This window comes from Perognathus longimembris, chromosome 10, assembly GCF_023159225.1.
Source record: "Perognathus longimembris pacificus isolate PPM17 chromosome 10, ASM2315922v1, whole genome shotgun sequence".
In the NCBI taxonomy this organism is placed as follows: domain Eukaryota; kingdom Metazoa; phylum Chordata; class Mammalia; order Rodentia; family Heteromyidae; genus Perognathus; species Perognathus longimembris.
The window spans coordinates 6,596,736-6,718,144 of NC_063170.1; the positions used below are offsets into that span (position 1 = coordinate 6,596,736).

At 45.6% G+C, this 121,409-nt stretch overlaps 1 protein-coding gene across 1 annotated transcript; it reads left to right on the forward strand.

Moving 5' to 3' along the window:
• Positions 1-2,102: 2,102 nt before the first annotated feature.
• Adamts18 (ADAM metallopeptidase with thrombospondin type 1 motif 18) lies at positions 2,103-106,351 on the forward strand. Its single transcript, XM_048354728.1, has 24 exons — positions 2,103-2,194; positions 8,279-8,579; positions 8,682-8,772; positions 11,592-11,908; positions 46,080-46,350; positions 49,587-49,780; positions 50,007-50,090; positions 51,481-51,640; positions 53,835-53,940; positions 54,873-55,010; positions 57,449-57,602; positions 67,431-67,526; positions 71,321-71,469; positions 74,768-74,940; positions 77,099-77,229; positions 78,188-78,311; positions 79,467-79,711; positions 94,833-94,974; positions 95,865-95,991; positions 98,537-98,744; positions 99,907-100,089; positions 102,276-102,479; positions 104,122-104,269; positions 105,575-106,351. Exons 1-24 carry the CDS (start codon positions 2,103-2,105, stop codon positions 105,688-105,690), a joined length of 3,954 nt encoding a protein of 1,317 aa, XP_048210685.1. The 3' UTR covers positions 105,691-106,351.
• Positions 106,352-121,409: the final 15,058 nt, after the last annotated feature.

The window sequence follows — 121,409 nt, forward strand, 5'->3', positions numbered from 1 at the left end:
CCTTTCTCCCTCCCTCTCTCTCACCAGCAGGTCTTCAGGAAAGCTTTTCAAGCCTAAGGCATAACCTGGCATCCTAGATTTCTACAATCATGGTCCCTTTCAGACTTCCAGTCTTCCTTTTCATTTGAAATGATGCTCTAGCATCTCTCTCAAGCCATCAACTACAGCAAAGCTCATTCTCAGAATGCTAAACTGGTGGAGTCATGAAATACACAAAATAAGGCCATCTCTACAATAGCCTTCTGACAGAAAGACTATGATTCCCCTTTGATTTTTTTTTTTAAAGCTTGTAGGAGAGGAGAAGGGAAAGGAGGAGAGCGGAGGGGAGGGGAGAGGAGGAAAGGAGAAGAGAGGGGAGGAGGGGAGAGGGGAGGAGGGAGCTGGGGAGAGAAGAGGGGAGGCCACCCTTAGAAACAGACTAAACACAAATGGATTTTAGGATCGCAAAGTCCAGCAGGGTAGTCTTGTTGTTTTGTTTAATTTACTGTGTCCTATGACAGATGTTGGACGAGGCAGGGGAGGGATGCTACCCGTGGTGGTGGTTTGAAAGGTTCCCATGCAGCAATCTCAGCTCAGCTGATACCCAATGATGCGTTCCTCTAGTTGTGGCCGACTGGACTGACCTCCCATTTATTATATTTATAAATAGACCCCTTCTGTCAGTCCAAACCCGTGATGAGAAGCCCAGGCTTGGCTTCCCTCCCAGCTCCATGGCTGAGAGAAGGCTTGGTAGCATTTATAGTTTAGAAATTGACAACATCTTGTGGTACTTGTTTGGAGCCTCAACCAGTGGCTCATGGTGTGCCTTCAGATAAAACTGGGCATTCTGTATGGCTCTGAGGAAGCTTGCCTCTCCCTCCCTCCTCCTCTTCCTCTGCCTTTCACCAGTGGGCAGTGATGAGCAGACACAGGGGTCTGCTACACTGAAGAGTGAGAGAAGGAAAAGAACCACCTTTCATTTCCTCCGAGCACATTAACAAGTTACTTGATATGCTCAGATGGGCCTGGATTGAGTGGGGGGGGGGTGGGGAGGGAGAGGGAGGGAGCTAAATGTTCTGTACAAAATGCAGGAGAAAGGAGAAGGGCTTTAGGGGACATGGGGACCTTGCGCTGCCTGGTGGGTGGCCGAATGGCTTGTGGGGAAGGGATATCTGATACTCACTGTAAATCCAGTTCCACCGGTGTGATATAAAATTTCTTTGGTGGTGATGGTTGCACGCTGTTGTGTGTACACTGTGTGGCACTCAATGGCACATTTGCATGTGGCTAAATATGCAAATTTTAGGTGATGGGCATTAACACAAAGGCCCGTCTGGGTCTCTGCATTTTGTTCGTAACTGGGAAGCCTGCGTGTATGCCTTCCTGGCGTGGTTCGGAGCAGCAAGCTGCTGGCTCTGGTCTACACCTCCCAGGCGGAGTTCCAGGGATGTATGACAAAACGGGAGGGAGCAGGGCCCTGTGAAGCCACTCCAGTCCCCGCCAGGTCAGCATCTCAGGCTCACTTTCCATGGGAGGCAGGACTCTGGAATCATGTCAGTTGTGGTTGCATTTAAAAGGGACAATTCCAAGTGCCATCTGGAGGATACAGAAAGGAGCAGAAACAGACCGAAAAGGACTGGGTTGGGTTTTCAATGGCTACGAATGTGACTTTTCTCTGAGAGCTGTGACAAGACTCAGATGTCTGAGTTGGACACCAGCACAGATCAGACCACACCCACCGGTGCTCTCTGACTTGCCTTTCCATACCCTTTCCTCTTTCGTGTGGGTTCAGTGGTTTATTTTCCATCCTGTCACATGCCTTCCATAGGTATCGCCTTTTGGTTTTTGTCATCTAATCTTCTCCCTCCTGAGTTTCATCCTCTCTCCAGCATCACCTGATTGTTGCTCCTGTCTACACCCTTTCTCTCTGATGTGAGCATCTAACTGCCGGCTGGGATCCGGCTTGGCTGGGTGGGTCTTCTGCACATGCAGGGGCAGCAGGTCTCTCTCAGTGGGCCGCTGGAAGTCAGGGGTGAACGAGGAGCACTGGCCGTTCATTACCGCATCAAGTCTCCTGGGGCGCAGCACTCTGGGCCCCTGAAACCCAGGCTGGCATCACGGACATGGGCCACACCCACAGACCCACAGGTCCACAGGTGGACCCGGAAGGAGACTGTGGGGCCTGTCCTCGTCCTCTGCTGCTCCCTGGCTGGAGGTAAGTCGTTTCACTTCACCTTGCCTTCCCACCTCACCATAAGCCCCAAGCAACCAAGTCAAGTGAAGCACGAGCTGGCATTTCCAAAACGGTGAGCTAGGATAGCCTTTTCTCTTGGCGAGTTAGCGCAGGCATTTTGTTGAAGGGCCGGGGAGTTGCTGGGCACGGGTGGCTCACGCCTGTCATCCTAGCAACTCAGGAGGCCATTTCAGGATTGCAGTTGGAAGCCAGCACAGGTAGGAAAGTCAGTGAGACTCTTCGCTCTAGTTAATCACCAAGCAAGCCAGCCGTGGAGGTGCGGCTCAAGTGGTGGAACAGTGACGATTGAACATAAGGCCTTGTGTTTGTGAGGCAAGTGCTCTACCCCTTGAGCCATGCCCACAGCATTTTTTTTGCATTGGTAATTTTCAAAACAACTCACTTTATGCTCAGGCTGGCCTGGATTATGAGCCTCCCATTTGTGCTTCCCTGGGTGACTGGAGATGGCAGGCGTACACCACTGTGCCCAGCCATGGGTTGAACAAGATGACGTCTCAGGAACATTTTTTTCAACCCAGGTTGGCCTTGAGTAGATCTATTCTTTGCCTCCCAAGTAGCAAGGATTACAGGCTTCAATTATAGGACTGGCTGAATTATTCCTGTTCTCTCCACATTTCTATTGTCTTATTTTTTGTCATCATAAAAAGTAAATATTTTAAAATTCAGTAATACCTCTAAGTTCTCTATATTAGGTCTTTCTGTTGGTTCTAAATGCATCTGTGGTAATTCATGTGCTTTTACAGGGGGATGGACGAGCTGATTTGTTTTTGTTGTCTTTGTGTGCTTTTTAAACCCAAAATAAACGTTTCTTAATTAAAGCAATGTGCTGAAGACTGTGTGTTTGTAAGAGCTCTTTCATTTACTATATGGTAAATACACCAAACAAAGCAATATTTAGGTAATTCTGAAGAAGTTGTGTGTGTGTGTGTGTGTGTGTGTGTGTGTGTGGTGTATTAAGGGGAGGTGGGCATTTCAATTGTAATGATTTTTCTCTCTGTCATTTAGCAGTTTTTTTTCCAGGGCTTTTTCATTACGGCAGCACTCGGCCATTTGAGGTACCTGCTCTCTAATCAGCCCTGGCTAACGTCCAGTCAGCCTCGGCGGAAACTCACTAGGCACAGGGTTTAATTGGGGCCACCCACCATGGAAGCGCTTCCTCGCTTTGTCCAGGGAGATGGAAGCTTCTACTGCAGTGCACATAAAAGCATCCAACCCTGCTGGGCAGGCACAAGTAGGCTCCGATGGCCTCAGGCCATTTATTATGAGCATTTCACACGTTTCCAAAGGGCTCCTCCCCCCCCCCCACACACCATCTAAAATGCAAGACATCCCATCCACTGGCAGAGGAAGATAGAACTTCTCAGAAAGAACAATAGCAAGTGTTTGCTGTCTTGACAACTAGATGAGAACTGCAATAAATAGATCCCATGCTTTAAAGGTAAGAAATGTACTTCCCCATACCTTCTGCGATTATTGCTCAGACACCTCAGACACTATAATTCTTTGTACCCCCCTCCCCCCCCCGCAAATGGATTGAGATTCAATCATTGGTTTTTAAATGATCCTCCTCTTGAAATCAGGGGCCTGCTGCTTTGAGGAAACACCAGGATGTGTGGTAGCAGGGCCCAGTCTCTCCCCAGCTTCTGGAAACTAATGGCCTGTGTGACAGGTCAGTCACAGCCCCCATACAACAATCTTAGCAGGACATGGACTGTGTGGCTGAGAAGGCAGGGTGTCAGGGAGGGGCAGGTCTTAGTGGGTATTTGGGCTCTACCCATAAGTCAAGGGTGCTGTGGCCTTGGAGCATGCTTAAAATTGGAACTATCTAATTCAGATGGGAATGTGACATCTGGGCAAAGCTCTCATGAACTGTGGTTTCTCCAGATCACATAGCCAGCACCCTGGGAACAGAGACTCAACCTTCCCACACCCACCACTATACACAGAAGGTGGATGGAAGAGAAAGAACGGGGAGAGAAGGTTCGCAAAACTGCCACTTAGCGGTGTCTACACCGACACTGACCTTGATGTTCATGGTCTGTGAGGGTTCAAATTACAGTGGAGATTGACCTGTCACGCAGAGTGATCACCTCCATCTAGGTAAGACAAACCACTGTGTACCCGTGTAAGGCGATCTTAGCATTTTTACCATCTTGTCAGTGAGGAAATGCAGGCTTATTGAGGGCAGGCTCACATTTGTGATTCTAGCCACTCAGGAAGTTCAGATCTGAGGATCACGGTTCAAAGCCGGCCAGAGCAGGAAAGTCCCTGAGACTCTTAATCTCCAATTAACCAGCAAAAAGCCAGAAGTAGAGGTGTGGCTCAAGTGATAGAGTGCTAGCCTTGAGGGAAACAGTTAAAGGATGGAGTCTCTATGTGTTTATAGTTATCATTTCAAATGTTGCAACTCTTTAAAGAAGGTTACTCTGCGAGGGTTGGCTTATTCTCTCTGACTTTCTCTCTGGCATTTTGAATGGTTCTGTTTCTGTGAATGGAGCAGAGTCTATGCCTTTCTGTTTCTACCTATTCCTTCATTTATTTACAGCATTTATTGTACTCACTTCTAGTTTAAGGTCCCTGTGCCTGGCTGGGGTTAGGCGCCAGGCAGCAGATTGGTGAGAAGGGAACAGGAAGTGGCTATGGATATAATGTGTTCCCCTCGGCACACCACTGTCCAGGTAAGGGGGCTCGTGAGACAGCACCAGTGCGTGGAGAGATACGGAGCAAATGGAGGGACTCAGCAAAATCAGAAACTTAGAAATGGTCATGCGATTCGTGGCTGTCGGTGGAATAAAATTTTGCTCTCACTCAGTTCTTCAATCCAAAATAAGATTGCGTCTAAGGGAAGAGAAGATGGCAAACCAGCTGGGCACTGGGAATGGCTCTGGCCTGCTTGGGGTGGGACTGGAACTGAAATCTAGCACATCCAGGGTTCTAACAGTGACATTGGAATCCAGGTCCTACCTCTCGGGACAATCATTTCTGTCGGCACAAAATAATTATGTATTTGTTCATGCCTAAACCATGGGTTGAGTCAGAAGAAGGAAAACGGGAAAGATGAGAAAATAGACTACCCTCTCCCACCCTTGACTCAAGTCAAACACACAACGAATATATGTAACAAAAAAGCAACGTAAGATACAACAAATAAACGCCAAAGTCTTTATCACTCAGCACCGGTACCATAGCAAGGATTCGGTGCCAGGTCTGTCCTGTATCCTTTGTGCTTCTACTTGGCTTCCTCCATGAAAAAGGAAGGAGAGAGAAACACCCCAGGAGCTTTCAGTCCTACTGGCTAGAAGAAGGCAGTGTTGGCACCCAAGTGGAAATAGAAGGAGAGTGGGTCACAATGATTGTTTGATAATATATTTAGTTACACCAGAATCCAGACTGACTTAATTGAAATATTCCTGGGGATGCCAAGAGTCAGGCCTGCTAACAGCCAGGTGCTTCTGATTAACGGGGTTCCCAGTCTCCACTGCTCCCCCCAGCCTGACTCACTGAGCACCGATGTCCAATCCTGTGCCCCATAGGGTCATAACGGGGGGAGCAGGAGAGAATAATCCCTGAAATCAGAAGTCATTGACCCTTCTTGGCGTTTTCCAGACCTTCGGCATAGTAGAGGTCCCGCTCTTCCCTGATGCAGAGTGCTTAGAACTTGGGTCTTCAGCTTGTGTGTGTGGAAATCAGTAGTCTAGTTTTCACAGTCTGGCAAACATGCCTTTAAGAGTTGGGATAGGGGACAGGAATAGGGACTGGAGGTGGAGTGGGGGGGGGGCGGGGAGCGTGATCTCCAGAGGAACAAGGTGGGGTAAGGTTACTCTCATGAGTTTGGACGCCTCTCTGGTTTCCCTTCACATTTCTTGAGGGCATGATTTACAGGGCTGTTGTCTCCAGTCCTCCTTTATAATTTTAAAATTTTCAGTCTGCCGCTTGGTGACAGAATTCCAGGCAGAGTGATGGCCCCATGCTTTTGTTGTTAATTTCCTTTTGTGTCCAGCTCTTCCCTGATGTCACATTAAGCACTCACCCGGGTCAGGATGGCCTGCTACAAATGCTACCAAAGCTACACGGATGTGGCCCGGGATCTGCACCTCAAATTAGCATTGTGGATGATTTCAGAGCATCTGAAAGTTTGCTTTAAGATCTATAAAGTAAATTTCTTTAAAAAAAATGCAGTCCCCTCTGCTCTTACTCTGAAACACTCCTTGGGCTATATCCTTTGATATTAAATTGATCTTTGGAGATTATAATCCAAGTGACTTGTTCCAACACGGATTTTTCTCACCAGGAGGCCATTTCGTCACCACAACTAGATATGGTGTCACCTTCTGTCTCTACAGCCCTAGCTTTCTTTACCTGTTCCCGGCTGCACTCAGTCACACAGACTACTTAGGTTGCTCCACAGGCCAGCCTATCTCACTCTAGGCTTGGCCGGGACCTCCTAGAACTGAGCAGGGCAGTATGTCTATCTTCACTGGCATCACACAGTCCAAGGTGTTAGTCAGCATTCTCCCCCATGCTAGCTGGGGACAGTGGCTGAATGTGTTCCAGCCTGGCCCAAGGTGGGCTCAGGACCTGCAATTCTGATGAACACCAAGACCCACAGTGGGTCATCTGCAACATGATGCTGTATTGTGCACACACACACACACACACACACACACACACAAGGGAGTGTACATTTGCTGGAATCTGAGTTCCTCAGCACTTACAAATCCTTCCATCCAATCCCCTGCATTTCCTTCATGAAGCTCTTCGCTTCTGCTGAGTCCTCTTCCTTCACAAAGCTGACCTAGTCTCTTGGGCTTCCTTTTCAATGTCAGCTCCTAAGAGAGGCTTTGCTCGCCTATTGATTGTCTTCTCTCTCCCTCCACCCCCACCTTCTCTCATCTGCCTGCGCGTGTAGATTTAAATCCAGTGATTACCTTGGGAACGCGGGAGCCTCCTTCTCTCCCTTGATAGGGTTTGGGATCATTTTCCTTGGATCCATTACTGTTTCTGAGTTATCTAGTGAAGTTACCCCCTCTTCCCTCCCCCTAGGGTTTGGGATCATTTTCCTTGGATCCATTACTGTTTCTGAGTTATCTAGTGAAGTTATCTCCCGCTCTCCTTCCCCGCGTCCCCGCCTTGGGAGAATAGATTCTGATTCTCTAGAAGTATGGACAAAAGATTCCGACCCACGTATTGGAATAGATGAGCCGGCACAGCGCAAGGGGCAGGCGCAGCCCGGGACCGGGACCCCAGGCTCCGCTCCCTGTGCGTGACGGCGGACTTGGGATTTGGGTGGACCTGGGTGCCTAGGGCTTGAGATTGGATCTCGACCTTCAAGAGTTGGCAGCCCGAGCCCCGGGAGAAGGCAGAGGTCGGGGCGTTGGCTCCCCGTGCCAACTCCGTAGCCTTCCAGCTGCCCTAGATGTGGGGGCTTCCAGCAGGATCCCGGGTGGGGGTGGGGGGTAGGCGTCCTCGAATGCACCCGAGCTTTCTTTCCTTTGTCCCCCAGGGGTTAAAGCCCAGGCTCGCACCTGGTCCGGGATGGAGCCCTGGGGGTGAACTTCAGATGGCTTCACTCACCGGCAGTCTGCGCAGGCGGCGGGCTACCTGAGCCCACCCGGTCCCGCCGCCCTCACCCCCGCCCCCGGGGGGTCCTCCCAAGCCCCCCCCCCTCTCCTCTCTCGGCGGTCGGTTCCTCCTCCCCACCCCGGCCCCCAGCCTCCCGCCCCCTTCGCCCCCTCCCTCGGAGCCCCAGATCGGAATCCCACGCCCTCGCGGCAGCACGGGAGCTCCGACGAGCCCGGTCGCCAATCAGGGCGCGGTGGAGAGGCGGGCGCTGCGGCCCCGGCGCGCTGGGGGCGGGCTGGGGTGTGGGGGGGGACACCCCCCCACCACCCACCCCCAGCCTCAGACTCCGACCCGGGCGGACGCGCAGACGGGGCCGGCTGGCGGGCCTGGGGAGCGTGTCCCAGCCGCTCGCTGACGAGCCGGTCCCCGCGCGGGGCGGGGCGGGGAGCTCTGCCCTGCGCCCCCCTCGGGGCGCCGCCGCAGCTCCACGCTGGGCGAAGCGGGGCGCCGAGGCGGCCGGAGGAAGCCGGGTGCCCGGCGCGGGCGCCATGTGAGCGGCGGCGGCTCCCACCTGGCGCCGCACCTGGGGGGGCGCCGCGCGCCCGGGGCCCGCGGGGAGAATGCGCGCCGCCCGCGCCGCCCGCACCTGACCATGGCGTGCGCCCTCCTGCTCGCCGCCGGCGCCCTCGCCGCCCTGGGCTGCGGCCCGCGCGGAGGCTCCGCGGGACTGGGGCGCCTGGCCCAGGCAGGTGCCCCCCTCCCACCCCCGGGGGCGGTGGGGACGGTGGGGACGGCGCGCCCCTGCGGGGCCCCCGCCCGCTGCGGTGCGGTGCCCGGGCCGCGGCGCCCCTGACGCGCCCGCCGTGTCCCCTTCTCCCCCTCGCAGGCGCTGCAGCGGGGCTGCCTGGGCTGTGCCTGGGTCGCCGCGGCCCGAGCCGGTGACAGCGGCGGCGGCGGCCACGGCGGCTTCGAGGATGGTTCGTACCCCCACCCCCACCCCTCCAGGACCCCTTTGTCTGTCCCTCCCTCCCGCTGCGCGCCGCCACCCCCCACCCCCACCCCACCCCCACGGCGGGCAGGTGTGAGCGGCCCCCGTGGGTTCCTGTTGGGCGACGGGGAGGATGTGGCCAAGACTGAATTTATCACCAGAATCAGTGCCTCAAGCTACAAGTGCCAGGAAGGACGGGGTCGGGGGTGGGGTGGAGGTGGGGGGGAGGAAAGGAAAGAAGCCCTTGCCCTCTTCTCCCCGACGGCTGGTTCGCAGCAGCTGCGAGCCTCAGTGCGGTGGGAAATTAGGAAGTGGACCTGGATGGAGGGAATGACGCCCCGCATTTCCTCCCTCTTCCTCGAAAGCCCGCCAGTGCGCACCCTTGGTGAGGTTACCACCGAGAAACTCCCCTTCCCCCCCCCCCCCCCCCGTCCACTCCACTCCCGCCTCCTCCTCGCTCTCCTCTGACAACCCCATGCCACCGATGCGCACAGATTGGCTTCCAGAGGGCAACCTGAGGGGTCTGGGCATGCTCCGTATTTATCAGCTTCCCAGCTGCGCCCCAGGGAGAAAGGGGATCCCGCAACATTTTACTTATTTATTTATCTCTCCTCCATCCCATGCCTAACTCACTCACCCTGCCTAGCACAAACCTTACTGTTGAGCCTGGATTCTTTGGTTCTACCCTTCTGGCCTTTGAGAGATTAGTTCCTCTCGCTGGGGGCAGAAGTCAAGGTGTCACGTTCCCCAAGGTGGGATTGCTCGCCCCACTCTGGGTGACGGAGAGGACCAGAGAAGCCCCCGGATATCATCTGCTGGTCCAAACTGACATCTTGTCCAATCAGAGGCTGAAGTTCTCAAATCACCTTTCCCCAGCCCTCATTCCACCTAAAGATTAAGCCCAAAGAAGGCTTCCATCCCAACCTCCATCTCTGAGCTCCTCCTCTTTGGGCGGCTCTTGGAGTGGTGGATGGGATAACTTTTGACAGAGTTTGCTTGCTTATGCTCCCCTTGGAAGCAAACTAGTAGCAGGTGTGTGTGTAGGGGGGGTGGGGGAGGGGGCTGGCTGGCTGAGGCTTCTACAAGGGGTCCCAACTGTGAGCAGGCAGAATTTCAGAGCATTTGGGACAAGGCAGTAAGAACCAGCTTACTGTGGAAACTGTCTGGACCATCTGTCAGAAGTGGCTTGTGTAGTAGTTGGTTAGGTTTTACTTTGGTAGAGAGAAGACGTGGGGTTTCTATTAAGAAAAACCTGCATTTAATCCAAAGCTACATATCCGCAAAGCAATATATTGGAGATTATTTTTTTAAGAGATGTGAAATACATCGCACTGAAGTTTTTTTTTAAGGTTGAAAGAAGGGAAAAGACTTTTTTTTCTTTCTGAATTTCTGAAAAGAAAGTAATAGATGCCAATTATACAACATAACTACCTGAAGGAGGGAAGCAGGAGACTAATAACACTTGGATGGGAATGAAGGACACAAAGATGAGCATTGTCCCACCAAGGGAAGTCACCCATGGGGCAGACAGAAGAAAACCAGGGGCTGTTCTTGTCCTCTTAGGTGTTTTTCTCCCCTTCCCACTCCCTGAGTCTGATTAGAATATCACACATTGATCTCTGCGAGCTGCAGAGTTTCTGTACCCTTTAGCTTTTTAAGATTTTTATTTTGTTTTTGATTGTTGTTGACTGTTTTGGAAAACATGGAAATTCCTTCGGCTTTTTTTTTTCCCCTCTCTCCCTCCCTCCTCACAGTAACCAAGAACTGAAGTGACTCAAAGATGCCTCTTCGCTGTTCGGAATCTTTATAAACACTTTCCAAATAACTTTCCAATTCTGTGCCTGGAGAGGCAAAAGGCAGAGGGTTTGTTACGTGTGTCTTGGACATATTCTAAATCATCCCGGGTGGGACGGGGGGGGGGGGGTGCTTTCCAAATTCAATGCTTTGAAAGAGAAAACAGTGTGTGAGTATGGTTCTTCCAAACTTATTGTTCAGCTCCCCTCCCCCCCCCCCACATTCCCTCTAGAACATGCAGCAATTAGGAGTGCTCTAGGGAGCCACGGGAGAAGGCAGCTTTCGACATGCCTTTCCAGGTGTCCCCAGCTCAGCCACGACCGCTCCGACATGTCTGAGCAATGTGCAACATTCGATTCTCCAGCCTGGTTCTGAAAATTCTGGGGCATTTTTTTTTTCTATTCACAAGGCTATTTTTATTTAGGCTGGTGATGAAACCAGATTGTCCCTGGAAGTAACAGGCAAGGAGTGAGATGCACCCGAGTTTTCTCCTGCTGTGTAAATAGTGCTGGCCATCTTGAAACGGCAGTTGCTTGTGGATGAGCTACTCTTGGCAAATTAAACTCTGCCCAAATAATCGACGTTGTCTCCAAGTTCAGTTTAAACACAAAGCTGTTAATCCCCTTGAAGGAAAACAAATTTGATTTACCATTGTGGTTTTATATTAAATTTATCTCCCCCAAATGAGAATGCTATTGTACATACAGAGAGCCTAATGGAGATACATAGAAAGAGTCCATCTATCATCCTCTAGACGGTGTTGTGCTATTTTCTACAATTGTTCTAGGAACGTATCGCAATTGGCCTTGGACTTCAGTGTTCCTAGAGCTAATCGCAGGTTAGCTGCCAGGTTCTCTTCTGCCTGGGCTATTTGGAAGTCTTGCTGTCTCTAGGTACATGACAATTGGATCAAAGATCTCTGGGCTGTCCCTTTCTCTTCGCCCAGCCCGACGCGCAGTGACCATTGGGCATGGTGGGTTCTGGGTGCTGACAGCTCAACTTTTCCCATTGCAGATTACGTCTTTGTCACGCCCGTGGAAGTGGACTCGGGCGGGTCTTACATTTCGCATGACATTTTGCACAGCGGCAGGAAAAAGCGATGGGCGCAGAATGCCAGGAGCGCCCTGCACTACCGATTTTCAGCATTTGGACAGGAACTGCACTTAGAGCTGAAGCCCTCGGCAATTTTGAGCAGTCACTTTATTGTTCAGGTACTTGGAAAAGACAGTGCTTCAGAGACTTGGGAACCTACGGGGCAGCAATGTTTCTATCAGGGATTTATCAGAAATGACAGCTTCTCCTCTGTTGCTGTGTCTACCTGCGCTGGCTTGGTAAGTCTGCCCTCCTTCTGTCCTCCCTTCCCCCCCCTCCAGTGGAGTTTACTTTTGGTGGTTTGCATAGCTTCCATAAACAGATGTCTGTAACTATTAAGAGCTAACTCCTCCCCCATACACAGCTTTGGATACTTACACTATTCTCAATTGAATTAATGTAATCTTCTCTCTGAAGAAAAAGAAAGAACATGTAATAGAATTTTAATTACCATTTAGGACATTCTTTTGATGTTTAATGGTCTGGGCCTTCACATGCTCCATGTTTGAGAGGATTCCCCAAGGAAATTAATTTGACAGATGCCATTCGCTTTGTGAAGTGTTGGGAGCCCAAGCCGTCTATGAATCTAACCAGCTGCTTGTAGCTACGTGGCTTTGAAATGGGAAAACTGTCTTTCAGTGCAAAATTGTATTCCGCAATCTTGGTCAGTCCACCTTCACCTCTGTAGAAGGAAGGCCCTGAGGGTTCTTTTAAGTAATCTGATGATGTTGTCTTGCTCATGTAAAGATTCCTTCTCAACTGAGTGTCGGTGGCTCACACCTGTAATCCTAGCTACTCTGGAGACTGAGATCTAAGGATCACAGTTCGAAGCCAGCCCGGGCAGGAAAATCTGTCAGACTTTTATCTCCAATTAACCTGCAAAAAAGCTGGATGGGGAACTGTGGCTCAAGTGTCTTGAGAAAAAAAACAACACAAAGAGACAGCGTCCAGATCCTGGGTTCAAACCACAGGGTAGAAAAACACACACGCAAACATCCTTTTAGAACATGACTTGGTGGTATTCCTGGCTTGGCAAGATGAAGTTTGGTATCCAAGAAGGCAGAACATTTGAAAGCATTTGGGACAACTGTTATTTCCTCTCTTGCAATGCTCATCTGTTGAACAGCCAGCCAAGAATTGTGTTGTGAATGATAGGGCACTCAGGGTCGAATTGACTAGACAAGGCAGTCTAGGTTGTGTTGTGTTGCAATGAGAAATGTCTTGGATTGACAGAAGAGTGTGCTTGAGAGGCATAGAATAACCATGCTGTAGTGTGGTCAGAAGAAGGACCATGAGCCCTTTGAGGGGGTCATTGGTAATGCACAGGGCGCACTGCGCCATGCACAAGAGGAAAGACACATATTGAGTCGGGGAGGGGGACAAAGGAGGGCTTCCAGTGCTCCCATGTTCTTTTCTAGTTGACATTTTCAGTGTGATGTGACTTTTTAAAAAAATGTCATAGTGTGGCCTGAATTGTGGCTAAGATCTTTCATCATCACCACAGTCACAATATTCTTTGGTCTATTTAAATTATAAAGGAAAGCAAAGAGCAATTCCCAAAGAAGCTGGATCCGTTTAAATGATGACTATGGCTCACGAATGACCTGTCTATTATAACATGGTTGCAGCCATGTGTTGCTCGCACACAATGCCCGAATAGATCTTTGCTCTCTGTTTGTTTTGCTGTGGTGAGTCTCTTGCTGTGTCTCAGCATTCCGCCATTCTGCTGAAGGTCCCGGTGCTTACTCAGTATCCAGCGCCTTTAGGAATCTCCCTGCAGTGCCTCGTTTCATAACACTGGTGGTTAGGAGCATTCTGCTTTCATTCTGAGAATCACACCAACAGCCACCAGGAGGGCCCAAAGCATGCTACTTACGCTCTACTCTATGCACCTTCATTGCTTCATCTCTGAAATGGGAATCATGGGACAGGTTGCGTCACTCCTGGGGCTCTGGGGAGTGAGTTACGTGGATGGTAGGCCGGCAGCCCCTGGCTCTCCAGAGGTTCTCTTTCTACAAAACGTAGCTTCTCTTGGGATCCCATTGTCCGTGAGGGACAGGAAATCTGATCAACTGTCTGATTCATAGATGCTGGCCAAGAGATTTTTGTTGTTGTTGTTGTTGTTGTGGCAGTCCTGGGGCTTGAACTCAGGGCCTGGGCACTGTCCCTTAGCTTTTTTGCCTGAACTCCACTTTTAGCTTTTTGGCAGTTAATTGAAGATTAATTGAAGACAGTCTCAGGGACTGTCCTGTCCTAGCTGCCTCTGAACTGTGATCCTCAGATCGCAGCCTCCCGAGTAGCTATGATTTGTAGGTGTGAGCCACGGGCGTCCCCTACGATTCTCTTTAGGAGAGGTAACAAATCACCAGTTAGCCCAGGAGAATGAGGTCATTGAAACTTCTTTATGTTTCACACATGCAGAAGAAGTAACCGACAAGCAGATCTGCCTACATTAAGGGCGGATATAAATTAGATTCGGGTGACCTCTGTCCTGCAACAAGTCAGGTACACAGAGACTTGTCTAACTTGGTCTGCCTGTCAGTTTTCTCTTGTGAAGCACTTGAGAGGCCAGGTAAGGTCATTACCATTTCTAGATGGCTCACTCCAATCACCCAATTAGCTGACCAGACGGCTTATTTGGAAGGGGGGGGGGTGAGGAGAGGACCAAGCTTCTCTTTATTACTCCCTCACACTGCCACCAAATAACATTATTAGTTCCCCTAGAACACACCCCACCGCCTGCCCTTGGCCTCTTTCCCTTCATTACCCACCGGAGGTTAACTACTATCCTAATGCGGAATGTGGTTTCTCGGTGCCTATTTCAACATTGTACATAAGCGAAACCACAAGGTATTTCTCTAAAGCATGATTCAACAAGGTTTCTATCTAATTATTGACTGGCTCTCATTGCTTCCAGTTTGGGGCTGTCTGGAAGAATATTGGCAACATTCTTACTTTTGTCTTTTTGGCGAAGGTATGGGTGCATTCTGTGGGGGTCTATACCTAAGAATGAGGCTGTTGGGTAGTGTGGTATGCGTGGGTTTATTAGCGGTTTATTAGTAGTTTATTAGCTTTATTAGCTGTTGCCCATCAGCCTCTCAAAGTGGTAGAACTCATGGACACTTCCATTATCCTACTGGAAAGTTCCAGTTGCTCCTCATTTCCACCAGCACTTGATGTTGTCTATCTTTTTCATTTTAGCCATTCTCTGGCTGGGAAGTGGTACCATATCACGGATGTAGTTTGCCTTGTCCTGATGGCTAATGAAGTTGAGAATCCTCTCCTAAACCTTGTTGGTCATGGACATGCTTTCTTTCATAGTCTATGACATGGATGACATATGGAAAAAACATACATACATGTTTTAGACCTATTTTTGTGATGTTTCTTCCTTTTCCTGTCCATAGGAACAGGAATTCTGAGCAAAACCCCTTTGCCAACTTAATATCTTTCTTATTATGGTTGTGAGTTTAGCTTGTCTTTGAGGAACCACATGGAGGAGAGATTTCATCCGGGACTTGAGGAAGAGAAGTAGGCAAGCCAGAGGGAAGATTTTCTTCCTTCTTGTAGGTACCTTCTAGAGATTGCCCCACTTCTTTAGCTCAGCAGGGTGTTTATAACTCCAGTAGAGTTAATTAGCAACTACAGCATTAGACTTAGAAGTGTGGATAACTGAAAAAGATTGGGCATGTCTGTCATAGGCTCCTTTGCAACAAAGTTTACACACCATAAAAGACAGGCCACTCTTTTAAGGAGACTGTGAGATGAAACTTCTTCATGTGAAATTTCTGACATTCATGCCATTTGTTTAACTCTATTTCATTGTAGACTTTCAGCTGGGTACGGGTGCCTCTTGCCTGTAACTCTAACTACTCAGGAGACTGAGATCTGAGGATCATGGTTTGAAGCCTGCTTGATTGGGCAGAAAAGTCTGTGAAACTATTTACCTCCAGTTAACCAGCAAAAATCCAGAAGTGGAGGCGTGGCTCAAGTGGTAGAGTAACAGTTTTGAGTAAAAATAAATAAATAAATAAATGAGTAGCCAAGTGAGAATGTGAGCCCCAGAGTTCAAGTCCCAGTCCTAGCCCCAAATAATCAACTTTAAACATGGTAGACGTGGGCTGGGGATATGGCCTAGTGGCAAGAGTGCTCGCCTTGTATACATGAGGTCCTGGGTTCAATTCCCCAGCACCACATATACAGAAAATGGCCAGAAGTGGCGCTGTGGCTCAAGTGGCAGAGTGCTAGCCTTGAGCAAAAAAAGAAGCCAGGGACAGTGCTCAGGCCCTGAGTCCAAAGCCCAGGACTGGCCAAAAAACAAAACAAACCAAACAACAAAAAAAACATGGTAGACTTTCCTCAGCTTTTCTGGTCATAGAAGTTTCTGAAGGTTTTGTTTGTTTGCTTATTGCTTTTTACTTCTTTCTTTTATTTATTTATTTCTTGTCAATTGTGTGGCTTAAACTCAGGGCCTAGGATGCTGTCCTTGAGCCTCATTGTGCTCAAGGCTAATGCTCTACCACTTGAGTCACAGCTCCACTTAGGGTTTTTGAGTGGTTAATTGGAGATAAGAGTCTCAGGGAGGCATTTCTGCCTGGTCCAGCTTCAAACTGCAATCTTCAGACCTCAGTCTTCTGGGTAGCTAGGATTATAGGCATGAGCCACCGGGCCTGGCTAGTTCTTTCTTTTTAAGAGCATCTCCTCAGTTTGGGGGGGTGACAGAAAAATACCAGGACAATGATTTCCCTCTCAAGAGGTACAATAATAATATGTATTGCTTTCTAACTCTGGAGTGATACTCTACAAATAAAGAGTTTCGCATTCATGTAAGTTAAGGAAACTAGGTTTACAGGAAGTTAAATACTTTCACACCTTTCAGACTTTTTGATATTGTACAGTATGGATCTCCAAGAGATGGCACCCATACCAATTCGAACATTTCCCTTCTTCTTAAGCTGTAGATCGATCAGCCTCCTCTACCAGCATTCCGTGTTTCCTTACAAAATGGGCATTTTCAAGGCCTCAGATTACTTATTCGTCATTGGTACCTGACATGGCCGATGGTCAGAGTTTCTAGTTGAGGAAAATACACATGGCTACGGAAACTCTAAACCAAGCTCCAGTCTTTCCATGAAGATCACAGGAGAAGACTGGCATGAAACAGTCCATCCTTTGCCTTAAGTTTCTGCCCAGGTCTGGAGTACATGGGCTTGTGTACCTCTGAGAACCTCAGCAAAGACCAAGCTGGCCAGAATGGTTAGGCTGCTTTGCAGTTTCTGTCAGACCCTGTGTTCCATGTTTGATGACTACCCAGCCTCAGTACTCCACCAGAGATTCCCAGTGGAACACGTCACCTAGGAAGACTTTCCCAAGCAGCCCTTCCAGCCTGGGCTCCTAAAAGCCCTACTCATTTTTGTCACTTCATTTCCCTTCCTTTCTCTTTTCTTTGCCCCCAACAATCATGTGGCATTTTTTTTTTCTCCTCCATGGCTGGCTACTCTAATGTCCCCATTGTGTCTTTCTTTAGTGATGGCCTTTTCAAACTAGGACTGCAGTGCCCCATTCTCAAGAGAGCCTGGGTCCTTGTAAGAAACTTGGGAAGCAATTGGCTTTCAATAGGCACAGGCGGAGGGGATGCCTTGATCTCTCCTTTTCAAGCACTCATTTTTAACACTCAGAGAGCTCAGTCATTGACTTGCCTCTTGCTGGTCACTGCCTGCCAAGCAGTCTTTAGAAAGCTCATTTCCATTTCACAAAGGGCTGAAGTTGAATGACTTTTATCCTTGGCTCTGTGGACTGGAGGCCTTCTTGGCTCTAGGGATTGTTGAATTACATATACCCCATTGCAACTTTGTAGTCTCTCTTGAGAGGATCATGTGAAATTAAGGATTAGGCTGGATCGTATTAACAAATTTTCTAATACAGGCTGACCCCCAAATCAAACGCATTTTTCTAAGGCCATTACTCAATTTGTCAAGGGTGAAAAAAAAGAAAAGACTTTTAAAGTTTTTTTGGCTTCTCTCCTCTCTACCCTCTTCACACACGATTTGTGAAAACACTTAATTATTTGCTTATAACAACACTTTTAGCAACAGGCCAGACCCCAAACTCTTAAAAAACCAAGTTTCGTGCCAGAAAGTTGCACTTCAGAGTAGCCAAGCTCAGCCTGAGGGTCTCGTTTGAGAGCGTGTGGGGCCGGTCTCTCTACTAGAGATGGCCACTGAAGTATCCATTCCCTAGCTCTCCAACCTCCTGAGACCCCCTCTGCGTCTCCATCCTTCTCGTCTGTACGATGGGAATGGTGTTTCTCTCACACAGGGTTGGGAGGCTTTGTGATGAATGCTCAGCTTAGCGTATGCTTGATTGTTCTTGACTTTGAGCTAGGAGCTAGTCTTAGGCAGAAAATGGCCACTCACCTCTCTTCTCCCCATTCCCTGTCCTGAAGGGTTTTAAAGCCAGTCAGGCAAGAAAAGAATACTTTGGGGTTTGGCCACCATGTTGGTAGAGGCGCTGGAGTTTAGAGGGGAAAAAAAACCAACCACTACTTTATCAACTAAGAAGAAATAAGATAGGGGGAAAAGACATTTCAAGGAGGAGAATGAGCACATAGATCATCATTCATATCCATCGCATACGAGAGAACATCACCTGTCCTGGCTTTGGTTCTGTCAGCTCCAAGCCCTCCCAGGTTACATGCGCCAGACATGTTGTTCATCCTTTTTGTACTTAGTTTCTTGGTTGGTATGGTGAGGGTCATGATAGTATACCTTCTCCATGGAATCTATTCATGCTTGATTGAAATACGATACTGGCGAGTGTTTAAGCCAATATCTGGCATGTAGAATATTGGTGCAGTAGGAACTAATCTAATCTGAAAATCTGGAATGTTCCCAAATCTGAAAGTTTTGAAGGGTCAACAAGCAGAAAATTCCACTGACCCCAGGGAAGGGGTGCAAAATAAAGACACGCTAAAAGTAATATATGAATGACTTCATGATTGTGTGTGTGTGTGTGTGTGTGTGTGTGTGCGACATAAATAAATTTCACGTTTAAACTTGGGTCCCATCAACAAGATATATCATTATATATGAGAGAAATATTCCCAAATTCTCCCCTACCCTAAATCCATCAGGCTCCATCCTAAACATTTTTGATGAGAAGCACTTAACTTGTTGTAGTAATGATTTAGTGATAATTACAACTGTTATAGACCTTCTTCCCTAGAGAAGTTTTCCAAAGTCAATTTGTACCAATCCTTATCACCCACAGGAAGGAGAGCAGTTTAGCCTAGATAAAAGTAAGCACTTAGGGAGATTGAAACTGGAGCTCTTAGATGCTGGTGGCTTAGGCCTATAATCCTAGCTACTCAGATCTGGCCTATCACCCTTTGAGGCCAGCCTGGGCAAGAAAGTTCACTATATTCCCTCTCAAAAAGTGACCAGCAAAAATCAGGACTGGAGTTCTGGCTTCCGTGGCAGGGTCTTAGTTGCATGAAGTTCTGTACTTTCTCAGAGAGACAGTCATTCCTTCTTTGTAAAGAGCTGAGATGTCAAATGAATTGAAGATGCTAATTGTGGCCGGAGATAGATTTGCTTCTATTAACATGAGCATTCAGAGTGCACGCCATACAAAGCCCCTGAGCACTCCTTCCCTCCTGGCTTTCCATGAGCTCAGCGGTGCCTTTGAGTAGCCCCCTGCAGCATACCATATGTGTCAGTGAAATCGCAGGGTTTCCCACCATTAGCAATAAACAATTTGGGGAGAAAATGGTACTGATTAATTCCTGAAGTCCGAATCTAAACAGGCTTAATGATAGCACTGTGCAGGAAGGCTTTCGTGACCAAAACTATTCGCTTGGACTCCATACACATCTCTGTCCACAAGCCTAAGAGTTCCTCTTTAGTTACACCACGTTATTCTCATGAAAGCTTGTTCCCACGGGTTGTTTTTTTATATCCAATTACAGGACAGAATATATTCAAAAAGCAAAGTGCAAGTCTGCTGAGGTCTCTGTCTAGACAGCAAGCTCACCTCTCCTGAAGGGATGGCTGCCTTTGATGAAGCTAAAGCTTTCATTTTCAGTAGAATTCTTTTGATTGCTTATTCATGCCATGGAGCTTTGGAATAATTTATCTGCCCTTTATTATTACCACAAGTCAAAGGGGGGAGGCGTGCTTTCTAATATAAATGATATAGTGCCCATCATTAATTTGAGAGAAGTCAGCTATGTGCACACCCCTATTTGAGAGAAGGCACTTGAAAGAGATTGAGATAAGCTTATAAAGAAGATTATATCAGCTGATTTACCAAGTTCAGCAATAGGGTGTGTTTCAGCCTCTATGTATTCTCCCTGTGATTTTGTCATTTCTCATTCCCCTTTTTGTTTTAACTTACCACTTCCAGGAGGCAGATGAAGATTTATCCCAAATCAATTTCTCTGGGGCTAATGAATGTGTGTGTGTGTGTGTGTGTGTGTGTGTGTGTGTGTGTGTCTGTGGTCTGTAGTGTGTGGTGTGTGTATATGGTGTATGTGTGTGGTGTGTGATGTGGTGTGTGTGGTGTGTGTGTGTGTGTGTGTAGTGTGTGTATGTGGTGTGTGTGGTGTGTTATGTGTGTGTGAGTGTGTGGTTTGTTATGTGTGTGTGTGGGGGGGGGGGGATTGGCTGTGGCTTGAACTCCAGGCCTGAATGCTATACCTTAGAGTTTTACCTCAAGTCTAGCGCTCTACTACTTGAGCCACAGCGCCACTTCCAGCTTTTGGTGGTTCATTGGAGGTAAGTGTCTCACAGACTCTCCTGCTCAAGCTGGCTTCAAACCATAATCCTCAGATTTCAGCCTCACGAGTAGCTAGTGTTATAGGCATGATTGGTGCCTGGCCATGAACACATTTAAAACAAATGGATAGGCCAGTCTGAGTGCGTTTAATGCGTATTATTAGAGAGGAGTAAAATAAAATATGACTTAAATGCTCTGGTACTTTCCATATATGTACTCCTATTTTAGTATCGTAGGATATTTTAGTAAAGTGCATGAAAGTAGGACGCATTCCATTCTTGGCAAAGGTATAAAAGAAATACTAATTGCTGTTAAATTATTATGTGTTAAACACTGTCCTGGGCTGGGGATATGGCCTAGTGGCAAGAGTGCTTGCTTTGTATACATGAGGCCCTGGGTTCGATTCCCCAGCACCACATATACAAAAAATAGCCAGAGGTGGCGCTGTGACTCAAGTGGCAGAGTGCTAGCCTTGAGCAGAAAGAAGCCAGGGACAGTGCTCAGGCCCTGAGTCCAAGGCCCAGGACTGGCAAAAACAAAACAAAACCAAAAACAAAAAAACAACAACACTATCCTTTATAAGTAAAATGGCTCTTGGTTCAAGGAGATATTTTAATTAAAAAAAAAAAGAATCCATACTTACCCAGAGCCAAGTGTCTCCTGGCTGGCAGGGATGGTGGGCACGCTTGTCCTCAGCTGAGAGTTGTGCTGAGCGCTACATCACAAACAGGCTTCACTTATAAGATGCATTTCTGCAAGTTTATTCTTTATTTTCGGAGTACACCTGGTATTGATTGCAGTGACATTAAGCATGATGACTTCAGGTAGAGCTTGAAAATCCTTGATCCAAAATGCTTGACACCCCCAGTGTTTCAGCATTTGGAGTTTTGTGTTGTTTTTACACTTTACCCACAAATCCCAAATCCAGAAAGGCTCCGAGATCTGACACTTGGTGTCAGGTTGATGCTCCAAAGGTTTCAGGTCCCAGAGCGCTTCTGACTCTTGGGTTTAGATGCACAATCTGTAGCGCACCTGCCTGTGGGGGCCTGGGCCGCGGGGGCGTCTTTGAGCGGGGCAGGAGGCTCAGGGAGGTTGGGTTGCAGCCGTCAAACCATCTGGGAATGTTTTAGAAGATGTGTATTTGCTTTTGATTTTACAACATGCCAACCCAGACTACTGAAAATAACGGGACCACTAAGGAAACAGAGAGGAGATTTATAATGAAATGTGCCCTTACTTTCTCAGGAGGAAAGGGGCCTCACTATATGGATGTGGGTTAGAGATATGGATTCTATTTCTGGGCCTGGAGTTGACCTAAGAGAAGCATAGAATGTTGTCTCTGCTCTCTTGACCTGTGTATAAACAGGGCCGATGGGCAGTTCTGGGAATGAAATCAGGAAAGTCCTCTGTGTTTTCTGAATGTGCCACTGCCCAATACTCTCGCAAAGATGTCTTCGATTTTTCCTATCTAGCGCATATAGTTGGGCAATGTACACATTTATAACTTCCTGAAACAGCCACTGTGCTTGAGGGGGTGAGGATTTCAGTGGAATTCAAGGTGTACAGCTCAGTTCTCTCTTATGCATGGTGTCAGCATCATTCATCTATCTGTTTCATCCTTTCAAGGCTCATTTTCTTACATGCCTAGCACACTGCTAGTTCTATAATTCACAGTCTCCTCAGAATTACTCAATGCACTAAGTAAGCACAGTCACATTGGGCGTGGAGTCTTTTCCTTTCCCTTGACTTCTTCCTCTACCCCGTCCTTCCCTATCCCCACCCTCCTAACTACAAACATTTATCCTTAGTCCATTCTGCGCCTCAATATTACAATCGCCTCCAGACATATGAACATGATACTATTGTTCCTGAGTTCTCTGACATTCCAGTGCGAAGGCAGAGAATAATGGCATCGTGAATGTCAACCCACAGGGATAGTGTGACAAAATTGGCACAAGAGTTGTCACTGTGAGAGTTCAACTAGGCTAGTGAGGGGAGAGGAGGAGAGCGGAATTGTGAGGAGAAGAGGTGGGGGAGAGGGGTGGCCAGAGTGATTGCCTGTAAAATATATAAACACCTGTTTGCAGGCCACCTCCTTGGACCGCCTTCCCTGCAAGGACCTTGTGTACTCACTTTGCTTTTTTTCTTCTCAATGCTGGTGCTTTACCACTTAAGCCACTCCTCCACTTCCAGCTTCTGGCTGGTTTCCTGGAGATAAGAATCTCATGAATTTTCCAGTCCAGACTGGCTTTGAGCTGTGATTCTCAGATCTCAGCCCCCAGGACAGCCAGGTTGATAGGCCGCCCTCTGTCTTCCTTGCCCCTCCCTTGTGGGACTTGGGTTCAGGTGATATGCTCCTCTCAGCCTAGGTGAGAAGGCCAGATAATATTGACTACAGTGATTGGGTCACTGTAGTGATGGGAGACACACATGTCCCAGGATCAAGTTCTCAGACACCTGGGGTAGCAAAGACGAAGCTGCTGGCAGCCATCTTGTCAGCGGAGAACAGGGTCACACAGCCCTGAAAGTTCCATGGGCTCTTTAGGCACTTGAAACATATACTAGTCTTCTCCTCCCCCTTCCCCTTCTCTTCTGCCCTTTCCCTTCCTCTCCCCCCTCCCCTTCTCCTTCCCCTCCTCTCCTCCTCTTTTTTCTTCCTCCTCCACCCTCCTTCCCTTCCCTCTCCTCTGTTCTCCCCCATTCCCCCTTTCCCCTCCCCTCCCCTCTCTTTCCCCCCTTCTTCCCTCCCCCTCCCAATCCTCGCCTCTTCTCCCCTCCTCTACCTTATTACTCTAGTTCAATTTTAGGTTCTGGCATTTGAAAAGAAAATCCAAACTATGATTTTTTTTAAAAAAAAACAAAACTATGAGTGGACTATGGATTCTTTCCACAAATCGCTCACGGGCTGACAGAGGGACTAGGCGAGCAGAAGCAGCATTGCGCTGGGCCCAGAGTAGCCGGCAGGTGAGTGTGTGCGATGGGCCACTGCCCCGTCCCCCCCATCATGAATCGTTATTCTCGGGTACAGGGCCCACAGCGTAGACTATCACCGCGTCTCGAACTGTCAGCTTGCGTTCCTACCAGGACATCTTGGATACATTATGAGCCTTGTTGACTCACTCCTTTTATGTCAGCCCTCTCATCACCACACACCTCTCCCCCTGTCTGCTGACAATGAGGGCAGATGGCTGGAGAGCGGGGAGAGGGAAGGGAGTCCATCAGCCGCCTGTCAGCAGGCAGCTGGAGGGAGGCAGAGACTGCACGGTTGGCTTGGAGGATGAGTTCACACTCTGTAACCGCTGTTAATTGATTTCTTTGATTTGTTCAGATGATGACATGTGGGTTAATGTTGGAGACCAAGAATACTTATCGGTGGATTATGTTGCCCCAAACTCATCTGCAGCTCATTTGTGCCTTTGAAGATGTCTATTTCAATGAATCTAATTTTAGTGTGTGGTAGATTTTTATTTTTAGTGAATGACAACATGGATGAGGTGGGGCTTTTGGGGGGAGGAGATTGTCTTTATTCCATGACATCTTCTTTTTATTCTTTTGTGTTGCATGGACCATTACCTCCTGTTTGCTCTAGCACACCCTTATCCACTGAGAATATATAATACAAGCCAACACCACACACACACACACACACACACACACACACACACACACTTTTAAGGTCTTTAGCATTCACATTAAAAAAAGAAAGCAAGAAGTAATGGATATCATTTATGTTGGTATTATATTGTGTTTTATTAAGCCCAATATACTAAAGGTGTAATTATTAAAATATATATATATATATATAAACAACAAGCTGGGCACCAGAGCTCACATCTGTAATCCTAGCTACTCAGGAAGCTGAGATCTGAGGATCTGGGTTTGAAGCCAGCCTAGTGAGACTCTTAATTAACCACTCAAAACCCAAAAGTGGGTCTGTGTCTCAAAGCAGTAAGAGTTGTAAAGCCTTGAGTAAAAGAGTTCAGGGACACTTCCCTGGCCTGTAACTCCAGAGCTTCACTAATGGAACAATGAGGCAAGCAGATAAGACTCTCTTTTCCTTGACTCATTGGCTGATATTGTCTTTCCCAGAGTGCTTTCAGAGTCTGTGCAGTTTTCAGTTGGATGCTGTGGTGTAGACAGGGTGGGATTCTGGTTTGCAGGAACTTAGTTATTATACAATTATATAGACATTTGCACAATTCTGTTGATGAAAGCCAGACTTAAAGATGTTGAATTAAATATTTCCCTTGAAGAGAAATGAAAGAAAGTATGCTTTGAAAAATTTCAGAAGTTACATATGCATATTTTCTTCTAATTAGATCTGGTTAAGATTTGCTAGCTGAATTAGCTTTTGCTGACATTTTTTTCCCTTCAAATAAAAAACGTCTTTATTAAGATTCAGCTGTATGATTTGTTTTCATAATAACTTCCCTAGGTATGTTAAATAACATATATGGGAAGTAAAAGCACATAGTTTTAACAAGACCCCAGCAGAGGGAATTTAAAAACTAATGACACACTGTTACCAATCCCCCCAGATAGAACAACAACAACAATAATAAATAATAACAAGAATAATTCAGATCAATGGGTACATTCAAAGGTAATGGTTATCTGACTCAGTGTCATAGTTAATAGTTTTCTTGTGTTTCTGCTCACATGGATATTTGAGTGAATTTCCATTGCTAGAAGGAACGCTGGCCAAAGCAGGCACTTCACAGAAAGACAGGAGCAATCAGCCAAGTGAAAGATCTTCTTCATACTGCATTCCAGAGTGTCTTCTTCATTGATAGAGAGTTAAGGCCTGGCTCTAGTTCTAATGACACATCCATGTATAGATTCCTGGCTCCTCAGGCCCCCAAAAGTAGAAAAGAGTGTTCAGTGGGGTGGTATTCCTGTAGAGAAGAGTAGGTCGTTTATTCTACAGAAAAGACTCTTAGCACAAAGAAATGGCAGTGGGTACTCCCTTTCTCTGTTCTTACTGGTAGACTAAGAGTGGGTAGGTCTGTATTAACCCATATTCCCCAGAGAAATCGAACCAATAGTTTCATTCTATATACCTGTGTACAGAGTGGAAGAGAGAAAGAGACAGAGAGAAAGAGAGAAGAGAGAGAGAGATTATAAGGAATTAGCTCATGCATTTTGGATACTGAGAAGGCCCAAGATCTGTCATTAGTAAGTTGTAGACCCAAGAGAGCCAATACTATACATTTATCTGACGCAGAAGGCAAGAAATGACAGGTGTTCCAGCTCAGAAGACAGGCAGTGACGATGGATTCAACCTCATTCAGAATTTTAGTTTGATTTAGTCCTTCAATAAATGTGGGTGAAATCCACCCACATTGGAGAAAGCCATCTGCTGTATTGGGTCCAACAGCACCTTCACAGACACATCTAGGATAATATTTAGATATCTGGGCATCCTGTAGTCCCATCAAGTTGGTTCACTAACCATCACAAGGTCTTTTCACCATTCTTTGGCAAAGTTGGCTTTTACACCTCCCCTTTTCCTAACATAGCTTTTACAACTAATAATGTGATTATTTGAGTAATCTCTCTCTCTCTCTCTCTCCTGTCCAGAGGTAGCATGTGTCAGGAGGAAATGAGCCTCACTGTAATAATGATACATTATTGCATCCAAATGTTTTAAATATAAACTATCCAGAGAAAGTCAGGCATTCACCAAATGCGCATTGAGTGTGATAAACTAGTACGATCTCTAGGGCCAAGTCATTGTCAAGAATGCATCCACTCGAGAGATACTTCTTTGTGGCCTTTCTTACTGGGTTTGTTTCCCTAGAGAACTAGAGGTTGAGCAAAGGTCAAGGACAGATATAAGATAGCCAGTGCTGTATGGTGGAAAAGAAGAGAGGCCGGAGTTTCAGTGCCCTATGCCTGAATGACAATGGCTAGTGTGTTCCAGTGACCATTCATCGCCACATTCAATCATTGCTGTTATACCATTCACTTCGGCTCATCACCTAAAATGAATAGTCAGTTCATATCAGGCTTCACTGGCATTTTTGCAGAAAAAAAAAAGATGTGTGTCCCAATGGAACAAATGAACCGGTCGGAAATGATGTGATAGGCTTATAAAATTGCCAGGCTAGCCTATCATACACTGCTAGTGACCCTGTAAGATGCAGTGGTTAAAAGAAACCTTTTGGAAAGGGTGAGATGCTTGAATGTGTGGTTTTACCCATGTGCATCGAAGGAAGGAGGGTTTCTCAACCACCTCTTCTCAGTCCTGGGTTCGGTTCCACTTCCTTTTTGAAAAATCACCTCCAGTGTTACTGTTTTCCCTCTCCCCGCCCGCCCCCCCCCCCATGTTTTCTCATCTGCAGCATTTTCTAACAAGGGTTAAAATTCCAGGTGAGAAACGTGAGACTTGGGTTTACTTCCCAGCTCTGGGCAAATGTGTGTCTGTGAACAAATCCCTTCTCTTGCCTCATCTGAAAACAAAGGGATGAAGTGGGAGATGCGGTTACCGAGATGTCATCTTCATGCACCTGCGCAGACCTTGTTTGGAATGATGACCATAAAAACAGTGGTCCCTAAACCCATCCCAAATCTACTGGATCATAATCCTCAAACCTCAGCAGTCTGTGCTTTCATTAAATACCTTGGAGGATTCTTTTTTTTTTTTTTTTGCCAGTCCTGGGGCTTGAACTCAGGGCCTGAGCACTGTCCCTGGCTTCTTTTTGCTCAAGGCTAGCACTCTACCATGTGAGCCACAGTGCCACTTCTGGCTTTTTCTGTTTATGTGGTACTGAGGACCTTGGAGGATTCTTATACTTGGATCATTTTGAGTGTCAGTGAAATTTTTAAAAAGGATCCTGGATCATACACTTAAAACACTTTCATTCTCTATTAAAAAAAAACTTAAAAAATTTTGGGACCATAGAGTTTATGTTTCTTTGGGTCTGGCTCACTTCACTTAGTATGATTTTTTTCTAAGTCTTTCCACTTTATTACAAATGGGGCAATGCCATTCTTTCTGATAGAAGCGTAGAATTCCATTGTACATATGTACCATAATTTCCTGACCACAATAGCGCAGTAGCTATGGACATATGATCACATAAGATGAATCTAAGTGAAATGATCTCCAAAATATGGGAATAAGTGGTATAGCATTGATGTTGTTATTTTTAACATATTATGTGAAATTATTTCTTTTTTCTTCTGTTCATTTTCCCTATGATTTAGCCCCTGTTGTCACTGTATTTGACTCTGGCACCCTGAGTATTTTATATATGTTTGTCTGATTTAGGGAAGGGAAGGGAGGCATTAAAATGGTGAGACAAAGGGCAAAAGGCAAATCAGTGCAACAGCAATACTTACAAGACAATGTGTTGTAAACCAACTGTACATCTTGGGGGTAGAGCTGGGGAGGAGGGAAGGTGGGAGAAAAATGAAGGAGAGGGTAACAGGTTTGACAAGAAATATACTCACTACCTAAAGCATGTAACTGTAGCCCCTCTGTACTTCACCTCGACAAAAAAAATTAAGAAAAAGAAAAGTACTTAAAAAAAATTCTGGATTGCAACCACTTGGAGGATCGTTAATATCATTGTAGTTGGTTCTAACCAAGAGTAGTGAAAAAAGGAACTATTAGGAAGGAGCATAAGATAGAATAGAACAGATGTTGATCATATCATAGCAGAAGGGACAGATATTTCATGACGTTTGGCAATATGAGTTCGTTCGTGTTCACTGAGCAATGTGACGGGAGGTGGCTTGTTGCTCAAATGAGTATGTGTGTGTGCTATTTTTTTTTAGCCACAGCTTTTAGTCAAAATAGTTTCAAAGGTGCTATTGTAAGACATCCATATTTAATGGATATATCGTGTAGTCCGTGCAACTGTCCATCAAGATAGAGCCAGGCAGCTAAAGTCTTAACTGTGCTAATAATGGCAGAGGTATGGAGTCATTGGGTAAATCAGTGTTTTCTAGCATTGATAGGTCTTAAAGACCGTATCTCTGTACATCTGTGCTATTTTTTTTCCTCTCTAACCCCAAAGCACAAGGAAGATTTCCATTATTTGAACATAAAGGGAGTGCATTCCCTCCCTTGTCAGCAGATGCTTGCCTTTGATAGTCCAGCTTTTAGCTGAGCCCCGACTCAAGACAAGGCTTGTTTGACGAAGCCAACTAGGCAGAGTGCTTCCCCATAAATGCCATCAACTTGTTGATTTAAGGGTTTCAGTGTATACTGCAGGTCATCAAGGCTCAAACCCAGCACATGGGTTTCTTTCTTTCTTTTTTTGTATCTGAGGATTCAGTTCTCCATTGTAAATCTGTCAGCCTGGGCTGTTGAGTCAGCTACCGTGAACAGAATGTCTGTGACACTATTTATCCTGTCATATCAGCTTAGGAGAACAGATTTTTTTGTTTTTGGTGGCTCTCTGTGGAATAAGCCCATCCCTGACTAAATGCTACTTTTGACTCTAATGCAGTTTCTTATCTCCAGTTGCTTCAGTGTCTGTTTTCCTAGGACAAAGCTGCAGGCAAAATGTAGTTTTACTCTCAGGTTTTGGACTAAAAGGCACCTATCACTCAATTTACAAGGTACTTCTGAAATCCCACATGACATTTCCCTTTTCTTCTCTAGAAGGTTTCAATGTCTGCCTTAAAAAATAACGAATTGAAATAGCATCTAGAAGGAAAGGCACACACCAAAGTCTATAGCTCAGTGGAGTTTTGCCACTTTGCTGTAATCAAGTTAAGTGGCCCCCAGAAATATTTTACATTTACCACTCTATGGATGCCTTGCCAAATTATTTTTGGCTGATATTTTTAACGCTAATAAACATGAAATAGTCATTTTTATTTCATTTTGGGTGGGGTATTGGTATGTAGAAAAAAAGGTGATTTTTGTGTATAGATTCTTATCTGGAAACCTGTCACATTAATTTTGGAAGTTTTTTTATGGCCTCTTGAATTCTCTATAAGTTTTTTTTTTTTTTTTTTTTTTTTTTTTTTTGCCAGTCCTGGGCCTTGGACTCAGGGCCTGAGCACCGTCCCTGGCTTCTTCCCACTCAAGGCTAGCACTCTGCCACTTGAGCCACAGCGCTGCTTCTGGCCGTTTTCTGTATATGTGGTGCTGGGGAATCGAACCTAGGGCCTCGTGTATCCGAGGCAGGCACTCTTGCCACTAGGCCATATCCCCAGCCCCCTCTATAAGTTTTTTTGATAGGTACAGTTGATCAGATTATTGTTGGTATGACTTTATGTTGCTAGTTTTCTAATAATTTTTTTACCTGTTGGTTAACACCTATTGTGACTCTATGATTTCTTTTACCTTTACTAACTAAACTGAGCCAAATTTGCCTTCCTAAAGTAAGCCCTATTTGTTAAGATATATTATTCATTTTAGTCATTGCTATGCAGTTCTGGTGCTTTGTGTCCTGGATATATTGGTAGCCTCAAACACAAATTCCTATAGTCTATGTTTTTGAACAAGATTTTGCTTGGGTGTCTTTTTCTTGAATACTTAATATAACCTGTCTGTTCTGTCTGAATGCCTTGAGGTGACGTTGAATGATCAGATCACCTCATTTTGTTTCCCTTTTTCTCTGATGAGCCACACCCACAGAACAGCATTTTACTAGTTAATTGGAGGTAAAAGTCTCTCAGACTTTTGTGCCCTGGCTGGCATTGAACTGAGCTCATCCAGTCTGATGCCTAGGCCATAAAGGTCATGAAGATAAACAAGGACATAAAGGAGGGTCCCAATTCTGATAAAGACAGGCTCCCATATAAGAAGAAACATAGAGACAGAGTCTGGTGGCTCATGCGTGTAATTCCAGCTATTCTGGAGGATGAGGCCTGGAGGATCTCAGTTTGAAGCTAACTGGCAAGGAAAGTCTCCAATCGACCAGCAAAAAGCCAGACAAGGAGCCTGGCTCCAGTGATGGAGCACCAACAGTAAGCAAGAACACTGATCAAGAGTTGGGAAGCCTGGTTCTTAAGCCTCAATACCGTGTGTGTGTGTGTGTGTGTGTGTGTGTGTGTGTGTGTGTGTAAGAGAGAGAGAGACAGACAGACAGACAGAGAGGCAGGCAGACAGAGAAGTATTACATGGAATCGAAGCTCGGCTAACAGTCTGTGCTCACTTAGAGCATTGTGGCAGATCCGTTCCACTGAGGACTGAAATGCGATGTCCGCTGGTGCCGGCGTGCACAGGGTGAACTGTTCTGCCAAGAAGCACGGAGGAGGCGCTGCAGACCTCGCAAAGAATTCCATTGTGTCAAAAGAATTCCATTGTTTCAGTGGGATTTTTTTCTTTTTCATTCAAGACTGAACAATTTTGGATGCAGTTGACCAAGGGCTGCTTGTCTGGACATAAACTTGCATCCACTTTAGCTGTCAACGTGCCACCGTGGAGTCCAGAATTTTCTCTCTGAGCCCGTCACCAGGGTGGCCAAATGCTGCTTTAAGACAAACACTTCCCCCTTTGTCTGGAGGTTAATGTTGCTTTCAGTCAAAGGCTGATGCCTGCAATCACTCTGAATTTTTTTTTTCTCTCTCTTGCCAGTGGTGAAGGCAATTAACAGCCTTAAAACATTTTCTTCCCCCAAGGGCTTTTTTTTTTTTTTTTCTTTTTCTCTTTCATTAAGACACTGTTCAAACATCGTTCTCAGAAAGGAAAACACCATCTTTGATCCTTTCAGGCCCAGTTAAGTGCTCGGGCCCTGATCTCGGAGGGTTTTTCCCACGTCATCAGGAGGCATGGCAAATCGTCCCTTCAGTGGGTCCCCTGTCTGTTAGGCAGGGGGTGGCTGAGGAAGATCCCCTTCTTGACCACCTCGGCCTCCGTGGAATCTGGCACAGAATCGGTCCCATCTGATGCCCGTGGGCCTCTGGGAAGCGAGAGTCTTCCATGACACAAACAACTTTACTAACATCCCAGCTACCATGGATGCGAGAGCCAAAGGATGTTTACTCTCCTCTCCAATCTTGTTTCTTTAAACAGCATTAAAGCACACAGGCTGCACAGTGAACGTTTCATGATTTTATTGTATTTTTCTTTCCTCGTAATTAGATTACTGTCGTTAATCGTGTTGTTTACCTTGTAGAAAAGCTCTGGCACTGGCCAGACTGGGTTATTTGCCACTGGAATCTTCCTTTCTATGGGTCAAAAGCATATGGTGGGTCAGATTTTGTGTTTGTAACAGGGAACGTAAGAAACTGAGTATCGCCTTGTGTAAGTAAAATGCTCTGGGTAGCATAGTGACTAAGGCTCTGGGGCCAGAATGGATTTAAATCCTGTGTTTGTCCATTCAGTGCCAATGGGTTTGGGGGCAAGTGACATTCTGTGCTTCCTTTTCTATGTTGCTGGAGTGAAGATAAAGCCGACAGAGGGGTCAGCAGAGCCTCCTGGAAGTTTTATTTCCCCCAAAGGATGATAAGAACAATGTGATGTCTGTTGGTCATCAAAAAGAGAGCACCTAACAAGCAGTTCCTATAAGGCAATTACGTCAGCGTTGATGATAACAATGATGATGAGTGATTGCAGCCCCATCATGTATGGCTATGTCCTTGTTACCCACCAACTGCTTCGTATGGGCTTGATAGGTGTTGGATTTCTACATCAGTTGTGGGGGGCACATTTCTCATGAGGAAGTGGAACACAGAAATAAAGCATTCAATCATGGCTAGAATTCTTGGACTTCAGCCAGGCCTCTCATAAAACTACAGAGAATTGGGGTCATTTTGTTAGACTATGAACTGGAAAGTTAACACATTAGCTTTGTTGTTGTTGTTGGGGCCTTAGCAAAATCTAACCATATTTTTCTTTGTTTTGCAAGAATATATTTTTTACTGGGTGCTGGTGGCTCATGCCTGTCATCCTTGCTATTCACGAGGCTGAGATCTTAGGATCACAGTTCAAAACCAGCCCCAGCAGGAAAGTCCGTGAGACTCTTATCTCCAACTAACTACCCCCAAAAACTGGGTGTGAAGCTGTGGCTAAAGTGGTAGAGCACTCACCTTGATCAAAAAGTGGTAGAGTGCCAGCCTTCAACAACAACAACAACAACAAAAAGTTCCCAGGCCCTGAGTTCAAGCCCCAGTAATGACAACAGAACCCTAGGGGGCTTGCGCAAAGACACAGGATGTTGACTTGCTCCAGGATGGACACAGATGGGAGTCACCCTTTCAAGTGCAGCTGGGGCTGGAGCTTAGGACCTGTGTTCAAGCCACCAGAGAACTCCTCCCTGAATTGGGAGGAAGACTGTCAACTGCTCAAGAGCAAAGGTTCCATTTTTCAATTGTCCTGTCTTATTGGAGAGGCCTGGGGATACTGGTTCATGCTAAACACCACCATCCCATCTATTTTTTGGTACCAAAGTGTTTTGTTTTGTTTTGTTTTTTTGCCAGTCCTGGGGCTTGGACTCAGGGCCTGAGCACTGTCCCTGGATTCTTTTTGCTCAAGGCTAGCACTCTGCCACTTGAGCCACAGCGCCACTTCTGGCCATTTTCTGTATATGTGGTGCTGGGGAATCGAACCCAGGGCCTCATGTATATGAGGCAGGCACTCTTGCCACTAGGCCATATCCCCAGCCCTGTTTTGTTTTTTAATTCATGTTCTGAAGCGAGCCCTGTTTGGCCAGGTATTCTGACACGTGCTTCTCTTCTTAAAGATCCTTATAGGATACCAGGTGGTAGACAACAAAGCTACCTGTAAGGATGCTTGTGACAGTTACTCAGGGGCATTGCAGTGATAGAGCAGAAAACACCACAGCTGGCACTAATAGCAGCAGCTACACTCGTGGTAACTAATCACACACACTGTATGAAATGTGTTGGGTGCAGGGTCAAACACAGGCACTTCGCTTCATCACATTGCTATGCTTGTAGCCAAGGCTTCTCTATGGTGTGTGTGTGTGTGTGTGTGTGTGTGTGTGTGTGTGTGTGTGTGTGTGTGTGTGTGGTGTCTTTTTCCTCATTTCAAGAAAGAGCAGGGAGGGGCTGGGGATATAGCCTAGTGGCAAGAGTGCCTGCCTCGGATACACGAGGCCCTAGGTTCGATTCCCCAGCACCACATATACAGAAAACGGCCAGAAGCAGCGCTGTGGCTCAGGTGGCAGAGTGCTAGCCTTGAGCAGGAAGAAGCCAGGGACAGTGCTCAGGCCCTGAGTCCAAGGCCCAGGACTGGCCAAAAAAAAAAAAAAAAAAGAAAGAGCAGGGAGATCAAGCAACTTTCTAGGCTCTTGATACCGGTCAGAGTCTTTCGGAACAAACAGCAGCCATCCCTTGGTTTTGTTGTGTTTTAGGGAAAACAAAACCCACAAATCTCTTAGAACGCCGTCTCCTGCGTCTCTGAAGCTCTCGTTTCGAGAGGTAGAAGCGCGGCGCCTCTCACGTGCCGCCCGAGGGCCTGCCTGAGCCTCGGGAGGAAGCCGGGTCCTCAGCAGTGCTGTTGGGAGCTGATCTCTCGGAGGCTCCGCTGCTCCTGGTGGCTGACTTGGTTCTCAGCCCCTCCCGAGTGGTGGTGAGAAGTGGCCAGGAGCAGTTCTTGTTTTGTTGTCCCGCCAGGAAGCGGTTTCAGGCTAACCCCACAGAGGGCTGATGCACCGCCAGACAATGGAGACGAGCTCATCAACCAGAATAAACGTGGCTTGTCTGTCCAGCGGCCACCTGCACATGTGGAACGAAGGAGGGGTGAGAGCCACGTTTCCCCCAAAGCGCTGCTCCTGCCGCTGGTCCACAGGAATCATTGCGGCGGTGACAGTGTGGGCTGAGGAGAAGTGAGTGGAAAGTTAATGACTCCTTAGACGCCGTCTTTCAGGTATCCAGGCAAATGGGAAGAATTCTTTTTCTCCTCTTTCCAGTGTACCTCATTTCTGTCCCAGCACATCCACATGCCCGGTACTTTCTTTTCCCACCGTGGGTTTTTCTTCTTTCCCATGGCTAAATCGGATTCTTAAAACTATTTTTCTTCCTTGCACTCCATGTAGAAATAATAGTGTTAGGTTTGGTGGAACACGCGTATCTTACGAAGCAACAGAGATTGGCACGTTTCGTGAGCAGAGCTGGGAGGGGCCGTCGGTCATGGGGTTGGAATTCACCTGGTCCCCGACTTGGGTTTACAAAATCAACCCGCCCTCATTTCTGACACGCGTTCTTGGAATCCTGGTTTCCCCTGTGTACTGGAATTTAGAATTTTCTCTTTGCAGGTTTCCACCTCCACCCCCCCCACCCCGCCCCCGACTCCTGACCAACTCTTTTACCTTCCGCATTTGTTTGGGTTTTTCCTTCCCTCTCACATTTGTTTTTTGATTAAGCTTTCTTTCTTTTTTTCTTCTTCTTCTTCTAACCTTTGAAATTTTCCTGTGGTTTCGGTCTAAAATGATTTTTCAGCCTTGTGGGTCTGATAATAACTTCCTTCAAAATTTATACTAATCATGTGAAACTGGTTCACAACCCATGTGGTATCTGGAAATAGTTACTTTTAAATGACTTTATGCTGAAGTGTAGTCATATTTTTGTAGAACGGCTGTGATCTGTTTTTAATTTACAGCAGTTTGAAGTCGTATTGATTTTTTTTTTTCTGCTGATATTTCAAATTTCCCTTCATGGTGAACACCGACAGTTGATTAACCTCTTGGCTTCACTGTCAAGTGGAAATAACTTTATTTGCCGAACTGGGATGTCTACATACTAAAAATTCCCAATTCACGGGGGAAACTCAAAGCTTGGGCTGAGAATGGTTGGGAGCTACAGAGAGCTGTGGTTGCTGATGGAATAGGTAGTCAGTCGCTAGTGAAAATCTTGACATTGTCGTACTGGCTGGGTGGCCATTGGCCCGTGACTTAATCTTTCTTTTTGAGGAACAGTTTCCTCATCTACAGAATACCAGTGGTATTTTCCCTACCCCCAAGGGCTGTTAGGAGAACTGACACGAAGCAACATGGTGCCCAGCTCATTAGTGCTTCATATCAAGGAAAAACTACCACCACTACCGCGCGTACTTGCCGCGAGAGTGGTGAAAAATAATCATAACCTTGCACGTCACTTCTCTCTAGAGTAGCCAGCGCTATGGAAGGGCTTTTCTAGATCTTGTTCCTCTAGAATACTGTTGCTGTCATCCGTCCCCTCCTTTGGCTGATACTAGAAGTTTCTGTTGCTGTTAACTCTTACTCAGAGCAGATCGAAGTGTGTAAAGAGTAGGATCCTTGCCTTTCTGGAATGCTCAGTTCAGCCTTGTCAGGGCAGGAGTTCCCTTCACAATCATGGATACATACGGTTTGAGACTTAGCTTCAAAACGAAGGTGCACAGTGCTGTGGAGTTCCGGTGGAGGTGGAGGCAGCTCTGAAAAAATAAAAGCCGCGTTTCAGCTGAGGGGTGGTGGAACCATACCAAACCAGGCAAAGAAGAAGTATGGTGGTTGGTTAGTATCCTAGTCTTTTGGGCTGCTGTAACAAATACCATGACACGCGTGACTTATCAACAGCAGAACTTTATTTCTCAGAGTTCTGGAGGCTGAGGTCAGAGCTTCACCAGTAGTATATTCAGGTTCTGGCTGGGGCCCGGTTTTGGGGTGCGGCTGCCAGCTTCCTGCTTTATGGGCTCCATCTCTAAAGGCACCAATCCCTTCATGTGCTTTTGGGGCCTAAACCGCATTCCCTGAGGCCCTGCATCTGGGGACCACCACGTGTGGGATGATTGTTGAGGGGTGACTGTCTCTCAGCTGACTTAAATGCCAATTCAGGGTTCAGAATACTGTTCAAGGGGTCAATGATTATCTCAGCCCAAACAAAATGCTTCCTGATGGCTCGTACTTGCTGGGCAACCCGTTCCCACGAATGCATATGCTCCAGCCTGTGGTATGGAGACCTTCGAATTAGGCACGTGGTTCCATAATTCTTCAGGGAATTGAAGGACACTCAGAGGTGGGTGTCACCTGACCCCATGCAGTGTGACCTTGAAGAAGTCATATTCCGCCTAGGACATCCAGTTTCACCGCCTTGATGAGCAGAGGGAGTCCTTTTCATGCTTTCCATGTTATTCACAGAAACATGGTCGACTCTGCGTGACATTGTGATTGGCATGTTACCTGTTATTGAGACCTGCGGATTCTGGGTTCTTCTCCTCTGTGAACGCTTACCTTCTCCTCTTCTTGCAGACACTGTGAACTCTCTGCCCTGGCTAGAAGTTCCCTCTGCCTGTCCATTCATCCTGTCAGTATAGAAAAGGATTGGGTTCTTGTGTTGTTAATCTGCTTTAATGACTACTTCACTTGCTAGGAAACAACCTCCATCCATTCTCTTAGTCTAGCCCAAGGGTGTGCTCTTTGCATGTCATACTTTTGCACAGGAACCTACTCCAAGGGGGAGGAAATACAGGCATGGGGCGGGGGGCAAAGTGTTATAAAGGAAAGTTATGCCAGGGCCAGGCATGCGGAAGTGGGGTGGGAATTGTATGCTGGCCATGCAGGGAAGTTCTGAGAGTGTCACATGCAGAGGAGAAAATGTTCTGGACAGATAGGGTCTTGTACTCTTTGTCTGGGCTGGCTTTGAACCAACACCACCCTCCCAATATCTGCCTGTCAAGAGTGGCCTAAGATGGTGAATTACACAGCCGTTTTTGACCGGTGACTAGTCAGCTAGACAGCAGTGACCTCTGGGTTCTTATTCACAGGAATGCAACAGATCTGGTGATTCTTGATGGGTGATCAAAGACGAGATCACCCAGAAAGACAAAAGGTCCATGTGTTCCCTTCTATGTGGCAGCTGGATTTCGCTTATACACTCACCAGTGAGCACTTTGGGTGGCATGCAAGCGTGTGCCAATGTAGTAACTAAAATGTGGTAGACTCAAAGGAGATCTCAAATAGTGTAATTCCTTAGAAAGGCAGAATTGGAGTTCAGCAAAATAAAACGCGGCCGGAAGTGGGTACTCTGAAAGAAGGGGGGTGGGGTCAAGGGGGAAGAGGTAGATGAATGAAGAAGGGGAGAAAGCAGTTAAGAACCCAATGTATATCCTACAAAATTAAGAAAAGCGGGGGAAAGGGTAGGTTAGGAAGAATGAGTGGGACTGTTGACAGGGCTGACATTGATTAAGATGCCTTGTTAAATGGCAACTCCTTTATACAACTACTTAAATATGTGTTTTTTTTTAAAGATGGCATCTGAGGTTCTTTTCTTCTCTCAACTACCCAGTCGCTTACAAAAGAGGTCCAAACGCCCATCATTCCTAGTCAAATTCTTGTGAATCTGCATCCTCCTCTTCTATTTGTATATTCCTCAAATCACTGGTTGTTTTTCTTACCCTTATCTTCCAGGCAATCAATAGCTTCTGGTGGCTTTCCCTCCTCAGTTCCTGGCTCCCTCCCCATTGCAACCCAGCCACTTCTTGAAAATCCGTAAGGAATTGACCTTTTTCTCAGGCTAGAGCTTGAAGTCTAAGGAACCCCACAGCATTTGTGGGTTTATTTCCGGTCCTACAGTTCTGCCTGTTTTAAGAACACAGAATGGAAGTCTTGCTGATCATCTGCCTGCGTACGAACTTTTTAATGTTTACAGCTGCGGAAGCATCTGTCCTTTCTATTGTCAGTAATAGATGCATGCTAATGCACGTGGACCAATCAAATAGCTGTGAGCCACTGGACCCTGCTTTCTTATTCACCTGGGCTCCCATGGCCCTTGTCGTAAGAAACCACCCTGAGAAGTCATTAACATCCTTTTACTTATCTTTCTTGGGTGGTGGCAGGGCTATGTTATAGGGGGTGAGGGGTCAGGCAGGTGCGTGGGGGGTCAGGCAGGTGCGTGGGGAAGGATGTCCCTGGTCAGAGTCTGTGCTTCCTGCAGACTTGACCAGCTAAGGCTTGAGGCCCAGGCCACTGCATAATGCACTCATTCGAAATGTTCAGTAGTTGTTGAATGAATTAATCAGATAGCCACACTCTGTCACAAAAAGAGTTTCCCAGATGCCTGTTCCCTACCGAGAGAGAGAGAGAGAGAGAGAGAGAGAGAGAGAGAGAGAGACAGAGACAGAGACAGAGAGACAGAGACAGAGAGACAGAGAGAGACAGAGAGACAGGGAGGAAGGAAGGAATAGAAGGAAGGAAGGAAGGAAGGAAGGAAGGAAGGAAGGAAGGAAGGAAGGAAGGAAGGAAGCAAGGAAGAAGGGGAAGGGGAAGGGAGGGGAAAGGAAGGAAACAGTAACATGCAAAAATAAAACCAATCCTCATCTAGACTCTGGTCTTATCTACTTTTGGTAGAACAAGCTTGGGCTACTCTCAGTTTTATTTGTTGTTGAATCACATCCCTGATTCTCCCCCTTAAAGATGGCTTCATTTAGTTCATGAACATCAGTTTCATTAGAAGCTGCTCTCTTTTTGCAAAAGCATCATTTGGCCTGTAATTCTTGGGAGGCAGAGAGAGAAGGATCATAATCTAAGGCCAGCACCAGGCACAAGCACAAGATCCTATCTGAAACCACCTAAACCAACTAGGGCTTAGGGGGTGGCAGAGCACTGTGACAGAGCAAGTGGTAGAGCACTGCTTACCAAACACAAGGTCCTGAGTTCAAACCCCAGTACTACCCTCCTCCCCCCAAAAGGGGAAAACACAGTCCATTTGGACACTATTCATTGAATTGACACACACTTATTCCGAATCTGTCATGTATCAGTCGCTGCTGTTGTTCCAGGAAATCCAGAGCTTACAAGGTCCCTCTTCTCTGTTGCCCTGACTGCTGGTAGGGAGAGATGGCTAGTCACTCAAGGAGCAGTGTTTTCAGACTACAGTGCTGGGAATAGAGTGGGCTGGCTCAGTGCTCGCTGGGCCCAAGATACTAATCTGAGTGCTTATGTAAACCACTTACTGTGTATGTAATCCAATGGTGTCTTCCATGCCCAGAGCAAGCTTATGTCCTAAACTTGTCCTCTCTGCATGCTGAAGAAACAAAGGCACAAAGGGTCAGTATGTCCCCCAAGGTCTCAGGCCTTCTGAGCCATTAGTGGTAAACTTTGAACCCAAACCCTGAGTCCCATATGAATTTCAGGCTTCATGAGGACCCGTTTAGTTCAGCAGATGGGAAGAGCTTTCTGAATAGAGGGATGGAGCTTTCTAGAAAGATGGTGTTTATCATGCTCCTGCTAGAGAAAGGCAGAAACAGGTTTAGCAAGTTTCCAAAGAACAGGCTGGAAAGTAGTAATGGAAGGGAGAGGGAGGGGAGGTAGGAGATCCTGGTGAGAGATGAGTCCAGCCCCAACACAAGAGCAGGCAAAGGTCTCTCGTTCTGAGCTGCATAGACACGGTTGTCTCTGCGGCCACGGATGAGAGCGGTTGTCATCGCTTCAGTAAACAGAGTACTGGAGGGAAAAGGCCCACTTTTCCTCCGTCTCGCTTGTTGTTGATGGACAACTGTTAGATACTGGCTGTTATCTTCAGCCCCAGAATAGCTTAGCTCTGGTTGGAGAAATCAAATAAAGCTCTCTTGGCAGAAGGTAAAGAACTCGGAGCACCCTGCTTTTCATGTAGTCTTCATGTAGTCTTGGGAAGCCACGGAGAATGAAGGCTGCCATTGCCCCTTTCAAAGAAAAGACAATGGAGCAGAGAAACACAGTTCTCTTTTTAAAAATGCCTCATGTTAAGATGCCAGACGTGCATGTGGAGGAGAGGCAGCGTGCACGCGGAGGAAAGGCTGCGTGCATACGTGGCTGGAGAGGCCAGGGTGACAGCCGAGCTGCCTTCCTGAGCATGCCTTTGAGAGCTATGCGCCTTGCCATTGTTTCCAAGAAAACTCCCTGTCTGTTCTCATTGATGAGCAAGAAACCTAGACATCCTTGGCTTGTGGCGATGCAGTCCACCCCACGATGAGGGTGACATTTGGAAAAACATAAAGAGATCCAGCCCAGCCTGACCCATCACCGTCGCTGCTGGGATGGAACGGAAGTGAGTCGAAGGGTGGCAGGAAAGGCCACGCTGTCTTCTTCCTGCCACAGGGTGCTCATGGCTGGAACAGGACCTGCGTGACTGCCGAGCCAGCTAAGGATGTAGGAGAGCAAGAGGGGAACTCAGCCATTCATTCCCTTGGTTGGGTGGTGGTCAGTTGTGTGCTCGTGCCTCCCATGTTCTCCTGCCTCTGGCTTTCTAAAGCAGAATGAATCTGGACGGAGGCTGTTAGTCTAGCGGAATGTACTTAGCCCTTTGCAGCTTTTACTCTCAGGCTCCCTCCCACCCCCTCCCCCGGTTTCTGTTGGGAATGGCAGTCAGGTGCACCAGAGGCTAGCTTCCTGAGCAGAGCTGTTGACCCGCAGACAGGCGTCTGTGGTTTGTTTCTGCATGAAGGCTCCAAGAATTCGAAAACTCACAGGCTTCGTGAGGTTAAATAAACCATGCTTCTGTCCCGGCCTTCTAAGAAGGCCGTGTCTATGTGCCAGGGCCCTGATCACAAGGTGAACCATTCATGGAGTGCTTGATGCATGCATGCCCTTTACCTAGCTGTGTTGTCCAAGTATGTGCATGTATGCTCCTAAGCCATGCTAAAAGGAATTTAATGTTAAGTCTCATTTTATGGATGAGGGAACAAAGGCCAGAGGAGATTCATTTGGCAAGGGGTCCAGAGTGGCAAAGATTTTAAGGTGTGAAGTCAGAATTTGAATCTACGTTGACTCAGAATCCCTGTTCTTTTCCCTTTACTCACTAGAGGCCCATTATAAATACTTGAAGGTGTTTTCTCTTTAATGACTAGCTGTGCATGTGACCCATTTGTGGAGTTTCTGACTGTGAGTTTGTGACTTTCTGCTGGGTGATCTGGCAGATACAAAAGAAAGAAAAAAAGAAAAAGAAATGCCTCAGTTAGAAAGACATATAATCCATCAGAATACACGAGCCGGGGGAGGGGGGCTGGTGGCTCACATCTTTCATCTTATTTACTCACGAGGCTTACGTCTGAAGGATCACAGTTTAAAGCCAGCCAGGGCAGAAATAAATTCCATGGTAGTCTAGAAAAAAACCACACACACAGCAAAATTCCATGCTGGAGAAGTACCTCAAGGGGTAGAGTCCTAGCTAAGCAAGCATGAGGCCCTGAGTTCTAATCCCAGGACAGTCAAAGGAAACTACATGCAAAGACCATGAAGTCAGAGGTGTGCGGACACCAGCTGTTAGTACAGAGGAGGGCAGGGAGTGAGGATTTCGAATGGGGCGGCTGCTGCCTTGTGTCAAAATGGTTCCCATGTCAGAGAAAGTTACCTGCTTACCTTCCCAGATGAAAAAGTGAGCAGACTTACTTTCACGACCCATCAAACCCAAACTTTCCATGAAACAGGCAAAAAAGAAAAAGAAAGAAAAATTGCATGCTAGGTGACAAGTCATTTGCCAGTCACCAGTTTTCTTTAAAAAAGAGATTTTATTGGTATTATAAAAGTGATATACAGAGGGGTTACAGTTACATAAGTCAGATAAAGGGTGCATTTCTTCCTGAATAGTGTCACTCCCTTCCTTTGCTCTCTCCCAGTTGTTCCTGCCCAGCCCCAACCTCAGGTTGTATAGTTTATTTTCCACATAGAGTATCGCTGCTGCATTTGTTCACCGTTTGTCCCATCTTTTCTATACCTTCCCTGGCCTGCCCAAAGACAAATAAACTAACAACCAAGACTAAAGGAAAAGACAACAAAAACAGCAGCAGCAGCAATCTCTCATTTCCAGTTCTTAGAGTTCACTTCATAAATATTATTTGGTATGTTCACAAGCGCAGAGCTGTTGAGCCTTGACTCCGATGAGTATCTATCAATTCTTTGATCTTCCTGGATCCCATTTCCTTCCTCTATAAATGGAAGGGAAATTGCAAACATCCCCTAATCCTGTGATTATTTTCCTGGGAATTACCATAAGGCAGAGAGCAAGGAGAAGCAGAAGATAAATAACTGCAGAAAATTGGGACCAGCCGTCTGCAGCATGGCAGTCACCTCTGGTGTTTCCACGTCACCCTTGGGAGAGCTTTATGAATCGCAGCCTGCCATCTAGCCCCGCCCTCTTCACAGCCACCCAATGGGCTGATGCCACGTGTCGTGTAGTTCACTGCATGTGTAACAGCTGGTTACTGGCATGGCTTCCTGTTCCAGCTGTCTGTTTAACAAATGAATGCTGTCAGTTCCAAGAGAGTCAGGGCCGGGTAGGGCGGAGAGCTTGACATAACCCATCACCACTACAGAAACAAGTGGAACCACATGTCTTCCTGGTGGCACATCAGTTGGCAGCAGCCTTGGGAATGGAGGAACATCATTTATTCCAAAAGAGAAACACACACACACATACACCCCGCCCCCCCCAAAACAAAGGATTATTCCGCTAGCTTGCAAACAGAACAGATCCTATTTGCGCATTTCCAGCTGGGATATAGGCTGCGTGTCAGCTGTTCCTTCTTGGAAAGTCACTATTTTCAGCCAACATGTATTGGGAGATGACCACATGAATTCCTCACTCTCCAAACTTAGCAACCAAACAAATACAATTTAAATGGCTAGAGATACCAACAGTCTGGTGGTCAGATTGCAAGGAGTTAAGAGTTTTTTCCTAGCAAGGGATACTACTCTTATAACAAGATATTGACCTGAATGGATAATGATATGGAGGGTCTAGACTTTGATGTGTGAGTGACCTATATTTCTAATGCTTAGATATGTTTTAATAGGAAAGCTAAAGCAAAGACAGTGCATTCATAAGACTTGGTACACTCTAGATGGTTGGTAACGTGCTTGTAATGTAAATTCCTCCTGTCTCACTTGTTACCATATTTCACAATTCGGAGGAGCTGTGTACTAGGATCAAGTGCAGGATGGCGTGGGGGGACTGTGGGAGGGCTCTGTAAATCAGGGTGAGGACCTGGGAGAGAGACATTATCTTATTCCTTGTGCTCCTCTTCCATAGGAGGGGGGGGGTCCTTAAATTCTAGGCATCCATTTCTTGCTTCTTTTTCAGGTCTTCCTCGGCATCGAGCATGTTATGTTATTAGTGGAATTAGTCCACAAATATTTAGAAAGCATCTAACATGCATAAGACACCGGGCATACAAAAATCAGCAAGATAGACACATGTCACAGCCTTTGTGGAGCTAATGAGGAGCAAAGGACCTTAAAGTATTGATAAGGCATGTTACAGGAAAACAAAACTGACTGATGTGGAAAAATGACCGGAGTTGTGTTTTGATAGGCAGTGAGAGAAATCCTTGGAGAAGGGGAATAAAAGAAATAAGATTTCTAGGGAAAGGCCATTCCCTAGGGAAAGCCACTACCACTGAAGATTCTGGGCTTGGGAGCTTGACCTTTCTGTTTCTAGAACAGCAATAGAACCAGTGCAGCTGGAGTTCAGTTAAAAGGAACAAGAGACAGACAATACTAGAAAGGCTATGTGGTGGGAATTGGGTGTAATATCCCTACTCTTGGTCAAGAGTTCATCTTGCTGTTAATGTAGCATGAAAATGACCTGTTCGATGTGAAGTCTTTGGGAAAATAACTATGGAGCAAGAAAGGATAGAGTTCAGTAACAGGGGAAAGCGCTAGGAGGTTGTCCTTCTATTGGTTTACTCTGGGATGGGGTGACACATGACAAACTGGGTTGAGAACACAGAGAAGGGGTGGGAGCTACAGAGATCCACTCAGGTTGATATTTGTTAACATTCTCCCTTTTCCTCCTGCTGGTACTCACAGGGCTTGAACTCAGGGCCTTGTGTTCTTGCTTGTTTGGTTTTTTTTTTTTTTTCCTGCTCACATTTTTGTGTTCTTTTTTTTTTGGCCAGTCCTGGGCCTTGGACTCAGGGCCTGAGCACTGTCCCTGGCTTCTTCCCGCTCAAGGCTAGCACTCTGCCACTTGAGCCACAGCACCGCTTCTGGCCGTTTTCTGTATATGTGGTGCTGGGGAATCGAACCTAGGGCCTCGTGTATCCGAGGCAGGCACGCTTGCCACTAGGCTATATCCCCAGCCCTTGTGTTCTACCACTTGAAGAATGCCTACCACTGTGGCCTTTTCCTACTTAAATGGAGATAAGAATCTCATGGATTTATCTGCCTGGGCTGGCTCCGAACTTTGATTTTCAGACCGCAGCCTCCTGAGTAGTTAGGATTACAATCATGAGCCGTTGGTGCCTGGTGCCCTTTCTTGTTTCATTACAAAGAATTAGTCTAAATTTTTGAACTCTGAACTGCAGTGTATGGAACCAGGATATTTGTCTCAATAGAAGATGGCTATTTTAAAAAAAAAATCACTTTCTCAATATAGAAATTTCTACCATGTATTTGAGTAGCCTAGGACCTTCGCGGAATAAAAGGGAAAATAGAAAGCTACTAAACCAGTTGGTCCAGTCCAGGCACTTAAGTGGCTTAAGCCTTTGATATTAGTTCAACCCAGTGAGGAAGTGAGTAAAGCTGGAGGGCTTTCAGGATAATTCACTGGTGTGTTTTTTTTTTTTTTTCTTTAATTCTCTCCCTCTTCAATCACTCTGTCTTTAGGGGACTATAAATGGGGCCTTTTGTCTTGGTGCAGCTTGGAAGAAGGGAGGGCATGGTTTGGATGAGGGGCTGTTGCTCCGGGGGATTGGGGAGCCTGAATTCTACCTGTTGCTTCCTGCTAGGAGTTCCTGGCTATAGGGCGAAAGAAGGCATTGCAGACCGGGCTCCTGGCCTCACCCTTTCTGATCTTAACTGCGGTGACGCTCAGGGTACCCAGTCGTCCCTCAGTTCTTGGGTACAAGGTCTAATATTAGGATCCTCCTACTTTACCCTGGACAGCAGTGAAACCACACAGGGTAGGAAGATAGTGAAGAGTGGCTCTTAAGAAAGAGGAATTACTGCACATCTTGTGGGTGGGGTGGCAGGGAAAAATGGGGAGAGAGCGAGGGAAGGGGTGACATGGTTCAAAAAGAAGTGAACTCTTCACCTGATTTCTGTAACGGTAACCCCTCTGTACATCACCTCTACAATAACAATACAATATATAAAATATGATACTATGTACTATAATAATATGTAATATAATAATAATATATCATATATGTTGTAATAATATATCATAACTATTATATAGTATAATATATAACATACAGGCATAATTTGTATATGTATTATACACACACGTATATATATGAACCAGGAATTATGCCTTAGAGATGAGGTAAGCAATTCAGCTATAGCCTCACTGTGTGGAAGTTCTTTGGAGCTGGGGTTTTATTTATTTATTTATTTATTTGCCAATCCTGGGCCTTGGACTCAGGGCCTGAGCACTGTCCCTGGCTTCTTTTTGCTCAAGGCTAGCACTCTGCCACTTGAGCCACAGCGCCACTTCTGGCCAGTTTCTATATCTGTGGTGCTGGGGAATCGAACCCAGGGCTTCATGTGTAAGAGGCAAGCGCTCTTGCCACTAGGCCATATTCCCAGCTGGAGCTGGGGTTTTAAACAGGAAGGTGGGGTTACTGGGTAGTACCAACTTGAGACCTTCCCCTCGTGGTCTCTTCCCGGTGCAGAGACTCCTCAGGTATAGGAAGACATAACCACCGGCGCCTTAGTTCTCCTTCTCCGGGTTAAATCCTGATTCAGGGAGTGGATTCCATCAGGGAACAGACCGTTATCTTACTCCTGGGACGCATGGCGTCACGAATGTGTTGTTCTGTGCTTGGCTCTTCAGTCAGGTCTGATAAAGACGCGCAAAACCGAATTCCTCATCTCACCGTTACCTCAGCTGCTGGCCCAGGCTCATAACTACAGCTCCCCCGCGGGCCACCAGCCCCACGTGCTGTACAAAAGGACGGCCGAGAAGAAGATCCAGCGGTACCACGGCTACCCCAGCGCTCGCCACAGCCCCCCTGCACCCCAGAGGCAAGAGACAGAGCACCACCGCCACCACCACCACCACCCAAGGTGGCCAAGGCAGCATTTTTGTGGACGACGCAAGAAATGTATGTAAGGAAAGTTTCTTCTTGTTCTGTGCGGAGGAGGGAGCCGGCAGGTGCCTTGGGAGTGGCCGGGGGAGCGGACGGCAGCTTAGCAACCAGGCTAGGCAGCATCCTCCCTGCCGTGGCCCGGGGGGGCGGGGGTCTCCAAGCAGGACGGGGAATCCTCCCGAGGGCCGTCTGTCTACGTTACATCCGGATGTGGGTTGAGAGGTGGTCCAGTTCCACGGTTAGTCCCAGGTCTCCACCTTGGTTCTCGGCAAAGACTTTGAGATGCCCCCTAATGAACGGGATTGGAGGTCAATGTGGAGGTGTGGCTGGGTGTTCCTTCTGGGGTCAGGAAGAAGAGATGGTTCCGGAAACAAGAGCATGGGCTCTAAAGGGAGGGGAGAGAGCCACACACCTGGGGGCTCTTGGGAATCCTTTGTGACCCAGTAAGAGGAGCTATCGGATGTGCTAGATCAATATTGGACAATGGACATATAATACAAGCCCCAGCTATAACTTAAAATATTCTAACAGCCACATTAAGTTTTTCTTAAAGGTTAAATTAATTTTAGTAACATGCCTTCTAACCAATATACAGATAATATCATCATTGGAGCATATAAAAATTGCTAATGAAATTGTCATGCACTGTCTTTTCACATTATATTTTGGGAATCTAGTGTTTTAGAGTATTTCTTTTTTTAATTCTACTAGTCAGGTGCTGGTGGCTTACATCTGTCATCCTAGCTACTCAGGAGGCTGAGATCTGAGGATCGAGGTTCAAAGCCAGCCCAGGCAGGAACGTCTGTGAGACTCCATTTAACCGCCAGAAAACAGGAAGTGGTGCTATGGCCCAAAGTGCTAGAGCACTAGCCTTGAGCAAAAGAGCTCAGGGACAGCACCCAGGCCCTGAGTTCAAGCCCTATGACTGATACACAAAATAAGATTGTTATCATGAAGATGTTGTACAGAAGGGTTAAGGCTGAGTAAGACAAGTTAAAAAGTATATTTCTTTTTGAGCAATGTCAACCCTTCCCTCACTCTCTCCCAGCTTTTTAGTGTTTTGTTTTGTTGTTGTTGTTGTTAGTTGTGGGGCTTGAACTCACAGCCTGGGCACTGTCCCTGAGCCTCTTTGTGCTCAAAGCTAGCACTCTACCACTTGAGCCACAGCACCACTTATATTTTTTGAGTGGTTAATTGGAGTTAAGAGTCTCACAGGGACTTTTCTGCCCAGGCTGGCTTCAAAGTGCAGTCCTCAGATCTCAGCCTCCTGAGTAGCTAGGATTACAGGTGTGAGCCACCAGCACCTACCTTTTTAGTGTATTTTATGGCTCAATTTCAATTCAGATGATCAGTTTTCATGAGAAATAATCTGTATTTCGATTTCCACAAGTTTTAAAGTTGCTTTCTATACTCCAGTTGCCTCAAAGATACAAGCTTTCCAGTTATTGAGAGAAGTATTGCAAATATAAATTACATTAAATAAAGAATTTTATTTCTTTGTTCACCAGCCACATTTCAGTGGCTCCTTAGCCACAAGTGATAAGTGGAACCACGCAGAACGGCACGGATCAATGAGAGCTCTTATGGCGTAGCAAGCCTCACTGGGCGTTAATCAGGAGTTATCATAGAGAAAATGTTTTTCCATTTGATCTGGCTTTGGTTGGTGGTTAGGTTCTCTTTAAGGATCATCCAGCTAGCATCTCCCTGTAATACTGGAATCAATGATAGCCCTGCTGTTACAGTGAGGATTGCTGTGGATGTGATATGAGACATCAAAGAGAATACATAAGACTACCTTATGCATGGTTACTCTGCCCTTTTCAAGAAAGAAGCAACGGAGATCCAAGGTGATAGGGCTAATAAACGATGAACTTTAGTAGAGTTTGTTTTGAATCTCACACTACATGAGGTTCAATCCTGTAATTTCCCTCTGTGGAGGGCTGATTTTCACTAGTTGTAGTATTACAATCTTCCTTTATGACTTCAGTCAAAAGTCACTGTCCTCAAGACTATGAATGTGGCTTAGTGGTACAGTGCTTGACTAGCATGCATGAAGACCTGGGTTTGATGCCTCAGCACCACATACACAGAAAAAGATGCAAGTGGTGCTGTGGCTCGGGTGGTAGAGTCCTAGCCTTGAGCCAAAGAAGCTCAGGGACAGTGCCCAGGCTCTGAGTTCAAGCCCAAGGACTGGCAAAAAAAAAAAAAAAGTCACTGTCCTCTGTTTTCCAAATGCCATTGTTTTGCCTTCCCAGGGCCCACCAGACTGGTCATTATTCACTCACAGAAGGTGTTGTGCCTGCCTTAACAAGCACCTCTAGGTCTCTCATCAGAGCAAGGCCAGTAACAACTCCGTGAGGCTTTGAACCTGTTTAGGGAAGTGCTGAATATAGCTTTGAAATACTACCCCTGACCTGTTTTCCCCAATAATGAAATCCATATCAGATGGGAAAGTCCTTTAGTTAGCCATTTATTCTTTCATCTCAGCAGGTCAGTTTGGGAGCACGAGCCATCTTGAGCAATATCACCCTTTTCACTAGTTTTCTCCCAACCTCTCCACTGACCTCCATTTTCACTTCTAAACTTTGAATATTCTGACTGCATTCACCCACCCTTTGCCCATTTCTTACCTGTCGCATTTAAGTTTATGTTGATGAAACAAAAATGCCAGGCACAGGTTGTGTTCCATAGGCGTTTTTATTTTATTCATGGAATAACAAATAAAATTTTATCAAGTCAGACCTGACTGGTAATGTATATTTTCATAATTTTAGAGTAATAAGCCTTTCCTCCTTTAAAGACCCCTGACTGATTTTTGTTGAGAGCCTTATAGCGCCTCTTCACAGTATTTTCCAGTGACTAAATTGATCCATCCATCAACCCATCCATCAACCCATCCATAGATCCACCTATCCATACCTCCACTCACCTATAGGTCTATGTATCCACTTGTCCACTCATCTATAGTTCCATCCATCCATTAGTCCACCCATCCACTAGTCCATCCGTCCATGCACGCACGCATCTATTGAATAGATCTGGGTTAATCACATACTAGGTACAAAAAACTCAGAGCCAGTGTCGGTGATAGCATGTATGAGTGAAGTGATCGTGGCATCATTTTTCTACCCTCGTTGTAGGCATTCCCTTTTCTTCCTCCTTCCCCTCTTCCTTCCCCTCTTCCGGCCTACTGAGCTCACCTAGTTATCCTCTACTGACATTGCTTCCAAATGTTCTTGTGATCATCGTAGATGCCCCTAAGCCTCCTTCAGAGGACACCTACCTAAGGTTTGATGAGTATGGGAGCCCGGGGCGGCCCAGAAGATCCGCTGCAAAGTCGCAGAGGGGCCTCAATGTGGAAACCCTCGTGGTGGCGGACAAGAAGATGGTGGAAAAGCACGGCAAGGGAAATGTCACCACGTACATCCTCACCGTCATGAACATGGTAAGGGAGGGGACTTCTCGTCTCTCTAAATCGTACAACAGGATTGGTGGAATCTGAGATGTAGCCACATGGTTTTATAGAAGATAAAAAGGAGCCTTGAGAAATGGGTTCATAAGGACATATAGTTTGTAAAATTAAAGCCTCCACACTTGTCAATGTCTAATTGATTCCCACTGTGCATTTTTCACCTTGTAAAGGTTTTATTTGATTTTTCTCCTTGTGACAGGTTTCCAGTTTATTTAAAGATGGGACTATTGGCAGTGACATAAACATCGTTGTGGTGAGCCTCATCCTTCTGGAACAGGAACCTGTGAGTGGCACTCTTTTGTTTATTTCTCCATTCCTTCTGCTATCCAGGACCCATTCATTGGACGACCTACTGTCTTCCAGCCAACCCATGAAACAGGCATTACAATTGAAAACTTGAAATTATGTCCATCTCTCTCCTCAAGGCAAGTGCTGTCTAGTTGGACCATGAAACCAAATAAATTAAACTACAGCACCCCAAAAATAATTGTTTTCACAATAATAAAGGTAATATGTGTGCATTCATACATGCCAAGATAGTGGCCCACACCTATTAAATGCATATATAATATAAATAAAAGATGACATATAAATCCTAGGTAGGCCTCACAAGATCACAGATTTATATGCAAGCTGGCTATACTAGGCAATCCATGATAGATATAGAAGGGTATGTTGAAAATATACTGGAGGAAAAAAGCATTAGGAAGTTCTTATAGTTCTTCTGTGCTATGGAGATTAAGCAAGGAGTGTTTCATTACCCTTGAATCAATTCCTGAGAGGTCCAAGACACTGGCATGGGAAAGATGGTAAAACCAGAGCATAGAATAACATGGCAAACGGCTTGCCACTCATTGCTTTGTACAGTTTTGATGTGTAAGTTGTACGTTTTGGCAATAAAGATCACCAGTCAAAGGGACTGTTTTTAAATCTCCTGAGGCTTTCTCTCTTCATCTGTAACCCAGGTAAAGAATGGGAAATGGGAAAAGCAAGAAGCAGAGAAAAGAGAGAAATTGACCTAATCACCCAGGTGTAGAGAGATACAGGGGTTAATGACTTGCCAAATTATTTCTGTGATTTCAGAAAGGGAATATACGTGTTGGTTGGGGCACACTTTTGTCTTTAACCTCCACATATGCATTTCCCAAGGCCATTGAAGCCCGCTGCACCCTAATTCAGTGATGATTAAAGATCTTACCTTAAAACCTTCTCCTTGCCCCAACTCAGTAAGTTTGACTGAGCAAACGTGTTGATAAGTGATTGTTGTAAGGGTAATCCCTCTCTTGCCTTTTAGAGTCTTAAACTTTATTCACTCGGTGAATATTGTATTGACGGTTGATGGATTGTAGCATAGCATGTACCAAACCATTTGCTGGAAATTTCTCCTGTGGTAAATACGTCCTGGTTACTGCCTTGGTCATGCTCTATTGAAGAAACAATGGAACATCATCACCCATTCATTTATTATTATCTTCCAGCATTTTATAAAGGTAGTACCTGGTGACACGAAGAAAGGTTCATAGAATGGATATGATGTTAGTTCTGGTAGGAATGGAATTGATTTGTAAAGCCATATTGCTGAAACTTTGCTTGAGCAATTGTGAGTGTTTACTATTTGGCGTTTATAGCCCTGTGACAAAAATTACACTCGGATTTGCGTGGGTTTCCAATAGGGAGGATTGTTGATCAACCACCATGCAGACCAGTCTCTGAATAGCTTTTGTCAATGGCAGTCAGCCCTCGTGGGAAAGAATGGCAAGAGGCACGACCACGCCATCCTGCTCACGGGCTTCGATATCTGCTCCTGGAAGAATGAGCCATGTGACACTCTAGGTATGGTATGAATAGATCTTTCGTGCACACCTGCTTGGTAAAAAGTACAGTATGGAAATTTTGTACTAAATGCGTGGTGCCCTGTGCACCTCATCGAAGACATACCGTCACACCCTACTAAATAATGGGGACACGTTCGGAAAAGATTACAGAGATGACTATGATGTTCCTACACGCTATACTCTCACGAGACCACTGTCGTATGGACAAGCAACCCACTGTTGACAGACACGCCGTTATGTATGTTATGCAGTACATGATAACCTATTGACCCTATTGATGATCGTTGAGGTGCAAGGCTCATCGTGGAGTAACTGAACAAGTGTGTTCGTAAGCATCATGACTGTAGAACTGGGTAACTGGAGACAAGTTGCTTGGTTTTCATGGTGCTTGGCTGCCCCACTAGGTACCAGGGCTTCCTTTTGTCAGGTACTTGATTTTGAAGGACTCAGTTCTTCCATAGTTGCACAGGGCACTGGGAGTAATGATTGATGTGTTTTTATATTACACTCATGCTGTATTTTCTATTATATTCCATTGCATAAAATAGAAATTTAGCCCCTTCTCCTTTTTTGATGATTTAGGTCAGAGACAGCAGATTTTCTCTGTAAAGAGCCAGGTAGTAAATATGTTATATTCTGTAGGCCCTCCCTCCGCGGTAATTACTCAAGTCACTTGCATTAGTGCAAAAGCATCCATGGGCAATGAATACATGGAAGAGTGTGGTTGTGTTCTACTGAAATGCATTGACAAAACCAGAAAGCAGAAACCAGCAACAATGGTGCAGATGGATGAGTAAAACAAGGAGCTGAGAAAGTTTATATGGTCTCCCCCCACCAATCATTTTCTTCTTCAAAGTGCTTTCTAATCTCCTATGGTTTATTAGCAATAAAAACAGACTGGACTTTGTACAACTTTATTTTTTAATGCTTTAAAAAAATTCTCTCTGATGTCTCTTGTCCTGCCTTAGAAAATAAACCTCTTTTAATTCACCATTAATCACAGTCTTCAAGAAACACAACTGCTTTGGGAATTGTTCCCTGAGAAAATGTTTTTAGAAAAGGATTTTCAAATTCACATTCTGAGTCCGGGATGTTTAAGGTGATAGCTGGTAACCAATGCATTGTTAATGTTTCAAAATGATCTTCTGAGAAAGAACCAACCAGAAACCAAAGTATAAGGAAAGAATTGGAAAGACAAAAACAACACTGTGTCACCTGAGGCCCATTGATTTCCCCTTTCTGAGCCTCAGTTTCCTTATCTGTAAGTATCTACACACACAAATGTGTACTAGACATATAGATAGAGCAGGGTATGGTGTTTGGCTAGCATCCAAGGCTGCTGCCACCCAGGATAAGGGCCTTCAGATTCTATTTCCCTGAAGATTTTCACATGAGATGGGTGTGGTCAATTTGCAAGCATATACTTAAAGCTCAGTGGCTACATTGTCCTGCTCTACTGGTTGTAAAGACACCAAACTGGGAAGAAAGATATCCACACCCTATAATATGGATGGACATGGAATCCAGAGTCGGCTGTAATGATTTTATAACTGCTTCAGGAAGGAGGCCACTTTGGGAGAACAGAAACACTTATCCCATTATAATAGCTGGGAGAAAAATGAACTTAATTGCCCATGTTATCTGGTGGGCATTTTTGTGTTCTCTGCTCTAGAGGAAGACCAAGATGTATGCTTGCTCTTGGAAAATATATCCAGTGTTATGGCAGTATCACTACGGTTCAGTTAACATGGCACATTGGAATAGTTGTCATTTGATCAAGTAATCTGTTTCAAATAACAAACTTAGGTAAGGCACATAAGAGTTCAATGACTTACTCTGCTACAGTAAAATGGGAATTGCAGTGTACCTACTGACCTCACATGGAGCTGCCATCTCTCTTTTTCTCTGTTTCTATTGAGTCTGTCTGTCTGTCTGTCTGTTGGTTAATGGATCTATCCATCCATCCATCTATCCATCCATCTTTCTATCTATGTATCTATCCATCCATCCATCCATCCATCTATCTCCCAGGACAGGCAGAGAACTATATACCATTAGTGTTTTCCTGAAAAAAATAATTAGCCCAGGAAACTAAAACTGTGTGGAAAATTTTGAGGACAGCGGAGTAGATGACTTCTTTGCCCCCCAACCCCCGCCCCTCAGACTAACATTTGAACCTGATCTCTCTACAGGGTTCGCACCCATCAGTGGAATGTGCAGTAAGTACCGGAGTTGTACCATCAACGAAGACACGGGCCTTGGCCTGGCTTTCACCATTGCTCACGAGTCAGGGCACAAGTAAGTGGCTCCTCGATTCACAGCCTTATCGGAAAACTGGTTGAGTGATCCACCAGCATTCCTCTCAGGATGAGATAAATGTGGTATGAATCTTAGAATCATATCTGGCTATAAGAAAGGCTCTGTAAAGGCCATATTGTCAGCGTCTCTTTGTGTTACGACATTACCTTGTGTGCACAAATGGATTGCATGGTGTTTAACCAGTTCTTAGGTCTTTCCAGTACTTATTTCCTTCCTATTGCTTCAGTGAAGATACTTCTAGCTCACTCTTCACACCAAGGAAACAGTGAATCACAGAGACATGTAAATCCCTAGAATGCAATTGCATGTGATTAAAATGCTGTTGTTCTACACCCTGGGTACTCTTTTAGCCAGTGACATGGACATCGAGTATTCTTGTAAGGGGTGTTAGTAAATCTCACTTTTATGAGACTAGACTTGGAAATGACACTAGAGTTCGCAACAAGGAAACTTGAGAGTAATAAGATATGTTCATTTTGCTAGGGGTGTAATTTTGTGTGGAGACAATGATATGAAGAATTTTCAAATATTGTTTGAGTAATAGCTGTGGCATTCGAGAAGGCATACTGCTTTACACAATGACACGTTGGATATACCAGATTAGAAGTGTATGTATGTGTGTGTGTGTGCATGCGCGCGCATGAGCATTGTGTATAGGGTATGTACACGCAGGTATATTTTATTTAATATAACTTCTTTTACATTTTCAGAGCATCCAATTCTGACTTATAAGAAAAGATCATACATTGAACAACAGTTGATAGCAACTCAGTTTGTCTGTCTCTCTCCTATAATTTCAATAACTGTTTCTCACCTGGGTTTACTAATTCTCCATGTGTCTCCCCTCTCCCCGCCCCCTGATTACACTTGGAGAATGGGTTCACAGAAGGTGATCTCTCTCCTCTGCCCAGCTTCGGCATGATTCACGATGGCGAGGGCAACCCCTGCAGGAAGGCGGAAGGCAACATCATGTCTCCTACGCTGACCGGAAACAACGGGGTGTTTGCGTGGTCTTCATGCAGCCGACAATATCTCAAGAAATTCCTCAGGTAAGACAGGTGGAGCAGGTGTGTGGTCAGGTCTGACAATGGCAACAGAGAATAGTGTTTAATGGATGTGAAAAAGAACAAGAAGACAAAACTTCTTTTGACCTCTCAATAAAACAAAATAATAAAATAATAAAAACAAAACACCAAAAAAAAAATCCCCCACTCAAACATCCTATATGAATGCAACAATTGTGATGACATTATTGTTACTGCTGAAAAATGGAAGGGCTTCTATGGAGTCAGATCCTCTCCGTATATTTAGTCCTGTTCCTCCTCATAGCAGTCTTCTCCATTCTAAAACTTAGGAAATTGAGTCCTAGATGAATCGCAATGCTTAAGAGAGCTGGCAAGTTGCAGATTCACAGTTAAATTCATCACTAAGATTTGTCTTCATAGCTCCATTTCTCTTCTTTGACTTCCAAAGGTTGCTGGACATCTTGCCTTTCTACTGTGATGAGAGACAGAATACTGAGCTTATTTTAATCTCATCAATCCACAGGTCTTAAGAACACTAAAAATGTTGTAGTAGTGCATATATATATATATTTTTTTTATAAGGAATACAGCAACACATATCTGATGGGTTATGTTGTTTAGAACTGGTGATGGGCCAGCTCAGTGTCCAGAAATCATCCAAAGGAGATGTTGCTATGGACTGTCATTTGATACCTCAGAACTCTGGAGCTGTGTTATTATAAGAAAGAGCTAGAGAGGTAGTACTATGATTCACATTACACAATGAAAGCCAAATTTAATTATAAATGTAATGTATTCCTACAGGTACATGTAGATAGATCATTTTTTAATCTGTGTTGATATACATGGACACTTGGTGGTTTGTAGTCTACCTCCGTTTCAGCAGACATTAGTGGAGTTAATTTGTGAATATATGTATATTATATATTATATTATATATTATATATATATATATTTTTAATTTTGTCAGTCATGAGGCTTGAACTCTGGGCCTGGGCACTGTCTCTAAGCTATTCAGTTCAAGGCTAGTCTATCACTTGAGCCACAGCACCACAAATTTATATTCTTGATGCACTTATACCACTACATCTGATTTGTTAATGTTAACAGGATTAGCAAGATATGTGGGCAAGGCAAATTCAGTATGAGAATGTCTGACCAAACCGTGCTCAAAGGATGGTCAAAAACATTGATTAAAAAATACTTTTGCTATATAATAAGCATCAACACACAGATGTTCTTGTTAGTTTTAAGTTCATGCTTTGGGAGCATGAAATGTTCTTTTCTAACTCATGTGCAAATGTATTCAATAAGTATGACCAATCAAGATCATCTTGATGTAGAAAAAAATCTCCACATGCATATATTGTAGTTAGCTGCTTTCGGGCAACAGTAATGGTAATGGCAGCTAACTTTGATTACTGTGCTATGATAAATGTATTACATTCTCTTGTTTGATCTGTGAAACAACCCTTATCAGCGTCACTGACAAGAATGAAAGTCATATAACTCTTCAATGTATGATCAGTAGGCCCCCCCATTTGTCTGACCTCCCAAAATTATATGTAACCAACTTGATACTTAACCTCTCAGTGATGCCATTGCTTAATTATTTAAGTAAGTGGAGATCAAAGTTTTTTCTAAGAAGACTGATTTTCATCTCAACACATCATAAACATATCTCATCCATCAATGTACCCTTCCTCCTGATCCTTTCAATAACATTAAATAAATTTTTGTTGTTGTTGTTGGTCAGGGGCCTGGAACTCAGGGCCTGGGTGCTATCCCTGAGCTTCTTTGCTCAAGGCTAACACTCTGCCACACTGGGTAACAGCTCCACTTCTGGTTTTCTGGTGTTTATTTGGAGATTAGTGTCTCACGGGCTTTCCTACCTTGACTGGCTTTGAACTGTGATCCTCAGATCTCAGCCTATTAAGTACCTTACTTTTGTTGGTTAAACTTATTTGAGGAAGGGCCTTGACCTCTGCCTCCTCGCCTGTAAAATAATAATAATAATAATAATAATAATAATAATAATAATAACACAGCATGATTTAAGTCCCTGTGAAGGCATTCATTGTCTCTGTCTGGGGTGTTGTGTAGCTTTAGTGCTTCATATTTTTCCCAGAGTAGACATATGATAAAGATTGGTCAAATGTCATGGGAGACTGTTGAAGGATGTTTCATATATATGTTTGCTGTTCCCATCTCCTGTCCAATCCCAAGGCATGTCCCTTGAATGGCTGGGCCTTCTGGTGCCCTTTGGGATGGTGGCATAGATCATCCATTCAGATAAGACTTACTTTTTGGCATACATATGTATTGTAACTTTAAATGTATACCTGTTTTCTTTAGCCATCTTATGGTTCTCTTTGTATCACTGCTTTCGGGGGGGGGGTTTATTTTAAAATCAGAGATCACAGATGACCTGGTTATTAATAGGTCTGTGTTATCCACTCTAGCACACCTCAGGCTGGATGTCTAGTGGATGAACCCAAGCAAACAGGGCAGTATAAATATCCGGACAAACTCCCAGGACAGATTTATGATGCCGACACTCAGTGCAAGTGGCAATTCGGAGCCAAAGCCAAGTTATGCAGCCTTGGTTTTGCGAAGGTATGTTTGCTTGTGATTTCCAACTTGCATTAAGATTCTACAGCGAGTCTGTGTGCCTATGAGAAGAATAAACATTTGCTTTGCCAAGGTCAAAGGGGAGCGTCTGGGTTATCTCTCAAATGTCAGCTGTTTGGCACGATAATTCAGTGGCAATTTTACTGTCAATGTGTTATCCAGACAGGGTTAAATAGCACCCTTAGAAGAAATTCCTCCTGTCTACACATATACTTTGTCTGCTAGTAGTAAATCTAGGAATAATAGCTTTTTCTTACTACTAATCACTGATCTTATATTCTTCATGTTTCTGTCCTCTTGTGATACAGTGGATCACTCTAAATGCCCCCCGATGTCTTTGTTTTAGAATTGTCATTGGTAACCAGCAATTGTGTAAAAATCCAAGGTGTGTCTTGAGTGTTCTTCATATGATTTTTGTGTTGAGTCTTTCGTTCGAGGCATGAACAAGAGAAAACGCAAGAGTTCCTCTTGTAGAAAGGGAAGCTCTCTTGTTTCACTTGGTCGAGTGGCATCATTGGCCAGTATCACTAGAAAGTATCATTGGGCATCATTGGGTTGGCATATTCTCAGTAGCTCCTGGGTACCTGAACAGGTGGCAATTAGGGAGGTTGGCAGTTCCTCTCCCTGTCTTATTACTTGTCACCCCTCTTTGCTTCCTCTTTTGCTCTTCCTCCTCCCCCTTCCCTTGTCACAGTTCCTCTCTTTTACCACCACCCACCAGCAGCAGCCATGTTACCAACATCAACGAGAGAAACACGAGTAGGCCGTGTCACCGCCGTGGCCTCTCCCACCAAGCACCATCAACATCTCCACTCCTGTCATTTCCAGAAGTTTCCAGCCAACCTCTCTGCCTGCTCCATCCAAGGCATTTACTCAAGATTGGTTTGACATGTCCTTAAAAACAAAATCCCGGGGCTGGGGATATGGCCTAGTGGCAAGAGTGCCTGCTTCATATACATGAGGCCCTGGGTTCGATTCCCCAGCACCACATATACAGAAAATGGCCAGAAGTGGCGCTGTGACTCAAGTGGCAGAGTGCTAGCCTTGAGCAAAAAAGAAGCCAGGGACAGTGCTCAGGCCCTGAGTTCAAGCCCCAGGACTGGCCAAAAAAAAAAAAAATCAAAATCCCCCCAAAGTTCTTGCCCCCTTTCACCTGGAGCGTAGAGAAATGTTTGGTTTGCCTAAGGCCATAAAACTATTTTAAAGGAATCTAAACAAAAAGTTTATCCTACATCAACATGGTGCTTCCTCTTCTCCATTGGTGAAAAGCCAGGCTTTTTAAAAATTAATATTCAGTCATTAATAACTGCCTCCATTAATTGTGCAGTGTCTGTATTTTTTTTCTACCACCTAATTGTTTTTCTATAAATCCACTTGCTTTCAAAATATAAGTCCTGAGAAATAGTATCTGTCAATCATAGGTTTGATAGAGACATATCTCTTAAATGCTGAAAGAAAAGGTTTATGCAGATCCACGTCTCTTGACATACCTTCCATGACACATGGACTTTACTTTGGCAAATGTTAACGAACGGCATGTAAAAAGGAACAGATTCAGGACTGATTCTACTCGCCTGTTACGTGGAGGCTCTTAGGCAGAAGTAAATAGCTATTCATTTTGTTGGAAGCGTTAAGTCCTAAGGTAGCCTCTTCATAGCTTTGTTCTAGAAGATTTATTAGTGTCCTCGGTCATCAATCAGATATTTATTATTCGCTTACCATGCTGCCAGTGAAGCACTGGTAATGGAGTTATTTTCTTTAGAAATATACAAAGGAAGTTCCTCAAATTACCCTCATTCCTTCGGGATCACACAAATGTGCAGGCGTTTTGAGGGTGCCTGTTCTGTGTCAAGCAGTGTGCAGGGCATATATAACTGTGCTGAACTTATAGATGGTTTTCGAGAACCGCACCAAACTTTGTGACGATCGTCTCTCAGTCTCGGGGAAGGTCTTTGTTGAGACAGGGAGCCCAGGGCGACAACGATTCCACACTAGAAGAGGGACTAACATGATGAAAGCAAGCACAGAAGGGGGAATGTCCGGAGGGAGAAAGGGGGTGGCTTAAGAAAGGGATGATTAGCTGGGCATGATGGTGCATGCCTGTAATCCCAGCACTCGGGACACTGGGTTCAATCAACCCTGTCCCAGGTAAACCAGAAAAACCAAACAAGACAACAAGGAAAGATGTTTAAGATGGCCAAGGGGTGACATGGGGAGGAAGCATCGGTGGATGGATCCTGCATGTGAGCCATTCCCCCACAGTCTTGCTTTCGGCATGCTCATGATTCCACTCCTTGTCCCTTTCACCAGCGCCTCGGCTGGGATCATGCTCAGTGCCTTTGTGCGGGCCTGACGGGGAGGGGCTTCTGAACCAGCTTAGCACTGAGAGCACCAATTCCCCTCCCTGCCTGCACTGTCAGCTCCAGCCATCCGTGCCAACCCCCTCAAGTCAGCCATGCAGCACAGGAAGTGCTTCTTCAAGGCCTGCCACTACTTCCTCTTCCTGTCTTTCATTCCTCAGTCTGACTGCTTTATTTATTTTTCTCCATGATTCCTAGAAAGGAGGGGTTAAGGCTCCAAACACACACAAAACAAATTCTCCACTCCAAATTCTCCCCGCTGGCAGATGCAGCATTGTCTGTGTCACTGAGAATTTTCTGGAAACACAACTACTCTGACCCCATCTGTACCAAGAGGATGAGAAAGTTGGAGCGTAGGACTCAGCAGTCTGTGCTTTAAAAGGGGTGACTCTCATGCAAGCTGTGGTTGAGAACCACTGAGCTAGACAATCTTCATTATCTCACACAACACACACGTTTTTAGAATTATATAGACCTGGGTTTAAGGATCTTAATTCTACCACTTCTGAGAGGCCTTGAGCAAATGTCTCAGTCTCCTTCAGCACTAATTAGTGTCTCATTCAGTAACTGGTAAACGAGAAGGTAATCATAGGACTGCAAGGCTTAATTTGGTGCAGTTGTACCATTTAACAAATGAGAAGGTTTCCCTCTTTCTCCCCTCCTCTGTTCAAGTATCATGGCTGTCATTTCGCCCGGCTGTCTATTGACAGTGGCGACTTTGTCAGGGCTGGGGCTCTGGGTGGGGAGGGGAGTAGGTTTGAGGCTGCCCATATTTTATCACGCATCTCTCCTCTGTCAACCTCAAATTTTCTATGTCTTTGGTATATCCAGTGCGATCTTGGCTCTCTTCTGAAGTGTTTGTATTATTCAGTGTTTTGCTGCTACAACAAAATACTTGACATGGGATCCTTGTGAAGAGAAGAGGCTTCTTTAGCTCATAGTTGTGGAGGTTCACAGACCTGGTTCTGGCCTTCGGGGATGGGCCCCTGGGTTGCGTCACAATAGAGCCCATAGCAGTGGTAGAAGCCTTGGCCACCATCCAGGTGGAGAAACTGGGGGGCCAGACTCAAGGTTCTATTACTGCCATCCTTTGAGAACCAACAAAGACCTAAGAGAAATATAATCCCTTCCAGGGCATGACCTCTGTTTCCTAATGCCTTCTCCTGGGGCTCTCTCCCCAAAATTGTCCAAGTAAGACCAAGACCACTTGGCCAAGGCTTCCGCAGCATTTGGAGAGACCTAAAGGAAGGCTTCTTTCCTTCCTAGAACATCCAATTGATTATTATGTACTCAACAGGGAGTACTCCTGGCTCAGCAAGTACTTCTGGCTCAGTAGTGAATTAGTATTGTCTTTCAGAGAATCCTAAACACTGGAGAAAGTGTGACCAGTGCGTCCAAGCTGCTGGTTATCCTGCATTGGGAAAGAGTGACAGGACCAAGAGGCATCTTTTTAGTTGGTCCTGTGACTTAGTAACTAGCACAGGTACTGTCATAGAGCAGGGGACTCAGCACAGGTACAGGCCAAAGAGAAATTGTACCTCCATGAAGGCATTTCAATTCCAGTGAGTACTTATGGAACAGGTATCTCCTCTGGACGTCACCTTTATAATAACAATTTAATAGTTTTCAAAAAAGAGTAGACTGTGCATGTCTTTCCTCTTTGGGAATAAAGAATGGAGAATCAATAGAAACCTCCTAGCATTTCATCCCATGCCCCATCCTGTAATCAAGCAACTTATTATGCCATCCTCGCCTTCCGTTAACGATTGTCCCGTGTCTACCGATATCGATAGCCATGTATGGGTTTCAGATATTTCCTTGCCCAGGGGTGCAAATACTGATCTGAGTGTTCCCCCTTGTGTGAACAAGTGCCTAAGCATAGTGCATCACCATTGTGATTCAGCAATGCACGAGGGCTCCCTCCTTGAAAACACCTTTCTCTGGGCTCCCTCTCACGTTCGTGGGTCACAACCAGGAGCTGCATCATCACGGCCTGTGGCTCGTAGAGATCTGATTTAGAGCTGATACTCATACTCACTGGACACTAGCTTTGCACAGGTGGTTGGCGCTCACAGTGCGGGCACAGCGGGGGTGGGGGGGGACTTTCCGATTCGTCCATGCTCATTTAGGGAGTGACTTCCCCAGTAAAGCATGGTCTGCTGGTTTTGTGCTACACTCACCCCCACCCCCATCCCACCTACACAGGAAGGAGAAACTTAACCCTAGGAGATCCTGCCAGACCTATTTGGCCACAGATCACAGCCATTCGCCAGTGTTTCTTTATCCGTGATAAGGATATTATCTTGATCTCCATTTGTTTGACTCCAGTGTCTTATTTATCGACTGTAGAACAGACAGGGGGCATTAATTATTGTTCCCCTTGAAGCCAACAGTAAGGAAATTGAAGTTCAACGATCTGTTCAAGATCAGGAAAAAGAGGTAATAGATAAGAAAGAAAGAAAGAAAAAACGCATAGGCTTTAGAGGCAAAGTTGTAGCAAAATCTTGCTGATAAGTTGTGAATGGTGCTCTTAGAAAATGGAGGAAAGTCATTCTTGTGTATAAAAAGAGTTATATCTAGTTAGTCTGTATGCCTCGAGCAGTGTGTGTGTGTGTGTGTGTGTGTGTGTATTGATACCTTTAGGGGATGTGTTTCTTTCCAGGCTTTCTGAAATATATGTTTTGCTCACATTTATACAACTAATAAGTAGCAGAGCTAATCCTGGCCTTTCGGTAGAGTCGATTCTTGACCATACAGCCCCACCTCTCAGTTTACCTACCTGAGAACATAAAACCAGCGCAGTGCTAATCCCTTGATGACAAACATCCATAGACAAAAAGGAAGGAAGAGGGGCTGGGGATATAGCCTAGTGGCAAGAGTGCCTGCCTCGGATACACGAGGCCCTAGGTTCGATTCCCCAGCACCACATATACAGAAAACGGCCGGAAGCAGCGCTGTGGCTCAAGAGGCAGAGTGCTAGCCTTGAGCGGGAAGAAGCCAGGGACAGTGCTCAGGCCCTGAGTCCAAGGCCCAGGACTGGCAAAAAAAAAAAGGAAGGAAGAGGATCAAATATATAAACAACACATTGCAAAAGATGAACCGCAGATAGTCAATAAATAGCAGGCAAGTGTTACTCATATGCAACTGTCAGAAATATATGGAATATGCCATCTAATGACATTACCAAATTTTATCAAGGACATGAAGCCACTGGAAAGCCTGCTTACTGCTAAGCATTGCAAAATGCTACAGTTGTTTTTGGGGAAAAAAAAACCCACATTCCCCCTTTCCTGTCTTTGATAGTAGTAGGGTTGAATTCAGGGAATTATAGTTCTGAGCAAGTACTCTGCCGGTTGACCTATACCCCTAGTCCTTCATTGTTTTTCCAGACAAAGTACTTGAACTTTTGTCTAGACTGGCCTCAGATGATAATGTTCCTACCTCTGCCTCCTGGACCTGCTGGGATTACAAATGCGTACCACCGCACTCAGGGTATGTTTTGTTTAAACATGAAACGGAGTATACCTTTATCCTCTGTCTTAATCTGACAGAATAAAATACATGCTCACAAGAAGACTTGTTCAGTTACTGCTGGATTCAGAAGAGCCACAGGCAGGAAGCAAACTGCAATATCATTCAGAAGGAAAAGATGAAGGAGATATATATTATAATATATATAATATATGACATATATTATATATAACACATATGCTAAATTTCGTTGTATTTATTCAGTGAAACTCTATATATCAACAAGAGAACAAGCTATTGATATACACAAAGACACAGATAATGAAAACCACATTGAGCAGAATACCATTCGAAGTCCCCATGGTATAATTCTGTTTCTATGAAATTTAAGAAAAAGCATTCCTGATCTCTAGTTATAGACATCAGCACAGTGGTTACCTCCGAGAGGGGCATTTGTGTGTGTGTGTGGGGGGGGGGGTGATAGGAGTATTCTGTCTAGATTATGGTGGTGTCTTCAGTGGTGTATATATTTTGTCCCAACTTCTATAACCATGTGCTTCAAATGGATGCCTATTATTGTAGTAAATTATACCTCTGTAAACTTGATTTAAAAATGATAGCAGCCACCATTCTTGTTGATGGTTACATTTTAATTATTGCTTAGCTTATAATCTTGGGCAGTGAGGTTAAGCATACGGGGGTTGAAACCCAGGCTAAGCAAAGGCTCACCTGCACAAGGCAGGGAAGAATTTCTTCGGCTTCCCTTGACTGTCAGTTTTTCCATGAGTGCATTGAAGATAAACCCTCCGGCTTCCCCCATGAGGTCATTGAGAGAAGCCAGGAAAATAAGTACGGAAAGCTTTGGTGGGCAGCAAGATCCATGCTTATTTTATGTTAATTTTTTTGGTAGCATACTTTGTCAATTCTTAAATTATAGGCTCCTCTACAGGATTCTAGAGACTTTAAAAAAATTATGGGTGAGGATGAGTTTTCTACTTACAAGATTAATAACTCTCCTTCCTATGTTGACTTACAGGAAATATTCATTGTGCTAGACATTACTATTGTAGGCTCTTGGGATACATCACAGACAAAGTGAATCCGCGCCTCCCCCACCCCATCCTCATCCTTGTATCTCACCGTTGTGTTAGGAATGGAGGCCAAGAGTAGAGAACACCGTAACTGAAGTTGTAAATGAAGTCACTAGTATGGCGTAGGATAAAATAATCAGGAAGGTGTTAAAGTGTTAAAGTCTGTGTGTGTGTGTGAGTGTGTGAGAGAGAGAGAGAGAGAGAAAGAGAAAGAGAGAGAGAATGTGTGAATGCTGGTGCTGGGACTTGAACTCAGGATCTTGTGGTCAAGGCTGGTACCCTTCTACTTGAGCCATGCCTCCACGTCCAGCTTTTTGCTGTTTCATTGGATTTGTCTGCCAGGACTGACTTCAAACCTGAATCCTCAGCTCGCAGCTTTCTGAGTGGCTAGGATTTCACATGTGAGCTACTAGGGGCTAGAAGCTGATAAGAACTTGTTAGTAGTGCAGTCATAGAGGTAGGGGTGGAATTTAGGCAATTTTACCTGGGAGAGGTAAGGGAGTGTTCGGAGTTCAGATAGTTGGGGTAGAACGAGCAGAGACAGGCCCAGGTCTGGCGCAAACTGGAAGTGTTTGCAGGGCTGGGAGAGCAGAGCAGAGTGAACAGGGTGACCTTGTAGGAGAGCAAGTCAGAGAAGGAAGGACTGGATTTTCTCTGAGTGAGGTTGGGGGTGGGGGCGGGGGTTGCATGGGTTTCGAGCAGAGGAGAGCTGATTGACCTAATGTAGGAGGATTTCTCTGTAGAACTTTTCTGCAAGGATGAGACTTTCCCCTGCCATCCAGTATGGCAGCCCTTTCCATGTGCCTCTCCCCTCCCCCACCTTTTTCTCTTTTATTATCATCTATAAATAGTTGTACGAAGGAGTTGCCACTTAACAAAGCAGTTGACGAATACAGTGCATCTTGATTAATGTCACCGCTTTCAACTTTCTCACCCGGCCCTTCCAACGCACGCTTCCCTCCCTTTTCTGAAATTTTGTAGGCTACATATTGGATTCTTGACTCATTCGCCCCCTCTTCATTCGTTCATCCATTCATCCATTCATTCCCCCTTTCTCCCTTGACCCCCCCACCCCACCTTTTTCCAGTACCCACTTCCTGGTGTTTGTTTTGTTGGACTCTGACTTTGCCTTTCCGGGAGACCCTGTGTTGAGAACCAGCGGGGTAAGGGTGGTCAGGTGCCAGATGTGCTGATGGAATGTGAGAGAAAGACAGGAATCAAAGGTGGCTGCACGATTTGGAGCCCGAACGCCTGGAAGGACGGAGGTGTCATGGAGTAAGACTGGGAAATATGAACGTGGGACAGGCTTCGGGAGCGTAAGGAGGATTTTGTTTGGGTTGCATCCAATTTGGGATGCTTTATAAATTGCGATTTTCAGAAGCTATTAGCACCTGCGTCATGTCTAGTTTGGCTTATCCGGGCATAGTGAATACAACCAGAGAACATGTCAGCAACTGACACACCAAATACTGACAGCTTCAAGCATCTTTCCTTAAAAATATGGTCTTGATGGGGGTGGGGGGCGGGAATCATAGCCAGGCAACATGAGACTTTAGGGGTCTCTGTGGTTATTTCTCTTTTTCTCTTAAATGGCGACTTAAGTCCGAGTAATTATAGATAAGGAAAAGTGGTTGAATATGCTTAGAGAAAAGAGGGAGGTACGGGGGTGGGAGGGGGTAGACGAGCTCCCCTCTGTGTTTACTTTGAAAGGAAGCCTTCTCACAGGGCTTTCACGGTTGCCAAAACATGTCGCTGGCTATAATTACGTTTGACTTCTGTACCTCACCACAGAAGAAATAATATGTTCATCCAGTCTGTCTTATTCCACTCTGGAATCCCTGTCCTTCTTTGTTGCTGTTGTTTGGTTGGGTTTTGCTTGGTCCTCTCCAACTGCCCCCTCTCTGAGTGCTGCGGGCTGGCCTTCTCTTTTGAGTAAAATGAAGACGAGAAGACTAAGGTCTCCTGTCCTCTGGTCTTCCTTACCGTCGTGCTGGCTGCCACGGGTAAGGGCTTTCATTCTACCCCGGCTGTAGGAAGGAGCATTGTTTAATTCTGAACGCTTTTCCAAACAAGCTTTCAACCGCTTCAGTGGCTGCCTCTCACGCCTCCATTTTGACCGGGATGGTTCCTTTGTCCGCACCAACTGGTCGGTTCTCTTCCAGCCAAGAGGGATTCCTTATGGAGCGATAAGGAATGGCTGCTGCCGATCCCATGGGTTGAGAAGCTGCCTCAAGATAGTTAACCTTATTTCGCAGCCCTAGGGTCAGAATGAAACTTCCTGAAGGGTTAAAAATGGCAACAACAGTGAAGATGGTAATAATGACCATGATGGGAGATTTGGGGGGGGGGAGGGGCGAATTGTGTGTGGCATGCAAATGAAGTTACATATATTACACATAATTTATGCATATCACAACATTTATCTTTGAGCACCACTCCCGAAGTGCTAATTTTATCACTTTTTTTTTTTTTACAGCAAAAACTAAAGAAATCAGGCAAGCATAGCAGCTCAGGAAATTCTACAATAGTCCCCGATATGGATTTCAATCAGAATTACCTTAGTTTAGTTCTGGTCTCTTCTGCTACACACCGGTTGTGATGATTATTAGAAACAGCATTCCTAAGGTCACAACCAGGTATTCGCTGAGTTACCACAGACCAGCCATGACTGAACTCACATTCAGTAACCTAGCATGGAGTTTCTAGAGAAACTTCAGGCTTCCACAGTCACTGGAATGTATTATTTTGCTCCTACTGACTTCACTTGCCTCCCTAAATAATTTTTCTTATTCCATCCACCACCCCCAGAATATAGTGCTGTGTGCAGAAGCTCTGAACGTTTTCAGTTTTACCTACATCACCACCCTTACTAGCATTTGCTTTCCTTGCAGGACATTTGCAAATCACTCTGGTGCCACCGCGTGGGCCACAGGTGCGAGACCAAATTTATGCCTGCAGCCGAAGGGACCATGTGTGGCTTGAGTATGGTAAACTGCATACTTGCTTGCTTGCTTTCCTCTGGGGAGGTGACAGAGCGTTGACCCCCCCCCCCCCGAAAGACTTGTGTTGTGACTTAGCATGGGACACTGTGGCTCGCACGTGTTGTCGGTCTTCTCTGGAAAGTTAACCGGCGGCTCGCGCCTGCCTGTACACCGAGCTGCTCAGAAGGCCGAAATCTGAGAATTGCAGTCTGAAGCCAGCCTGGGGAAAGACAAGTTCAAGAGACTCTTTATCAGTTAGGCAGCAAAAGACCAGAAATGAGCGGTAGGGTATCAGCCTTGAGAGAAAAACCAAGGAAGACTATGAGGTCTGGAGTTTAAGCTCCAATGTTGGCACGCACGCGCACGTATTGGCATATGCACACGCACGCACACACACACACACACCCCACACACGGCCCATCAATGAGGAGATGAGTTTGTATAGAAGAGCTGGCTGCTCCAGATGAACTCAGATCCTCAGTAAGTCTTTGAAGTCCTTGTGAGCAGGGGCAGGAAGAATACAGAGTTGAAGAAAACTCAGCACTCAGTCCTGGCCCTCCAGGAAACCACAATTCAGTGATGAGACCTACACAGAAGTCAACACTTTCTCTCTTTATGACTCATCTTCCTTAAGTACTAATTGATATCCAGGCTCCAATGAATTAAAAAAAAAAAAAAAAGAATCTTCCTAGGGACTAAGTATGAACTTAGAACTAACCACAGTGAGGAGATATACCAAGGTAGACATCAGAAGTCTGAATTGATGTTCCTCAGCTAGATAAGGGAAAGAAGAGATGTTTACGGAGACGCCGAAAATAAAGACAAAGCCCAGACACAAGAGAATAAATGGGTGAAAGCCATGTACTTTTATCCCAAAATACATGTGCAAGGAAAGAAATGTTTGTACGTACTCTCATTAAAAGATATTGGCATAGCCAGGTGCTGGTGGCTCATGCGTGTAATCCTAGCAAGTTAGGAGGCTAAGATCTGAGGATTGTGGTTCAAAGCTAGCCTGGGCAGGTGAGACTCTTATTTCCAATTTACCACCAGAAAACCAGAAATGGAGCTGTGGCTCAAGGTGGTAGAGAACTAGCCTTGAGTGAAAGAGCTCAGCGATAGCACCCAGGTCCCGTATTCAAGCCCCACGGCCAACAAAAACAAAAAGCAAAAAAAGAAATATATATATATATATATATATATATATGGGTATGTCATCGCCATCCAGTAATACTGAATGCTAGAAGTAGCCTAAGAATTATTTATATATAGATAGGTGGTGGTTGGGTCTATCAGTATGTGCCAACAAAACAGGCCCATAGATAGATAGATAGATAGATTTTACCATTAGAACCAAAACCTACAAAATGTATACATTAAGTATGTACATATTCTATATTTACATATCACATGTAGAATAGTATATGAGCATGTGGGCATTTACATGTCTATGTATAGATTCCTGTGTATTCCTTTTTCCCCATATTAATAATTTAATTTAAATTCAATTTAAATTTTATTTTTAATGTAATTAATTAGCTAAAAAATCAATTGAAAAGCCAAAGAGGGTTCAGTGGATAAATGAATACTTCACCAATACAAATTGGTTGATAGTAGCAGTTATAAAATGATCACATTTTCAAGCAAAGAAATGAGATTAAAAATTAAGATCTGGGGCTGGGAATATGGCCTAGTGGCAAGAGTGTTTGCCCCGTATACATGAAGCCCTGGGTTTGATTCCCCAGCACTACATATATAGAAAACGGCCAGAAGTGGCGCTGTGGCTCAAGTGGCAGAGTGCTAGCCTTGAGCAAAAAGAAGCCAGGGACAGTGCTCAAGCCCTGAGTCCAAGGCCCAGGACTGGCAAAAAAAAAAAAATTTAAAAAAAAAATTAAAATCTGTTTGTCACTAATGTGCCTCAAAGTTAGAGACAGAATGAGTCCTGATGAGGAGCTTTGGATAGTGAGTGAAATTCAGTCTTGGCTATGTATGTGATTATGTGGGTAGCTAGGTGATTCTGAGCAAGGTAGTTAGTATTTCCTAAGTTGCTCTCATCTATAAAATGCTTTGTCTCTGAAATGCTTTGCAAGGGCTAGATGAAATTCTGCCCACCATTTCTGGGACACAGCAGTGATAACAGTGATAACAGTGGCTGTTATTGCTGGCTCTTGTTTTTGTTCTGTCCCGACCCAGAAGAGAGATCCAATTATTCCTCATGGGGAAGATGTGTGCTCATGGTAGACCAAAATTAAAAAAAAACAAAAAACCCTCAAATGACTAATGGCTTTTCCCCAGCAAAGTTCTCAAGAATGTTATATGATTTTATGCAAGCACTGAATTGGGTGATTAATCCAGGAAAAGGGAAAAAATTAAAAACAGAAGAATTAATTGGTACCTGGCAAGAATTTGAAGAAAGGAAGCAATATCTTAACCTTGAGGAAGTCCACTAGCAATGACATGACACAATAAACAGCCATGAAGCCAAATATATCACAGGGTAGAATGAAGATTTGAAAGTCTAACAATAATCTCCCCACAATTGTGTAACCAAACCCCTAACTTCTCAGCCAAAAAAAAAAAAAAAAAAAAAAAAAAACAACTGGCATGGTCCAAACCTAATCCTTTGCATGGAATTTCAGACAGCTTTAGGAAACGGTGCAGTTCTGCTAAGCCCTGCAGGACTTCATCACAACAAAAACGCACTGGGGGCAGCTGGGGACTGTGGGAGACAATGAAGCCGCTCCAAGAAGACAGGACCAGCAAAGGGTGGGGCCCATGACAAGGGAGAACTAATCCAGGAAAGTTACAGAGAACAATCCTCACCCCACCTTATACAAATGGTTGGGCAAATAAATATCATGGACAGAGTGAATTCATCCAAGACACTGCAGGAGCTGAAAATCATCAGAGGGTCAAAAGTAGAGACCTTTTATTTAGACAAAGGGGAACAAGATGTGACTGGGTGAGTATGGTCTGTTCAGACATAAAAGCATTCCGTTTCGTAAGCCATGTGCTGTGGTGATGGTTTGAATAAGACAAAAGCATAATTTGTGTATGTGTGCACACACACATGCATGCACGCACGCACATGTTTGTGTACTGATTCTGGAACCTCAACTCAGGGCCTGGGCGCTGGCCCTCAGCTTTTCCACTCAAGGCTAGAGCTCTACCACTTGACCCACAACTCCACTTACGGTTTTTAGATAGTTAATTGGAGGTAAGAGTCTCATGGCCCAGGCTGGTTTAGAACCACAATCCTCAAATCCTAGCCTCCTGAGTAGTTTAGGACTACAGGCCATAAGCCACCAGCCAACAGAAGCACCATTTGTCTCTCTCTTTTTTTTTTAACGTTGAGACCATCATTCGTGCTGATCAATACTTTAATTTCTTCCGACCCCTTCTCTTTTCCCTGAGTGAAGAATTGGAGTGACTTCTTAAGGAATATTATTTCTACAGCATGGCAGGCTCCGCTGTCATTTTGGGTGATCCCCTTGGCTGGTGGCTGACATCTTCGCTGAAGATTTCACCCACTTGGCCAGCTCACAAAGTATGCAATGTTCAGGCTGCTGGTGGAAAAATCCACTCATCTCTAGATGGCAGGCTTTACATCGCAGGAGGGTAATGAGAAGGACCTGTATGTTCCTAAGACCCTGCCAAGGCAGACACCTGTCCATCCAGGTGTCCCATGGGGATCTTGGTGCCCTTCCCCCTGCCCTGTTTCTCTTGCTTCTGTGCAGGTGGTTGCCTCTCCCTGTGTGTTCCCAGCTGGTCTGATGGAAGCATGTCCTACGTTCTTTCCACAGTGGTGCCGGCAAGGTGAATGCGTAAAGGTTGGGGAACTGGGGCCCCCGCCGGTCCATGGTCAGTGGTCCCCCTGGTCGAAGTGGTCAGAATGTTCTCGAACTTGTGGTGGAGGAGTCAAGTATCAAGAGAGGCATTGCAATAACCCCAAGTAAGAACCTTAGGGAGGCGCTGACTTTCATGACCTCTGTGACCTTGTGTTTCAGGTGTGGTTTTCTTCCCTTGGATTAGGAGCCACGGAGGAGGAGTTTCCTGTGGATATAAACATGGCGGTGGGCCAGTGGGGGGAGGGCATGGTGGGCTGAGTTGAAACCCAATGGAGAAAGTTTGTCTGTGAGCAAATAGGGTGATCTGATGGAGGAATCCAGTCACTATCTCTGTGGGCAGACGTGCAAATAAATGCCCAAGCTATTGCAGGTCTAAGAAATTTGATTGGCCCTAAATGTGCATCTCTCAAACACACGAGCTAGGTGAAATGTGCTGAATGTGCGTCAGCAAGTGAAGAGAGAGGCCTGCCTGATGTCTCAAGAGAAAGGAGAGAGGCACACATTTTTGCACACAAGATGTCCCCCATCTTTGCAGTATTGGCAAACCAACTTGAGTTTCTTTCAAGACAAAACAGAAAAACAAAACCAAAAGAGCCACTATGGAGACTGACACAAGTCATGTATGGATGGGAATTGGCCGAGGGTCCCTGTGGGCATGCTCTGGTCCAGGTGCACCATGCTCTGCGAAGGGGAAGGTACATTTCAGAGGCTTGGTTGTGCTCTTCCTCGCCTCTCCCATTGATTGTTGTTGTTCTCAGTCTTAGGACTTGAACCCAGGGCCTTATGTTCTCAAGTTGTCTTTTGCCACTCAAGGCTGGTGCTCTACCACTTGGATACATTCCAATTTCCAGCTTTTTGCTGGTTAATTGAAAATGAGCGTCTCGTGGATTTTTCTGCCGAGGCTGGCTTTGAACTGAGATCCTCAGATTTCAGCCTCCTCAGCTGCTAGCATTGATTACAGGTGTGAGTCACCACTACTAAGCTGACTTATTGAATTTTTGAGCTGTGAAAGAGTAGAGATATTGGTTTCTTGAGTGCCAGTGGCAGGCATGTGTGTCTGTTTCCTTTACCTCACACCCACAGAGGTGTGTGTATGTGTGTGTGTGTGTGTGCGTGTGTGTGTGTGTGTGTGTGTGTGTGTGTGTGTGTTGGGCTAAATGGTAGAGTTCTTCCCTAGTAAGCATGGATCCTAGAGTTCAAACCTCAGCACTGTCAAAAGGAAGGAAGGAAGGAAGGAAGGAAGGAAGGAAGGAAGGAAGGAAGGAAGGAAGGAAGGAAGGAAGATAGGAAGGGAGGAAGGAAGGAAGGAAGGAAGGAAGGAAGGAAGGGAGGAAGGAAGGAGGGGAGGAAGGAAGGAAGGGAGGAAGGAAGGAAGGAATACAAGTAAAACAACAATAAGAAAGCTCAAATAATTGTCAGTCATTACTTTGGATGGGTTGACTATCTCATAATGGAAAACAAATTCTTTGAGTATACAAGAGCACAGACAGCGTGCTAACCTAGCACACTGTAGATACGTAACACAGAAATATGCAGAACGTCATAGCTATGGACCATGGCTGTGCCCTAGCTATGTCCCCATCTTCCTCACAAGTCATGCAGAAGCTACTTGTCCAAACAGCCCCTCTTTTATACATGAGAGATTCCAGCTGGGGCAAGACAGAGACTCTTCAAATCCGGAGCTGTCAACCCCTAGCCTCATTGCCATGATGCTTATTGACTCTCCTTCCCAAGCAGCCTACCTCAGTTAAACCCAGGGTAGTCAAGTAAGAAGAGAACTCTAGACAGAGACTGAAGGTATGAGTTTGGGCTCTGTTCTGTCTGCCATCCCTGTGACTTTCATTCACGGAGTTTCCCGAGCTGCTTCTGTTGCTTGGCCCTTGATCCATAAAATGAGGGGAAGGCTGTGTCCGTGAGGAATTCGTTCCTTGTCCCAGTTCTATGGTTTCCAAAGAGTAGCCCATTTCACTTCCTTAAATTAGCACAGTTCACATGAGGAGTTATTTGTTAACTCGCAGGCAGAAAGCCTTAAACTGGGAGTTGGTTTTAAACATGCCTTGTAAAGATGACTGGTCCTGGTGTAGCCCACAAAGGTTTGCTCGATGCTTCTCAGATGGTCATTTAAGAAGTCTTCAGGGATTGAAGGAGTTTCTCCAGCGTATTTTGAAATAGCATAAAAAAAAATCTCCTTCTGGCAGCGTGATTCTCTTTCTGTTGAAGTCATCAGAGAAAAGGACTGGATGGAGTATGCTGGAGATGACTCAGGGTTGTTTTACAGCAGACTCACATTTCCTACACAGACAAGGAATTTTAATCACGCACATGCCTTAACCTCGGCGTTTCCTTTCATGTCCCATGTTGGCATGGAATTTGTAGGTGCTAAGATGGATTCACAGCTGCATTTCAGCAGTTGGAGAAAGCTTACATAAAGGCAGGAAGGGAAAGAAGCAATTGCTGTCTTCAGTAGTGAGAAGTTGTTTTTAGTATGGTTGGAATCTTTTGGTTATTGTTGTTCTGTATTTGGCTTTCTGGTGTTGGCAGCTCAGCCAACTGGGATCTGAAGATGCTTGCCAGGAGTTCATAGTTATTGGTGTTCTGATGAGATTTCTTCTTCTGGGCAGGAAAACACGAGGCCACCACTTGTAGAAGTAAAAAGTGGTCATGTAGGTGGAAATAAGGACAATCTTTCCCTCAGAGTATTGAACCAATGACAATAAAACCCACCAGAGTTAGACAATCATCAGTATCAGCTCCAGGACTGACAGAGTTAGGGTTGAGAATGTGGCCAATGGGGCTTTCTGTTGCCTCTCCTCTCTGACTTGACCTGCCTCCTACTGCAATTGCAAGTGTGAGGAAAGGTAGAGCAAGATAGCCTGGATGTCAGGAAATGGAAGAAAAACTAGAGAGATGCAGGATAGGTATTGATGTCAAATTGTAGGGTAGCATATGTGGCACAGAACTGTGGACATGTAAGAGTGTTTAATGGCAATGCCAAGAATATCCTGTCATCAGTTATTAATTGACAGGATATAAAATATGCCAGAGATTGCCAACAAGTTTGACCTAACATGCTGACCCAATGAATGAGCAATGGTAGTAATGGTGGAAGACTGTATTGAGAAAGATTTAGAAGTGATGTGAAGCTTTTGCCAAAAGGAAAAGATTTCTTGATTGATTAATTATATCTGCCATGGAAGCCGTGTGAAGCTTTGGCCAAAAGATAAAGGGATTTCCTGATTGATTAGTTATGTCTGCCACAGAAGCAAGAAGAGATAAGCAAATCTTACACTGTCCATTTCCATTCATGCAATGTTGACAGCCTCTCATTTATTATGAACGTAAGCAATGGGTAAGGAGAGGCTTCTGTTTGCTAGGATTAAAGTTCATGGATTTTATTTTTAGGCCTCAGTATGGTGGCAAGTTCTGCCCTGGATCCAACCGTATTTATAAACTGTGCAACGTTAACCCTTGCCACGAAAACAGCTTGGATTTTCGAGCCCAGCAGTGTGCAGAATACAACAACAAGCCTTTCCGTGGATGGTTCTACAAGTGGAAACCCTACACGAAAGTGGAAGGTAACTCTGGCTGTGGTATCACATGCCCGTACAGGGCAGGAGAGATGGCTGCCCCTGTGAGAGCCCCAGGGCTCCACGCCCAGTCCCTATACTCATCCCTATTCAGATATTTGCTAAACCGGGCGGATTCGATCTCCTTTTCCACAAGGCACACCTTGTCTTCTACTATGGCTCTTTGTCCAAAACACATAGTTATAAGGAATAACTTACACATAGCTAAGCAGAGTTACGGATTTAGGGTCTCTAGCTCTTTCTGACATATCAGAACAGCCAGACCATGCCTTGAAGGCCTGTGACATTCCTGCATTTTAAGAGTAGAGGAAGGTTGTGTGTGTGTGTGTGTGTGTGTGTGTGTGTGTGTGTGTGTGTGTGTGTTAGCCTATACCTGTGGTTCTAGTACTGGGAGATTGAGGCAGGCAGATGGTGAGTTTGCAGTCATCCTTGGCTACCTTTCAAACAAAGGGAGATTTTATTCGTAGATACAAACCATCTGTCCTAGGGTGGTAAGCTTTTTCTTTTTCTTCCTGTTTCTAATGGGCAAGTTTATAAATTTGTCTACAAGTCTGTCCTGGCAAAAACAAACAAACAAAAAAAGCAAGGCTATGTAAAGACTAGTTAGTTCCTGGAAAGGATAGGAAAGAGGATGCATGTGTCATCTAGCTCTCTAATTTCATTTGCAAAAATTAGGAGGTATTCAATAAAGCGATTTAAAAAGGAATTGTAGTTGACAGAGAGACTTTCAGTCCACCCACCCACGCATCTACATATTTCAACCATAACAATTTAATTTCCTTCATACTTATTCTGTCTTCTAAGGAGGGATTTTTATGAAGCATAACTGTTTGCAAACTGTTTACACATTTGCTATAAAACTGTTGTTAGGGGATATAGCTCAATGTCGCCTACATAAGGTCTCATGTGAGAATTGTCATCTGGAATTCCTGGCTGAGAAGAGCTCTTTCTATTGGAGAAATTGGCCCCATAACTTCTTTCTGATAACAAGGGCTCTATAAATACATTTTTTCCTCTTTTTTTCTGTGGTACCAGAAACTTCTCAGGGTGTTAATGGTAAAAGAAAATGTGTTTTTAGATTTTTTGGAGTCCTTTATCTGCTCTTTCTTCTTTAGCCTGATAGAGTTTTTCTCTACGTGTTTTAGAAGCATTATTGATCTCATACTTTTCTTATCTGAAGTATCTCAAATTTTACCACTCTACAGACCTGACTAAGTAATCTACAATTTCAGGCTGGGTGTGGAGGTAGACACAAGTATTCCCAGCTGTTAGAGGGGCAGAAAAAGGAAAATTGGAGTCTGCGGCAGCCCAGAAAAAAGCATGACACCCTATCTGAAAAGCAGACTCAAGCATGAAGTGTGACTCAAGTAGCAGACCACATGCCTAGCTAAGGAGGAGGCCCTGAGTACAAGCCTCAGTGCCACCACAAGTAAAGTTTCATTAGAACACAATGACATCCCTTTGTTTACATAGCATTAAATGACAAAGCATAGGACGCACGAAACCTCGAACGTACAAGGTCGCACAACCCAGCCATCATGTAAACAGTGACTATTGCTAAGGATTAGGAAAAAATAAAATTCTTTCTGTATTAACATTCAGTCAGTTTCCTATGCAATGGGCTTTATTTTTATTTTCTTGGTGGCACTGGGGATTGAACCTGGCCTTGTGCTTGCTCTAGGTAGTTACTCTACCACTTGAACCATGCCTTTAAAGCCCTTTTTGATTAACTGTTTTCAAGGTAGGGTTTTATGTTAGGCCTCGACCAGCCAGAACTGTGATCTTCCTCTTCGTGCTTCACTGTCTTGCTGGGAATGACAAACTTGTGCAACTACACTCAGCTACCGGTTGAGATGGAATGTTGAAAACTTTTCTTCTCTGTCTGGCCTCAAACCTCAGCCCTCCTATCTCTGTCTCCCAAATAACTCGGATGATAAGCTTGGGCCATCACACCTGAAGGGATTCGTATTTTAATGTTCTATGTGTGCGTACCCAGGCACGTGTACATACAAAATTGTGCATGATGTCATGCACTTTGATCACGGCAGCTGTATGAGTAAATCCAGTGGTTCCTTTGATCCAAAGATGTACTTTTTTCCTTATGGTTTCCTCTTGACCATGGCCTTTCTTGGTCTCTTTCTTCCAGAGGAAGACCGGTGTAAACTCTACTGCAAGGCTGAAAACTTTGAATTTTTCTTTGCAATGTCTGGCAAGGTGAAAGACGGGACTCCCTGCTCCTCACACAAAAATGATGTCTGTATTGATGGGATTTGTGAAGTAAGAGAACTTTTTTTTTTGACTTTTGGGTGGAGGGTTGTGCTTGTGCATTTTCAGGTTAAGCGTGTACCACAGGAATGTGCAATGAGTCTACAGAGCTGGTGTGGAAAAAATGAGCAAACTGTTTGACTTGAACAAACATCTCTACATGCATCACCTTCTACGTGGGTCCTTTCCAAGCCTTGCAATTTCCGCTTCGCAATGCAGGGAGCGGAGATAATGACATTACTCCAGTTAGGAGATTTAAGTATGAATGTATGTTATGTTTGGGGGCTCATGCCTAGAATCCTTGCTAGTCAGGTGGCTGAGAGCTGAGAATCACAGTTCAAGACCAACCTATGCAGCAAAGTCCGGGAGATGAAGTCTTATCTCCAGTTAACCAGCAAAATCCAGAAGTGGAAGTGTGGCTCAAGTAGCAGAGCAGTAGTCTTGCGTTTAAAAAAAGCAAAGGGAGGATGCCAGGCCCTGATTTGAAGATCTCAGTACTAGGACACACCCCCCATACACACTATAAATAATGATTAATTTCTTGCATTTTTTAAACTAAGTGCACACTTACTATATTATAGGAACCTCATAGACATATTTTATTTTGAGTTATTTTTTTTCTTTCTCCTTGGAAACTCATTTCCTCTTTCACCTAAGTTTCATTGTGAGGTCTTTGATCGTTTCCAGTCAGTGTTAGGGGGGTTGAGTGTGTATCGTCCAACGTTTTTATGTTTCAGGCTGCAGGGGGCCTGAGAATCTCACCTGGCATTGGCAGGTGACTCTGTATTCCAATTTTACAGATGTGGAGTCCAGGCCTTAGATATCGTAACTTGTTCAGCCGAGCTTCAGAAGACCTGAGCCCCAGCCAAACTTGCGGCTGTGCTGTTGCCTTCTTCGGCTGAAGTTAGACGGAGCCACTGGCTTCTCTTGTCTGATTTTCTCACTTTCTTCTTCTTTTTCTCTGTCACAGCCCGTGGGATGCGACCATGAACTTGGCTCTAAAGCAGTGGCAGATGCCTGTGGTGTTTGCAAAGGTGATAATTCGACTTGCAAGTTTTACAAAGGCCTGTATCGCAACCAGTACAAAGCGAACGGTAAGCGACGCCGCGGTCACGCGGCTGGGTGGGTGTGAGCCTCGTGAGATGGCACACCGGCTGTCACACCGGCTGGCACACCGGCTCGCCTGATGTGCCCATAGCTCACGTTCCTTGCTCGTGAACAAGGAAGCCAGGAGTCACTGAGGAAGTTCATCAAAGCCCCGCTGAAGGATGTTGCGTGAATTCCTCCCTACTTTGCAGTTGGAAGGCAAATCTGACTGTCTTACACCTCCCCCTCCCTAGCGCATTGTCACACAAAGAAACTTGCTCTGAAATATAGGGAATCCAGGCTCGTCGTGGAACGTGAACATTTGAAAACGGTTCCCTAAAGATTTCAAGTAAAATTAAACTCTCATATCCTCTTTGAAGAATGCCAAAAATGGAGAAGCGGCTGTAGATAGGAAAAATTAACAGAATGTTCTTTCTCCCTCCCTCCCTCCCTCTCTCTTTTTCTTCCCTTTCTTTCTTTGTTTTGAAAGCTCCTGTTTTATTATCTTGAAGCAGTTGAGCTAAGGGGGTTCCGTCCACCAGTCTGATTGTGAGTACAATGCATTTTGATCAATGCCACCCCTTTGTTCTCCCCCATCTTTCCCAACTCCATTAATCCCCTCATGGTATCTGGTTCCTTTTTCTTTCTTTTTTCTTTTTTGCAAGTCCCGGGGCTTGAACCCAGGGCCTGAGCACTGTCCCTGGCTTCTTTTTGCTCAAGGTTAGCACTCTACCTCTTGAGCCACAGCGCCACTTCTGGCTTTTTCTGTTTATGTGGTACTAAGGAATCGAACCCAGGGCTTTGTGCATGCTAGGCAAGCACTCTACCCCTAAGCCACATTTCCAACACACCTGGTTCCATTTTCATACACATACATGCTTTTACATGCTTTTCAGTTTGAGGTGCTTGTTGATCTGGGAAAGAGGTGAGTGTATTACCCACCCACTGGTACGTGAGTAATTAGGACACTGGAAATGACACTTTTTCTTCCTCTAGTGTTTCTACCATTTGGAAAATGAAATAACGGCTCTTTTTTTCTTTGCTTCATAGGATAGGAATAAATGGCAGTTGATGATTCTAAAACCATAAAAATGGACACCCATCTCCATCCACTGCTACCACCGTCCTCCTGTGTTCAGTGTAGAATTACTGTTTCCTTACAGAATATTACCCAGTGGTCATCATTCCAGCCGGGGCCAGAAGCATCGAGATCCAGGAGCTCCAGGTATCCTCAAGTTACCTGGCGGTGCGAAGCCTCAGTCGGAAGTATTACCTCACGGGGAGCTGGAGCATGGACTGGCCTGGGGAGTTCCCGTTTGCGGGGACCGTGTTTGAATACCAGCGCTCCGTGAACCGCCCGGAGCGTCTCTATGCACCGGGACCCACCAACGAGACGCTGGTTTTTGAAGTAAGCTTGATGCCTCCCTTCGCAATCCTTCTTACGGCTTCCACGCTGGTGTGTGCAATTTGAGCTCGTGCAGAGGACTCCAAGCCTTTTAGTTCAATTTGTTCTGATTAAGCCTACTTTTTTCTTTTGGTATTACTGGAGTTCCTTTGTGCCAGTACTGGGGCTTGAACTTAAGGCCTAAGTGCGTGTCCCTTACCCTTCCTTCCTTCCTTCCTTCCTTCCTTCCTTCCTTCCTTCCTTCCTTCCTTCCTTCCTTCCTTCTTTCCTTCCTCCCTTCCTTCCTCCCTTCCTTCCTCCCTCCCTCTCCCTCCCTCCCTCCCTGCTTCCTCTCTCCCTCCCTCCATCCCTTCCTTTCTTTGCTCATGGTTGGTGTTGTAGGGCTTATACCACAACTCCACTTCCGGCTTTTGGCTGGTTACTGGAGATAAGAGTCTCACAGACCTTCTTGCCTGGGCTGGCTTTGAACTATGATTCTCGGATCTTAATCTCTGGAGTAGATAGGATTACTGTCGCGAGCCACTAGTGCTTGGGCGATTACTGCATTTAACTCAGGGCTTTGTACTTGCGAGGCAATTGCTCTCTCACTTGAGCTACACTTCCATCTCTCAGGGAGGAGGCAGCTCCACTTTTAGGAAGAGGACAGAAGGCCTCCAAGAGAGTGCATTGATTTCCACATTCAGATGTTGGTTCTTCTCCATTATGCTTGGCTCGCATGAAGGCAAGGATGCTTATTAGATTATTCCAGTTTGTCTCTGTCTCATTTGAAGAGCCAATAGTGTAGCTACTCCTGTCATAGATCCGCTGGCCCAGGAGGCAGAATTATATCCTAGAGGAAATGCTTGCTTGAATATCAGCAGAATAATAGTCTTGCAAAACCATGATACTTTTATAGGTTACAGTTTCCCCAGAGGCAAGAAAAGACACACACACACACACACACAATAATAATGTCAGAAATAAACACAGCTACACACATCTCCAAATGGCTGTGTAAGATTGCTCTCAGATGTGCATCTCCTTCACACTGGTCTTCCTCAGAGCTCTTTCTTCCTCAATTCTAAAGGCTTCGCTGTCACAGGCCAGTGATGTGCTCTAGTGTTTTCTGAGGGGACAATGGCCGTGTTTACCAAACACATACAAAGCAAGACTTGCCCCCATCTCACTTTGAACTTTGGTTTCTTACCTGCAAAGTGGGCAGCGGAAGTGGTACCATGGTCGTCACTTCTCCTTGACTGTAACGGGATACCGGGATGGAGGCAGATGCAGTTCAAGTGGTAGAGCACTTGTGTAGCAAGGGCCAGGTCCTGAGTTCAATCCCCGGTGCTGCAGAAACAAAAATAAACAGAGCTTGAGACAAGCAGCTTCTAGAAAAGAAAGTTTTTATTTTATTTATTTAATATTTATTTTTGTTTGACTGAGTTGGGGAGGTTTTGAGGTGGAGTCGTTGACTGTGGGGCCCTGGGGCCTGGGGGGAGTCAGCAGGTCCTGGCAGGATTGCACAGTAGAGGGAGCTACTCACCTCATGGCAGCCAGGAAGTGCGAGAAGGAGCAAGGGGAGGGACCAGGAGGGACCAGCTGCATAATATAGTCCTGACATGAATGAATGAATTTCATAATTTTTTTAGCCCAAGCATACACTAGTTTAATTAATGAATGATTTCTTCATTTTTAAGATTTCTTAAGTTTTGAGAAATGAAAGCTTGACCTTGGTTGAGGGTAGTGTCTCTAAAATAGCCCAGGGACATCTGTCTGTCTCTTTGTAAATGCAGACGGTTCCTTGAGGAGCAACAGCCGTTCATCAGTTAGGAGAAATGTGCTATAGGTTCAATTGGATATGTATAGCTTGCTTTAAAATAGTTTTTTAACTATAGATAAAGAACTAGAACAATATCCACAGCAATACAAAACTATGGTTTTGTCCTGGTGGAGTGAAGTCATGTTTTCTTGGCTGCTGTTTAGCCGTCTTATTTTCTGTGAGGATGGTCCTCCATCCTTCTATTTAGTGCTACCCACTCTAGGTGGGATGGGATGGTAGGCGTGGGCCACCACACTCAGCTTTTTCGGTTTTGTAACTGCAAACCCATCTGTGCCTCCTGGGTAGATAGGATTACGGACATAAGCCATGACACCTGCCTACGGACATGCCCTCTCATGAGGTGAAGAGTTCATTCAAAAGTTGCAAATAGGGCTGGGGATATGGCCTAGTGGCAAGAGTGCTTGCCTTGTATACATGAAGCCCTAGGTTCGATTCCTCAGCACCACATATATAGAAAATGGCCAGAAGTGGTGCTCTGGCTCAAGTGGCAGAGTGCTAGCCTTGAGCAAAAAGAAGCCAGGGACAGTGCTGGGGCCCTGAGTCCAAGTCCCAGGACTGGCACAAAAAAAAGTGTTGCAGATAGTTATGTGTAGAACATGCCTGAAATCCCTGCTACTAGGGAGGCAGAAACAGGAGGATCGTGGTTCAAGGCTAGCAAGGGGCAAAGTTAATAACCATGATGTCCTAGCTGAAAAACAAACTAAAAACAGAAGTACTGTTCTGGCATCCTGGCTCTGAATTCGAGCCCCAGTACCACAAAGACAGTTGCAGCTATGTTCAAAGGTTAGAAACTAGTCAAATCCAGCAACCTACTATTATGCCTATTTTAATATTTTAAAGAATGTGGGTTTAGTATTTAAATTATTGTTTTTAGGAGGACAACATCAGATTTCTGGTCAGTTCTAATCACATGCTTATATCTTTCCAAAATTGATAGAACACAGTTACTAAAAAAAATAAAATAAAAAATCCCTTAAAATGGCAATAAATAATAAATTACATTTTTCCAAAGCTAGAGTATATCTTAATCACCAAGTGATCCATAGCTTAGGTCTACTTTATAGGAAGTTAAATAAAGCTCATATGCCTCTCTCTGCAACAAGTATGAGCTGAACGAAAATGAATACGTTGGGAGCCAGGAATATGTTCACTCCAATATGAAAATGTTGAATATAATTTATAATCCTGTGGGATGCTAGAGCAGGAGTGTGGGAACTTACCAGAATGAAGTATTTAGCTCTTTCCACTGAAAATATCATCTCTCAACAAAAGAATTTTCTCTTTGGGCTGTTTAATAATCACTGAATGTTACTGAATTCTTATTATTGTGTAAAAGCCCAGAGAAAAGATATGGTGTCAACACGGCTCAGGATCTTTCCATGGTGTATTCTGTTTTTTTCTCTTCTCAATATCCCAGGTAATTCCCATCTTCATATGTGTACTTTGGTACACATAAGGCTGTGATCAAAATAATTTTTTCTTCTCTTCATTTGCTGTTGGCATCTGATGAAAACAAATTAACCATCACTTGGGGATCTGTTTGATATGTCTTGAGCTAGATACTGAGGAATCACCAGTGATCTCTCTATGGAAGGTAGAGATCGGGGCACTGGAAATTAGTGCTCTCAGGTCTTTCAAGAATGTAAAGAATAGGGGGGCTGGGGATATAGCCTAGTGGCAAGAGTGCCTGCCTCGGATACACGAGGCCCTAGGTTCGATTCCCCAGCACCACATATAAAAGAAAAACGGCCAGAAGCGGCGCTGTGGCTCAAGTGGCAGAGTGCTAGCCTTGAGCGGGAAGAAGCCAGGGACAGTGCTCAGGCCCTGAGTCCAAGGCCCAGGACTGGCCAAAAAAAAAAAAAAAAAAAAAAAAAAAAAAAAAAAAAAAAAAGAATGTAAAGAATAGGTTTTGGTGCATAGAGTCCTTGTGGGTGGGTTAAACAGATGGCTAGCTGGTGCTGCTGCTTCACTGCTACTGTATGACTGGGAACAGATAGCTTGCCTTGCCTTCACCTTGACATCTTCACTCAGGAAATAATTTCTTCAGGCTGAACTAGTGACTTCCAACATGGCCAAGAGTCCTGACCCCACTGTCAGAGCACCGGAAACCATGTATTGTGAGGTAAGGACTTACCCATCCTCGCAACTCTGGCACTGTACCTAGAACATCGCATGCTGAACACTAAAATAAATAAGTAAATAGAATTACAGAGTGAATGGCATCCAATGGTAAAATTCCTTTGTTCGTTTAACAAGTCCACTCTTCTTTCCAAGAGAAAAGTGGTCGGGATTTCATTTCCTCAGAGGCATTTGAGGAATTTACATGCTTCCTAGGAAATTTCCTTGGCCCGGGCAGTGAATAATTAACACCTGGGAAGTCATCGAAATCTGAGAAGGGACCTGTTTTCCATAGATAGCAGGCTTACCAGATCTTTCCATCAATTTCTGGAATTTTGTAGTACAAGGCAGAGTAATGCAACCTTGGGAGTAATTGACTGTTGTCAGTGAACCCCAAGAAGTAAGTGCCTGGCCTGACACCAAACAAAAGTATCTTCTGCTCCTGGTTATTTTTATATGTCAGAACTTTTATACGACATCTTCATGGGGAGCTCAGAGTTTCAAGTAAATGGGAAACAGACTTCCCCTTTTATCACAGAGACACGAGCCAGTCCAGTTCTAAACTTCAGACTCTTCTTACAGGCAGTTTTCTCTTTGGATCTTTTTGCTCTAGATGTTTCTACATCTCACAGCAGGTGGAAGTCCACTTGCACAGTGCTGGCTGGTTGATTTCCTCAATGGCCCAGAAGGATTCCTAAGCATTTGTATGATCATCTTAGGTCTTAAGTGTTTAGGCCTTATATAAGTCCATCAATCACATTTCTGTTTTGAAAAGGATGCACATACAAATGAATAATGTTTCTGCATTACCCCCAAAGGAAAAAAGTAGTCATATGCACAGCCCCCAAGGAAAGCAATGCTATTTTGGCAGTCATAGGGTTTTCTGAGATCATAACAGATATGGTTTTTTTTTTTTATAAAAGTAGATAATTTCCATTTATTCCCATGTATTCTCTACAACATAAGTCTGGCATACAGACTAAAACATCTCTGATTGAACTCGTGACCTTATTAGTCATCTGACAGATTTTTAAAGTGAGCTTATATATTTCGATAGTGTCTGGGATATGATGCATTATCTGGTTAAGTTTGGGGAACAGAAAGAATATTAAGTCTGTGTTAATCTGCACACACACCCCTCCCCCAAACAGCTACATTTAGTCTGTGTATGGGGAAAGGACGGTGGTGGAAGAATTAAATTGTGAAGAGGCAGAAATGTGACAATCGAGAGTCCGCGTTGGGATTTGCACATGGCCTGTGTGAGAAGGAGTGGTTTCCTCTGAAGTAGGCGCACGTGCTAGCTCTGGGAAACGTCTTTTTCCTTTTTTAAACATTTAGATGTAGGTGGTTTGGGGTGATACTGGAGTTTGCATTCTGGCCTTGCACTTGCTAGGCAGGCACTGCTCAACTTGTTAAGCTATGTCCTCAGCTCTTCTTGCCCATCTTTTTTCTTTTTCTCATATGGTCTTGGGGATATGCTTGGATAGGTTTGGACCACTGTCATCTAGCTAGGCTTCCTGGGCATTAGGATGACAGAGGTGTACCGCTGTCTCCAGCTATTAGTTGAGATGGGGGTCTCTCATTTTTGCCCTTGCTAGCACTGAAACATGAGCCTCATGATCTCTATCTCCCCAGTAACTGTGCTTATGGGTGTGAACCACCAGCATTTGGCTAGATATAGGCAATTTTTTTAATGACTGAGGTTTGCACTGGCTAGGTGTGTACTCTACTACCTGAGCCTCACCTCTAGTCCTAGATACAGGTGATTCGGGGTCACTGGCGTCTTTGTTTAAGCAATGTGGACAAGTCTCATTCCACATCAATTTTGGGAGGCCTTGGCAATAAAAAAAAAATCACAACACAAATTCCTTTACTTAGTGATTAGATAAGTTCTCCCTCATTTTTTCCCTGCTTCCCTCCCTTCCTTTCTTCCCTCTCTTCTCCATCAGTTGACCCCAGGGCTTTGCATATGCCTGGCATCCATCCCTAGTCCTTTTCTTTCTTCCACACTCTTTGTCTGTCTGTCTCTCTGTCACACACTTGCATACACACGTACACACCCCCATACAACAAAGAATGAGTCACAGTCTCTATCAAACCGTGTAGTGCTTGGAAGAGAAGCGAAGCAATTTGTGTTGAGTGTTCCATTATAAGTTGACTTCACCTCGGTCTGATACAGAGCCATGCAGGGTCACAGAGTAACACGGGTGACTCCTCCATAATTGAAATATGAACACCGGCATTACTATGACACTGCTTTTTTTTAAACATAACAAAGTCTTTCAAAAGCATGAAAAAGTCCCCCTTATGTGATATACGTATATACACATACATACCTATATATGTATATACATATACATATATATATATTCCTTCTTTGTTGTCTTTGAGTGGCAAGGGAGGGCATGGGAGGGCATTTCACTCTTGGAAAGCCCATCCCTAAGGGACAGTGTACCCCAAAGCTAACCGTGCAGTTGAAAACCCCCAAGTCGCCTCAGTCATGACAGTAAGTGAGAAATAGATTAACCCGAGGCTAGTTCCAAGACAGGAACTAGACATCTAAAGAAAATTACTATAATAAACAACTTCCTCCGCTCTCTTGGCAGGAGGAGATGGTGGGGATGGGGATGGGGGGGGACAGGCCAGGTGGACCAGGCGTGGTGACCAATGAATGGGAGGACAGCGAGTGCCACGAGCAAGTATTAATTACCTCCCCCTCTAGCCGCTTCCTTGGGACCCCCTCCGGCCGAGCCCTCCCCTGGGTGAAAGGTCTGGAACGGGAGAAGGTATTCCTCAAGATAAAATCAGAGCACCAGGGATGGGCCCAAGCGGAGCCCAAGAGGCCAGGAAGAGATGGGGAATTAATTCGGAGCAGATGATATCAAACTCAGCCTGAACAGGCTGCCCACCCCCCGCCCCGGGCACTTTGCCCAAGGCCCATCGTTTTTCTGGAAGTCCCCTTTTGCTGTTTGAAGTGGAGGCCTCTGGTGAATTCAGAGCAAGGACTTTGGGGATCGCTTTGGGGGAGCACGGTTTATTTCTCGTCCCTCCACTCGGAGGAATGTTGGGGAGGTGAGTGAGTGCCACGGCGGGGGGGGGGAGGTTTGGTGCCTCTGCTCACCCCTCAGATGCTGCCTTTGAACGTCTGCCTCTCTGGGTCTCTGAGCGAGCATCATCTCCATGCGAATGCTGCTTGCACCTCCCACTCCTGCACGCACGTCAGCTGCGAGGGGAGCTAGCGCCGCTTGGCAAGCCTGGGAGCAAATGAGAAGGGAGAGGAAGCCGCCCGTGCTCACAAGGCCAAGCCCTGAATCCACACCACAGCACGGCTTATCTGAGACCTGTAACACCAGGGGGTAGTGCCACAGAGATTTGGAAAGCAGGGACCCCCGGAAGAAGACACCTGCATTCCTGTTGTTCACAACAGTCATTAAAGAGAGCATTAATAGGAGTGTGCAGGAATGTTTAAGAATGTATAGGAAAATGGGGGCTGGGGATATGGCCTAGTGGCAAGAGTGCTTGCCTTGAATACATGAGGCCCTGGGTTCAATGCCCCAGCACCACATATACAGAAAACGGCCAGAAGGGGCGCTGTGGCTCAAGTGGCAGAGTGCTAGCCTTGAGCAAAAATAGAAGCCAGGGACAGTGCTCAGGCCCTGAGTCCAAGCCCCAGGACTGGCCAAAAAAAAAAGAAGAAAAAAAAAAGAATATATATAGGAAAATGGGCCAAGATGATTAAGGAATCATAAAGGCTTAAATTAGATACTAGCGCATAAGGTCAAGACATAAAAGGTCTCAGTTCCGACCCCGCGTCACAAAATAACTATTTTACTGATGCTGGTGTAGGATATTTTCAGCAGTTCATACTGTTTTGTTTTTTAATTTATTTTCTTCTTTGGTAGTCTGGGATTTGAACTCAGGGTCTTGTACTTGCTAAGAAGCAGGCTCTCTCCTGCGTGAGCCATACCTCCAGCCCTGGTTTTATTATTATTATTATTTTTAACATTTTACATTGGAATCCTGGACCTGATTTCAGAGTATGAGAGGCAACAAGCTGAGAGTCATAGTGTCAGGATTTAGAGTCACTCGGTATCAGAGCGCTGAGTTCAATGTCACCTCTCACCCCCTGTGTCACCTGGGTACTAGGTGACTGCTCTGCATTTTTGAATATTAGTAGCACCTTCACAAAACAGGGCCACCGATTTTAAACGAGATCGCGCGTTTCAATGCAGCAATGCCACAGCTGTTGTGCTTCCCCCCAAAATCCAGGATAACCAGCGCTTGCTGTGTGCCTACCCACCTGTGTGTGGGGGGGGACAGGGGGGGTGTCTGGGATGCTTTAATCTCCGGGGTGGCTGCTAACTATCATCCTCCAATCTCTGCCTCCCGAGTAACTAAGATAGCAGGTGTGAGCCACTCTGCCTGGCCCAGATTGCTCTTGGTGTGTAAGCCACCAAATATATTGTAGAAGAGATAAGAATCCTGTTCAATATAAGGCCAGTCTTCAAAACCATAGCAGATTTCCAGGGGAAAATGAAGACAACTTCATTCATTTTTGTTCTTAGAAAAACCTTCAATAATAATAATAATAATAAAACTAAAGCCTGCAGGAAGAATTGATAGCCATAACAAAAGTAGAAGTAAAAGAAAAAAAAATGATTTGCCCCAGAGGACTCTATGTATTCTTTGTTTTAACTTTGGGGTGCCCTGGACAAACGTGGCCTATCCCCTGCTGCTTCCAAGAGCACTTGGACGATTCCAGATTCCCACTGTGGTTTCCGGATTTAAGCAAGCAGCTGTAAACGTTATACCGTGACCCCCCGTGACCCCCGTGTTCGCGGCTTCTGAGTGTGCCGTCTGCGCTCAGGTGGCTTGTGTGTTAAAGGTAGACGTGAAAGAGTTGCGAGGACCTGGAAGCACTTTTAGGGGTTTGCTCGCCAGCTGTAAATGAAAGACCCGGTGCCAGTTGGCTGGGACGTTCCCTGGACGAAATCCAGTGAAGTAGACGGAACCACTGGCAGGCTTTCCAAACTTGTGCGTTGAGCCGCTGAGCTCTGCAGCCTGGCAGAGCGTGCTGCTCTGCGGCGAGCTGCACGAGGCCGCTGGCAGTGGCGTCGTGAGACTCCTGTGTGGTGGGGGGGGGGGGTCAGTGTTCCCCGCCAGGCCGAGGAAGACAGCAAAGGGCTCTTGACAAGGTCACTGAAAAGGCTTCAAGGTGGATGAGATGTTGGGTACTGGTGGCCCACGCCTATCATCCTAGCTATTCAGGCGGCTGAGATTTGAGGATCCCAGTTCGAAGCCAGCCCAGGCAGGGAAGTCAGTGAGACTCTTATCTCCAATTAACCAAACCAAAGTTGGAAATGGGGCTGTGGTCCAAGTGGTAGAGCGCTAGCCTTGAGAGAAAAAGCTAAGGGACAGTGCCCAAGTCCTGAGTTTAAGCCCCAGTACTGGCACGCGCGCGCACACACACACCCAAATACAGGCACACACACTCAAACATACAAATAGATGCCAGTGATAGGTGTTCTTGTTTTGGAATCATGGATTGTCTGAGGTAGCTTCTCCCCCGTTGATAGAGGAAGTCAGACTCTTAGCTACGTGGTTGGTTGTACATCTCTCCAAGGCCCATCTGTTTTCTGTGAGGAAGAGGATGGTGATCGCTCTGTCTTCCTCCTTGTCCATGGCGTGTACAGCCATGTACAAGGCCGTCAAATTGGGGGTGATCATTTCCACTCATATCAAAAGGCAGGGCAAAGTCTTTGTTACACCCAAGAGTCCTTTAGACTTTGAAAATGTTGAAGTAATGTCTTCAAACTGACCCATGTAGGAAAATCCTGGGTTGTGGTTTGGGCAGATCTGGTTTTAGGGGCCCCAGGACCTCCAGAATTCACATGGACCTTGTGTTAAGAAGAGTCAGTGCTTGTTTCAGTGCTAAGTTCTTAATAGTTTTTCCTCCTTTAAACAAGTAGCCTTGCGTTTTCATTTGGAGTCAGGACCGCAAATCATATGGCCATTTCCTGGAGACAGTATTAGATTTCCTTGCCAGAATTCAGCCTTACTTTCTTTTCTTCAAAACAAGGGAGAGCCACAGAGATTTCCTGAAAGGATGAGCTGTGTGTTAAGCATCTGATAGCACGGTGCAAGGTGATACTGGACGTTCTGTGCTCCAACACCATCTTCCTCAAGGCAGGGTAAAAGCAGGGGCAGAGAAGAAGATAACAGGAATTAGAATCTGTAGTAATTCAAATTAGGATACACTCACCTTTCATCTATTTAGACTTGGTTCTTATTCAAGTCCCAAAAATTGTTTTTACGTCGGCCTACTGCTGTGCCGTGCGGGTAATTGACTCTCAACCCCTGGGCTTCTACCTACAGTTCTGCACGTGGATTTAAAGCTGTGTAGACATTCGAGTTGAACCTTGAGTCACTTGGTTTGGTCAAGCGGGGATGCCTTTATCCATTTGGGTCTTGCCTGAGACTACTGGCATGTTTGAGACATAAATAACACTGTGCTCTCTAGATCCCTGGCTTATAAAACCATAATAGAACACACACGTGCAGCTGCGCTGGGCTTTATGACTTACTCATGTAAAATTTTTATATTTCTGCGAAGACTTACAGTAAAGAGTGTCATTCTGCTTCTTGCTGGATACATAAGTTGCTAACTGCCTTGCGAATATGGGAGTGATTGGTTTCACGGTTGCTTTTTCTTTTGTGGTCACCGGGTATGAATTCAGGATCTGGCACTTGCTAGGTGTGTACGCTCCCTCCCCTGTCATACCCTTAATCCTTCGTGCCCCTGCTGTGTTTTCAGATAGGTTCTCACGATGACTCCTCGGGCTGGCTCGGACTAGGATCCCCCTGTGTAACAGGGGTGCTAGCATGAACCATACCCAGCTTTTTGTTTGTTTGTTTGGATGGGGGTCTTAGAACATTGTGTGTGTGTGTGTGTGTGTGTGTGTGTGTGTGTGTGTGAATGCCTGAACTGGCCTCACACACAAATCCTCCCAATCTCTGCCTCCCACGTAGCTGGGATTATAGGTGTAAGCTACCGCCGCTAGTCAATTCCCTCCTTGCCTCTGAATATTCCATGCAGGGCTGGTCAGCTCTTTTTCTTTTCTGATGATCCTTTCGCGTTTATTTCCATGATAGGGATAAGGTGACCCCGGGGAGGGGTAGCTGGTTGACAAGGGACCACGAGCGAGTGAGGGCAGAGGGGAGCAGACAAACTTTCCAAGGCTCTGTGGGTGCCGCTGCTGCTGTTGTAAGAGAAATGGCACCTGAGTTGGAGGGCTGTGTGGAACTGAGATAGTTTTGAGAGATCTAGTAGCACCTAATCCCTAACACGGAGAAACTTCAGTGTGCTTGCAGGAGAGCAGCGATAGGGCTGAGCACAGGATGAGAGAGAGATGGTCTTAGAGGCCAGAGGGGGATATCTAGGGAAGGGAGGGAAGGGGAGAGGAGAGATTAGGGGAGGGGAGGGGACAAGAGAGGAGGGGGAGGGGAGAGGAATTATATGATTCTTGTTGTTAGCATCTATTTATTTTTCGTGGTCCGTTTGAATGGAGGACTGGTAAGAATTAACATCTTGATTTTTTTTGTTGTTGTTAGTAGTAATGACACTTCCATCGTCCCCCTAACATGTCTCTTAAACCTACCTTGGCCTTCGTAGCAATGTTTTTCCACGCCGTGCAGTGAAGCCACAAGCCAGTGTATCATGTGGGGTCTGAAGTAGATGTGAGAGGTGAAAATAGAACCTGCGGGGAGCGCCCATCCCCCAAATCTGCTAAACCATCCTTAGGTCACCCCCCAGAGCACGACCCCGTGGGACCGGAAGGCCCACGATGAGCATCCTTGGGTGCTTTCTCTACCTTTGCCGTCGAAGTCTATTCTCTCGTGGCAGACGAAGTGAGCCTGGGGTTGGCATGGTGAGAATGGGAGGCGCTGGCAAGTGGACAGAAGCGAGGAACGTCTCCTCCATCGCCTCCCTCTACAGCGGGCGGGTGTGGTGTGCGGTCCCCACCGCTCCGCGCTACCCCCTCTCCCCTCCAGGGCCGCCGCCGCTCGCTCTAGCTCCTGTCTGTCCCGCCGTTTTCCTTGCTGTCTTTCCCTAGACGCCGTGTATGTTTCTGGACCTGAATTTCCATTGCACGGAGAAGGCAGCGACCCGAAGGGTTGCATTTCAGATGCTGATGGGTAGAAGCGAAGGAGAAATGGAGTCAGGGCCCTCTCCTCCATGCGAAACTGCCCTCGCCGTTCTGGCTTGATTGTGAATAAAACTCTGAAGACCGTGTGGAGACATTACAACATTAAAAGCAAGGCTTCAGGAATGCCAAAGGAGGGGACGCACAATCCTCTTTTTCAAAAATGTGTGCAGGGTGTGTTAAATGAAATAATACACAATTCCCAGAGCGGCTGAATGGGCTTAGCGGCAGAAGTAGGCGAAGCAAAGGCGAGAGAGATCCTCAAGCTCAGCAGACCCCGAGGACTTTGACTTTAGGAATGGTTTCCCTCGGCAACTCACGAAAAGTTGGCCTTTGTTCATCTGTGATGGTTTCGCCTGCTAGGTTGGATCTTGATTGTGTTCAAGGACGCGGCGGGGAGAGTGCGGGTCTATCTATCCACGTTTTGTTGTTTCAGGGAGCCGGCACAGTATGTGTTGTTGCAAAGCCACGCCTACGCCACAGAATCCTAGCTGCTTAGGAAGCAGCGAATAGGATGATCACAGTCCCAGGCTAGCCCCGGCCAAACAAATAACAAAATAAGTGAGACCGCCACCGGAGTCAACAAGCTGAATGCAGTGCTTGTGCCTGTGACCCCAAGCAAGAAGCCTTGGCAGGAGGATGGTGGTTCAAACTCAGCCTAAGTAATAATATCCTAGCCACAAAAAGACAAAAGAAAACCTCGTAAGCCAGGCACCAGTGTCTCACTCCTGTAACCCTAGGCAGAGACCTGAGGATGGTGGTTGAAAGCCAGCCTGGGCAGGAGAGTGAGTGAGACTCTTGTCTCCATATAACTACCAGGAAACTGGAAGTGGAGCTGTGGCTTAAAGTGGTAGAGCACTAGCCTTGAGCAAAAGAGCTCAGAGACAGCACCCAGGTCCTGAGTTCAAGCTCCATGACTGGCAAAAAAACAAAAAAGTAAATTTAAAAAATGTGTTTTTGTAGAAACACTGAGGCTAGAACTCAGGGCCCGAGCGCTGTCCCTGAGCTTTCATGCTCATGGCTAGTACTCTACCGTTTGAGCTGCAGTTCTACTTCTGTCTTTTTTTTTTTTTTTTTTTTTGGCCAGTCCTGGGCCTTGGATTCAGGGCCTGAGCACTGTCCCTGGCTTCTTCCCGCTCAAGGCTAGCACTCTGCCACTTGAGCCACAGCGCCGCTTCTGGCCATTTTCTGTATATGTGGTGCTGGGGAATCGAACCTAGGGCCTCGTGTATCCGAGGCAGGCACTCTTGCCACTAGGCTATATCCCCAGCCCCTACTTCTGTCTTTTTTTGGTAGTTAATGGACATGAGACCCTCACAGGTTTTTCTGTCCAGGCTGACTTTGAACCACCGTCCTCACCATCCTAGCCTCCTAAGTAGTTGGGATTGTAGGCGTGAACCACTAGTGCCTAGCATCCTTTATCTTAAGATATTTTATATAAAAAAAAATTTAAACTGAGCTAGGGATGTGTCCTAGTGGTAGCATGAGCTGTGAGTTCAAACCTCAGTCCTACCAACAATTGTTTTAAAGACATAGAATATTCCTGGAGACATTTAAACTAATAACAAAGTGGAAACCGTTTGGTGACACCCCAAAGAGCAGTCTGGCCTGAAGAAGGTCCATGGACAAGTGCCACCCACCAAACTGTAATTGAGGTGGGATCTCCCAGACAGAGATACAGCCAGGCCTTCTCTATTTTTAACCAGCATTAGCCTTTCACTGGAACACAAATGCCAAGTTCTAGTGGTAAAGAGTTTTCCACAAGACTCACAGGGCAGGAGAAAACAAGTTATTTATATTCATACTTTGAGCTTGAAAGTAAATAATATGAGGAGCTAAGAAAAGAGGGAATCTAGAAGAGAATGTTTGCTCCTATATAAAACAAGGTGACAAGGGTTCAGAGGCGTTAGAAGTTTCATTTAAGCGTGATCTTGTATGTGTGCGCGCATGTGTGCATATGTATGACTATAGTGGGGCTTGCTCTTAGGGCTTTATGATCTCACTTGTAGCTTTTTTGCTCCACGTTGATGCTCTACCACTTAAGCCACAGCTCTACTTCAGTCTTAAGAACTTTCCTGCCCAGACTAGCTTCCAACCATGATCCTCAGATCTCAGCCTTCTGAATAGCTAGGATTACAGACATGACCTGTGTGATCTATCTCATTTCATTTCAATGACTAGTCAGCTGCCTCCAAGTGTTTGGAGGAATATTTTGCAATAAGGACAGAAGAAGCCAGCAGAATGGCTGACACTTGAAAGTTTCCAATAAAATGATTTTCTTACCTCAATCATTAGACATTATGAGATCAGTTTTCCAGAACTGTATTTTTGAGGATCAACTCCATTTTTTTTCTTACCTGATCCGACGAGGCCATAATAATACATATTCCTTGTAGACAAATTTTCTCTGGAAATTCTACTGGAAACCCATTTTGATTCTCAATAGGTGTTCTGTGTGGTGGTTTTATTTTTGGAATGGGGGGGTGAGGTTGCTACCTGTGTGCTACATTTAGAAAGTTGTGGCTCAGTACACACCACAAAATAGATGTATGTAGATTTGTTTTCACTCAGTTTCTCTCTCTCTCTGTGTGTGTGTGTGTGTGTGTGTGTGTGTGTGTGTGTGTGTGTGTGTGTGTGTGTGATGCAAGGCTTTCAAGTTTAAGATTGAGACCTGGCAACATGACCTTCCTCCATTTTAACTTCTTTGTTAATGATTAGACCCCGTGTTGAGGATCCTGTGCTTACGGCAAATATCAAACTGGGTTTTTGGTCTTTAGCATTTTTCTAAATCACAGTTTTGATGCTGTGGAGGTGCATGGTTTCAAGGGTCATGACAATGCTTTAATTCACCTTAAAACAAATGCGGGAGCAATAGGTGAACCAACTTGAAGGTCAAAATGACATTCAGGTATCTTCAAAGTGTTTAGCAGGATTTCTGTTATTCCTGAGTAGTGACCTCTCATTTTTATCTCTCACTGTCCAGATACTGATGCAAGGCAAAAATCCGGGCATAGCCTGGAAGTATGCCCTTCCCAAGACCCTGAATGGAACTCAGCCGGCCACAAAGAGACCCCATCATGCCTGGAGCACTGTGCTGTCGGAGTGCTCTGTCTCCTGCGGTGGAGGTGGGTAACGTCCTGGCTCCTCTTCCAGGTCTGTCTCCTCTCTCACCCGAGGTCTCTTTAACACTGTAGGTTAAAGAAGCTAAAATAAGACAAAGTAAGCCACCCAAGGACAGTCCTTCATAGGACCTGTGACCATGCAAAGCAAGTACTGCACTACCTGAGAATCCTCCTATGTAAAAAGAAAGCGATCCTATAAAGATCAAGCCAACCACAACCAGCGCTCCAAAAGTTCACACTTGAAACTTAAGGAAGAAATATAAAACACATTTGTTTATAAGCATATAAGTTCTGCGAGTTTATTCTCGTCTTAGGTCTCTGTACAGAGCACATGGACATATATTGGATGTATGGATGGGTGGATGGAGGGATGGATGGATGCATGGATGGGTGGGAGGGTAGATGGATGGATGGATGGATTGGGAACTGTCTTCTTGTTTCCTATTTCATAGAGCACCTGTTGGTAGTGGTTCTTCCTCCTTAGCCTATCCCGCTAAGCAAAGTGAGGTCTCCTAGAATCAGGAACAGAGAAAACTCAAAGAAGATAAAGACATTCTTACATCTCTAAGGCCATCTGTAGATGCCCAAGTTAAATGAAAAAATTATGGATGTTTGGGGGTTTTTCAAAGGAAGTTATACTTATGCCTATGTTGCCAGAATCCACTTGAACACTAAGAATCTATACATTAGCATTATTAAAGTATAAACTGTATTATCTTGGGGATAAGAAGTACTTACATTAGTTGCACGTGGATCAGAAGGAAGTATTTTTACAACATACAAATTCCCTATGAGAAGTAGTTATCAGTACACTGGTAAATCCAAAGCAAAAACTGAAAACATAATTGAATTATCTGTTAATGTTCCCTTTGTCACTCCTGCCATTGTTCTAGGTTACATAAGCATAAAGGCCATTTGCCTCCGTGATCAAAGTACTCAAGTCAATTCCTCGTTCTGCAATGGAAGAACCAAACCAGCAACCGAGCCCAAACTCTGCAATACTTTCTCCTGCCCAGCCTAGTAAGTCATCCAGAAATATCCCTTTCTTCGTGTTTGTACCCAAATGTCCTGAGGATTGGTGGTAGAAAATAATGAGCAGTCACTGTCAAGACTTCTTTTATTTCAGCTTTTCAACAGAGGCTCCTCTTCCTGGAATTGAACCAAAGAGTGATTTAAATAACACAATCTCCTATTAGTTTAATTTGCGTGTGGTGGTATGCTTCACTTTTATGTCAGTTTTCCAAGAATTTACAAATCATAACACTATGCTGACCATGAAACCCCAAATGCAAATTACACAGTAGCAAGACAGAAACTAAAACGGGGTAAGAGCCGAGTGGAGTCGCCCAGACGCTGGTAGCCCTGTGGGGATGCAGCGGGTTTGTTCTTGGATCCATTTTAGCCACTCCATTGTTTGAACACTAATTTTAAGTATCTTCCCAGCCAACTTGATTCACTTAAGTGATTTATCTTCTGCCAAATATATTTATATAACTAGACATCTACACATCCATGAGTGTAGTGTTTCGGATCATCATAAGTAGTATTTTGTTTATGACAATGTGATCTTATTACACCATCTTCATTTAAAGAAGAGATGAGAGGATGCTACAAAAGTAAAAAAGCTCCTTGTCCTGTGTGTGTGTGTGTGTGTGTGTGTGTGTGTGTGTGTGTGTGTGTGTGTGTGTGCTGGTCCTGGTGTTTACATTCAGGGCCTGTGCGCTGTCCCTGAGCTTTTGAAGGCTGGCATTTCTGTTACTTGAGCCACAGCTCCACTTCTGGCTTTTTTGTCACTAATTGGAGCTGGCTTTGAACCGCAATCCTCAGATCATAGCCTCCTGAGTAGCTAGGATTGCCAGGCATGAGCCACCAGCACCCAGCAAAATGTACTATTTTTGTAGATAAGCATTGAGGCTAGTGATTTCATAGTATATCTTCTTTACATATTATTATGAGATATAAATAATTATATACCCATGAGGAATTATCCTGTGATTTTTTTTTGTTAACTAGTATGGATCCTCCATTGTCTTTTTAAGAACACACATAATTCTAGAATTCATGTGCTCAATTCTCTAAACTAAAGGTCTTTAAATTTTATATGTCAGGCAAGTGGGGGGAAATAGAGGAAAAAAAAGAATAAAAGTAGGGAAGGTAACAGAAAAGGTGTGACGAAACCCAATTTGGCTTTATCCTCCCAAATGATAAGATTATCTCCTATCAACACCCATATCCACCCACACAAAACAGCCTGAAAGTAGAGCTCTCAAGTGATAGAAGGTTACCTTGAGCAAAAAAGCTAAGGGACAATGCCCAGACCCTGAGTTCAAGCCCTAGTACCAGAAGAAAATAAAAGTATTCATAATCAAAGATCTACTTTAGGCAGTAGTTGTTGAAGCGGCTTGTGCGGCTCACGCCTGTAATCCTAGCTACTGAAGAGGCTGAGATCTGAGGATCACTGTTCAAAGACAACCAGGGCAGAAAAGTCTGCAAGACTCTTTATTTCCAATAAATAAAAAAGCCAGCAGTGGGGCTGGGGATATAGCCTAGCGGCAAGAGTGCCTGCCTCGGATACACGAGGCCCTAGGTTCGATTCCCCAGCACCACATATACGGAAAACGGCCAGAAGCGGCGCTGTGGCTCAAGTGGCAGAGTGCTAGCCTTGAGCGGGAAGAAGCCAGGGACAGTGCTCAGGCCCTGAGTCCAAGGCCCAGGACTGGCAAAAAAAAAAAAAAAAAAAAAAAAAAAAGAAAAAGCCAGCAGTGGTGCTGTGGCTCAGGTGGTAGAGCACTACTAGGCTTGAGCACAAAGAGGCTCAGGGACAGAGCCCAGGCTCATCAGAGTTCAAGCCCCAGGACCCAGGGAGAATAAAAGCAGTTGAGAAGCTTTAATGGTTTCCATCGATGAGCATTCAAATATCTACCGTGACTCAGATGGTATTGAAAAAAATTGATCTTGCAATCTTTAAATAGGTAACTTGAGATTAGATCTCTTAATCCATCAGTAAATTGTCAGACTCTAGGCAACGAGTTGGAAATTGTCCAGCGACTTCTAGAAATGCCATTGGTGAGACATTCTGTGGATGGGCTCCACTTGCCTGTCAACGCCGCCCCTCTCCACACCCATCCCTCTCCCACCAGCCTCATGATGGCACCGTGTACTATGTGTTCATCCCAGTAGCAGCACTGACCAGAAAGCACTGTCTTGCTTCGTTTGCACATCCAACTCTCCACTGTTTTGTAGGCACATTTGGGGAAAGAATGCAGCCCCATTCATTATTCCAACCCTGGGGCGTCGCCGTGAGGTTCCCAGTACATTGGGCCGAGTGAATTGCTCAGATATAAAAACGTGTTTCCTCCCCTCGCTCACACTGTGATTAACTGCACCTCCATGTATCTGGGCCACATCAGCCTACAGAACAGCAATGAACATACCTGGTCCTCTCTGGCTATAAAGTAGATCCGGTGCTTCCATCAGGGGGTTAACATCTCATACTAACTGCTTCAGCAGTAATCACCAGGAAGCCTTGCCTTCATCTGAAAGCCCTTCCGTTTTCTCTTGCAAGTTGGATGCCGGGAGAATGGAGTGCGTGCAGCAAGTCGTGCGCGGGGGGCCAGCAGAGCAGGAAGATCCAGTGTGTGCAGAAGAGACCTTTCCAGAAGGAGGAGGAGGCAGTGCTACACTCCCTCTGCCCCGTGAGCACGCCCACGCAGGTTCAAGTCTGCAACAGCCACGCCTGCCCTCCAGAGTGGAGCCTGGGGCCCTGGTCTCAGGTAACATGCAGAGAGTTGGCTCCAATTGTTTGCAGCTTCCTGAGAATGAGAATCACACTGGAGTTGTTGGACTGGCTTGCATACCTCAAGTGTTGGGGTCCTTCTCCTGTCTCAGAGTTTAGAATCTTTCCTAGTGTGCCTAGGTGATATTGCTGGGCAAGGAATTGGTACATAGATCTGACTACCGAATTCTCCAATAAAACAAATACAAAGAAACAAATGCAAAGAATAAAGCAGAATGGGGCTATTTGGCTCTTGTCTCAGTGGCTGGGGCATGGTTACAAAAGAAACAAAGTTAAGAGGCAGATGGCAAGTTAGCAATCCTGACCAACTCCTCATAAAGCACATTGCCCTGTACTTGGAAGAGGCATAGAACCACCAGCCACCTGCAACTCCAGTTCCCCAGACAGCACAGGTTCCCTCCTGGAGGAGAGTTGACATCCAGGAGACACTTTTTCTCATCACAAAGGGAATGGGCACAACCAGTACCTAGGGTATGTGGGCAAATGTCTGTCTAGCGACGCAAGCATGCATGGCAGGGTTGCGTGCTGGTGGCTCACACCTGCACTCCTAGCTACGCAGGAGGCTGAGAGCTGTAGTTTGAAGCCACTTGAGTCATGCTTTCAGCCAGGCTTTTTTGCTGAAGCTGGCTTCCCTGGGCTGGCTTCAAACTACATCAGTTAGCCCGGTGGTTAGGGAGTAAGAACAGATTCCGTTGCTTCTAGAACCCTCGGTCCGTTTCTCTTGCCCATTCCACATTCTGTACTTACACACGTATGTCTGCCGCTCTTGTTGGAGGCACAGCAGTTCTAGCCGAGCTACATGCATGGCTATACCACCGTGCAGGCTGGGACTCGTTCTCCCAGTCCTTATGATGGGTGCTATCCTGAGAAAACCTCTGCCCACCGATGAACTCAGCTGGAGAGTTAGGGTGACACAGCTTGTTACACCCGCCACCAGAAGGCTGACGTGAGGGCTGATGGCAGATCAAGTCCTCTAGGTGGGCGTCTCTTGCTGCAAAGGTGCCTTACTGACCATCTTGCTCAAGTGCTTAAAGCCAAGTTTGCAAACAGTTCCTTCCTAGCGGCCTCAGCGTGGGCCCGGGGGGCCAGTCCTCTGAATTGGCAAGTGACGTTTGGGGTTTTGTCGTCCCATTCTCCAGTGTTCCAAGACCTGTGGGCGAGGCGTGAGGAGGCGGGAGCTCCTGTGCAAAGGCCCGGCCGCCGAGTCGCTCCCCGAGAGCCTGTGCGCCAGCAGCCCCAGGCCCGAGGCGCAGGAGGGCTGCGTGCTGGGCCGGTGCCCCAAGAACACCCGGCTCCAGTGGGTCCCCTCTGCGTGGAGTGAGGTACACGTCGTGGGGCACGGCTGGGCGTTGCTTACCCATCTCCCTTCAGACTCACGGGGCTCCTCCTTCTGCACCCATGGGGACCTATTCACCCCCAAAAGGAGCCACGCGGAGGGGTGAGAGCAAAGACCATAGGAGCGTTCCAGGCTGACCAGCAATGGGTGGTAGGGAGATTTGTGGGCAGCAGGTCCTCTCCAGCAAGCCTGAGCGGCGAGCGGGAGCCTCACACAGCGGGGTTGGGAGAAGGTTGTTGTGGCAGGGTGAGGGGTGACGGGGGTGGGGGCGGAGGGGGAGAGCTTCATGCTTGTGACCCTCGAGGGAGACCACATGCTGTTAGGAGACAGGCTGGGAGAGTGTTCTGTCAACACCGAGGAAGCCTGGACGGTGTAAACGAGAAGCGACACTGGCCGGCCAGTGTTCCACTTTAGAGCAAGAGACCTGGGGGACGTAGGCAAGTGCAGGGGACAAGGGCGGGCTTCGGGGTGCATGGTGGGTGTTTCAGGAGTGGGGAGAAGCCCTCTGAGTGCCTAATGTGGTAACTGCATAGCTTCCGGCATAGGGGAGGGCAGGAGAGAGGGAGGAGGCTTCTGCGTCCATGGCTGGCTTGCATTCACAAAGGAGGGGAGATGGTGGCCAGGAGGACACACTGGTGACCAGCAAGGTTTCTTCGGTGAAGGAGCTTCCATGCTGAGGAAGAGAAAACAAATTACCAAGAAGCAATAGTGGAGAGAGTGAGGTAGAATGGAGGGGGAGTTTCCCTCTCCCGGGTGGATCTATGCCATTATGGCCCTCGTATTCTGCCTTAAATGATACGCACAGGGCCAGGGATGGGTGGGGCACGATCATGTCCCTCTCTTTCTCTCTCTCTCCTCTCTCTCTCTCTCTCTGTCCTGTTCATTTTCTCTAAAAGGCATTATACTACCTACACAGACTTACTGTGCTTGAAATCTGTAGTTACAACTTTGAGGGTGCCTTGCTCCCTTCTCTACATGGGGGTGGCCCGTGGTACCTCTGTTGTGCAGTCGTCATTGGGAGGCTCTGTATCATCTTTGATCATATGTCATATTTATGCTCACATGCTATTGCTCATGTGTCAAGGCCCCAAACATTAGCCGATAGACTCTTTTAAAGTCCTCTGAGACATTGTTTTTCCTCATCAACCTTCCCCCTTCCCACGGATCAGACTCCCGGGACAGTGGAGTTCAACACCCCGCAGAGCCCTGCTCTCTCCCTTCCGCTCATTCTCCCTGTGAGATGTCATCTCACGGTCCCTACTGAACTGTAGCTGCTTTTTTTAATGCAAAAGTTGCAATGCATTTGCTTCTATATTACATATATATATATATATATATTATTGTTACTGTAAAGATGATGTCCAGAGGAGGGCCTATAGTTACATAAGTCGGGTCACGAGTACATTTCTTTCGGAACAGGGTCACCTTTTCCCTCTCTCCCCCAGTTTTTCCCTCCCATCCCTCCCCACAAGTTGTCCAGTTCATTTCCAACAGTGTCTCGTAAGGATCACGGCTGTATTTGTTCATGCTTTGTCCCACTCTATCTGTGCCCCACCTTAACCCCCGAAGACAGATAAACTTACAAACAAGACGAAAAGGTAAACAAAACAAAGACAGCAACAAAGGGGAAAAATAACCTCTTCTTTCCACCTCTTGGAGTTCATTTTGATAAATATTATTTTAGATGATCACATGCACATCACTATTGAGCCTGTGTGTTCCTCCCCTGAGAACATCTTCCTTTGGTCTCGTTATGTGAATGTCTCGAGATCTGTATCATTTATCATGTCCCAATATGTTGTTTTTGTCGTTTACCTTCCAGTGTGTATACTTGTAGATGGGTAAGCACATTCTAGTTACCACAGTGAGGGAAGCCATGCGGCCGATGTTTCTTTGGGTCTGGCTGTTTTCCAAGCCTTTGCATTTCCTTCTGACTAGTACCCTACCATTCTTTCTGGCGGGGGAATAGAATTCCATCGTGTATCGACGCCACATTTCCCAGTGTTACTGAGCTGTGTGCCTTTGGAAGGTTGCTCCGGTGTCTCATTACCTGTGGTGCGAGGGGCCTGGCTGCTGTATTTCTGTGTGTGCGGTTGACATCTTGAAGCACACCTGTTTGGCAGATGTGCCGTGGGGCTGTGTGCTCCTGACACCTGTTTCCCTGGCTCCCAGTGTTCCACGACCTGTGGTTTGGGTGTGAGGAAGAGAGACCTGAAGTGCAGCGAGAAGACCTTGCAGGGAAAACTGATCATGTTCCCGGAGAGAAGATGCCGTCATATGAAGAAACCTAACCTGGACATGGAAGAAACCTGCAACCGTGGGGCCTGCTCGGTGTACAGAATGGCCGCGGCCTGGTACTCGTCACCATGGCAACAGGTAGGCACCTGCAGATTTAGGTTCATGTGGGGGGGGGGGCAGGGAATGGAGGCAGCCCGCCAGCCCTTGCTCTTGGTGCCTCAGTGATTCTCTAAACACGAGGAACAGAATAACTCTATTCTATTCTTCATCCGTGTGACCCCAGGCAGGCTGTGAGATCTGTTAGCCTTATGTTTTCACTACACAGTTGAGATAGTAATCCCTGGTAGATGGCTATTTTTGTTTTTTCTTTTCATAGAATAATGGCTTTTATATATAAAAAAGAGGTGGTGCTGGATATAAAGCATCTCACAGCCAACACATTCTGCTCAAAGAGTCACCAACCCAGAGGGGCTGCTGGCAGGCACTGCTCACATCTGCTGGACATCCCTAGGCCCCCTGTCCTCTGAGGACTTCTCGTGCAAGCTTTCTGTTCTCCCCTCTCATCCTCCGAAAGCCCCTCTTCGCTGGTATTACCACCGCTGTTTTTGTGGAGGAGACAGATGAGTGGTTAGCACTTCCACCAAGTCTACCTGACTGGTAGACTCAACTAATGTCTTTCTGAGAAAACAAAGGGGAGAGGATCCCACCAATCTGCTTCTTTGGGGTCAGGATGGTCAGGGGATACCAGAGCTGAGGGAATTCCTGCCACAGAGGGTGTGAGGCTCTGATAGAGCTGGGGACTTACTACTTTGCCCTATGGCAGAGAGAGCTTGCTAACTCCAAAATCATTCTCTTCCAGCACAAGTGCCAGCACCCCTCAGGGGGGCGTTTGTCCAATAAAAGGAAGACTTCATCTGACTGGAATAAACTAGTATAAAATGTAATCAATAACTAATTCACTGGATTTCTAAAGCAAAGCAATAATGATCTATTTATAGAGCTTTCTTTACCCTGATATTATATTGTCTTTCTGACCATCTTGGTTGTTTAAATCATTCCAAAACAACATAGATGGCCTGTGCTCCATTCTCTAGTGTTTTTATCTTTCTGGAACTACTCTTCTCCTCCTCTTTATTCTCCTTCTTGTCCTCTTCCTCTTTTGCCTCCTTTTCTTTTATCCTCCTCCTTCTTCTCCTACTCCTCCCTTCTTCTTCTTCTTTTACCTTTTTCCTTCTCCTCCTTTTCCTCTTCCTCCTCTTCCTTTTCCTTCTCCATCTTCTTTTTTGTGCTGGTCCTGGGGCTTGAAGTCAGTGCCTAGGCACTGTCCCTGAGCTTCTTTTGCTCAAGGCTAGTGCTCTACCACTTGAGCCACAGTGCCACTTCTGGCTTCGCATTTCATTTTGTATTTTTGGTAGTTTAGTGGAGATAACAGTCTCATGGACCTTCCTGCCCAGCCTGGCTTTGAATCGTGATCCTCAAACCTCAGCCTCCTGAGTAGGTAGGATTACACACTGGTGGCCTGAGTCATGAGTGCCCAGCTTGAACCTTTCTTCTTTATGAGTCACTTAACTGGGAAGACACACTTTCTCAGTCTGGATAGCATTTCCCCACAGCCTTCCTGATCGCCTGCTTTTGGGTGGACCCCAAGTGCCACTGTCCACTCTAGACAATCCATTTTGCCAACAGGCTTCCTGATAATGTCATGGACATGGGCATTCCTGATGCTTTTCGGGGAAGGGTACCACCCCACGGTGTTTCTGACACTCTTGTCTTCCCACAGTGCACAGTGACCTGTGGGGGTGGGATCCAGACCCGATCCGTCCACTGTGTGCAGCAGGGCCGGCCTTCCTCCAGTTGTCAGCTCCACCAGAAGCCTCCGGGGCTCCGTGCCTGTAACACACACTTCTGTCCAGCTCCTGAGAAGAGAGGTAGAGAACCCCAGATGCCATCAGTCATCTTCGTGTTTTCTCTTTGGGGTGGGGGGTGGGGAGAGTGTGTGGATGCCTCTAGCACGTGCAGATAGACTCTGTGGTGTTAGAGTCTCTGATCCGTGGACTCTATACCTGTATAAGGGGCCACGCTGGGCTAGTAATGATCAAAGTCAATTTATTTGTATGGGTCCAAGGGCGACATTGGATTCGACAAGACTCTTTAAGCCATTGAGTCTGACTTGGGAAATGGGAAATTGCAATTTCTCAATTTCTTGGAAACCTTTCAAGGTTAAATAGCTGAGCTAGGCATCATGTTCATGCCTGTCACACTAATGTATAGCAACCCACTTGCATAGCTAGTTTGAGGCCCTGAGTTCAAACCCCAGTATTACCCCATCCCTCCCACCCCCAAACTTCTAAACCCTGGATGTAAAAGGCTACAGTTAAAAGGAAATTACAGCCCCTCCCCCCACGGCACTTCTAGAAGGGCCAGTTCTAAAACTGTCTCCTAGACAGGAGTGAGGGGACAGTTCAGAAACAAGCAAGGCCTGGGAAGACCAATAACTGGTCTTATTTCTTGTTCTCCCAGCATCTGATACTTCCACCTTCTACCTTAAGGATATAGCAGAACTACTAGGCCATTACTTCAACCACCCAAGTTTTACATGCATTCTGTGGGTCTTCTAGAACCTTCTGAGGGTCTTCTAAGAACCCTCGGTGTCCTGCTTCCTGTGGCTAATCACAGAGGTCGTCTTACTTGCAGCTTACAAAACTAGAAAGGACAGGCGATAACTCACCTATAGGCAAACAGATTCTAAGTATTTAAACTTACATACAATGTTGAAATTGGGCCTCAAATCCAGATTCGCAATAGATGAGGCTCCTGGCTCACCAAGGAGAATGGGAGCTCCTGGGCCTGCAGATTCAACCTTCAGCCATTGGAAGCTGTGATTTAACAGGCTTCCTCGAGGATTCCTTGTGTGCTGCTGAAAGTCATTCTCAGTCTCTTGGACACTCAAGCCAGTGGGAGCTCCCAGGTTATGGACAATGGACCAGAGGTTGATCTCTTGCTAGATAGGATTCATTTCCTATCACCTGTTTTATTCCCCTGCTATTTAAATTTGTGAGTGGTCACATGCCCTTTCTGTACTGGTCATCCTGTCCCTGCCTCAGAGTCTTAATCCAGACTGTGTAGAACCACAGTGGAGGCATAAGGTAAGTAGATGCTTGGTCTGCAGGCCGCCATCTTGAAAAGCCCGAACGCACTGGGGCTAATGTGGTCAATGCCCCTTGTCATTTCAGATGATCCATCTTGTGTGGATTTCTTCAGTTGGTGTCACCTAGTTCCTCAGCACGGGGTCTGCAACCACAAATTCTATGGTAAACAGTGCTGCAAGTCATGCACAAGAAAGAGCTGACCTTGATGTTGAGGGCCCCCTCTCCCTGCTTAGGACCAGAGACATTTACCTGCCCGTCAGTCTCCAGGGAGATCAGCCATCTTCCCGACCAAAAGCAAAGCACTGTCAACCAGATGCTGCAGAACTGGAGAAGGAACAAGAGAGAGAGAGAGAGAGAGAGAGAGAGAGAGAGAGAGAGAGAGAGAGAGAGAGAGATTGACTCCTCATTTGATCCCAATAAGTACATGGTACTCTGAAGCACTTGACAATAGGAAGCGATGACAAATCTGACTTTATGAAATAGAAAACAAAGACTTTAATGAATGGATTTGCACGGCTCTATGAAAGAAGAGATGTGTCACACTGGGTAAGACGTCAAGTTTGCATTCTGACCAAGTGAGGGACAGGTCTCCCACCCTTGAACTTCAAGTGATTTCATGGCAAAGACATGTTCCAAAGGCCCTGTAAGACTTTAGGGCAAAGACTAAGACTTGGTTCCATCATGTGTGGATGGGATTCCTTGCTGAACCATTTACTTGGAGTTCACAGTTTGACCAAAAGAAAACTATGAACACCCAAACTAGGAGTTCTATCAGAAGCCAAATGGTGCTCACAATGATGCTTGCTGCTGGACTGGCAAGTTTCACATTGTTTATTTAGTGTGTATGCGTGTGTGTGTGCGTGTGTGTAGTGTGCACGTGTGTATGTGCGTGTGTTGTTTTATTATTTTGTTTAAAGTATAATCTGCTTTCAGAAAGTCTCCAAGCCTAAAATTAAACAACTTGAAAAGTGTTCCAAGGAAAGAGTCTGAAAGCAGGATGCCACAAACTATTTAGGATCTCCACATAGCTGAAATTCATGCTCAGAAAGCAGATATTCATACAAGACAAATACTGATGCCCTCCACATGATAGCAGCCCCCCCAAACTTTTAGGCTTACTGGAGAGGAACATGGGTGGTGGGTGTGCATCCTGGTCTTTGGGAATTGGTGTGATGCTCATCTTTGCTCCACAACAAACATCTAGGAGGTACTAAATGGCAAAATAGTTGTGTTTGAAGGAAGGAAAGCCATGGGTCCCTGGGTCCTATCAGAGCACTTGGAAAATTAAAGGCTGCTTGTGGCTTTCCCTTACCAACTGACAAGTATAAATTTGCTCTAAGGATTTAGTGAACAAGGAAAAAAAAAAAAGAAGAAAATACTGTCGAGAGAAAAAACCCCACTTCTGTGTGCAACATTAATATGAATAAATCACAATATGCCAAGACCTTCCAATGAATTAAGAGTGTTTTCCAGTGTTTTCGGTCACCACCCAAAGCCAGCTGTTGATAGACATTAACAAGCTTAAAATTGTTCTCAACTGGAAAAACTCACCACACACTATTTTGCCAGAACCAAAGTAACGTACAAGACTCTGTCCTCCTATAATTTTTTTGAGAAGTGGTTTATAAAGGGCATATTTATATAAGCTCCATACCACCCCTCAACTCCTTTGATGAATGTAACTCAATTTTACCGCTTTAAGAAAGTCTCAATTCAAGTAAGGATTAGCCAGCTCAGCACAACCAACTAGACAGTGGTTTGTTAAATTTAGCAAACTCCTTTGTTCCTGTACTTATTGAAGTCATGAGTTTTTCAAACCCAGAGGCTGATGAAGAACTTCTCTTAACCTACTTGGCTTGGCCTTTTGTGGCCATTATGTCATGAGAAAAATAAAATAAAAGGTCCCACATCACCACCTCTTTGCCCTCTGAAAATGGCAAGTTACTTGTGTTTTTATATATAATTATCATTTTATTATTTTATGGAAAAATTAATTTATTAATAGCCTATTATGTGTTCTCACTTGCCTCTCTAAGTAAGTGGTATTAATTCCGAGGAAAAATGTTGACTAAAACCATGGATTATAGAGAAAAGTCAAAATATATGTGTAATATTTAATTATTTTATAAGTTTTATAATAAAGTATTCTGTTTCTTTATCTTTGGCACTTGTTAAGTTCTTGAAAAGGTTAATGAGAAGTTAGTTATTTCCAAGGTAACTGAATTATATAGCTGTTGATCAAAAATTGCAACAATTTCACTGGAAAGTAAAAAATATTCAATCATTGGTTTGGGGTTCTTTTTTTTTCCTCTTTGCTTCTGATGAAATCCAGACCTTTCAAGTGCTGAGAGGAAATGAATGACACCTTGAAATTCATCTTGTAATATTATTTTTTTTCCTACCACATCCAACATTAAACATTTATGGGAATCATATAAGATAAAACGACCACATTTCTCTTTTCCCACCTTAATTTTGGTCAGATCTTTTTGCAAAAGCAGAGTGAGGTGAGAGATAAGGGAAGGGGCGGAGGGAGATCAGGGGAAGGAAAAAAAATTCCAGCAACTTCTGTCACATTTTCTAAAGTAAATCCAACTGGTCTGAATATATTTCCTATGTATCAAGGAACACACACACACACACACACACACACACACACACACACACAGAATTCATATATATGTGTATGTATATACATACTGATTTTATATAAATGACTGCTCTACAGAAAATAGATTATGGTTAACAATGACACAGATGTCAGGTAAGGGGTATCTTTGGGGGCAATAAAATATTAGCAGCACCTCCATTAAGGTTAAAGGGGTACCAGGTACTTAGGTGAATGTCTTTGTATATGTTGAGTCCACACAGAATTAGGGAGGTACCATTTCCCTCCGTTTGTAGAGGACGGCTCTATGAGAGGGAAATTGCATATTTAGGTAAATGGTTGACTTGTGGTGAGGTAAGGGCTCAAATCTAGGCCCCATGGGGTCAACCCCTACCACTATGCTGGGTTTTCCTGGGAGTCAGAAAGAGAAGGATGTGCAGAGCTTAGAATTCTACAGTCCTTGAGATATAAGCAGACATGGGCAATAAAGGATTTAGCAATGATGAATTATGGGCAGAGCTGGGAACTGTAAGGTGGGGGAATTGGGATTTGGAGGTAATAAATTCCCACAAAGTCCCTCTTTTAAACAAAGGATACTTGTTGTATACTTTAGTCTCTAGTAACTGCTTCTTTCTGGGGCCCTTCATTGCTAGGATCCAGGTGCCCCGATTTGTCACTGGCTCTGCAGAAGCCCAGGAGAGGTGACTTTCAAACTTCTTACTAATTTACCATCCTCTTAAGTTTTCCTCATGCACATGTCACCTTCTATTCACTTCCAAATGTACCCATTTGAGTAAGACACGACTTGCTTTCAAGAAAACCTTGCTTAAAGAGCCCACTTTTTAGAACTTTGCCATCTCTAGCATAAATAGAAGGTGGTGTGGAAATAAGCTTGGCAAACATTAACATGCAAATTGTTCATTTAAATTTAAAATACATAGTCACAATTGGTTTGCAGAATTCCTATCTGAAAAACAAAGAATTCCTCAACGTGAATAATTGAAGTGTTTATCTCCCTCTCCTACATAAAACCATTCAATTCCACATCACAAAATGTGTAATGCAGTTGGAATTTTCTGTCTATCATATAATCTTGACGAAAGATCCACATGTACAACAACAAGAGAATCCTGAATCCCAGTTCTTATTTTCTCAGAGGAAGGGCAAATTTTATCCGTGGATCTGTCTTAGGCTGATAGAATTGCCATTTGACTTTGGTTCAACACATCACTTTTGTGCAGAGAAGGGCATTGGTAGACATACCCAGAGTATATTTCCCCAAATGTGTCTAGTTGTTAGCTTCTACCTGGTGACAAATCACCTTTCCCATTTCTGTCCTATTGTCACAAAGACATTTTCAAGATGCTGTAGGGGACGGCTGGCTGCTAGCCAGTAGTCCCACCTCCTTCCGGTTCCGAAACCGGAAGAGGCAGCCAAACCAGCCCCTGCCTCTCTGCGCAGCGAGCACGTGTGTCGTAATGACAGCGGAGACCCCAGAGGCCCGGTCCTTGGGGGGGCTGTGGTTTCCGCCCATAGAGGAAGTTCCGTGACATCATCGTGATGGACATGCTCATTAGCCTATCGCTAGCACCGGGCCAGTCCCTCCCCTTTGCTCCTCACTACTGCTATAAGACTGTTAGCCCCTCCCTTGAATAAACAGACAGCTCTTTGAAGCTTCTCCGAGAGCCCACGCGCCCCTGTCTTCCTTGGCAAGTATAGGGAGGGGGGAGGGCATTGTCGCAACCACACGCTGACCAAGGCTGCACGTGGCCCTCGCTTCCACAGTAATTCCTACTGGCCAGAGAATATGCGTGAGAGCGATAAGGGACCACACGGAAGGGGCAGATAGGCCCAGGACCTCTACACGGAAGGAGGTATAGAGCTTAGCCCGGCAAGATGCCCCCATCATTTTCCTAATGTAAGCTAATGAGGGACACAACTGGGTTCAGATTCAAGCCTTTCCATAAGGTTGAAGCACATTGTATCGTTGGCTGGACAAATCAAGTTCCAGGGTTGTTCCTTAGCACTGGAAAATAACAGACCCTTAGAAACTCAATTTGCCAAATAAGGCATGGATGCCAAAATCAAACCTGCACATTTCCAAACTAAAAGCAGGAGAAAAGCTCATCACTTTGACCTCCGTTCTACAGGGGTCTTTTCTCTCCACTGTCCCCTGGGAAGGAGGGCACTGAAGTGAAAAGAGTTGGAGCTGCCCCAGCACCCCCCCCCCCACCGCCCACCCCAGGCAGCAATGTCTTTCTCATGGCTACTAGGTTTCCCCTGACCATTTTGGGATGATGGTCAACCACACCACACTGGGACGGTTTAATCATCAGACACAGTTCTCGTTCCCTGCCCCAGTTCTTCCTCTCTTGAAGCCCAAAGCTCTTGCGGGTTCCTCTTGGCCCCTTCCCATCTATGTCTGCCCTTCTCCATTACTTGTGCCTTTCTTTGACTCGCTGGGGCGAGTGGCTGCAACTGACATTTTGAGATTCCCCTGAGCTGGGCGTCTTGACTCGGGTTCGACCGATTTGGATGGAGAGGAAAGATGGGATGCCTATGAGCTGGAGGCCCTGAAGCCATCCCTCCCCCCCCATACACACTGCTTCACCTAACCTCTGTCTCTGTAGGTAATGCATATGAAAGCTGGCAAGCAGAATGAAGCATGGGCCCTTGGCAGGCGAGCCTCTGAGGGGATCACCTTTGAAGGTGGCCAGCCCATCGGACTGTTCCTACACACAGGAACAGACACAGGCATGCTTCCCCTTTGACCCCCCTCCCCCCCCCCCCCCCGTGCTCCTGCAGCTGGGGCCTGGGAAGCACCAGCCGCCTCCCATGTAGCACTGGACCTCACGGAGCCCCTGGGGCTCTGCAGGCTCTCAGTCCATACATTAGGGGCTGAGTATCTCCTGTATTTCGGGGTGGGGGGGAAGGGTCCTCTTTCTGCTGCTTCCTTTACCCTTTCTCTGTCCTTTGGGAGCCCCATCCCCACTCCGAAGTTGGCTCTAGCTGGGATTACAGGCATGAACACACACACACACACACACACACACACACACACACACACACACACACACACACAGACCCTGGGAGTACTTTGCCAAAGACAAGTTCCGATGGGTATTTTTCACTGATTTTCCTATTGTGTTCTCTTTCTGCAAATGCCTTTCTTTGTTACGGCCCCTCTGTTTACCCATTTTTATTACTTGCAGCCTGGCTGGCTGGGGAGCTGCTCGGTCCCTTTCCTGGGGGGCTGTATTTGTTTCTCGGTCTCTGAGTCTCCCTGACCTGCAGTCCCATCCATTCTGGAAGAGTTTGGTCTGCCTTTTCCTTTGTTTTTATTTCTAATTTTTAGAGACAGGGTTTCACTAAGTAGCCCAGGTTGGCCTAGAACTCGTGATCCTCCTATCCAAGCCTCCCAAGTGAATTTGGTAGGAGTAGACTCATGTGTTTATAGCTATCTCCATTGGGTGGAGGGGGGTGGTGGTTAAAAATATCTCTGATCAGACTGCGGTTGGAGAGGGCCGAGTGTAGGAAAACCTCCTTTAGTATTACCCATCTTTATACCCTACATTTTGAAAGTGAAAAGAGGGGGGTAATCTTGGGTGTGGAATTTTGGATGGTGTTCTTGTGGATGTTATGAAACCGTTTTTTTTTTAAACCCTGTTTTGAGTCATCTGATGAAATTTTAATACTTTGCTTATAAAATGTTCCTAGAGCCTCCTTAGAAAACCAAGAATAACAAGGTAATAACATGGTAGCATCCCCTTCCCCGGGGGGCTGACAGCCGGAGAGTGCAGGGTAGGGAGGGTTAAGGATGATACAACACCATGTTAATGTCTGATGTTAATCCTCCAGACTCTGTAACTATGTCAACCTTCAAACAGCATGGGAGAAAAGGGCTAACGTGCCAGATTTTTCACATGAACCAGAGCACACAATCCACGTAGACAAAGATCGAGGCATTTGCATCCACACAAACTGCAAGTTCATATCCCGAGTTCCCCTCAAGAACCCAGCTGACTGGTGGCCCACAGTCACTTCATTTCTTTGGGGCCTTAATTTCTTCACCCCTGAACAGGCATTTGTTCATTTATTCAACAACAATTGCATTGAATTGTGCAAGGTTGAAGAGAAATCGTTTTCTACCCCTATCACGGGGACCATCATTAACAGAGGTGTAAGGTCCACCCCCAGGAGGGCTCCATGCTGATGCCCCCCACCTGTTTAAGTCTGTGCCCAGTACCTGTGTTACCTAGGTAACTGGCACACCTGGAGGCAGTTACCTCCCCTTCTCTGAAGTCACATTCAATCTACCTGGCCACATCTCCCGCCTTTCCCTATATAATCTGGCTCAACACAAACCCCGCTCTCTTTCCTTTTCTCTCTTACTCCCTCTTGTTTCCTCTCTCTCTTTTTCTCTTCTTCCTTTCTCTCTGTCTCCCCATGCTTCCGTCTTGTGTGGCCTGGCAGTTTGCTGTCCCCCAAATAAGCTCTTTCCTCTTGAACCATGTGGCGAGTTTCCTTTCCAGCGAACATTACAAAAGGAATCTCACGGGGGGGGGGGGTCAAGGGGGCCACAAAATTACATACAGCCACGGAAAGGCCACACGGTGCAGGTGCGTGGTGCATGGGGAATGGCATCTGCTCCCACCTCTGCTCGGATCCTTGTCCGCTTCCAGGCCAGGCTGATGTGCGGGGTTGGCTCCTAAAGCTCTCATCTGCATTTCACCTGCCAAGACCCATTGCCCACGGTGTTGCCCACGGTCACTTTCCCTGCAAGCACAGGAATCCCCCAAGAACCTGGAGAGTTACTCTTCTACTCTGCCCCGTGCCGACTCTCCAGGAAGGACTTATTTGGGAATGCCTGTCATAACTAGAATCGGTTTGGATATTTTACAAGGTACAGCTCCGCCAAAGGCAGTCACTGGCACGTATGGTGGCTCCACCAAGGACAGTCTAGAAAATGCGGGGATGGTGATGAGGCTCTTAAAGCAGCCCAGGTAACTTTACGTGTAAAAGAGGTGTTTGTGTCTGGGGAGGAAAAGTGTCTTCACACTTGTAAGCATGGTAATCCTAAAAGCACTGGCAACTAGTGAAACTAGACAAATGGGATTTCCTCAAAAAGAACTTCGTGCATAGCCAAATAATCAACAGAGTCGGGGGAAAAGTACCTTGTGGAAAGGAGATTTGATTTTCCAGTTACCATTATTCTTATCTTTAAATAGTTGTGCTAAGGGGCTGCCATTTAGCAACACAGTTTATGAATACAGTGCGTCTTGATCACCATCACCCCTTTCGACATTCTCGCCCTGTCTCTGACCCACTGTCTTTCCCCTACTGTTCTTAATTTTATAGCATATGCCATGAATTCTTCTCTGCATTCTTGAAGGGGGGGATTTCAAACCATATATTGGATGAGAACATAATAACTGGGAAAGGAATAGATACTTCCTAATAGGCAACATACAAATGGCCTTCATTTATAAATGAAAAGATGTCCAACATTACTAAATCACCACAGAGATGTCCATTACAACCCAAAGTATACAAACCACCTCTCACTTATTATACTACCTTATATCAAAAAGACCAAACACAGAAAAGGCAACCTTTGTATACTGTTGGTGGGCATGTAAATTAATGCGGTCACTTGGAAAATAGTACAAAGTTACTGAAAATAGTGAGAAAAAAAAAAAAGAACCATCATAGGATCCAGCTACTCTACTTCTGGGTATCATTCACAGGGAATGAAACCACTTTGTTAAAAGCTGTTTGCCCTCACTCATGGTAGCTGTAGTCACAACAGCAAGGCTGCAGAATTAGGCTTAGTGGCTGCTGAAAAGTAAACAGACATGGAAATACAATATATGCACACACTAGGGATTCGTATTCCGCCCTAAAGAACTAAATCCTGACATACACAGCAATATGAAAGAACCCACAGGACATTATGGGTTAAAGTGAAATAATCCATACAAAGGAAAGCAAAACTTCGTGGTCTATGATGCTCAGATGCAAAGAAGAGAATAACCATTTCCTAGCAGCAGCTGGGAGGAAGGAATGAGAAGATATCGGTCAATGTCTGAAACATTTCAGATAGAAGAAGAAAGAACTCCTAGGACTTAAAGTCCAGCCTGGTGACCACGGTTAACAATATTATATAACTGAAATTTGCTAAGAGGTTAGATCACAAGTATTTTCACCACTAGGGTGGGAGATGAAGAAGGAAGAGGAGTCAGGAAGGAAGGTTAAAAAAAAGAGAGAGAAGGAAAGGGGCTGGCAATGTGGCTTATTGGTAAAGTGCTTGCCTGGCATGCACGAAGCCCTGGGTTCCATTCCTCAGCACCACATAAACAGAAAAAGCCAGAAGTAGCACTGTGGCTCACATGGTAGCCTTAAACAAAAGGAAGCCAGGGACAGTGCTCAGGCCCTGAGTTCAAGCCCCAGGACTGGTAAAAAAAAAAAAAAAAGTCAGGGGTGTGGGGGGAGGAAATGGATACTGAGATAAATATGTTCATTAACTTGATTGTGGCAATCACGTATCAAGATGTTTTGATAACTTAACTACCAACAATTCCTCTGTCCATTATAGTTTGGTACAGATTAAAAGAAAGGGGGGTGGGGAGGAAGGAGGGTTTATGGTTCTCAAGCTTTCCAGGAAATAAGCCGATAAACAGCGCCAATCACGGCCTTGGTTTCCTAAGGCCGAGGCACACAGGAAGCTCAGCTGGCAGCCTCTTGGCTCAGGTGCGTGTCTGAGGGCCTGCGAGGGCTGGGCTGGCAGGCTGACTGGGCAGCTGGCTGCCAGCTGCCTCCCTTCCCTAGAGTGGGAGAAAGTCGTTTCCCGTGTGACAATGAACGAAATCCACCTTCACATCTTTCCCAGGGTCCCCGTCTTGCTGGCAGAGTTTGCAGCCTCCCTTAGGAAATGGGAAACCACCTTTGGCTGGGGCCAAGGACTTGTTCTCTCTCCACAGCCACTCACCCAGGGAGTGGTCTCCGAGGAGGTCAGCCTGGGACTCTCAATAGACCTATTGTTTCCACACACACCCCCACCCACCCCCCTTCTGCCAGGTCCGGAAGATATGAAATAGGATTTGAAGCAAGATTTCCCTGCTGCCTCTCTCTGGAAGGCAGAGTCTGGGTATTGTCTCCTGGCACAAAGCGGCTTTCAGAGTCACCCGGTGTGAAGGATTGCTTTTGAGAAAAACAAAACAAAACAAAACAGATTATGTTTTAGTGTGCAGGTATAGTCTGAAGCCTCTAGCATGAAAGGGCAGGGGGATGGAGCGGCAATCTAGATAATCTTACCAACCCAGGTAATTCAGACTTTGGTTTTATTGCCTTGAAAATGATCAAATAATCACTGGCTAGTCCCATAGAAAAGTGGGCTGGCGTTTACTCAGCCCCAGACAAGCAGTGTCTGACATACTCTGTCTACACTTATTCTTTTAGTTCACAATTGAAATCTCTTATTATTACGCAGCAAAGAAAAAAGATTTAACTGGGTGTAGAACACAGGTCTATTTCTACATAGGGAGGAGATCACACACACACACACACACACACACACACACACACACACACACACACGTGTTTAAGTAAATAATAGGATATGTCTAGATCTTGCCCTAGGTCATTCACTGAGAGTTTCATGGCATAAATTTCCTACAGACCAGCCCCCAGACAATAGCAACTGCTTAAAGAGTATGGAAAGTAAACACAAGCAGGGTATGGAGAAGGGAAGTCCAGCGTAGAGAAACAAAGAGGTAAAGCTCTTTTCTTCCCTCCTTTCTTTTCCTTGTCTTCTTTCCCTGTCTTCCCTTATTGACAGCTTTGTCCTGAGGACATGACGTGGGAGCTAGAATCCTGAGCTCCCTGATGGGAATCCAGGAGTGCCCCAGACATCATCCACAGCTGAGATGGTGAGCGTGGAATTCTATTTGGAGATATTTAGAGACAAGCATCTCCGGATCCTAAATATGGGCTCGCTGCAAATCTCTGACCCCAATGACATCACGCATTAGATGAAAAAGACTCAAAACATCACCTACTGACCTGAGACTTCAACTAACCACCATGGGAGGTGAGACAGAGCGAACATGGTTGAATCTGGTCTCATGAATGCCCTGCTAAAATAAAAGTTATCATTTTTTCAGAGGGATGTAGTAGAATCCAGAACCCTGACAAAATAATACTCATTATAGCTAGATCATAATCTAAACTTGATTAACAAAGCAACTATTTTTTTAAAAAAGAACCCATTTCTATGGGAAAAGATGGTCAAGATACCAAAAAAAAAAAATCTAAGATGTTGGAAGAATTCAAATGTACAAAGATAGAGGAGGAACTAATGATGATCCTTTCACACTCAAAATGAAAAAGGAGATTGGAAATTATCAGGGAAATGTATATTATTTTTTTTAAAAGAAGAACCAAATTGAAAAACTATGATATTGGCAGTAAATAGTCTCTCCCCACGCTAAATAGAAGGATGGGTACGATAAAGACAAGAGACGGTGAACTTCAAGACACATCAACAGGAAAATCTCCAATTTGGAGACAGATCACTTGAAGATCATTGAATAAAAGTAGGAAATAAGGACCTCTAGCAATCACTGCCATAAAAATCACCACCACAAATTAACCAGACATCTCCATCTGTCTGAGCAGGGGTGGAGGAGGGAGGGGGGAAGGGGGAAACATTTATTTAACAAAAATAAGCATGTATGTACAGTGAATTTTTGGTGTTTTTACTTAGTCTAGTTTGGTCCTCCTCTCCCCAGCAAGATGGCAGCCTGGAAAACCAGGCAATGATGATGTGAACATGAAAGTCAGCTCAGAGAGGCCACAGAGAAACACTAAGGGGTATGAACATTGCGTCTAACAATTAAGTGACAGGATTAAAATTACGACGTTGTAAGTGTATAGATAGGATCACGTGATCTCAAGCAAGGTGTTGGCAGAAATGGTAACAGGTGTGAACCGTAGTGGTTTATTTGCTGCTGATTTGTCTATGCCACCCTTATTAGACTCTGATGGGTGGTGACCCACTCCCCTTCCCAGAGTGCTCTTATCCCTCATCCACAACCCACCTGGTGGTGACTTTCTGCTTCTGTATCTTCCATGATGGGGAGCCAGCCACTGATTTGTTCATTTAGAGACTGGTAGGACTTGCTAATTGGAACAGGCTACCCGACACAATTCTGATTCCCACTTAAGACCTGGTGACTTCATGTGCAGAGTTTTGAGGACCCACGTAGACTAGGAAAGTCTGTTCCCTGTCACCAGTCTGCTCATTCTCTTGCGGTGAGCACCGTGCTCATCTACATCATATCCATTATAAATTATCCTGATCTCTAACTCCAGAGAGACATTAGTTGCAATAGAGCTTCTAGTGCTGTTTTTGATTTGTGTACCCTTTGTCTTGTATATACGTTTATCTGATTTGGGGGAGGGGAAGGGAAAGCGCAGAAACAGTGGGGCAAAGGCTGAGTGGGACCAAGGTTAGAAATGAACTATATAACTTGGGGTGGGGAGGTCGGGAGAGGAAAACCTGGGAGAGAGGGAGGGAGGGGAGTGACACTGTTTAAAAGGAAATGTACTTATTACCCAACTGATGTAACTGTAACCCCAATTATATCACCTTTACAATAAAAAATTTTTAAAAAAAGAAACAGACTGAGAGACATAGCCTACTGCTATGTCTTGAGCTGGCTTTATAAAAATTAATCTGAGAAGCTGAATTCACCTCAATCTGCCAGTTACTTGAGGTCTTATTTGTACCATATTAAAAAAAAAGATCTGTAAGAAAAGATTGAGAAGAAGAGGTTTTTGCATAAAGTCCCATGAATATTCCAGAAACATCCAGAATGTGCTAGCTCCCATGCCACCCCGCGCCACGGGCCCTCCCTCCAGGGAAGGGGGTTTGGACGTGGAAGGCCCAGGATGTCTTGAATAAAGATGAGCTCACACTTAAGATGTGGCTCAGGCCAAGCCCTGATAGAAGAAGCACAAGAAGCGACTGAGTTTGTGTAAATCTTTTGCCTTTCCAGCTGGGCTTACAACACTTGGCAAGCACTAGTGCCCGTTAAGTGATTTGGCTGCCTACACAGTTGCTTAATCCGTAGGTTCAATCATCTGGGGTTTTAACAACTTTTAATCATTTTATGTGACATATGATCCTGGAAGGTCCTGCCAAGTCCATTTCAAGAGGGAGGAAATGGGGTAATGGAGGCGAGATTGTGAAACGGAAGGTCACCTTGTGCCTTGTTTTTCCTGTGACACTAAAATGGAAGGTCCTGGGTATGCTGGTTTGATGCTGATCTCGGTCATGCGTCTGATCTTTCCTTGGACTGTGTCACAGGAGGCCCCTTAAGTTTCAGAAATACAGTATCATTTGAGTTTTAATGGACTTAAAAGTCACACTGACCCACTTTCAAACCATGGCTTTGTTGGGACATCTACCCTGCTTCCCCACACCAGGATCACTGGAGGCCCACCGCGCATGCGAGGAGGCAGGGAGGGGAAGGGGAAGGGCATCTCGAATGAGGAACCTCTGTTCCTGAGCGCCTTGGTGAGTTGGCTGATACAGTATCCTTTCTACATCGTGGACTTTCCCTGCCAAATCCCAGTGCACGTTGCAGGATTTCCCTGCTGAAATTTGCTTCCTCCCCTTTTTATCTTTTCAGAGCACTTCTCCTCCACTTCCCACACACAATAGACGCTTGGCAGTAACTTCCTCTCGGTATCGGCTTCCCAAAGGGTCCCAAAGGATCCAACGGACACCAGAAGTTACTTGAAGTCCCTAAGACTCAATGTCTTCTTCTTTCAAACTGATGTCATATGTGTGTGTGTATATGTGTATATATATATATGTGTGTATATATATATATATACACACACACACATATATATATATATATATGATGAGAATTTGGAGAAGTTACATGAGGTAGAATACCCGAAGCGTACTGGCTCCTAGTAGATCATGAAGTTATCCTGTGTTCATTCATTGTATTATTTTCCATGCTCATTGATCACTGTGAGATGCCTAGAACCACACATGCCAGGGTAAGGGGAGGGAAGTCATCCCAGAGGGCCTCGAGGGCGGGCACTCGGACACTCTGGGTCTTCCGAATATAAATAGATGAAATGTAAACATGAGAGGAGGATGGAGCAGGGGCCTTTAGCCTGGAAGGTCAAGGACACAACCACCTGGGGAGAGAAGTCCCCTGGTGTGAGTCTGGGAGAGAAAGCACACGTTCACCAGGCAAAAGAACAGCACTTGGTGTGGCAGAGCACCTGTAATCCTCACATTCAGGAGGACAAGGTAGCAGGATCCCGAGTTCAAAACCAGCCTGGGCTACTCTGACTCAACAAACACATTTTTTAAAGTTTTGTGTCAGAAGCAAGAGCACCATTAAGCCTCAAGAATATCAGAGAACCAGGTAGAGTCAAAACTCAAGATTGTTCTCGGTGCATCACCTTGATAATAACAATTTTTTTTAACGCAGTTCTTCTTTTTTTAAAAAAAAAAAAAAAGTCACAGTGTTCAACTGTTAGATAGCAAAGAGCATAACCTCAAGGGGAAGAGCAGACCTGTCAAGGAGACATGGTAGAGATCTTTCTTAAAGGAAAGGAAGCCGAGTAAGACCCAAAGTGGCACGGAACTCCGAGCCCAAAGTCACCACGTGGTGAAGTCTTGCTCCACACACCCAGAGACACAGCTGTTCTACAAGTGTGCCCCGAAGAGGCTCCCAAGGACGCCGCGGAGGCCATTCCAAGAAGCCAGGGCAGGTTGCCATTAGCAGATCCCCTATGGGAGAAACGAGGACAGGGACCAGCCGAAATGCCGCGCTGGAGGGCTTTTCTAGGAAACAGTCTTCGTGTGCAGTAGCTTAGGGATTTTGAACACGTTCTGAAATGTACACATTCATAGCATTTGGTCCCCTCCCCTGCTCCCTGAACACACACACACACACACACACACACACACACACACACACACACACACCAGTTATGCTGAAGTGATGCTAAGAATCAGATCTGGTTCTCATTCCATTTGTGGGCTGAAGTAAAAGCCTTCTCCACGCCCCCCTCACCCGCCGTTGGGCCTTGTGTCAATGATGTTTCTTTTACTATAATACTTTAAAGAGGAAGCAAGTATCCATGTGCCTCTAATCCAGGCCACTAATCTACTGGAGATAGGCTATTCCAGTAGCTGGAACAGGCTGTTTTTGAAGGGGGAGGGCAACATCAGCGTGGGCATTCATACATGAGCCATGAACTTCAGCCCCTTTTCAAGAGCCCCCCACCCCCGTTCACATGTCTAGGTGCAAAAGAGATGAATGTAAACCATCCAGGAGCAGCCTGCTACCGTGACAAACGGGCCTGCTAGACTCAAAGCTGGCTTCAGAATAGCATCCATCTAGAAAGAGACCACATCTCACACTGAGCGAGAGCACAGACCTGGCCAGCTCGTGTTCCTCCCCTTCTGCACGGGGGAATTCAAGGTTTGATTGCGCAGATGAACTTATTCCAGATCAAGGTCGATTTCACAGCCCGGGCGGCATTGGAACCCAAGCTTTCTGCTTTCCAGACGGTTGCTGTTGTTGGGCTCAGTGACTCAGAAAGTGCTTTGCTTTCCACTTTGGTGAGAAGAGTAGAATGCAATTCCTTTCCATGCAAATGCTGCCCACAGAGCAAGGGGGAGAGGAGGGGGAGTGGAAATGTAAGACGGCTGCAAAGCTGATGTTTTGATTTTGCCAAGTTCTTGTCTTTTGGCACACAGTCTGATGGAGTGTATCTTGCTCACCTGGCTGAGGAATAGCACACCTGTCAGCTTCCTGTGTCACGTGATTTAGTATCAACCAGTGTGAGAAGAAACGACGTCGTTTCAGCACCTGATGCTGGATTCACAGGCAGTAACACTGAAGGCAGGCGATGTCAGTAGAGAGAGAAAAAAAGAACGTCAGCAGCGTACCGGTGGCTCACACCGGCCTTTAATCCTACCTATGCTGGGGGCTGAGAACCGAAGATGATGGTTCAAACGCCAGCCCAGAGAGAAACTACGGTGAGATTCTTATCTTTAATGACTTACCAGAAAACTGGAAGTGGAGCTGTGGCTCAAAGTGGTAGAGTGCTTGCCTTGAGCCCAAAAGCTCAGGGACAGTACCCAGGCCCCGAGTTCAAGCCCCACAACAGACAAAAACAAAAAGAATATCTATATTGCAGCAACTCTTGGGATTCACTTCACCTACAATGTCCTGAAGAATAGTCCATGGGGGTGGAGAGACAGAGGGATGG

Bases quoted from the DNA above. Each gene is read 5' to 3' on its own strand.
- Adamts18 (XM_048354728.1), top strand. From the start codon at position 2,103: ATGGGCCACACCCACAGACCCACAGGTCCACAGGTGGACCCGGAAGGA. The intron at 74,941-77,098 runs GTAACTCTGGCT...TCTTTCTTCCAG, and splicing joins ACCCTACACGAAAGTGGAAG to AGGAAGACCGGTGTAAACTC. The intron at 94,975-95,864 runs GTGGGTAACGTC...CCATTGTTCTAG, and splicing joins CTCTGTCTCCTGCGGTGGAG to GTTACATAAGCATAAAGGCC.